The sequence below is a fragment of the Fundulus heteroclitus genome, unplaced genomic scaffold (assembly GCF_011125445.2).
Source record: "Fundulus heteroclitus isolate FHET01 unplaced genomic scaffold, MU-UCD_Fhet_4.1 scaffold_39, whole genome shotgun sequence".
Taxonomy (NCBI): Eukaryota; Metazoa; Chordata; class Actinopteri; order Cyprinodontiformes; family Fundulidae; genus Fundulus; species Fundulus heteroclitus.
In genome coordinates, this window is record NW_023396803.1 from 780,624 (window position 1) to 924,802 (window position 144,179).

Here is a 144,179-nt window from a genome sequence, read left to right on the forward strand (position 1 = left end):
TCCCAGGCATGTGTGATTTATTTATTATTGGCCTAATCCTGCTTCGCTACTAAAGGCCCATTTTTACCCCGGTTTAAGATTTGACAATAAAATAAGGAATCATTGATCAGAGGTAGAACGGTTTAAATACATATTTAATTCAATGAAATTAAATATGGAGACAGAGTACATACCATTTACAAGATGTTCTCACCGCGGTGGATAAATCTGTCTGTCTGAAGTAAGTTTTACCAAGACATTCCTTTTTATCAACTTTAAACTCCTCCTGCATGGCTCAGTGGGAGGATGACTGACCCCCTCTCCTTCTGACCACCCCCTCAGGACAATAAAACTCCATGTTTATCTTACGCTGAAGCAGGAAAGGACAGACCCAACTCTGCTTTCCTCAGTAACCCCAACTAAGATATATTTTTAATTCTCAACAACCCCTCTGTTTTGATCCCTCAAAGATCAAACCAATAACTAGGCTAAACTAAGTCTATGTCTTGAAACCCTTAAACAAAATGTAAATAGTAAGATGTAATATTGTAACCCACTGTCCCCTCTGTTGGCGACTTATGAAATCAAATGAAGTTCAAATGTTCCCCTTAAGTGTAAAATAACCCAAGTATAAGCTAAAAAGCTACTAAACCTATCTGAATCTCTAACCTACTAGAATTAAGAAAAGTAAGCACCTTTATCCGAGAGGTGCAAAGCTAAAATAAATGTGCAACTACCAGAAACTATTATATGATCTAAATATGACTTTAAGATTCCTAACCTAGTGTTATGCCATAAGCTGGTTGAATATGCTTATTATTATTATTAATTATAATTTGGTATTACAATTTAAATAATAAATCATTCAACTCAAAATTCCGCTATAACAAATGTAGTTCAAATGGTGGTGATGTTAGCTATAAGCTTATAAGTATTTATACCACTAATGTATTAGTTAATTTGCTGTTATGAACTCATTTATGCTGGAATAAATGATCAGGTCGGACTGTTAACCGACCAGGTTTATCCAGCAGGCTGTGAGAACCCCAATGTAACTGCAATTAGAGTTTAAATCCTTATTCCTTATCACCATCCAATGATATTGTCTCTGTATTAATGTCAGATGTTAACTCCAAAGGAGGTTAGCTCTGATTTCTGAATAACCATGTAACTGTGAATTGGACTGAACACAAAACAATGTCTATTCCGCAGTCGTTGGTTTTATTGAGCCAAAAGCAATTCCCTGTTACAGTAATTCTCTGATTCAAACAACTTTGGAATTCTTACTCATTACTAAACTAAAACATGCAAAATATATATGTGGAAATAAAGAACAAAACAAAAATAAACAATGGATTAAAATGAGCGGTTAGCAGATCTTAACTTAACTCAAAGTTGTTTAACACCGCCCTCGAAACACCGGCATTTCACGTATCAGCATTGACAGACAGAACAGCTTCGGGAACCTCACTGGACGCTTTGATGTCTTACACAAAGCTAGTTCAGCTAAGCTACCTACAGTTCAGATACACGTCACCTTCCCAAGATGGCTGCTACGATGACGTATGAGGGGAGGTCCTAATGACGTAACCACGCTTACGCTGATGGGATAATACCTCACTTCGAGGGGCGCAGCTAACTGGGAGTTTAAAGCAAAGCCCGCGACTTGAGCTCGGACAAAAAGATTAAATTGATAAGAAGACGCGAAAAGAGAGAGGGGGGAAAGCAGGGAAAAAGATGAAAAGAAATAAAGCGGTAACCCACGGCGGGGTTCTTGATGGATCACAAATCAACACAGCAAATCAATTGTACAATGCATGCACATACAAAGAAAATGTTCAGCAAAATAATTCCAACTTCGTCGTGGAATAAAAGCATTAACCAACACCTACAAAGTTCTACCGCCTGCCCAGGCACTTCTAAACACCCTGTTGGTGAGACAGAAATAAAAGGGGAAAACCCCGTTACTTTGAGATGCCTCGGGGCTGGTCCGGAGCGCTCCGAGTGAGGCGGCTTTCTGGACGCGTCTTGACGAGCGCAGTTTTCCGCAGGCTGCAGCGGGACGGGGAAAAAGCTCCTTCGTTTCTTCCACCGGGTTCACAGTCGCTTTGTTGGCCAGACAAAGCGGGGTCCTCTTCGATCACTGGGAGATGCGGCGTCTCTCAGTCTTTTGATCAGAGGGAATTTAAAAGTACTTATTTAAGTCGACCTCCTGTTATAAAAAAACAGGGAATAACCGTTGCGTCGAAAAATCTCGGTCCAGCGAGCAATCGAACACGTGGCGTGGAATCACCCCAACGGAATCAGCTGTGCGTGTCTTCTCGGGTTGGCTAAAAGCCAGGGAAGAAGGAAGATTTTCGTGTGTGATCGGCTTTTATAGCCATCACCATAGCAACCTTATCTTGATCGGCGGCCATTTTGCCGTGTTGCGTGATGGGAGTTGGTGGCCATTTTGACCACATGAGTTGGTGGCCATTTTGACCACATTGCATCATGGGTAACGTAGTCCGTTACGTCCCGAATTGATGCCCGCTTTCTGTCACGTCTGAACTGGCACAACACTAGATTAACAAAATGTCTTCTTAGAAATAAAGATAACCCATGAAAGCACTACACTCAGATCAAACCACAGAATAAAAAGATTATCATGCAATGCAAAACCAAGATTATAACGATACTAATATTGAACACCTTATGAATATGGAACTTATAAGACATATGCAGTGATTACAAAAACTCTCATTTTCTTTTTTCTCTTTTACACAATGCATTCAATTGTTGTCATGATGTCTTGCATCTCGGAGATGTCTTCTTCTCGCCTTTAAAGAAGATGGTGTAAAGAGTCAGTGTTCCAACCGCGGTCTCCACACAACTGTATGTTAATCTTTATTAAAAATAAAAAACGAAAACAAAATAAAATTCCAGCTGCCCCTTCCGTGGGTGGCTCTGCGAGATAAGTTGTTCCGGTGATCTCCCTGGAACCTCTGTTTGGCTGGTACACACGGCTCTGGAATCAGATGGGCCCCTGACCTCTGGCCTACCACATCTGTCTGGGATTTTCTCAGCGCGCATCCTTCGAGGTTGGGGGTCGGTGAACTCCATTCACATTTCTCCTTATTATATGTCTCCTGAAACTTACACGACAACCGCTTAGATATCAAATGTTGTGTGCTACCTGTAATTCCGGAGGTTGACTTCGGTCCCGAAAAGCTCCTTTCAGTCATATGGAAACATATCCTGCAATGAAATTAACTGAACACTCCCACAAGAAACACACTTCACATCTTTTTCACCCCAATTTCAATGTAGTCTGTGCACAGAATTATAGTCAATTGTGTTTAGAATTCTCCCCATTAATCTGAACCAACCTTTATGTTGTTTCCCCTCCAGCCTATGAGAAACCTATTTTAGAAATGTAATAGTTAATGAGACATTTTATTGCAATTCCTCTTTCCTGACGCTGGGCCTCTGATTGTCCTGCAAAAGAATGCCTGCACAAAAACTTTATACCTCCGGTGGGAATCGCCATGTCTGTGGAATCTAAAATTAGTTAATTTAGTTTGAAATCAAAGTACATTTTCCTGTAAGAATGTCAGAATGTTCTCTGGATTAAAGATTAAAGATTACCATTCAGCACACCACTCCACACAAAACCTTTCAGCAGTCACCACACCTCACTTCTGTACCATTTCCTCCATACTCAGATGTGTATGCTGCGAAAAAGTTCCCATTTTTAATCTGAGAGGAAAAGCAAACCCTCATTTTGTTTTATCCAGTTGTTACAAATCCTGATCCAGTTTACTGCAACAGATATACGTGGCTTTGAATCCTTAACTAACCTACCTGACACACCAATGATTTTAAAGTAAACTAAATATGCAATAAGTTACCCTCTGTTTATCTCTGTTTTATCCAGTTTTTTGTAGTTTATGTAGTTTTTCTGTTTAATTCAACATTCACTTTATTGTCCTGCTTAAACTGTTTAAGCCTTTATCCAAGAACCCCCTCATTTAATCTATCTATAGCAGATACGTGGTGTCTGACACTCCGCTAATTAAATCTAATTTACGGTTCCGGTCTGTTTTGGGAGTCACTTAACAAACATTCCAGAGAGCCATGGGTAAGGTCTTTTGAGGGGGGTTTCTCTTTGTTTAAACAACCGTTATCTGATTTACAACGCAGTTACATACCTCCGTGGTGTCCTGCACAAGAATCCTTCCTCCGAATTACTTGTGCCAAGGGTTGATATAAAGTTTAAGATCTGAATAGCTTTACAATATAGTGTTATCATATAAATGTTTATGTCATATCCCTCTGCTTGGAACAAAATTAATTTTGTTACAAAACATTAACAAAGAATAGTATTAGTCATCACCGGGAATCAATTAACTGCAAATAATTATCTGAATTGAAGTATGAAAAACACTGCCTTATATCCTGGATTCAGATCAAAACTTAATGCAATTTCATAATCCCACAGATCTACAAGAAGTCCTCCAAAAGTTGTGTAAGATCAGTGGACCCATTGAAATAATGATTATTCTAATGTGCTCACAGCAAGTTGATGGTATGAGAATGCTGACTGTTCCAAGGTACTTACATACTGATAAAATATTGGGTTTTACCTGAATAAAACACCTGGTAGCGGCAAAGTCTGGTGAAAATCTGATAAGTTTTAGCATGCAACAGTTATATTGTACAATAGAAAAATCTCAATACTTATGAGTTATCAAGAGATAGCCTAACAGATCCGTTTAACCTAAAAAGTGTATCTCTGCAATGAATAGGAAACCAGACGTCACACCCAGATCACCACTGTGCCTGCTAGTGAGAGGTCCCCTGCGTCATAGAAGCTGATAAGAACTTCCAGTCTGTAAATTTATGGCATGCAGCTGTGAGCATGCAGCATCACAGAACCCTAAATGTGAAAAATATCCCCACCCCAGTGAATTTTCTGCTAATAATTGTGATGGTAAAATACACCTTCTGCTGTCAATTATGAGCAATACGGTCCTGGACATAATAGAATTAAAATTCATGTTTAAAAGGAACATATCAGTTATATAGTAAAACATTTAAGAGACAGTAGTATATTTTTCAGAACCGCAAACCTGTACTGCTGGTATCTGCTCAATCGGCTGCCTTAAGAAGTTATTACCTACACCAATCCATTTGCCTAGAAGCTCAAGAGTTGGAGACACAGAAAAAATATTAGAAATCACATTCCATTAAATTTGGTCAAAAGAATATTGCTAGAAATAACAGTCTGAATTACCTTAACAAAAAGTCTGTTATCAGTCTGTGGTCCTTGAGATGGACTGGACTGACATGTACAGCAGATCAGGCAGAAAGGAGATTGGAGTTTAGACTTCGCACTCACAGCTTCCATTTATGGAACTCCACATTTCGTCCCCCACGTGTTGCAGTGATTCGCTGTCGATGCACCTCAGTGACAAGGTTCTGGTCCACGACTCAGAAACTGGATGAGACATTCAACTCTAGTGTATGCAGACAGTCATTTTCCCTTGACAGTAAGTTCTAAATTTGGTGTCTGAGGGCCTTAAAGCTAAGTGCCCTAGGTGACTCTTATACACCTTTTTAGAGATAATGGATGCTTTGGATCCAGTGTCAATCTGCATTTTTACGGGGTGTCCTTCTAGCAGGGGTCTTGCCCAATAGCCCTCATCATCTGCATCCACTTTATTTATTTTCAGAGTATGTATGCTCATCTCCGACTCTTCATCAGACTCACTAGACTGTTCATCTTGCCTTACTGTGTGAACAGGTCTTTTTTTCTTTTCTTTTCTGTAATCCTGCCTGTTTTCAAACATTTTGTCGTTATTCCCATTTCTGGTCGTTTTGCCAACACTTCTTTTACTTTGGCATGCCCGCTCTATGTGTCCCCGTTTCCCGCAATGGCGACAATCCATATCCTTACATCTGCACGTGGTTGCTAGGTGACCCATTCTGCCGCAACGGTAACATGGTCCCTGCGTGTTCGCTCTGTCTGAGCTGCTCATTGTATGCACTTTGGTGGTTGCGTGTAGCTGTTGAGCTTCTTTTGATGCCATTTCCATAGAAAGACTAATGCTGATGGCTTTGTCCAATGTTAAATTCTTTGTGGTGAGCAACCTCTTCTGTGCTGCTTCATCTTTGAGGCCGCACACTAGCCTGTCTCGCAATGTGTCGTTTAGAACGTTACCGAACTCGCAATGTTCTGCCAATTTTCTCAGTGCCGCCACAAACAAAGACACTGACTCTCCTTCTTCCTGGTCACGTTTATGAAACCTGAACCTCTCAGCGATTAATAATGGCTTTGGTGAAAAATGGTCTGACAAAACTTTTACTATTTCGTCGTATGTCTTTTCCCCAGGCTTTGTGGGTTGAAGCAAGTCACGTAATAGGTTGAAAGTTTTTGGTCCCATCACAGCTAGAAAAGTGGGCACAATTTTGGGATTAACAATGCCGTTGGCTTGGACAAAGTAATCAAAACGTTCGGAGTATGAGCTCCATTGTTCAACATTTTCGTCAAAAGGGCCAATATTACCAATAACTGCCGCTATTATTGGTGTTGGTTCTCTTACTTCAGGTCTGCTCGTGTTAGCACTGGCACTGGGTTCCGTGAGCTGCTCAGCCTTGGGTTGCTCTGGCTCCGGAGCACGGGATATTTCCTCCTCAGAAGACGAATTACCCGACATAATCTTGCATCCTCCCCTCGTAATAGAAACCCGGCGGTTGTCACATAAACGGCTGCGTAGAGTAGTGAGATCCCATCCTCATCGCCACTTGTTATGTTCTACATAACTTTAAAATGTAATAAGGCTCAGGAGATAGGAGTATGCTTGAACGTCTCTTTACTTCACTACTCGCATAAGCAAAAAAAAAACAATACATCCGGGTTACTCATCATGCCCCCGATTAAACTACGGGGTGCAGGAGGGACATTCATAACAAACATGACATTTAGTAATGCCAAAGGTTTTATATATGTTCTTGTTATATGTTAAATTATTTTGTTATGATATAGTTACACGTTAAAAATGGTTTTGGCAGCTACTAAATGTAAGCCTATTTGAGCTGGATTTTCAGCCAGATGCACAAAAATGCACTGAGCTAAGAACTAGTGTTGCGCCGATGCCTTTTTTTGGCCCCGATACCGATACCCACTACCTGGCTGTGCCGTATTGGCCAATACCAATACCATACCGATACCATCTGTTTGAAATCGATGTGTGTGTGTATATATGAAGAACTACATACTACTTAGGGTAGTAGAACTTTTTATTGCCTACCTGGAATGGGTGACAATAGTTAAATAAACTTTTGGCTTTCAAAGGCTTGAAATTATAACATGTATATTAGTAGTGCAACAGAAAGACAGTAAAATTACATTAATAATTGAATAATCTCTTTTAAACCCTGAGTTTTGGCTCTCAAATGCCAAAATAGTGCAACTTTCATGAACTTATATAACATGTATAATACTAGTTGGGAGAAAGAAGGCTGCGTTCAAGTGACATACAAACATCAAAATGGTGTCAGTTCCCTATTTGTTGGTACTCGCCGATACCGATACCACCATTTTAGTGCTGAATCGGGGCCCCGTCTGATACTGGTATCGGTATCGGTGCAACACTACTAAGAACCATGTTGTTTTGCTTTTTGGTGGCTTATGTTTCGTGTGGAGGTTGCGCTGCATAAGTGAATATCCATGCAAACAAAGCACTGTTGAAATAAAATAAAGATCTCTGTTGGTGCCATTTTTCTATTCAGTAATTTACGCTCATATTTAGTTATTATTTTGGATATGTTTAGTATTTACATATCATAGAATATTTAGAATTGCATTATAACTATTACTGATTTATTATGTTTATAATTTCCCTTTAGTTTAATATGCATTAAGTTTAATGATTAAAATTATCTTGAATAGATAGCCGATAGGAACTGACGCTGAGTGATGACGTTGCGAAGCTCGCGCGTCTCTGGAATATAAAAAAAAAAAAAAACTGATGTGTGTTTGGCTTACTGAAAATAAAGACGGGGCGAACACACTGTTTTCTACCGTCGTTCAAACTTTAACACGCGTAGACTCGTTCATTCCGTCTGACTGAGTGGTTACTTGCATTCATCAAAGGAAAGAAATGGTCAACATTTTAAGCACGGACATTTAGCCACTACAATCTCTCTGTCTTCTGTTAGTCTATAAATCCCTAAATGGCTTAGCACCTAAATACATCACAGACTTGTTATCGGTGTATCAACCATCCAGACCACTAAGGTCTTCTGGCTCCAGCCTACTCTGCATACCTAGAACCAGAACTAAACAAGGAGAAGCAGCATTTAGTTCCTATGCTCCACTTATCTGGAACAAACTTCCAGAAAATTGTAAAGGTGCAGAAAGCCTGAGTTCCTTTAAATCAAGATTAAAAACACATTTGTTTAGGATTGCCTTCAACTGTTCTAGTTAACTGAATCACCACTTTTTTGTTCTAATTTCTATCTACATTTTATTCCTACTTGCTTTTATTCTGTTTTAATTTGCTATATTTTAATCATGTAAAGCACTTTGCATTGTCCCTGTACTGAATTGTGCTATATAAATAAATTTGCCTTGCCTTGCCTTGTCATTGTATACATTTAAACCACAAACCTTTTGGTTGGGGGTTTTCAGCAGCCTCCCTAGTGATCCCTTTGGTTATCCCCCAGGTATAGCAGCTGTGGGATTGGGAAATTCTGGCGTCAGTTGTCCAGTCACAAAAAGCTACTGATAGCTGTGTCAGGCAACCAACGTTACTTACTCCAGTTTCTCTGGTATGTTAGCCTCAATCAGTGCATAGCTACCTTACTCGAAGTTTTAAAAAACAACAACTTTAACTGATTATCTACAAATGTATTGTAACCAGCATGCTAATTAATGTTAGCATCTTACCTTGGAATATACATAGTAGTTTTACGTTTACCTGAACGTTCAGGATATCTTTCGTCAGACTTGCGAGTCCCGTACACACACTGCCTTGGCATTTAATGATGGAAGTGAATGTTTGCCAGCCTAGTTGTGTTTTTTTTTTTTGTGTGTGTTAAATTCTTAACAAACAGCAAATTATGTACACAAACCTAATCTCCTGTACTTAGTATGTATAGTATAGGTAACGGTTGGAAACTGTGACAGCTTGTTAGAGAAACAAATTTAGCTTCATAGTCTGTGGATCCCTGAGATAGCCTTAGCCCCTCCCTGCCCCCAACCCCAAGTCTAGCTCCGCCCCTGCTGTAGGGGATTGAACATAATGATGGGGAGAAAACAAAAACCTTCCCGCATCATTCCGACCCCATCTGTCTTGTAAATTATTTGAATGAATACTACTGCAGGTTTGAATTAATATCATTCAACATTAAGAAGATAATTTTGATTTTGAGGAAATTAATCCTCATGAAGCCACTGGTCCAGATGGTACTGGGGGAAGGTTTCTGAGGAAATGTGTCATGCAGCTGAGTCCTGTGTTTAAGCTATTATTTGAGAGGTTTCTCCATACTGGCTTTGTCCGACAGGCATGGAAGACATCAATTACTGCCCCTGTGCCCAAAACCGTTATCCATAACGGTTGACATGGACCCCGTGCAATTTGCCTACAAGGCTAGTTGAGGGGTATGAGATGCCACTCTTACCCTCCTGGATAAAGTACATAGCATTTTAGACATACTTCAAACATGTGTGCACATATTGTTTACAGACTTTTCATCTGCTTTTAACATTGCCCAGCCGCACATTCTTTTAAAGCACGTGTGACCTAAATATAAGCAGCCATCTGCCATTTGCACATTTGTATCGTATCCTGCAAAATTGCTGCTGCACCTTACCCAGAAACGTACTGCAAAACTGTTTACAATGCAACTGTCTACTTTTAAATCACTGCTGCACCTTACTGCATATTTGTTTACATTTGTTTTACATTGTTTACATTTCAACTGCCTACTGTTCACTGCTGCACTTTATCCGGAAGTCAATTGAAACTTATCCTGTAAGTGACTGCGATTTATCACTGCACTTTATCCTGTACTGTAATTCACTGTCAGGTATCCTGTAGAGTTACTGCGATCTTTCTGAGCTGTGTGAAAACGAAATTTCGTTCTGTATGCACTCTGTGTATACAAAATGACAATAAAGAAAGTCTAAGTCTATCTGGCGCTGTGGATTAAAGAGTTTTTGAGAGAGAGACTCCAACAGGTACAAGTTAATAATATCCTATCTGAATGTAGAATCTTGAACACAGGTGTTTCACAGGGTTGTGGCTTATCTTCACTATTGTTTTCTTTGTACACTAATGAGCTGGGTTTTAACAGTCGCTAGCTTTATGTCATTAAATATGCTGATGATATTGGTAGCTGGCCAAGAAGATGCTTACAGTTCATCTTACTTTCAGCACATTGACCAGCTTTCCTGGTTCAATGACAGCGTTCTGGATCTTAATGTCAGCAAAAACACAGCTATGTCTGGGGTGAAGGTTGGGAGCAGGTCACTGCTTTTAAATACCTCGGAACAGTTATAGATAATAAACAGAACTTTCCGGTAAATGCTGACTGTGTTTATAGGAAGGCTAGACAGCATATTTTTCTTTTAAGGAAGTTAAAGAGTTTTAATGATAGCAAGTACACATTACAGTTGATGTTTAGGGCACTTATTGAAAGTGTCCTGTCTTTCATCATAGTCTCCTGGTATGGAAACTTCTTAGTCAGAGATAAGAACAAGTTGAATGGGTAGTTAAATAGGCCAGTAAAATAACTGATCTTCAACAATTTCATCTTCTCGATTAACATTAAAAGGCTTTGAGGAAAATAGTTACACAGATCTACAAAAATCCTGCTCATCTTTTCCAATCCTCTTTTCAGTTGCTACCATCTAGCAGAAGACTGAAAGTCCCATTAACAAAGACTAGGAGGTATCAGATCTCCTTTGTTCCCTCTGCTGTGACCTTTTTGAATAAGGACTATTTCAGTTAAGCACTGCTTATATCATTGTGGGTCTTACTTAATGTATTTAATTAATTTATTTATTTTACTATTGTCTTTTATGATGCTGTTTTGGGCTGCACAGTGTCACAGTGGGTAGCACTGGTGCCTTGCAGCAACAAGGTTCTGGGTTCAAATCCAACCCTGGGTCTTTCTGCATAAAGTTTGCATGTTCTCCCTGTGCATGCGTGGGTTCTCTCTGGGTACTCCGGCTTCCTCCCACAGCCTAAAAACATGACTGTTAGGTTAATTGGCTTCTCTAAATTGTCCTTAGGTGTGTGTGTGAATGGTTGTTTGTCCTGTTTGTTTCTGTGTTGCCCTGTGACAGACTGGTGACCTGTTCAGGGTGTACCCCACTTCTCGCCCAGTGAACGCTGGAGATAGGCACCAGCAACCCCCGCGACCCCATGAGGGATTAAGTGGGTCAGAAAATGGATGGATGGACGGAGTAATGGTGTTCTTTTGGATATGCCTTTTAAATTGTGTTTTTATGTATGAATCGCTGCTTCACTCTGTGTGTGTGTGTGTGTGTGTGTGTGTGTGTGTGTGTGTGTGTGTGTGTGTGTGTGTGTGTGTGTCAGCAAACCAGCCAGAGCCAGCAAAAGGTGGAGAACTTTAAACATTGTTTTCCAAATAAACCATGTAAGTTGAGTTGTTGAATGCATGATGTGGTTAATGTTAGCTAAATAATGACTCAGTTAATACATGCCAGTATATCATGTTAAGCTAGTGTGTTACATCCTTTGTGAGTTAGTTCATGGCGAAACTAAACACAACTGTCCTTTATTTCTGTGTAGAACTTATGTTCACTGAGGCTTTCCAAATATTCATCCATCCATTTTCTGACACGCTTATCCCTGCTGGGGTCACAAGGGATGCTGGTGCTTATCTCCAGCTGTCAATGGGCGAGAGGCGGGGTACACCCTGGACAGGTCGCCATTCTATCGCAGGGCAAGACAGAGACAAACAGGACAAAAAAACATCCATGCACACACTCACACCTAAGGAGAATTTAGAGAGACCAATTTACTTAACATTCATGTTTTTGGACTGTGGGAGGAAGCCGGAGTACCCAGGGAGAACCCACATATGCACAGGGAGAACATGAAAACTCCATGCAGAAAGAACCAGGATTGACTTGAACCCAGGACCTTCTTGCTGCAAGGCAACAGTGCTACCCACTGCAACACTGTGCAGCCCCGCTTTCCAAATATTTAAAATAAATTTTTATTGCCACAATAGCAGAGTCAGGGAGAGCAGAAGCAGTATGATGGTACTGGGTCTTCACAGGTAAGGAGAGCTTACTACTTCCTGAGTAAAATATAGCTTTCTGCAAGGAGAAACCAAACAGTTATCAGGACAGGGTTCTCACAGATATTTCAGAATAACTCTTATTCACACTCTAAAATATTTTAATCTGTATTAGGTAGCCAAGGGAGAAGGCCATGAGTCAGGGCAGAGACCAGGCTGCAGGACTGACAGTCAGAGAGAGCCTGCAGACAATAGAGCATGAGATGGGTCTTTGTTCAATTTATTTATTAAATGTTTATTTTCAGATGTTATTTGACATCTGTATTATTTGCGTTCATAAAGGAAGCAGGATAACGTCCTGCCATTTTCTCAATCTTGATTAATTTTGCACATCTGTTACATTTGACTACAATGTGAATTTTAGTATTTTGTCACTTTCAATGTTCAGAAATGCCAAAAAATTAGATTATGTGGCTTACCACCATTACCTTGTAACTCCCATTCCATATTATGTGATACGTTTGTGCCATGTTCAATTGCTTATGGAATTTACCATTTCCTCATAATTCCTGTAAGCAAATAATGACAAGCTGGAAATGCACATGTGTAATGTGCACACAATTTCCGCAAACAAATCCCAAATACACATATAATATACAATCTTACTGACTGGTAATGCTGAGTTGTGGATTTGATTCCAGCTTTCCCTTGTCCACAAAAATGTGTTTCCAGTGAATACTTTCACTTTAGGATGACAAAAAAATTGTTCCCCTCACCTCTGAGATGATGAGCTGAGATTTTGTTTTTGTGCGGCATTTGGTTCACACTCCAGTAGGTGGTGGTAATGCATAATTCAAGTTGTTTGCCATCCGCCGTGACGCCGTCAAACAAGAAGAAAACGCTGTCGTTATCAGCTGAAGTGACGTGAGGAGAATTACTTTTAGTGTTTAGCAGTATGGAACCTAAGACAGCAGTGTTGAATGCTGTTCCTCCGTACGGACACATTCTTTGCAGTGAGAAATGGAGGACGTCTTCTTTTGTTCAGGGCTTAAAAGGTAAGTATTTTTCTCCTTTCAATGCCTCTGCTTAGTGGCGGAACACTGAAAGTGAGTCAGTGCAGCGGTTAAGAACACAACAGATTAAATTGCTAGTCAAGTTAGTAAATTTGCATTTGGCTGAACCACCAGACTCCTAGAACAACGTCTCTGACAGACGAGACCAAAGTAGGCAGCGCTCTGCTTTATTATTCACAGAGCGCTAAGTTTGTATGGAAGCGAATGTAACCGCGGTGAAGGTGGTTTGAAGTTGGATATTGGAGATTTAAGCTCCATGGAGTCAGCGGGATCTAGTTCATGATTGATCCGATTGAGGGTCTCCGATTTCAACCAACTGTCTCTCAGCTGCTCCCCTCTCCCACTCGCGGTGGTGCAGTTAGGGACCGTCAACAAATCTTTGAATCAAGTACTCCTGAGAAACAAAAATTAATAAATTCCTTATGACCAGCTAAGCCGAAACAAATATAAGTCATGTCAATGGATGACATTTGTAAGGCACACTTGTTTTTATTCCATTTTAAGCTATTTTAAAATTTTTAAGAGATTTTTAAAGAGAAAAGTTGGGACTTTTCTTCAATAGCTTCCAGCTCATGTACCCACTGACTCCAAATCTGTGTGAAATTGTTCTACTACATTAACCTGATGGGGCACATTAATTTTTATTCCATTTTAAGCCTTTTTATATTTTTTAAGATTTCTTATAATAAAAAATGTGATATGACAAAGTTGCCCTTTGTCACCAATTCTGTTGATAACTTTTATGGACAGAATTTCTAGGCGGTGTTGAGGGGATCCGTTTTGGTGGCCTTAGGATTGCGTGTCTGCTATTCACAGATAACGTGGTCCTATTGGCTTCATCAGCGCGTGATCTACAGCTCTCACTTGAGCGGTTCGCAGCCGAGTGTGAAGCGGCTGGGATGAGCATCAATGCCTCCAAATCTGACTCCATGGTCTTGAACCGGAAAAGGGTAGAGTGCCTTCTCCGGGTTGGGGAGGATGTGCTGCCCCTTGTGGAGGAGTTTAAGTATCTTGGGGTCTTGTTCACGAATGAGGGGAAGATGGAGCGGGAGATCGACAGGCGGATTGGTGCTGCGTCTGCTGTGAACCTGTTGAGATTTATAAATATTGTGCTCTCATTTATATTTGATTTGTTTATTTTATTTTTAGTTTGGAACCAAGCAATTATATTGCAAAGTGCATGTCATGTGACTGAGTGTAATTAGTGACTGAATGAATGCACATGTGTCTGTTTAAATAAAATACGCCAGTCTGAAAGAAACTGGTGAATGTGAAACAGTATCACCTGTTGTCTGCGTGAGTTACTCTGCTAACATTACCGGTCCATTGTGGTGAAGAGAGAGCTGAGCCAAAAGGCAAAGCTCTCGATTTACCGGTCGATCTAGGTTCCTACCCTCATCTATGGTCATGAGCTTTGGGTCGTGACCGAAAGAACGAGATCCTAGCTACAAGTGGCCGAAATGAGTTTTCTCCGTAGTGTGTCTGGGCTGAGCTAGATCCCGCTGACTCCACGGAGTTTGAATGTCCAATATCCAACTTCATCGCGGTGCGAAAGTGTCCCAATTTTCTAATTAAAATTGACACAGAAATGTTTTTTTCTCTTTCTTATAGCTTCTTTGACTCATAAATACAATTAAAAATAAATCACCCAAACTGGATTTAATTTCCTTCTTTAAGACTGCTCATTTTGTTACTTAATTTAAATGGTAAAGTTTAACATTTAATTTTTAAAAGATGTCCCAGCAGAAATTGACCAGAATTCATTAAAAATGAAGCCTCAAAAGCTCCGCTGGATATTTTTGCTTCTTTTAACTGTAGAAAGGCAATTAAATGTCCTATGACTAAATAATTTGTGTAACAAATAAGTAATTTAGATTCTGATTTCAAGATGTACCAGTTTTGGATTTTTTATTTTTTTACAATTCAGTCTATATTAATGCAGAGTTTTATCAGTTTAAAATGAAGAAAAACAAAAATCGCTAATTGTTTTTAGAAGTTTAGTGATGAAAAAATACAATAGATTCAATACTATACTTTAGATGTAAACGATCTGTTTTGGTGGAGCAGCAATATTGCTCAAAATTGCTACAAAACTGTCTGTTTCCAGTTACTGATTTTACTTCAGACTGATCGTTGCTCACCAAAGGTCATCAAGATCTAATGTGGATTTTCAAAATTAAAGCATAGAGATTTTGCCAATTCACAACACTTGTCATCTCAAGGTACTTTACAATGTCAAATTCAATCAAATCATACATATTGGGCAAACGGTTTCCTATTTGGGGAAACCCAGTAGGTTGCACCGAGACTTGACAAGCAGCATTCACTCCTCTTGAAAGCGCATAGACCAGTTCACGCGTGACGTCACGAGCCAGGTGCTTCCTATATCCGGGTCACGCTGGTAGGCAAAAACAGTACTGTTTTTGCCTCACCAGCGTGACAAAACGGGTGAATTACAGCGTACTGTTAGTTTATTTTTAGACTGTAAACAATGCCTACGACTTGTTGTGCTCCCGGTTGCACACAGAGGCATTCCAAATCGTCGGATGTACCTTTCTTTCGTATATGGAAGAAAGAAGAAAGAAATGGATAATTTTAATGAAAAAGATGCAGGCAGACAATTCCAATCGACTGTGGGAGCCATCATACTACGACAGAGTTTGCAGTCTACACTTCATCTCTGGTAAATACAACTTAATTTTGCACTAGTCATTGTTCTACTTAAATAATTCTATAAATAAAAATTAGGATATATAATTAAGTCAAGACGTAAACGTAGGTTTCGTAATAATATACGTACATATACGAAAAAATATAGATTGAATAAATTTATGGAAAAATGTTTTGTTCACTTATCCAGCTTTACATGTACAATGTGCAGCTACAACGTATCCCTGCTTCTTGGCACACCCATGGCTCATGTGGCTTGTCGGCCCGTTGGGATGGGGACACCTTGGCTTTCACAAAGCACACAGTCGTGTCCTTCTCCAGTATGTTACACAAACATGTCTGACCATGTCCCGATATGAAATAATTGTAGCCGTCAAGTTATTTCATGGCTTTCATGCTCTGTCGTGTGTACTGGCCTGGCGTGTTGATAAGGTAGCTGTATATGTCGCCGTACGGAACACTTGGCCAGCATTTCACAGACTTGCTCCATCCCTTCAGGCTTTTGCTGTATGGATCTGGCAATCTGATACCATCAACCATCAACTTACTCTTATAACGATCTTGTGATATGTTATCTAAAGAACAAAAATGTGTTGAGAACTCGTCGTTTCCTTTGTTTTCGTCCGCCATTGTGCTCGCCTTTTGCCTACCAGTCAAGTGCGCATGCGCGAAAAACCCGAGATCAAAACAATAACATTGAATTGGTCTATAGAGCCACAATGGAAGTCTTCTGCATCGTCAAGGGGTTTCATTGATGATGCAGACGACTGTCTGTAGCAATCCCTCATACTGAGCATGCATGAAGTGACAGTGGAGAGGAAAACTCCCTTTTAACAGGAAGGAAAACATCCAGGAGAACCATGCTCGGTGTGAACGGTCAACGGCCTTGACCGACTGGGGGTTAGAGAAGACAAAGCAGACACATAAAAAGACAGATAAAAAACATACAAAAAAAACACAGTAGCACATGGATCCAGGAATCCTTTCTATGTTATATGGCAAAGGCGGATAATCTGTGTCCTCTGGATGGTGTCACAACTAACAGGATGCCCGACCAGGTGTACCTACTAGGAAGAGAAAATAGACCGAGAGAGCAAAAAGTTAAATGTTGAAATAACAGCTAACAATGCAAAATTGCAACAACAAAAAAAGCCAAAGTAGAAGAACTCAGCAGAGTGAGAAAAATAGACCCTGATGTCCTCCAGCAGCTTAAGCCAATAGCAAAATAACTATAGAAATAATATAGCTCAGGAAGACCTAAGCCACTCCAACTACAAGCTTAATCTTAAAAGTAGACAAGGTGTCTGGCTCACGGACCAAAACTGGGAGTTGGTTCCACAGGAGAGGAGCCTGATAGCTAAAGGATCTGCCTCCCATTCTACTTTTAGAGACTCTAGGAACCACCAGCAGACCTGCAATCTGAGAGCGAAGTGCTCTTGTCAGGAACATAAAATCTTTGATATATGATGGAGTTTGGTTATTAAGGGCTTTATACGTTAGGATAATTTAAAATTCTATTCTTGATTTAACATGAAGCTACTGAAGGGAAGCTAAACGAGGAGAAATATTTTCATCAGCATTTTGGATCAGCTGAAGGCTTTGAACTGCATTATGTGGACTCCGTGATAGTAAAGAATCACAGTAGTCCAGCCTTGAAGTAACAAATGCAAAAAATATTACAACTTCTGTCTTGTCAGAATTTAAAAGCAAGAAATTTAAAGTCATCCAGGTTTTGATGTAATCAAGACATGCCTGTAGTCAAAGTAATTGATTGGATTCATCAGGATTTATGGATAAATATAGCTAAATTTCTTCAGCGCAACAGTGAAAATTAATCCCACGTTGTCTGATAATATTACCAATCGGAAGAGAATTGCCCCATGTACTGAACCCGGTGGTAACTCCACAAGTGACCCTAGAATTTGAAGAGTTATTGTTAACATGAAGAAACGGTCAACTGGAACAAATTGAAGATTTAAACCAGCCTAATGTTTTCCCCTTAATATTTACAGTATGTTCAAGTCTTTCTAGGAGAATATTGTGATCATCTATATCAAATGCAGCACTGACATTTAACAGGACAACTACTGACACAAGTCCAATATCTGAGGCCACGAAAATATTGTTAGTCACCTTCACCAATACTATTTTGGTGCTATGATGAGCTCTGAAGCCTTACAGAAACTCTTCAAATGGAATACTTCCTTAAATAACTTGGTTGGTATTGGTCCTAAAATACAAGTTGAAAGATTTAGATGAAGCCAAAATTTTAGATAATAAAGAGCTCCTCTGGGGCTTAACAGTCAAAACACTTATCAGGTTTTAAAGATTCCTCCAACGCTGCCTCACTTCCTGAGGACGAAGCAATGGTGTTTGGGAGGATGCCAATGATTTTATTTTTAATAGAATCAGTTTCATTTATGAAGAATCCCATAGAGTGGTTACTGCTAAGGGAATGAGTGGCTCAACCTAGCTATAACTCTGGGTAAGTTTGGCAACTATACTAAAGAGAAACCTAGGATTATTTTTATTCTTTATTAATTATGAAAAATATGTTAACTCTGCGAAGTGTCTTTTTATACAACAGTTTACTGTTTTTCCAGATTAGGTAGGATTTCTCTATGTCACTACCTGATTGGACCACTGAGCTGTCTACAAAATTGCCTGACAGCAACGTAAAAGCCCCCCCATACTCGGGCATAGTTTTCTCTGGAGGTCCGCGTGTACTCAAGGTGGACTGCGCATACAGGCACTACTTGCCGAGCTCAATTTTTACGACCGTGTATGTGGTTTGACACTATAAACTTCTTGGTGGCAAGAAGTCTTTACATTGAACTGTTTTATATGTGACACCAAACTTGATGCACTGAGCTGCTCCAAGCAGGCGGACACAAGGACACACAACATCGTGGTCCCTCTCTGTTCTCACTAACAGGTGGTAGTCTGCTGGAAAAGAAATAGCTCATGATGCTCAGCTAACTAATCACACATTTTACCATCTGTTCTGCCGCTTTTTCCCACTGGCAGAATGTGTGGGAATTGTAGGAATTTGCCCCAAGAAATGTAGGCAATGGTATGCTCGACTATGAAGGGTAAAATGTCAGCGGAGAGTCAGCGCGAAGTTCGCCAAGCTCACAGTATGCACACAGTACGCCCGAGTATGTGGGCCCCTTTAGGTATCCTGCGCCTAACTTAGTAAGTTAATTCAATATAAAAGTTATGTTTATTTTGGTCTTATGTTAGAAACGGGAGCGTAGTCTCTACTCTGTTCTCCCGACGGAGACGGATAGCTTTCTCTTACAGGAGAGAACTGTGTATGTGAAGGGGCGGAGTGATATTACACACTTGGGAAGAATATTTAGTGCACCCTATAATCCAGTGCACCTTTATATGTGGACAAAGACACAAATAATAATGCATTTTATTTACAGCCGCCTTTCTCAACACTCAAGGTCACCTTACAGAATCAACAATAAAACACTCAATCCAATAAACATTGAATCAACAAAGAGCAGGAATAAATAAAAGAAAACAAGAGAAAGGATGGGATCCTTACAATCAAATTAAATTTAAAAATTATAAAGAGTATGCCTGTCTAAAAAGATAAGTTTTTAAGTGAGTTTTAAAAGTAGTTATGGAAGTGGAGTGTTGAATGTAGTGGGGCAGAGAGTTCCAAAGATATAGGGCTGAATAACTGAAAGCTCTAAACCCTATGGTAATCTTAATTCACTGTGCCTCTTATAATCCGTTGTGGTTTATGGACCGAAAAACTTTAGTAACCTCCTATTGCCGTAACCGGGTGTCATTACTGCCAGCGTGAATAACAATCTTACTATATTTACGCTCAGGCCAGCAGACAGCTTTGCTAGGTCCCGGGACAACGCAGTCTTTTTGGGCCCCCCTATACACCTGCCGCCACCAAACACACACACACACACACACACACACACACACACACACACACACACACACACACACACTGACACACACACACACACACACCAAAAAAAGTCAACTTAACTGTATACTTCATGCCCTGGAAATATCTGTATTTTATACTGGATATTTTCAACCCATCTATTGAATTTAGTGCACTAGTTGATCTTTTCTTCATAAGAGAACAGCAAGCACTGCAGCCAAAATATGGCTTTTTTTCACCTGTTGTATATTAGCCAGTCCCTAAGCTTGATGTATCATGAAACTGTTGACCTTTCTGGTTTTGTGATTTTTTATTTTATTATTACAATTAAATAATAATAATAATAATAATATTCATAGTGTTTTTTTCCTAATCCACCTCTTATATCTTTCAATCCTTATGTAATTTTGTCTGTGTTGTGTGCACCTGCCTGTTGCCTTAATCCTATAAATTTCCCAGTCGTGGGATAAATAAAGGATTACATTAACCCTAACCCTTAATTACATTTTCTATGTGGGCTCCAGTAACATATAATAATATCTACATTGAAAGTTAACATGAACTGCTGCTGAAGATGACCACTCTTATCTACCTGGATGTTTTCTGGAGGACTGAAACGCCTCAGTCAGTGACGTCAGTCTGTGGGTCTGTCGGGGCAATGAGAGAAGTTTCGTTTCCTCTCTCCATTTGTCGCTCAACGTTTTCTTGCCCATGGTTTTTCACGTGCTTAGATAAATTTTTGGTTTCCACTGAATTTAACCGGCTTTTTACAAAACATACAGCTTGATTTCATTTACGGTATTAAAATAGAGCCAAACTGCGCTTCTTTCCCTCTTCATGTTTTTCCACTTCTGTTTTCTCTCTCTCTCTGAGTTTGAGCAGCACAGCGCGGTTGTTTGTGAGAGACACCAGAGAGCTGAGTGGGCGGGCCAGGCTTAGCCTGCGTGCTGATTGGCTGGCGCCGCTGAGCCATGTACGAGAGGGGAGGGGGAGCAGCAACATGCTGTGACACAGACGCAGAGACTTTGGATGAAGCTGCGCGCTGACTGACACTCTGACTGACCATTTTAAAGGTCAGTCAGATTGTCAGTTTTGGGCCCCCCCTCTGTTTTGGGCCCAGGACAACTGACCCGTCCCCCCCCCCCCTTTTCCGCGGGCGTGTTTACGCTTATCCTTAGCCAGCAGTTTCTGGTAGGATTTGATGTCGCCCGTTCTGGCCCCTGGCAGCCATTTGACTATGGTTGCTGGTGTCTCTAATGCCACGTTTCTGACTATGAAGCATCCAATTACCAGAGTCGGCTTTCCGACTTTCCGTGTGTTGAGTGGGTAAAATCTCTTAAAAAAACGCAGACGGGTTGGCGGTGTCCTTGGGTCTGGAATCTAGAGCTATGCTTCCTTCGTATCGTCACCCAGCCGGCCTTGTTACCCGCTGCTCGGGTACTGCTGATGGAGCGCTAAGTGAAGCTAATTTCTCTGGCTCTGCGCTAGCTAAGGGGCGGACTCCAATTCTGACACCTAGAATTTTCTTCTTTCACTAATGAAATATTGCCAAAAAATTTAAATGTCCTGTTAAGGAGTGATGCTACCAAGTGCATAATAATAATAATAATAATAATAATAATAATAATAATAATAATAATAATAATAATAATAGTAATAATAATAATAGTAATAATTAATTGGATAGGTCCTCTGCATGGATTCTTTTTTGTTGGATCGTTTTATCTCTTCTCCAAGAGACTTCAGTCTGTAGGTATCAAGTTTATATTACCGTGTTTTCCCAACTATAAGCCGCTACTTTTTCCCCATGTATTGAACCATGCTGTTTATGAGATGCGGCTTTCTGTGGATTTTTCATCACCCCCCAGGGGGTGCTTTAGCAGAAAGTAAAAAAAAATAAATAAACGGACGAGAAGAAAAAGCTTTTCCATCAGGGCGTGGACTAATCTCTGTCAGCAACTCCCCCTGGATTATCAGGAAAAAGTTTGAAATTTCCAACAATTTGTTGAAACGAAGATTGCGGAGAACGCCTTAGGACCAGACAACATTAATAATTATGGATGAAGTGCCACTGACATTTGATCTGCCTCTGACCAGGACTGTAAACAAGACACCATCCATCATGGTGAAAACCATCAGACACGAGAGAACACATTTCACCTGCGTCCTGGGCTGCAAAGCCTCTGGAAAGAAGCTTCCCCCAATGGTCTTTTTTTAAACACAAAATTGTGCCGAAAGACCAACTCCTGAAGGACATTGTGGTTAAATTCAACCAGAAAGGATTGTATGCTAGAAAGTCTGATGAAGGACTGGTTAACAGAGTGCTACGGAAAGCGCCCAGGAGGACTTTTTTTTTACCGGAAAAAAGCACTTCTTGTTTTGGACAGTATGAGGGCCCGCATCACCAATTCAGTGAAAGCAGTAATCTAGAGAACCAACTCAATTCTTCCTGTGATTCCTGGAGGTACAACAAAGTTTTTACAACCCCTAGACATCATTGTGAATGGAGCGTTTAAAGCAGCAGTGAATGAGGCTTGGATGACTAGCGGCGAAAAATCCTTCACAAATACTGGCCGCAAGCGAAGAGCATCATTTTCTGATGTCTGTCAGTGGATCCTAACACCGTGGAGCAGCGTGAAGGAATCTACGATTACCAACGGGTTCCGAAAGGCTGGACTGCTGCGTGAAGAGGGCACCGCAGCTTCAGAGCCAGCTTCATCCTGGGATGACAGCGACACAGAGAGCAACACTGACATCGACACAGAAAAGGTATGTGACGAAGCTCTTCTGAGGCTGTTCAACTCCGACACCAAAGAAGATGACTTCAGTGGTTTCAGTGCGCAGGAGGACGATGAATAAACCAATCAATAACTTTTCTGTTTTGTTTGATCAGCACTTTTACTTTTATGCTACAGCCACCATTCCAAAACTAATCAGTTCAGTTGTGTTCAGTTACACTAGGTACTGGTAATCAGTTCAGTCGATATCAGCGGCTTTTAATCCGGTGCGGCTTATATACGTACATTTCCAATTTTATTTTTAAAAACTTTGTGGGTGCGGCTTCTATTAGGTTGTGCTCTATAGTCGGGAAAATACGGTATATGTTTATGTATACCATGGGTGTTTGTTGCCAAGGCAAATGTTATACATGTAAAATTAATAGTGGTTGGTAAAATGTTTGAGTGCTTGGTACAAAATTTTGCCACCAGCCACCAGCAGGTGGGGGGAAGAAAAATGATTTCCATCCCTGAGCGACTGTCCGCTCCATGCTCATCGAGGTAGAGTGAATGCTGCAAGTGAATGAGTCGATGCAATCTCCTGTGTTTGCTTAGATAGAAAACCCAACCAATCTGTTTGGATGATTCGATAGTCAACTTTGTAAAATCCCTTGAGATGACGTGTTTGGAATTGATGCTACGTAAATACACCGAATTGAAACGCAACAGTTTTACTCTATATCCTGGCTACATCTGTGTTTAGTTGCCCTGGAAGGTCTTACTTCAACTGCAGCTCATACCTTGTGAATCTCACCAAAACTCTGGAGTGGGGTTTGCGCACCCATTTTGACGAGCTTGCAGTAACCAGTTTACTTTCCCTTGTTTTACTACACTTTTTCCTTCAGCTCAACGTTCTGTTTATAGGCTTGGAAATGATAATCTGAGCAGCCAGCTTTTTAGCAATGGCTTTCTCAAGGAGAGAACACTTACAATTTCTGTATTTAATAAATCTATATAAAGACTTTTTTACTTTTAAATTGATTAATGGAATTTACTGTGTATCAGGTTAAACTATGTTACATTTTCAGAGTGGTAAAAAAAAGCCTCCAGCTAACCCCACTGAACTTCTTCTACAGATGGAGGTGTGAAAATCCTCTTTGAAAATGAGCTGGGCGTGGCCGATTTCCATCTTCCCAATAAAATGTGCATTCTGTACGTGTTTGAGTGTGACATAATAGCAGGAAATGGGTACAAAAGGAAACTGGTTCGCTATCGAAATGTAAGTGAAGCCAGTGAGCTGTGCCACAGTATACTTTAATATCCCCTTTTCCATCGGCTTGGTTTGGCTGATCTCTACTCTGCTCTGCCCGTTTGCAAGCATTTTAGCAACAGTCTTTTTCCCCAGGGCCAGCCCGTGTTCCGCCTCACTTTGTTCACCTCAAACTGAGTGGACTTGAGCAGAGTTTGATTTGAATTCTCTCTCTCTCTCTCTCTCTCTCTCTCTCACTCACTCACTCACTCACTCACTCACTCACTCACTCACTCACTCACTCACTCACTCACTCACTCACTCTCTCACACACACACACACACACACAATACCTGTGCAGGCAGGTATCCTTTGTGGGGTTGCGAGGGGTGCTGGTGCCTATCTCCAGCTGTCAATGGTTGAGAGATGGAGTACACCATTCATGCACACACTCACACCTTAGGAGAATTTAGAGAGGCCAATTAACCTAACAATCATGTTTTTTGGACTGTGGGAGGAAGCCGGAGTACCCGGAGAGAACCCACGCATGAACAGGGAGAACATGTAGACCCAATGCAGAAAGACCCAGGACAAGGGTAGGACTCAAACCCAGGACCTTATTGCTGCATTGCACCAGCGCTACCCTCTGTGCCACTGTGCAGCCCTGCTGGTGGAATGTTTTATCCTTAAAAAAATATTCAACACAAACTTGCTTATCGTCAGTCAGTTCCTAAAATAAGGGACTAGGTAATTTTTTTTTCAGGTTTTTCAGAAAACACATAAAATAATATGGAAACAGGTTATTAAGCTAATTTAGGCAAAAACATAACTTTTGGCAAAAAATGACTTGCGCCAATATTTAGGAAAGTGCAGATTATTCAATGAACAAACATTTGTCTTTTATGTTATCATCAGATTTTTATTTAGATTGATTTATTTACTTTTTTATTGTATTATACTGGTTGAAAAACAACCCATTCCGTGTAAAGCCGAGCAGTGCAGAGCAGAGTAGGGTAGGCGTAAAATCAAGTAGGACTGGTAGAAAAGGGGCTTATGAGAACCTTCCCTTGGTCTATACTGCTGTCCTTGTGTTTTTCAGGCCAGTAGCAGTTTCCAGGAGCTAGTATTAGTGGAGAGGACCAGGCTCAGTGAGCAGTACTTCTCTGCTGTGCAGAAGTTTGTGGTGTTTGACTTGGGTCTGTCTCTGCTTCCCGTCAGTGGGCAAACAGAAGCCTCACAGCTCATCACTCAAATTGTAAGTATCAAATATTAATTAGGCTCTGAGACCTACAGCCATGTTTCTTTCACTGTCTGTGTGCAGATGCTCCAGTTGCAAAAAGTCAGACTAATGGTGCCTGTAGAGGATAATTGGGGGAGCTGAGAAGTTTATTAAAGTCAAATAAACCTCTGGAAATGTTTTTTATTTTTATTCAGAATATAACGGTAAACTTAATGTATTATCACAAGTAATTTTGTACCAATCCGCACCTGTGTAAACTAAAACTGTATTTTTTTATCCTTAATGTGGTTTTCACAGGCGCTGCCATCTTGGCATCCTGTCTCTCAAATCATGCGAGAATATTTGAAATTGTGACGTACCAATTGCACCAGGCTTCAGAATACAATTATGCAATATAGATCCAAGCTTAAACTTGATCCGTCGGAGAAGCAAAGCAGCACAAAGCATTCTAAACTCAACTCCCTATTTTGATCTAGGTAAGTAAGGCGAGGAGCTCCATCTAGTGTTTGCAATCACAGTCTGCAGTCAAGATACGGGACAAAGAGTGTCCTATATGGGACATCACGGCTAATACGTGACAGTTGGCAACCCTACAAATGAGGGTTAGATGTCATTTAAAGACATTTTGTACACAGAATTTAATGACTTTTTGAAATTAGTGCTTGGGAAAATGCTGACTGACAGCTTGCAGTATGATCGGAAGATGTGGTTAGACTCCTTGGTGCAGTTTGTATGTCACGTCTGGGCTTCTGGTTCAGTTAATAATCGCCATGCTAGATGATTACTTATAGTATTTGATTGTGAATGTTTTGGGTGGGAGGCGTCAGGAGGTTATTATGTAGCATATGTCAATTATGATTGCACCAATGCATCATACTAAGAATACTACATGAAAATGATTGTATACTTTTGTTTGACTTTAAGCTGTCCATACCCTCAGGAACTGTTTCAGAACCTGTACAGCAATGCTCTTGGAACTTGGTGAAATATTTGTTACATCCCTCTGAGAATGTTGCAAATATGACAGTAGGACTGCAATATCAGAATCAAAACCATCAGACTATTACACAGCTTTAAAATTGAAGCTGTTAAGTTACCAAACTCCACCTTATCTTAATGCTCCTGTTTCCTCTTATCTGATTTTTGTGTTCTTTTAAAGAAAATGTTTAGGCTCTTTTAGAAATCCCTGAGGAATGCTGTCTATTTTGTTTGTTCTTTAGTATACAATGAAATGGTGATTAATTAATTTAAACTGAATTATCTGGAGGTTAAGAACTGTGAAAACCATTAATGTGTTGCTGGTTTTCATTCAGAAATGAGAATTGGATAAAAATATTCTAAATAAGCTTTAGCTTGAATTAAGTGCCTTTTATTTAATTTTGCCTTTTTATTATGTTTAGTATATCTTTAAAACAAATGACCGTGATCGCTAGAGGGTGTTCGACATGTGAGGATGCAAGGTACTGGAGCTCTGCATGCAACTTTCAATTGAATCGTTTATAAGAGTGCTTCATTCTGATAATTAAGCTATAACTTTGTCTTGAAGTTATATATCGTCAGTTGGTTTAGTGGGGTGGAAAATATTACGTCTACACAGAGCGGTTCCTGCTTTAAAGCATGTCGGGCAGTAGAAGTGCAAAAGCTGCCCTCAGTCAGGAAATGGTCTCCATCCGTCAAGAGTTGTACACAGCTGTCTGCTCTCTGCAGGCTGCTAATGCACAGTGTGCTAAGCGTGTCGATGACCTTGACCAACTTACCGAGTGGAACTCAACAGTAACGACTCTTGAAACTAAAGTGGAACATCTGCAATCAAAAATGTGCAACTTGATGGAGAAGTGCTTGGACTTGGAGAGTAGCAGACACTGCCATAATATCTGTCTGATTGGAATAGAGGAGGGCAGGAGAGGAAGGGAGAGACCCACAACAGTTCTGTGCCGATGTGCTGAAGGACATTTTGGACTTTGAGGACACTCCACGTCTGGACCCTGGACATCGCTAACTGGCACCAAAACCCTGTGCAGGAGAAAGCCCCAGACTATTCACCATCCGCATACATAACAGGGATATGAAGGGCTGCATCTTACGCATTTCAGGTCAGATGAAGATGTTCTACAAGGAGAAGCAAGTACACATCTTTCCTGACTTCACTCCAGAAGTGGCGAAGAAGCGCACAGCTTTTACCGAGGCGAGACAGCTTCTTAAAAATACGAAGGATGTCAAATTTGGACTTTGCTTTACAGTTACATTCCGCATCACTTTCAGAGAGAAGAAATCCTTCATTGATCCTGATCTGGCCGTATCCTACATGAAGGAGAAAATTCTTCTGCAGTGAGGATCAGGTATTCACTGATGGGCATTTAAGTGTTGAGATTTCTGGTTCACATATTGGCCAGATTTAATGTTATGAACATTATCTTGCCCGCTGTTAACATTTTAGGCCATTGCCATATTATGCGATTTCTTTGTGACACTTTCCTCTGACTATGCTGAATTATGGGCTATAAACTGGCCCATCTCTCCAGGACCTGTAGGCCTCTAGGACTCTAAGGCATGCAGGGAAGATTGTGGCTGACCCCTCGCACCCCAGTCACAAACTATTTCAGACACTTCCCTCTGGCAGGAGGCTGCGGTCCATCAGGACCAAAACCTCAAGCCACAAGAACAGTTTCTTCCCTATCAGCCTTATCAACAAGGCCCAGGGCCGTGACACTTGACACTGCCTCCCGCCCTCCCCCTTTCAGGACCTACAAGCTACATATATACTCTCACCAGAAACGAGTCCGACTTTGGAGGCGAGGGTGTCAGAATTAAAGACCCGGCTCCGTGCTATGGAAAGACCAGCTGATAGCCGCCCCTCTGCTAGCGCGGAGCCACATAGACCTAGTGTTAGTTCACTTAGTGGTCCTCCAGAAGCACCCGAGCAGCCGGGTAAGCAGGCCGGCTGGGTGACAGTTCGTAGGAAGCATAGCTCTAGATTTCAGCCCCCAGTTCACCACCAACCCGTCTGCGTTTCTAACAAATTTTCCCCACTCTGCGACACACCCGCTAAGAAGCCGAACCTGGTGATTTGGGAGCTCAATAGTCAGAAACGTGGCACTAGAGACACCAGGGACCATAGTTAAATGCCTGCCAGGGGCCAGAACGGGCGACATAGAATCTTACCTAAAACTGCTGGCTAAGGATAAGCGTAAATACAGTAAGATTGTTATTCACGCTGGCGGTAATGACACCCGGTCACGCCGATCGGAGGTCACTAAAGTTGGTGTTGCTTCAGTGTGTGAGTTTGCTAAAGCAATGTCGGACTCCGTAATTTTCTCTGGTCCCCTGCCTGATCTGACCAAAGATGACATGTTTGTCTAGGTGGTGTCCTGAAAACGACGTGGGCTACATTGATAACTGGAGAACTTTCTGGGGAAAACCTGGTCTGATCCGGAGAGATGGCATCCATCCTACTTTGGATGGTGCTGCTCTTCTTTCTAGAAATCTGGCCGGATTTGTTAGTTCTCCTAAATGCCGACAACCCAGGGTCCAGACCAGGAAGCAGAGCCGTAGTTTAACACACCTCTCTGCAGCTTCTGTACTGTTACCCATCCATTATCCTATTGAGACGGTGTCTTTCCAACGGCCAAAACTTAACAGATCAAAAACTTATCTAAAAGGAACAAATCATAAAAACCTAATAAAAATCAATACGGTTCACCTTGAACCTAAAAATAAAACAATTAAATGTGGTCTATTAAATATAAGGTCTCTCCCTCCAAAGTTAGTTAACAAATTGATTTCTGATAAACAGATTGATTTGTTTTTTCTCACAGAAACCTGGCTACGTTAGTATAAATGAGTCAACTCCCTCCAATTATTCAAATTTCCACATTCCCAGATCTGTGGGAAGAGGAGGAGGAGTGGCAACCATCTTTCAGTCTGATTTATTAATTAGTCCCAGGCCAATTAATAACTACAGTTCTTTTGAACATTAAACCCTCAGTTTCCCTCATCCAAACTGCAAAGCAATAAAACCTCTTCTGTTTGTTGTTTTGTACCGTCCACCAGGCCCTTACACTCAGTTTTTGGATGAGTTGTCAGATTTCTTATCTGATTTGGTGTTAAATACTGATAAGGTTATTATAGTGGGTGATTTTAACATCCATGTTGACACAGAATGTGATAACCTTAGTGTAGCCTTTAAAACTATCCTAGATTCAATTGGTTTTGCTCAAAATGTGCATAAACCGACGCACTCTTGGCTCCATACTTTAGACCTTGTGCTGACATATGGCATTGATTGTGAAGAATTAACAGTATTTCCTCACAACCCTGTCCTATCTGATCATTTTTTAATAACATTTGAGTTTAATCTAACTGAGTTCTCCACCCCCAAAAGAGGGTTCCATTATAGTAGATCTTTATCAGATAATGCTGTATCAAAACTTAAAGAGTCTGTCCCCTTTTTAATATCTTCCGTATTGCAGAAATGCCCTGTAGATGGCAGCAATGTTGTTTCTTCCAATTCACAAATAGATGTCTTTGTAAACGGTATGACTTCGTCATTGCGTTATGCATTAGACAATGTAGCTCCCTTGAAAAATAAGGTGATTATTCACAGGAAGCTGGCTTCTTGGTCTAATTCAGAGCTGCGTTCCTTGAAGCACAATGTTAGGAAATTGGAGAGAAAATGGTGCTCTACACACCAAGAGGAATCCTACCTAATCTGGAGGGACAGTCTATTGTTGTATAACAAGACCCTTCGCAGAGTTAGAGCAGCATATTTTTCATCATTAATTGAGGAGAATAAGAATAATCCTAGATTTCTCTTCAGTACAGTTGCCAAACTTACCCAGAGCCACAGCTCTGTTGATCCATCCATTCCCTTAGCTCTTAGCAGTAATGATTTTATGGGATTCTTCATAAATAAAATTGATTCCATTAAAAATAAAATAATTGGCATCCTCCCAAACATGATTACCTCATCCTCAGTAAGTGAGGCAGCATTGGAGGAATCCTTAGAACCTGCGCAGTGTCTGAACTGTTTAAAAGCAGTAGAGCTTTCTGAGCTATCTAAAATTTTAGCTTCATCTAAACCTTCTACCTGTATGTTAGACCCAATCCCAACCAAGTTGTTTAAGGAGGTATTCCCTCTGATCAGTGGTCCTATTTTAGACGTGATTAATCTATCCTTGGTAAATGGATAGATTAGTAAAAGGCTTTTAAAGTAGCTGTTATTAAACCTTTACTTAAGAAACCATCTCTTGATCAAGATGAGTTAGTAAATTACAGACCTATATCTAATCTTCTTTTCTTATCTAAAATTCTTGAGAAAGTAGTTGCTAATCAACTATGTGAACATTTACAAAGTAAAGACCTACTTGAGGAGTTTCAGTCAGGCTTTAGAGCTCATCATAGCACTGAAACAGCTCTGGTGAAGGTCACCAATGATATTCTCATGGCCTCAGATAATGGACTTGTGTCTATACTTGTCCTGTTAGATCTCAGTGCTGCATTTGAGACAGTTGATCACAATATTCTCCTACAAAGACTTGAGCATACTGTAGGGATTAAGGGAAAAGTATTAGGCTGGTTTAAATCTTATCTGTCGGACAGATTCCAGTTTGTTCATGTTAAAAATAAATCTTCCTCAAACTCTAGGGTCACTTGTGGAGTACCACAGGGTTCAGTCCTTGGACCAATTCTATTTACTATATATATGCTTCCGATTGGCACAATTATCAGACAGCATGGGATTGATTTCCACTGTTATGCTGATGACACTCAGCTATATTTATCCATAAATCCTGATGAATCCAATCAGTTACTTCGACTGCAGTCATGTCTTGATGACATCAAAAGCTGGATGACTTTAAATTTCCTGCATTTAAATTCTGACAAGACAGAAGTTGTAATCTTTGGGCCAGAGTCTTCAAAAAATAAAGTTCTTAATCAATCACTTAATCTGGATGGCATTAACTTGGCCTCTGGTAATAAAGTTAAAAATCTTGGTGTTGTTTTCGACCAAGACATGTCATTTAAATCCCATATTAAACAGGTTTTCAGAGTTTCCTTTTTTCACCTCCGGAACATCGACAAAATTAGAAACATTCTGTCCAGGGGTGATGCTGAAAAACTAGTCCATGCATTTGTTACTTCAAGGCAGATGAACTTGATTGATTGAATATGATTGAACTTGATTTTGTAAAGTGCCTTGAGATGACATGTTTCATGATCTGGCGCTATATAAATAAAATTGAATTGAAATTGAATTGACAGGATCCCCTGAGGGACACGGTCAAATGCCTTCTCCAGATCCACAAAACACATGTAGACTGGTTGGGAAAACTCCCATGTCCCCTCCAGGATTCTGCTGAGGGTGTAGAGTTGATCCAGTGTTCCAGGACAAAAACTACACTGCTCTTCCTGAATCCGAGATTCGACTATCCGACGGACCCTCCTTTCCAGAACCCCGGAATAGACCTTACCGGGGAGGCTTAAGAGTGTGATTCCTCTGTAATTGGAACACACCACCACCCCAGTCTGCCAATCCAGGGGAACTGCCCCCGATGTCCATGCAATGCTGCAGAGCCGCGTTAACAAACACAGCCCCACAACATCCAGAGCCTTAAGGTACTCAGGGCGAATCTCATCCACCCCAGAGCCTTGCCACCGAGGAGCTGTGTAACAACCTCAGCACCAGAGATGGGAGAACCCGACCCAGAGTCCCCAGGTCCTTCCGCAATGGAAGACGTGTTGGTGGGACACCGACGCACGATGTCCCGAGTAGAGGTCAGCAGCACACCACCCCCACTATAAACAGTGTTGGTACTGCACTGCTTCCCCCTCCAGAGACGCCAGATAGTGGACCAGAATCGCTTCAAAGCAGTACGGAAGTCTTTCTCCATGGCCTTTCCGAACTCTTCCCACGCCCGAGTTTTTGCCTTGGCGACCAGCGGAGCCACCTGCCGCTTTGACTGCCGGTACACATCAGCTGTTTCTGGAGTCCCACAGGCAATAAAGCCCGATAGGACTCCTTCAGCTTGACAGCTTCCCTCACCGCTGCTGTTCACCAGCGTGTTTGAGGGTTGCCGCCGCGACATGCACCAACAACCTTGCGGCCACAGCTCCGACTAGCCGCCTCAACAATAGAGGCTCGGAACATGGTCCACTCAGACTCAATGTCCCCCGCCTCCCTCTGGACGTGTTCAAAGCTCTCCTGGAGGTGGGAATTAAAGCTCTGTCTCACGGGGGACTCTGCCAGATGTTCCCAGCAAACCCTCACAATACGTTTGGGCCTGCCAGGTCTGACCGGCTTCCTCCCCCACCATCGGAGCCAGCTCACCACCAGGTAGTGGTCAGTGGAGAGCTTCGCCCCTCTCTTCACGCGAGTGTCCAAGACATGCGGCCGCACGTCAGACGAAACGACAACAAAGTCGATCATTGAACTACGGTCTAGGGTGTCCTGGTGCCAAGAACACATAAGGACACCCTTATGCTTTAACATGGTGTTTGTGATGGACAATCCATGACAAGCACAGAAGTCCAACAACAGAACACCACTCGAGTTCAGATCAGGTGGGTCATTCCTCCCAACCACGCCTCTCCAGGTCTCAATGTCATTGCCCACTTGAGTGTTGAAGTTCCCCAGAAGGACGAAGGAGTCCCTAGGAGGGGCACTCTCCAGTACCCCCTCCAAGGACTCCAAAAAGGGTGGGTAATCCGAGTTGCTGTTTGGTGCATACGCACAAACAGCAGTGAGAGTCCGTCCCCCCACACGTATGCGGAGGGAGGCCACCTTCTCGTTCACCGGGGTGAACCCCAACGTACAGGCACCGACATGAGGGGCAACAAGTATGCCCACTCCAGCTCGGCGCCTCTCACCAGGGGGAACTCCAGAGTGAAAGAATGTCCAACCCCTCTCAAGGAGACTGGTTCTAGAGCCATGCGTCGAGGTGAGTCCGACTATCTCTAGCCGGAACCTCTCAACCTCGCGCATTAGCTCAGGCTTCTTCCCCACCAGAGAGGTGACATTCCATGTCCCAAGACCCAGCTTCTGCAGCCGAGGATCGGAACGCCAAGGTCCCCGCCCTCGACTACCACCCGTTGTACAATGCACCCAACCCCTTTTGCCCCTCCGACAGGTGGTGAGCCCATTGGAAGGGGGACCCATGTTTCCTATTCGGGCTGAGCCTGGCCGGGCTCCATGGGCAAAAGCACGGCCACCAGGTGCTCGCAAACGTGCCCCACCTTAAGGCCAGGCTCCAGAGTGGGGCCCCGGTGACATGCATCCGGGCGAGGGAACACAAGGTCCATTAATCGTACTCATCATAAGGTTTTTTTTGGCTGCTCTTTGTCTGGTCCCTTACCTAGGACCTGTCTGCCTTGGGTGACCCTAAGGGCATAAAGCCCCTGACAGCATAGCTCCTAGGATCATTGGGATACTCAAACCCCTCCACCACGGTAAGGTGGCAGCCCAGGGAGGGAGATATATATAATTAGGCCCGAGCAGCTAAGCGCTGCAAAGGCCTATTGTTTCTGTAGTGTTAATTAGGCCCGAGCAGCGAAGCGCTGCGAAGGCCTATTGTTTCTGTACTGTTTCTTATTATTTTTATTCTGCCTCAACGGCGCCACCTAGAAATTTTCAAAGGACCCTTTGCGATTCACTTACTTCATCGTAGAGACATGAAATTTGGTACAGTTGTAGAGCTCACCAAGATGCTCAGAATTTACAATTAATGTCATAGTGCAAGTATCACAGGAAGTTGGCCATTTTAGATTTAAGGTCGTAATTTGACCTCATTTTTGACATTTATAGCATTGGTATTTGATCGAACTTCTCCTAGAGATTTTGAGCGAGCGGCTTGAAACTCGGGCAGTCTGATCATAAGGCATGGCCAATTAAAATTTATCAAAACGGTGAGGTTTTGAGCATGCTGAAGGGGCGTTAGCAGGGGTCAAAGTTCACCTATTCACCACAAAAAATAAAACTGTTAAATCTCCTACACAGTAACACACAGGGGGACCAAACTTTCCGTGATTGATCATCATCGAGTGTCCTACAAAGCCCAATGATCAAATGACATAATTTAGGCCACACCGCCTGACAACAGGAAGTGTCATGTTTTGCTGTAAACAGTCGCTATGTTACCCCTCTGAGCTAATCAGAAACAACATTGCTGCTAATTTTAATGCTTAAAACTCACTTGGATGCATCCTTATCCACCCCCGACAGGAATCCATAACAAACTTTGGTGGGTGTGACCTAATTTCTCTATAGCGCCCCCTAGAATATTTAAAATGATCAGCCCCAAGCCATGCTGTAAGCTATTCAATTCAATTCAATTCAATTTTATTTATATAGCACCAATTCATGAAACATGTCATCTCAAGGCACTTTACAAAGTCAAAATCAATCAGATTATACACATTAGATCAGATTATACAGATTGGTCAAAAAAATTCCTATATAAGGGAACCAGTTGATTGCATCAAAGTCTTAACAAGCAGCATTCCCTCCTGAAGAAGCATAGAGCCACATGGAGAATTGTCTGCATTGTCCATGGCTTTGCAGCAATCCCTCATACTGAGCAAGCATTAAGCGGCAGCGGGAAAAAAATCTCCCCATTAACAGGAAGAAAAAAACCTCCAGCAGAACTGGGCTCAGTATGAACGGTTATCTACCTCGACCGACTGGGGGTTACAGAATACAGAGCAGAGACACAACAAGACAGACAAAGAAGCACAGAAGCACACATTGATCCAGTAATCTGTTCTACATTAGATGGTAGTAGCGGGTGATCAGTCTTCCCTGGATGATGCCACAGCTAACAGAACGCCAGACCAGGTGTACCTACTATGAAGAAAAAAGAGAGGGAACAAAAAGTTAAAAGCTGTAATGACAACAGTCATGCAAAACTGGAGAACAGTAGACTGGAGAGCAGTAGAACTCAGTAGATTGAGAAATATAGGCCCTGATGTCCTGCAGTAGCCTAAGCTTATAGCAGTATAACTACAGAGGTACCTCAGGATAACAAGAGCCACTCTAACTATAAGCTTTGTCAAAAAGGAAAGTCCCAAGAGCCAGCCTCCAGTGGAGAAGTTCAAGTATCTTGGGGTCTTGTTCAGGAGTGAGGGGAAGATGGAGCGGGAGATCGACAGGCAGATTGGTGCGGCGTCTGCTGTGAAGCGGGCACTGTACCTGTCTGTTGTGGTGAAGAGAGAGCTGAGCCAAAAGGCGGAGCTCTCTATTTACCAGTCGATCTACGTTCCTACCCTCATCTATGATCACGAGCTTTGGGTCGTGACCGAAAGAACGAGATCCCGGATACAAGTGGCCGAAATGAGTTTTCTCTGTAGTGTGTCTGGGCTCTCCCTTAGAGATAGGGTGAGGAGCTATATATATATATATATTTTATTATATTATATATATTTTTTTCTCACTGTATAATTTAATTTCTACCTACATTTATTTGTTTATTGTATTTTGGTGGCAATTAATTGTATGCTTATTTATTTATTGAGCATTTATTTATTTCTGTATTAATTTTTAAATATGGAAGACTTGGTCCTCCATAGAAGACCTCGTCATTTTGGTAGTATAATAATAGTTTATTTTTTTTAAAAAAACAACTAGTAGGGAATAGAACAAAAAACACATAACAAAGCCAAGGCATACATTATTAAAATACATTTAATAAGTACAAAATACACAAATACATATGCAGATGAAATAAATGATAAAAAAACCTGAAGAATATTCAAAATCACGTTTCTATACTTTAACACAAGGTAAAACAAAGTGCCAAAACAATTGAAATACATCAGATAAGCGATAACATCTAATAAAATGCTTGTTTGTTATAATAGCAATATGTTTAAATTGTGTATAATTAGCCAAATAAAAGTAAATTGGAATATGTTGTCTGTTAAATTATTTTATTATTATTATTTCAGTTGACGTCTCCTGTTGACGTGAGTTCAGTTTGACGATGGCGTCTTTTTAGTTCAGTTTGTCTGCTGTTGAAAACAATCGTGTATGAATTTGCTCTGACAGTTCAATTTTAAAAGTTGGTAATGATGTTTCAGTAAAAGTAGCCTGTAAAATGGAAATATTTGGATGGATATTTTATGAATTGGCCTTTTTTATGAATGTACTTTTGTTAAAAGAAATACAATAAAAAACATGTATTGGGCTATCAGTTGTTTTTAGATGGATTAGATGGATCTTCCACTCTCATTATCACTAAGTTCAAAACAGCAGAATGCATAGAAGGCTTTTTGCAGTCCTGTTTTGATTTACCCATGGAGAGTTTTTAATCCCACAAAGCAAGGGCATAGGTTTGATTTCAACTTTGGTAGGGACACTATTGGTCCAAAGCTTCATTGGTCTTACGCAATACACATGCTCCTTTTTTTATGCTTGACTTGAGCATCAGGGTGGGTTTTGTATTGCTACATTTCTACAAATTTTATAAGTGCTAAACACACTAGATGCTGTTTGTCAATGTTTAAAGCATCACCGGCTCAGATGAATGTCGAATTAGGACTTTTATTCCACTTTGAAAAGGTTCGCACTTGAACTTACCAGCAACAGAGACAGATGGTAAATACTTGCCTATTTAATCAAATATAGTCAAAATTGTCTGTTGTCTGTAGATTTATCCTGTATTTTCTTTTGAAGATATAGACATGTGCCGAGGTAAACCCCACCCTATTTTTTTTATCTAACATACTCTCTCTGTAATATAAAACAAAATGATACATTCAAGAGACTGCAAATACATGTATTGTATCTGTACTGGAACTAAAAGTGTAATTGACACTGACAGCATTTAAAACATTAATTACAAATTTCAACAAATGTACAACTGGGCTGTAGTAACTGTGTAGCCCATATCATGTAATTTATCTTAACATTCCAAACACATTTCTTATATCATATATCTAAAGTGTAGCCGACAGCTTTTTCTCACCCACATCCTTTCAGACAACTAATTATTTTCCTAACAATATTGAGTTGTCAATAATGTTTAAATGTGCAATAAACCTTTATACATAAGCGGAGGACCCAATACTGTACTTTGAGTACAATGGGTGACACCAAGACTGAATTGTAACCTGAGTGATTGTCCATTTCATCATTGAAATGAGAACATTTCAATTAATATACTATTGGTATAAACTAGTACAACTATTAAAGAACAGCAGATTAAACTTTAAGATATGCAAAGGCCTATATTAAATTAATTTTGCTCCCACATCAACATGTTAAATAATTTCTTACTATTTTTGGTGTACGAAATTACCCTTGTAATGATGAAATATTTTGTGGACTAAGTCCCTGATAATGATAAATGTCTAGTTATGCCCCTGGTTTGTATTAATTTACTAATGGACTGTGTGGAAATCTTTATACAATAAAACCAATGTAAATAGTCTTCCTCTGTTTTATTTGTCTTTATCATAATTCTAGAAGTAGAAGTAGTCAAAAAAATAGCACTATTATTTTGTGTAACACTAATTATGCCATTATAGCTAAGCAAAACTAAACAAAAAGTAGCAGTTATTTAGGCGGCATCTAGTGTTGTTATAATGTATATCATGTAAAAGAAATACCTGAGACCCTGCGTCCACCTCCGGGGACATTGCATTTTTGTCTCTCTACCCCTGATACTTAATTTTTTTCAATTTTAACCCACTGGCCTCATTAGTAGACACTACCAGCAACCTCTAGTGGTAAGATGATAATATTGCACTCATTTGAAAGAACGCAAGATGACGGGGAACCCAGTAAAAAACGTCTATGACAACTTTTGTAAGAAAACTGGCCATTGTCAAAAATACGTCTTTAGATTCATAAGGCATGCAAATTTGACATTTTTTTGCAATTGAAGCAAAGCACAGCATTGGTAAAGATAAAGTACACGTTTGAGGACATCAGGGCTTCGTTATTGATTCTGCCATGTAGTTGGATAAACCTGGGAATATTTGGAAGAGTTTTAAATATAAATGGTTATTGTAAGTTGTATTTAGTCACATATTTTGATTTAATGAATCTGGAAAGAGGCACCGAGATGGGGGGCAACAAGTATGCCAACCCCAGCTCGGCACGTTGGGGTTTTCCCCGGTGAACGAGAGGGTGGCCTCCCTCCGCATTCGTGTGGGGGGACGGGTTCTGACTGTTGTTTGCGCTTATGCGCCAAACAGCAGTTCAGATTACCCACCCTTTTTGCAGTCCTTGGAAGGGGTACTGGAGAGTGCCCCTCCTGGGGACTCCCTCATTTTGCTGGGGGACTTCAACGCTCACGTGGGCAATGACAGTGGGACCTGGAGGGGCGTGGTTGGGAGGAATGGCCCACCTGATCTGAACTCGAGTGGTGTTTTGTTGTTGGACTTCTGTGCTCGTCATGGATTGTCCATCACAAACACCATGTTCAAGCATAAGGGTGTCCATATGTGCTCTTGGCACCAGGACACCCTAGGTCGCAGTTCAATGATCGACTTTGTTGTCGTTTCATCTGATCTGCGGCCATATGTCTTGGACACTCGGGTGAAGAGAGGGGCGGAGCTCTCCACCGACCACTACCTGGTGGTGAGTTGGCTCCGATGGCAGGGGAGGAAGCCGGTCCGACCGGGCAGGCCCAAACGTACTGTGAGGGTTTGCTGGGAACGTCTGGCGGAGTCCCCTGTGAGGCGGAGCTTTAACTCCCACATCCGGGAGAACTTTAAACACGTCCCGAGGGAGGTGGGGGACATTGAGTCTGAATGGACCATGTTCCACGCCATTGCTGAGGCAGCTAGTCGGAGCTGTGGCCGCAAGGTTGTCGGTGCATGTCGCGGCGGCAACCCTCGAACCCGCTGGTGGAGGGAAGCCGTCAAGCTGAAGAAGGAGTCCTATCGGGCTTTTTTGGCCTGTGGGACTCCGGAAGCAGCTGATGTGTACCGGCAGTCGAAGCGACAGGCGGCTCGGCTGGTCGCCGAGGCAAAAACTCGGGCGTGGGAAGAGTTCGGAGAGGCCATGGAGAAAGACTTCTGTACGGCTTCGAAGCGATTCTGGTCCACTATACGGCGTCTCAGGAGGGGGAAGCAGTGCAGTACCAACACTGTTTACAGTGGGGGTGGTGTGCTGCTGACCTCGACTCGGGACGTTGTGTTTCGGTGGGCGGAATACTTCGAAGACCTCCTTAATCCCACCAACACGTCTTCCATTGCGGAAGCAGAGCCTGAGGACTCTGGGTCAGGTTCTCCCATCTCTGGTGCTGAGGTTGCCGAGGTTGTTAAAAAGCTCCTCGGTGGCAAAGCCCCGGGGTTGGATGAGATTCGCCCGGAGTACCTTAAGGCTCTGGATGTTGTGGGGCTGTGTTGGTTAACGCGGCTCTGCAACATTGCGTGGACATCGGGGGCAGTTCCCCTGGATTGGCAGACTGGGGTGGTGGTCCCACTATTTAAAAAGGGGGACCGGAGAGTGTGTTCCAACTACAGGGGAATCACACTCTTAAGCCTCCCTGGTAAGGTCTATTCGGGGGTTCTGGAAAGGAGGGTCCATCGGATAGTCGAATCTCGGATTCAGGAAGAGCAGTGTGGTTTTCGTCCTGGCCGTGGAACACTGGACCAGCTCTATACCCTCAGCAGGATTCTGGAGGGGGCATGGGAGTTTGCCCAACCAGTCTACATGTGCTTTGTGGATCTGGAGAAGGCATTCGACCGTGTCCCCCGAGGGATCCTGTGGGGGTACTCCGGGAATATGGAGTACCGGGCCCTTTAATAAGGGCTGTCAGGTCTCTGTACGACTGGTGTCAGAGTCTGGTCCACATTGCCGGCAGTAAGTCGGACTCGTTTCCGGTGAGAGTTTGACTCCGCCAAGGCTGCCCTTTGTCACCGATTCTGTTCATAACTTTTATGGACAGAATTTCTAGGCGCAGCCAAGGTGTTGAGGGGATCCGTTTTGGTGGCCTTAGGATTGCGTCTCTGCTATTCGCGGATGACGTGGTCCTATTGGCTTCATCAGGGCGTGATCTACAGCTCTCACTGGAGCGGTTCGCAGCCGAGTGCGAAGCGGCCGGGATGAAAATCAGTGCCTCCAAATCCGAGACCATGGTCTTGAACCGGAAAAGGGTAGAGTGCCTTCTCCGGGTTGGGGAGGATGTGCTGCCCCTAGTGGAGGAGTTCAAGTATCTTGGGGTCTTGGTCACGAATGAGGGGAGGATGGAGTGGGAGATCGACAGGCGGATTGGTGCAGCGTCTGCTGTGAAGCGGGCGCTGTACCGATCCGTTGTGGTGAAGAGAGAGCTGAGCCAAAACGCGAAGCTCTCGATTTACCGGTCGATCTACGTTCCTACCCTCATCTGTGGTCACGAGCTTTGGGTCGTGACCGAAAGAACGAGATCCCGGATACAAGCGGCTGAAATGAGTTTTCTCCGTAGTGTGTTTGGGCTCTGCCTTAGAGATAGGGTGAGGAGCTCAGTCATCCGGGGAGGACTCAGAGTAGAGCCGCTGCTCCTCCACGTCGAGAGGAGCCAGTTGAGGTGGCTCGGGCATCTGGTCAGGATGCCTCCTGGACGCCTCCCTGGTGAGGTGTTCCGGGCACGTCCCACCGGGAGGAGGCCCAGGGGAAGACCCAGGACACGCTGGAGGGACTATGTCTCCCGGCTGGCCTGGGAACGCCTTGGGATTCCTCCTGAGGAGCTGGCCCAAGTGGCCGGGGAGAGGGACGTCTGGGCCTCCCTACTGAAGCTGCTACCCCCGCGACCCGACCCCGGATAAGCGGAAGAAGACGGACGGACGGACGAATCTGGAAATATTTATGTTGATTCCCAAGTGTGAATAGTTTCTACGAGTAGTAAATCTTTCAACCAAATAACTATCTTGCAAGTTACATTACCCAACTAAATGTGGTATAGATTTTGATCTGAATTTAGGGTTGATTTTATCATTACTGGGAAACTTACATTGTCAAAAACTGTTTATTGGCAATTGTAGATAACTCTGATGTTGAAGATTTATCAGATAAAGAAGCAAATTATCCATTTGTGGACGAACATATTACTTATATGGACCTCTTACATTTAGAACAACCGTTGGATAATTCTGAATCAACCTAATTTACCTGAAAAGGGTTCTGATGATTATTCACTGCCTGATGCAACAAAAGCTAATCCCTACAGCAGTGATGATATTGACAGTGGGAAAAGTCGTGAACTACCACATTCAGAAGTATATAAAGCAGGCATAAACAAAGACACTGAGTCAGAACCCGAACCCAGGGAACCTCGAAATGTTGAACGTGGTGATCACTGGAAGTCTGTTCCTTTCACTCCTAACTTAGCTCAGTTTTAAGGTAAAGATGATAAACTGAAAGATGAGCAAGCAGATTGGCAGCCACAGGATTGTATGGAGCAGTACTTGGAGCTGATGAAACTATTCACCGACTGTACAAACGCAATGTACCTGGCTAAGACTGGGAGATCTCTCAATATTTCTGTTTATGAGTTCTCTCACTTCTTTTGGTGCATCAATTTTGATATCTTGTGTTCATTATCCTCAAACAAAGATGTTCTGGTCAAATGCTTTGCAAATTCTTGCTATATATATATATATATATATATATATATATATATATATATATATATATATATATATATATATATATATATATATATATATTAGTGTAGCTTAAACTAATATAGATGTTAACTTTAACCCAGTAACCTAAATAAATGGATGTGTGTGAAACAAAGGGTGCATTCAAACTTCAGTGAAACACGTACCAGGAACAGGATGCACCGAGGCCATATGACAGTCTTGTGAGCGATAACGCTGTTAAAAAATGTTTGCATGAGGTTGTATATTGTTTTAGCCAACTCCCAGGAACCAAGCTAGGAGATAGATTACATTTAAAGGTCAAAGGTTAGGAAACATGTTTTTAGCAGACTTGATGTCTCCAGTTGGTCCAGCCCCCGCTTGGACTGTCGGTTTAAAAAGGAAGGAACAACGTGTAAGTTTTGAGACATGCTTCAGACACAGGCAGAGAACTTAAGGTATCCGATGCTGTGATAAATTTGAAAGTGTCTCCCACTTTGGAATTCCAAATTGTAATAAATATATGTTTAACTGTTGTTTTTGCCTCTGAATTCACTGCCTTTTTCTTTTTGTGCCAAATCCTCGACCGGGTGAAACGAGATGGGCCGTTAGGTGAACGGGCCCCACATGAGTCTCGTTAACAGCTACCTGAAAGTGTGTCGCACCAAGAAGTGGACAATTCGCATGATGATGCACGTGATGATGCAAGTGAATTTCTCCACTGTGAGATCTATAAAGTCTATCTATCTTACTTCACTGATCTTGCTTTTGTTAACATCTGGCTGCTGTAATACCAAGATAACTAGGAAAATGGCACCCCAAGAAAGGCTATAATTTTTGCATGTTACACATTTTGGTAGCTCAGGTGTTCATCAACAAGCACGATGTCCTGAACATAGATGCTCATGTTGTAGGTGCAGAGTGATAGAATGCACATTCTGCACAGTCAAGGAAAGGATCTTGGGTCACTTTGATCCCACATATCACTGTTTGCTCATGTTCTGCTGCTCATCTCCCAGAGATGACCTGAAAAGTCCGATGCATTGCAGAGGGCAGGACTGCCCCGGAAAATCAAGTGTGTGGTGCACTAAATGCAATGTGTTCCTCTGCTTGCAGAGTGAACACAACTGCTTTGCAGCATTTCACAAAAGCCAGCTCAGGAAGGACAGATTGCTTGCTGCAGAACCATGTTCAGGGCCTGAGGTACACACCTGTTTGCACCTTTTGAAAGTTTCACCGATGACCAGAAGGGCTGCTTTAGATATGCAGATTGCTTTTTTGCAGAGGTTTTCTGTTACTTTGCTATACAGTTGGGTAGCCATCCTAGTTGCCTGAAATACTCCCTTCTTATTAGTCCTTTGTTGTGTGCTCCAACTGGTTTTATATGCATCACCCAATCATGTCTTTATTGTGTCATTTGGGATTATAGACCCAGTGTCCTCATATGGGCACATAGCTTTTTCAGAGAACTGCTGACTGTAGAAAGCTGCAATTTTGTGTGTAAAGTAATTGGGATTTTCTAATCCCAAATTGCAAATAAAAAAAATTCAATTTAAAGATAATCTAATTGTCCTCATATGAGGACATCATTTTTTTCAAAAACTATTTGTTGTATCATGACAGAGTTTAGTTATTAAACTTATTAGGTCCTACTAATCCCATGTAACATGGAAATTAAAAAAAACAAACTCCAAATAAAAGCTAGTCTCAGGAGGATAATGTATATCATGTAAAAGAAATAACACCTGTTATTTATACCTGAAATGCCTCAAAGGGTCGAGAAACAATAAAGTAATAATAGTAACGGAAACGGTAAAAGGGAAACCCTCACCTTTTCTTTTTCAGGCGGCTGTCGCTAAGAATCTGAATTTTTAATAGCCTACAGTCATTGCTCTTCAATCCTTTCAGCAGTCTTCAGAACTCCTGCCTCACACAGATTGAGATTATGTTTTTGTTGATAAAATGTATTATACTTCAGAATTAAATGCTATTTTGAGGTCCTAACATTGGTTACTTACCTTTCTCAAGTTCCACAAACAATCTATCCTGCTTTTTGACATAACTGCACTCAGCAGCTTTCACTTATTTTAGTGTAGCTAATATTTAGTTTTTAAATTGGGACTATTTTCGTAGCCTACTATTAATCGTAGTAACCGCAAAATCCCAGTACAAATGAAACTTAAATCTCGTGCTCCAAGACGCACACACGCATGCACTAGAAAACAGCCAATCATGAAAAGGGGAGGCGGAACTTAAGGCAGAACAATCAATGAGAGTGGAGTTAAACAGCACACAGCACAGTCACATGTGCTGCAGATCAAATTATTGGTAGGGACAAGTAGATTGGTCCAAAATTTTGGTAGGGACATGTCCCTATGGTCCCTTTTGCAAACCTACGGCCATACCACAAAGAAAGAATACTCCTTTTTCTCACATATGCATCATACCTATTCATGCATGATTATTTCTTCATACATTAAACTTTACTGTCTTTTGTAAAGTTGTGTGACTACAGTAGTATGGTTATATCTGACCACGCTGCTGTGACGCTCATTTTAAGCTTCCCCAACCATAAACCAAACAGATTCAGATGGCGGTTCAATTCTCTTCTTTTGTCAGATGACCCCATCCCTGCTTTGGGAGACCCTAAAAGCCTACTTGAGGGGGCTTATTATTTACTGTAATGCATCGATTCATAAGTTGCGAAGGGCCAGACAAGTAGAACTACTTGATCTCATGTCATAGACAATGCCTATGCAAAAGCCGTATCCCCAAAACTGTATAAACAGCGTGTTTTATTTCAGGCTGAATTTGCCATGCTTTCAACGGGCCGGGCTGAATGAGCCATGCTGAAATCTAAACATAGGTTTTATATGAATACAGAGAGAAACCAAGCAAGGCGCTTACAGTCTTATGCATATTACCACCACTCATGTAATAGACCACATTGAATCTTTCAGGACTTTTATCTGACCCAGAAGATGTTAATAAACCCTTTTGTGAGTTTTATTCCAATTTATATATTTCTGAACCTCCTACTGATCCGAGGCTGATGGATAGTTTTTTTTTTTTTTTTTTTGAAGGGCTGGATACTCCCAATGTGGAAGAAAAGTTTAGGGAATCCTTAGATAACCCCATCTCTTTGCAGGAAATTAATCACGCCATTTCATGTATGCAAAGTGGGAAATGTCCAGGTCCAGACAGCTTTTGTGCTGAATTTTATGAGAAGTTTTCTGGGAAATTAGACCCTTACCTCATGTATTCAATGACAGTTTAAACTCCCAGTGTCTCCCACAAACACTACGCCAGGCATATATATCCCTTATCCTAAAAAAAAGGCAAAGCTCATCATAATTGTTCTCTTACTGCCCAATTAGTCTTCTAAATGTTAAAGTGCAAATACTCTAGCTCTATTTCTTGAATCTGTTTTGCCAACTCTTATTTCATTCGATCAGACTGTGTTTATAAAGGGGCATTTATTTTTTAACATGTTGAACAATTATACACTGTTTAAAATTATTTAATGTTTAATAAAAAACTCTCTATTAGGTATTGTCTAGTGAATATCAGCCTAGGAGCTGATATCAGAATTTGCAGGCCAACAATGACCTTAACGACTCCCCATTACTAAGGGGGTGGACCTGTTTCGTTTTAATTTGCATGTTATCTAAGCCATTACAAGGCCATTGTTGGGCAGTACTATAAAGCTTGCAACTCCACACTACTCCAGACATTTTGAATTGAGAAAGCTTTCTGAATAGGAAGCGAAACGTCTTCAAACTTTGAAAAAAAAAGTCCAGTTGTTTTGTTTTTAACTTTACTGGAAATATCAGGACAATAATTGAAAGGGGTGATTCGAGCACTGGCGATCTTTTAACAGCGAACTCTGCACACACATAGAATAAGGAGTGACAACTTCTCTTCAAATTGAAGAATTTATAAACGGAAATAAAATGAACATCCAGAGAACATCACTATATAATGCTGTTTATCTGAATTAACAATATTTCAATCAACAATTCCTCTCTAATAGGCTAGAGAAACTTAACTAAAACTACTAAGCAAAATTAAGATAAAAAATATGCTAAGCTAAGGAACTATGTACACACAAACAAAAGACAAATCAAGATGGTTGATCATCAGAATAATTCAGTGAATCATGGTTCACTGCAGATCTGGGATGATGAACCATAGTCTAACTTAATGAACATGAAATGGAGTTAAATTATCTTAACTAATTCAGACAACATTTGGTATGTGTTTCCATCTCAGGATCCAAATCCTGAGATAAAAAATTATTTGACAAAATAACATTTTTGTCATGATTTGTCTTAGGATGAACCCGGACACAGCACGCACACACAGAGCTGGTTCTTAAAGTGAGTTTATTGAACAGGATGGATGATTGATGACGAGAGGAACCAGAGTCTTCTTACTGACGGAGATGAAGGGTGCAGAAGCTGGCCGACAGGAGGAGTGCAGGGAGACTGACCAGGAAGGAACACCAGAGCTGAAGACTTGAGACCAGGAACGAAACACCAGAGCCGAGGACTTGAGACCATGGCAGAGCACTTGAGACCAGGACGAAATGCTGGAGCCGAGAAATTGAGACCAGGACAGAGCACTTGAGACCACTGATACGCTAGGGCTCAACAGTGTACGGAAATGCTGGGGCACAACTAGCGTACAGAAACGCCAGGGGACAAAAACGGGCGTACGGCAATGCCAGGGGAAGGAACGGGCGTTCGGAGACGCCAGGGGGAAAGAACGGGCGTATGGAAACGCCAGAGGGAAGGACAGGCGGACTGATATGCTAGGGCTCAACAGCGTACGGAAACTCTGGGGCACTACTAGCGTACAGAAACGCCAGGGGAAAGAACAGGCGTACGGAAACGCCAAGGGAAAGGAACGGGCGTACGGAAACGCCAAGGGAAAGGAACGGGCGTACGGAAACGCCAAGGGAAAGGAACGGGCGTACGGAAACGCCAAGGGAAGGTAACGGGCGTACGGAAACGCCAGGGGGAAGGACAGGCGGACTGATACGCTAGGGCTCAACAGCGTACGGAAACGCTGAGGCACAACTACCGTACAGAAACGCCAGGGGAAAGAACGGGCGTACGGAAACGCCAAGGGAAAGGACCGGGCGTACGGAAACGCCAAGGGAAAGGAACGGACGTAAGGAAACGCCAAGGGAATTGAACGGGTGTACGTAGACGCCAAGGGAAAGGAACGGACGTACGGAAACGCAAAGGGAAAGGAACGGGCTTACGGAAACGCCGGGTGGAAGGAACGGATGTAAGGAAACGCCAAGGGAATTGAACGGGCGTATGTAGACGCCAAGGGAAAGGAATAGACGTACGGAAACGCCAAGGGAAAGGAACAGGCGTACGGAAACGGCAAGGAAAAGGAACGGCCGTACGGAAATGCCAAGGGAAAGGAACGGGCTTACGGAGACGCCAGGGGGAAGGAACGGACGTAAGGAAACGCCAAGAGAAAGGAACGGGCTTAGGGAGACGCCAGGGGGAAGGAACGGACGTACGGAAATGCCAAGGGAAAGGAACGGGCGTACGGAGACGCCAGGGGGAAGGAACGGGCGTACGGAAACGCCAGGGGAAAGAACGGGTGTACGGAGACGCCAGAGGAAGGAACGGGTGTACGTAGACGCCAGGGGGAAGAAACGGGCGTATGGAAATGCCAGAGGGAAGGACAGGCGGACTGATACGCTAGGGCTCAACAGCGTACGGAAACGCTGGGGCACAACTAGCGTACAGAAAAGTCAGGGGAAAGAACGGGCGTACGGAAACGCCAGGGGAAAGGAACGTGTGTACGGAAACGCCAGGGGAAAGGAACGGGCGTACGGAAACGCCAAGGGAAAGGAACGGATGTACGGAAACACCAAGGGAAGGAAAGAGATCGCCGGGGCATGAGGGAAATGCCGGGGCGTGAGGGAAATGCCGGGGCGCGAGGGAAGAGATCGCCAGGGCGTGAAGGAAACGCCGGGGCGCAAGAGAAGAGATGGCCAGGGTGTGAGAGAAATGCCGGGGCATGAGAGAAACGCCGGGGCGTGAGAGAAACGCCGGGGCGCAAGGGAAGAAATTGCCAAAACAAAACCAGAAAACTAGGAAGGGGACTAAAACCTAAAGCAAAACTATAAAACAAAGCAAAACAGGGAGACAAGGGCAGGTACAGCTAAACTAATGAAAAACTAGATAACTAAAGCTAGAAATAATAACACAAGCAAAACCAGAAGTGTAAGGTAAAAACTAGAATTCAGAAGCAAAACTCAAAAGACTAAAGGCAAACCTAGAACAATAGAACAGAGCTGAAAAGAAATAAAACCAAAAGCAAAACAGAAACTCAAGTAAGCTAAGCAGAACTTGAACACAGAACAAACCGAAACTAATGAACTCTAAGAAATCTAAATATACACCCCAAAACCAAGGAATGCTAAGTAACTCAAAACACCAGGGCCAAAAATAACTCAAAACAGAAACTAGAAAACGCTGGGCAGCATAGTCTAAACATGCTGGGCAGCGGCAACAGTAACGCTGGGCAGCGGCAACAGTTACGCTGGGCAGCGGCAACAGTTACGCTGGGCAGCGGCAACAGTTACGCTGGGCAGTGGCAACAGTTACGCTGGGCAGTGGCAACAGTTACGCTGGGCAGCGGCAACAGTTACGCTGGGCAGCGGCAACAGTTACGCTGGGCAGCGTCAGAGGCGGGCCTCGCGGAGAGCGATCCCGGAAACACAGTCGGAGGCAGGGCGTCGCAACACAGCGACCCGGGCAAGACGAACCGGAAGCAATGCGTCGCAACACAGCGACCCAGGCGAGAGGGACCAGGGGCGGGGCATCCATGAAGTCCCCGAGCAGAGGTGGAGCAGATCCTGCCAGCTTCTGCACCAAGCTCTGTGCGTGCTCGGGTTCATCCTTTTGGCCGGTCCGTAATGTCATGATTTGTCTTAGGATGAACCCGGACACAGCACGCACACACAATTCAATTCAATTTTATTTATATAGCGCCAAATCATGAAACATGTTATCTCAAGGCACTTTACAAAATCAAGTTCAATCATATTATACAGATTGGGTCAGATTATACAGGTTGGTCAAAAATGTCCTATATAAGGAAACCAGTTGATTGCATCAAAGTCCCAACATGCAGCATTCACTCCTGGGGAAGCATAGAGCCACAGGGAGAGTCGTCTGCATTGTACATGGCTTTGCTGCAATCCCTCATACTGAGCAAGCATGAAGCGACAGTGGGAAGAAAAACTCCCCATTAACGGGAAGGAAAACCTCCGGCAGAACCGGGCTCAATATGAACGGTCATCTGCCTCGACCGACTGGGGTTACAGAAGACAGAGCAGAGACACAACAAGAGAGACAAAAAAGCACAGAGGCACACATTGATCCAGTAATCTGTTCTACATTAGATGGTAGTAGCGGGTGAGCCGTCTTCTCTGGATGATGTCACAGTTAACAGAATGCCAGACCAGGTGTACCTACTATGAAGAAAAAAGAGAGAGAACAGAAAGTTAAAGCAGAAAGGACAACACATAATGCATAATTGAAGAACAGTAGAGCTGGTTCTTAAAGTGAGTTTATTGAACAGGATGGGTGATTGATGACGAGAGGAACCAGAGTCTTCTTACTGACGGAGATGCAGAAGCTGGCTGACAGGAGGAGTGCGAGGAGACTGACCAGGAAGGAACACCAGAGCTGAAGACTTGAGACCAGAGTGGAGCTCTTGAGACCAGGAACGAAACACCAGAGCCGAGGACTTTAGACCAGGGCAGAGCACTTGAGACCAGGACGAAACGCTGGAGCCGAGAACCTGAGACCAGGACGGAGCACTTGAGACCAGGACGAAACACTGGAGCAGAGAACTTGAGAACAGGGTGGAACACAGGAGTTGAGAACAGGAGTGGAGAACTTGAGAGCAGGACGGAAACGTGTCTTGAGTTGAGGCTGGCTGGAATAAAGCTGAAGTGAAGCTTCTGGCTGACCGAAGCAAAAAACTGAGCTGACACAGGGTTCAGGCAGAAACTGAGCAGGAGAAGAACACTACAGACCGGCAACGAGAACAGAATGAGGTGAGAATAATAGAGGTGAACACAGGTGGCAACAGATCAGAGATAATTGCAGCCTGACAGGTGGAACCAATCAGGCTGCGCAGGGAAGAGAGAGAGGAAGGGAGGCTTAGCATGCAGCCTACAAGCTGCATCCTGACAATTTTGAAGAAAGATTTTCTCAGTAAAATCATTAACTTTAGGGTTTCAAAGACCCAAAATAGGTAAGGATGGCCTTACGAAAGTTTCAGATTTATTATTGGCCTGCCAACATAAAAAGTTTATTGTGCTGGCGATGGGACACATCATCCCAAGACCTTCAAGGCTGGTTACAAATTGAATCCAGCTCCTGTCGTCCTGTCTCGCTCCCAGCTCTTTTGTGATCCTCTCTTCCCCTACTCTCACCACAGACTTGTAAAAATCCAGCAGTAAACCATACCCTTAAAATCTGGTCTCGGTTCCGGAAACATTATGGGCTAGCCTTCATGTGAATTTATTCCCCTGTCACAGCCAGCCACTTGAATCCAGCTTCTCTTGTAGATAATGCCTTTAATTTATGGCAGACTAATAGTGTTCTTAACATTAAGATGTAGTACAGGGATGGCATCTTCATGTCTTTTGATCAGATCAGAAAGGAATTATCTTTACCTGCCCATAACTTTTTTCAGATACTTGCAAGTCATGCATTTCATAAAGAATCAGTTTGTTCAGTTTCCCTCGATACCACCAAAATGAACAAAAGGAAACAGCATCAGAGCTGTACACTAAAATATTTGAAATGGAGGGCCCCTCATTATCGATAATAAAAGATCACTGGGAAAAAGATATGGATACAAATATAACTGATGAACAATGGTCTGACATACTTCAAAGGATTCATTATTCTTCCACGTGCAAGGCATAAGCTTTAAGACTTAAATTTAAGACTTTTTATACATAGGCTCCATATGTCGAAGGTTAAACTGTCAAAGATCTTTCCTGATGTTAATCCTATTTGTGATAGGTATAACCAAGCACCTGCTACTCTCTATCACAAATTTTTGTCATGTCCTAGCCTAACAGCATTCCGGTCTTCAATTTCTGAAGTTTATTCAGCAGTTTCTTGAGCTATCATTCACTCTTGCCCTTTAATTGGACTCTTTGGTTTATCATTAAACAATATTTCCTTCAGTAAGCCACAGTTGAACTGGATGACCTACTCCTCCCTTCTGACACGTCGGCCTATTATTTTTAATAGGAAAAACGACCACCTCTTCGTTTTGGAAGATGTATATGTGATGGGTTTTTTTTTAAATTGAAAAGATTTGATACACACTGAATGGATCAGTGACTAAGTTTGATTTGACATTTACCTCCCATACAGAAAAACCACCTATGCATTGTGACTGAACAAGATTTATTTTCTTCTTGAATGTGTTTTGGAATATTATATTATATTTCAGAATATCTTGACATCTGCTTTAGCTCGTCTGGAATGTAATTGAAACTAATAAGTCAGGATTTAAAATAGAAAACATAAATTAATCTTTTTTTCTTCTTCAGATTGTATTCTGCTTGTGCATGGAGCAACCTGAGCCCTCTTTTGCTGTGTTTCCATGATGATTTTTATCTTGCTCTGTTCGTCTTTAGGTTAATGGGGAGGGCAGAGAGAACCCTTTCAGGCAGAGAACCTCGTCTTGGCTGCTGGATTCAATGAGTGTGGCTCTGGTCCACCAGCTCCCTGGGGTTGGCAGGGTCAAAGCTTTGACCCTGATGCAGAATTTTCCCAGCATCCAGGAGATCTACAGTGCATCTACTGCTGAACTAGAGCCCATTGTGGGTCAGGCCAGCGCCCAGCAGATCCACAGCTTCTTCCACGCAGACCATACTGCTGGAACATAAGGACCAACATGTAATTTTCAGTTCATTGGGCCAGGACAAAAACTATGGGGAGACCAGTGCATCTCAATGTGTAGACTAAGAAGTCTCTTTTGTTGCAAGTTGTTTTTTTTTTTCTTTTGTAGCGCAACCAACGAAAAAATATGTGGAATGGCTGTACACATTCATTTTCATACAGTAATATTGTGTGTATTCTGGGGGAAATAAATGACAACATTTTTACAATGTTAAAGTGGTGTTGGGTAAAAACGTAAATCAGGAAGCAATTTCTGTTATACTGATATTGTTGGTTATAACTTCAGAATAAAAGTGTATTTCGCCAAATTTGAAGCTAAAAGCAAGGAATTTGACTTCAGATTCCAACGAATGGTGTAAAGAAACACGCAGACAAGTAATAGTAGGCAGACAGCAACTTATAGTTGTTCCTGAAGTTGACGTCATCTCTAAAGTCTTTCGTGGGTTTAGTTCCAGGTGAATCTGTGCATACCAGTGGACCAGCCAATCGACCTCCTGTCTGTGTTGTTGTGCAATTATACACTGTTTAAAGTTATTTAATGTTTCATAAAAACCTCTCTGTTAAGTATTATTAAGTATTATTGGTGATAATCAGCTGTTAAGCTGATATCAAGACAATGGTTAAAAAGGATTAATTTGAACACTAGCGATCTTTTAACAGCAAACTCTGCAGACACAGAATAAAGGAGTGACAACTTCTTTTTAAGTTAAAGAATTTAATAACAGAAATAAAATGAACATCTAGGAACATCACTATGTAATGCTGTTTATCTGAATTAAAACTATATTTCGATTAACAAATCCTCTCTACTAGCCTAGTGAAACAACTAAACTACTAAGCAAAATGAAGATAAAAAGGAACTAAGATAAGGAAATATTTACATGCAAAAACAAAAGACAAAACAAAAGTGGTTGGTCATAATCAGAATAATTCAGTGAATCCTGTTCACTGCAGATCTGATTCAAAATGCATGGAATGGAGTTAGATTAGCTTGACTAATTTAGAAAAACATTTGGCATGTGTTTCAATCCACTCACAATGCAAATCCTGAGTTAAACCAAACATTATTTGATGAAATAATATTTTGTTTAAGTTAAAGAACCAAAGTTCATCTTAAAGAATGTGAATTGAGGTTAAATTAGCTTCACTAATTCAGAACAACATTTGGCCTGTTTTTAACACATTCACAATGCAAATCCCAAGTCAACCAGAACATTATTTTGAGTAAATAACATTCTAAAGACTGATTTGCTCAGTAAAATCATTTAAACCTTATGGATGGCTGATCTTTTTAATGCAATTCTACCTCTGGGCACTAGGGGTCGCTGTATCGATCAGGCGCTAAATCGGTTAAAGCCTAAAGTTATCAACATTGCCTTTAAACCAACATTAATATTCAATATTAATATGGGAATAAGGCTCATAGCTCTATCGAATGATGGCGGAGCAGAACAAACAAGGTTTATGCTTGGAACAGGCTTTTGTAGAAAAAACGGAACCAGAAATTACCAGAAGCTAATAGCATTTTGGCTAGTGGACTTTCAGCTCTAACAAACAAAATCTTTGGTTTTATTTTAGTCATAATGAGTGGGCCGGATAAGGTACACATTAATGTCCCATCAATGTATGAAACCCTTGTGGAGATAACCTTTGTTATAACCATAAAAACACATTCGACAATGACATGGTACCAAATGCTAGCAATGAGCTATTCCGTTAGCCCTTTGTTTTAAAGCAATCATGTGTAACGCATCACACAACATTTCCCAATAAACCATTTAACCTGTCCCCTGGGTCTCTCTGTCCAACCTGTCCGTGCCTCGTGTGAGTTCTATCCACTTAGGTCACCCAAGGAACGAAGGCAGTGAAAAGGGAACTATTGTTCCTTCAGCAGCGGCTAGTGGCTTAGCTCTGCAGACCCTGCTGACACGTGGTCGGGATCGGCCTGATCTGGCTCTGTAGTCCCTGATCACTCAGCTTGTCTGATGAGGGAAGGCGACTAATTTGTGTCGTCTGGACTCGGCTTTCCTGCAACAGCTGACAAAAATAAACAAAGCTGTTTTGGCATTCTGTACTTTGCGGCCAGGGAGGTCGTCCACTCAGAGGATGAGGATTTCCCCCTTTTTTGCTTTATTGAAGCGAGGGCAGATGAGTCTCACAGAAGGCCAGTTCTGGATAGTGCAGAGGTTTGATAAACATCAAATGGGTCATACTGGATCAGGCTGACCTGGCTCTCAGCAAGGGGAGTACAAGCTAGAAGAAAGGAAACATCTGGAAAGAGAGCGAAAACATTGTTGAACTGTAGTGTTCCAAAATATGTCAAGTAGCGGAACTAATTGGTCTGTTTTTGTATTCTGAGCTAAACATTTACCAGAAGTAAAGTCCAGCCTGCCAAGAAGCTGGACGTCACTAGCTTGCAATACACACCAATGGAGATTGGTGTGTATTGTAACGCACACACATCTGTGACTTATAAAAAGGCCTGTTCATTGTATTGTTTTTTTAGAACTCTTGCTTCACACCCGTTTGTACGTGTGAAGTTGAATGGAATAAATGAGTTCTCGTTGGAAAGACAGCAAAACGATTTCTCGCTGAGTCTTCTTTCTTTTTAAGTTTCAATAGTTAAATAATATCCCACATAATTTGGTGACCGCGACAACTTAAAAGGAAGTGATTTGTTTACTCCCAGCCGCTTTAATCGGATGCCTAGTGTGATACTGAATATTGAATGGATCTGACTTTTGTAGTCGAGCTGAAATTCCTCTAATATATATATAACTTTTTAGAATCAAAAAATCATCGTGAGAGGTTGATTTTAGAAACGTCCGGCTGGTCGGAGTCTTTCAGGGCAGGGCCCTGTTAATGTAAAATAAGGCATTTCTTGGATCATCTGTGTGAGTCCAATGAAAATATGTGACCTTAAAGCGTTAGCTGCAGTCTGGTTTGTTGAGTACTCCGGTTTAGGTAAACGAGGTGAAAGAGCCTCCTATCAAATTTGAAACAGAAGGCCTTGCTTGGGAGCATGTGAAGTATAAACGTTTATTTTTACCTTCTTTTTTTTTTTGCTACGGGTCCGATAAATGATTTAAATTTGTCTGTGCGCACAGTAAAAATCCAGGAATATTGGGTATTTGGACCATTAGAAAAAACCCACTAAGTTCCCCGGGAGAGTGAGTGGGGAGCGAGAAGTGAATGGAGTGAGTGATTGATGTTTTGTGTGACAGACGTCTATGTGTGAGTTTAAATGATGAGAGCGCTGTTGTTTGACTAAAACGCATGTATGAAACGGTTGTTTGCTGTTGCTCTGTTTCTCTCTTCAAAGTCCCGTTGTCAGAAGTAAAGGTAAAGTTTGTCTAGGTTGATGAGGTAAAAAATGCTTGGAAACTTTTATTTTTTGTAAGGAAATCTTGGTGGACCAAAGTGTTTATACTCATTTAAGCTGCTGTGTTGAAAAGATGTGGGTGCAGATACTTAAACTTTGTGTTTGAAGGTTGGATAATAATTGTGCAAGTGGTTTCGCTGGTGCAAAAACTTTTAGCAATAGGATCTGCGAATTTGCCTGCGTTTCGCCTGTCAGTGGGAGAGAAAAAAGCAGCACCCTGGGAGTTATTTTTAGACCGTCACTGAGCTCTGCCAAGAAGCTCTCCCCCAAAGGAAAATCTTACACACACACACACACACACACACACACACACACAGCTCTCCCGAGCCAAGGAGGAACCACACACACACAGTTCCCTCCCTCTTTTCGGGGGCACAGCTGAGGGAGGGAACGGGGCTCGGCCGCAGAGAGACACACGGACCTTTGACCCCGTGGTATCTCTTAATTTTGGTTTTCTTTACTTGGTTTAACTAAACTAATACAAAGTAAAATGGCAAACATTCCTATCATTATTATTGGGTTAAAATACCCTGAATATGCTTTAAAAATTCCAAAAATTTCTAAGAAGTGGAACAAAATAACATAGAAGTTTAACTCGCCCTGGCCTGAAACAGGCAGTTTCTTTGTGGGCAAATGGAAGTCAGAGTTATGGATTACAAAACAAACAATAATACTAAAAAAAAAAAGAAAAACGTGACCTTGAGCTGAAGATTTTAAATATCTTTAAAACAGAAGGTGAGGCTTATAGAAGTGCTTTAAATCAGAAATATATGGAAATGAAACAGCAGTCTGTAAATGATAAGGCAGAAAATTCAAAAGCTGCGGGAATCTATCCATTCCTATCTGGCACAGTCAATATTATGGGAGATTTCCAGTACAAGAACGAGGATTCTCTGATCATAGATGCAGGAGATGGAACTGAAGGGGGTTCTACAGCACATAAAGAGATTATGACGAAGGCCTCGCATGTCAGTGTTGCGAACGCAGGAGGGTCACCATACCAAAAAGACAGAAGCGCACCTTGTCAACAAGCAAACCAAGCAACTGCTTGGAGCCCCGAGCCACTGGGGGGCCCCCAAGAGCCAGCTACTGTACACCCGGTGGATAAACAGCAACAGGCGAGCATGAAGTGGCAACGCTATAGTGACTGAGGAGATGCACAACTGCATATGAAAATTCCGATTGGATGGAATGTTGATTGACATTGGCTTTGCCCAGTCAAAATCCAGCCCAGCCCAGGTGGATAACTTCCCTTAATGAAAATGAATGTAGCCTAGCGAATGGGTGACATTGTAGGCCTATCGTTCAGTAAATTGGAATGCAATTAAGTAACTAAGCTGAAGGAAAATGAAAAGGAGCTATCCATCTGGTAGCGAGAAGAAGAAGAAGAAGAAGCAAAAGGAAAGAAAGAAAGACAGTGGTAAGTGGAGCAGATAATGATTTAAGCATAACATTAACAGTAAATGACTGCTGTCATTGAAATGATGCTACTTTGTCTTCTAACGGGGAGACAGCAGCTATAGCATTAAGTGAATGCTATGATAGCAATGAATATTGAAAGCTATGCCCAAGGAGAACAATTAAACATTTTTAACAAAATCTTTCATATCTCTCCTCAGGATCATTGCTTAAATTTATAACAAAACAGACAGATAAAGTGTCCCTACCAAATGCTGATGATGAAAACCGTAAGTCCAGTGTTCCACTTGAATTGTTAACTGTGGCTTCTGTCTCTGTCTCTCTCCGAGGTCGGTCGTGTCTTTGCTCTCTCTGCAGCTTTTACCCCCCCCCCTCTCCTGCTTTGCTATGTCTTGTCTTCTGAGCGCTTTCTTCATATCAACCGAACTCTGAAAAACATGGATCTGGTAAGCTGGTCTCTCAATACTATTGATACATTTTTTTCGACGGGTATGCAACGAAAGGGGGACCCGTCCGGTCCTGATTTGACTTATGTTGTGAGATACACCCTAAATTCCTGGAGGAAAACGGTGTGTCTTTCGACCTTGTCATTCCTGGACGTTTGAAATTTTCACATTTGGATTAAGGATACTGGGATCTCTACTTATTGGTTTTTGTGGATTTTTGAAGTATCGGCAAATACAGCGGATGTCGGAGCCATTTGGCCTTGATCAGGCTGCCGGCTGCATGACGCGCTCACTATGGCTGTGAACGGACAAACCTGACACCTGTGGACGCTTCTCTGAACTGTGGGCCGGCTGATAACATCAAGGACAATGGCCTCTGGAGAGTGTTCACGGAGATAAAACACTTTCGCCCATACACACACGCATAACTGATACTCATAAAACTGATGAATTACGCACACGCGACAGGTCTCAAATGTTTACCTTCTGCATACATGTTGTATTGTGTTATTTGTGCTTTTGTGCTATGAGGTTTTTTTGTGTCGGTTGTTTGTCTCTTATTGGTGAGAGCATAAATAGGCAAACATCTTTCTCTTCCTCTCCCCCCCCCCCCTTTCCCCCATGTTGTTGCTCTTCCTTCGACAGTTTCAAGGGCAGTGCCTCGTGAACTCCGTGTAGGCAGGGTTCGGGGCTGTTTGGAGGAATGCGGCCTTGACGGCTGCGCTATCTGCTAGCAGCGGCTGACTGGCTGCGTTCCTTGGCAACGCAAGGCCTCAGTCAATCGTTCCCCCAAATGTTTGTTTAAGTGTATGTGATGGACGGTTGTACTGGAACTGATTTTTCAATTGCAATGCAAATTGTAATTGACAATAAAATTTGATTGATTGATTGAACTGTTTAATTGCTAATTGTAAAGATTATTTATGGCACAATTTTTTTTGTCATATTATAGTTCCAGCAACATCCACCTGCAGTGGGATAGTGGCCACTCACCCTGTTGGTTGTCATGAGCAGGAACAGACACCAGAGGCACATCGAGCACCCATCCATGTTATGACACTGATAACTGTGAATTTAATAATTCAATACATTTTACTTTAATTGATAACAGATAGCATGCCCTGTAAATTCTTTATGACAATGTATACCCTGTTTTTGTTTTTGTTATCAGTTCCGGCAACGTCCACCACCAACAGGACAGGAATTCCTACCCCTCATCATGTCACGTCAGTTGCTACTACAACAGGTTTGACTACATCAGAAGACCCTGCAGAATGGCCAAGTGTTCTTAGCCATACTGAAGTGTGTGCATTAGTCACAATAGGGCCTATACAGATCAAAGATGTAGTATTTCCACAGAATCCTGAGAAAAATCCACGTAGATTCAAAAAGGAAAACTACCAAATAGTAATGAAAAATGGGGAGACGATACATCGAACATGGCTTCTTTATTTAGTTAGCAAAGACTCTGTATTCTGTTTTGCGTGCAAACTTTTTGGTAAACAAGACAAAGCACTTACAGTAGGAGGTTTTAGAAATTGGAGGAATCTGGCTGGACATCTAAAGGAACATGAATATTCCAAAACACACATTACCTGTATGACAACTTGGCATGAACTCCAGATGAGGCTCAAAACTAAAACAGCCATTGATCAGATTAACCAGGATTTAATGCACCTTGAGATGCATCACTGGAGAGGAGTCATACTCGGAGTGATTGCAATAATATGCCACCTAGCTGAAAGGAACCTCGCTTTGAGAGGGCATGCAAATGTGCTATATGACCCACATAATGGGAATTTCTTGTCACAGGTGAAATTAATGGCACAATTCGATCTAATCATGAGTGAACACTTGAGGAGGATCCAAAACAAGGAAACAATGGTACACTACCTTAGCAGTCAAATCCAAAATGAAATCATAGCACTAATTGGTGACAAAGTAGTTGAGGAGACAGTCAAAAGGGTGAAAAAAGCAAAGTACTTTTCTGTCATAATGGACTGTACGCCTGATATTAGTCATACTGAGCAACTTTCTGTTTTGAGAGTGGTGAACTGTGAGCCATCAGTTGGTGCATCTATCTCTGAACATTTCGTAGGATTTGTTAATGTTCAAGACATCACTGGCAAAGGTCTGTGTGACACACTACTTGAGAAGCTGGACAAGTTCAGCTTGAGCATTGCAGATTGTCGTGGACAATCCTACGATAATGGTAGCAACATGATGGGACATCAACAAGGGGTTCAAGCAAGAATATTGCAAATGAATGAGAAGGCACTGTGTGTCCCATGCAGTAGTCACACTCTTAATCTGGTTGTAGCAGATGCTCCAAAATCTTCAGTAGTCTCCATCACCTTCTTTGGTGTTCTCCAGAGTTTGTACAATCTTTTTAGCTCCTCTGTGCAACGCTGGGCACTTTTAGAGGAGCATGTCAAACAGTTAACCATAAAATCTTTGTCAGTGACCAGATGGGAGGCTAGGATTGAAAGTGTGAAAGTGGTGCGTTACCACCTGCCAGAGATCATACAAGCTTTGTCTGCTCTCGAAACTCTTTCAGTGCAGAAGAAGGACTCAGAGACATTGTCCAAGGCAACCAGCATTAAGAATGAACTCATGAAATGGAGTTTTGTAATGTGCACTGTAATCTGGTACAACATATTGTACCAGATCAACCGAGTCAGCAAAATTATCCAGAGCCCCACTGTTTCTCTTGAAACACTTGAAAGAGAAACAAGCACAGTGAGAGTGTATCTGGAGAATTGTAGGGAAATGGACTTGCTGCCCCTCAGATTGGTGCTAGGGAGATAGGAGAAAACCTTGAGATTGATTTGACATTTCCTGAAAAAAGAAATCGGAAAACAACCAGGCAGTTCCTGTATGAGGGTAGAGAAGAAACACAGTCCACTCCAGAGCAACACTTTAACAGAGAGTTTTTTCTGCCCCTAGTGGACACAGCCCTCACAAGTTTGAATGAAAGATTTTCAAAAATGAAGGATTTTTATGCCATTTATGGTTTTATCTTCTCCAAAGAAAATATGTCAAAGACCATTCAGAGTGGCAAACTTGAAGACAGCTGCAAAAAAGTGGAAAAGACACTACATGACATTGATTCTGAGGATTTGGTTTTGGAAATCAGGGCTGCTGTCCATGCCTTTCCTGATCATGTATCTGCCTCTCCAAGAGAGATGCTTGATTACATTTACAAGGAACGGATTCTGGATCTTTATGGAAATCTCAGCATTGCCCTCCGTCTACTGTTAACTCTCCCGGTCACTGTTGCCTCTGGAGAGAGAAGTTTCTCCTCTTTAAAGCTGATAAAAACCTATCTGAGGTCAACCATGTCTCAAGAGAGACTTTCAGGACTGGCGCTTATTTCCATAGAGTATAGTGTGCGAAAGTCTTTGGATCTGGAGGACTTGGTGTCTGCATTTGCACAAGCCAAGGCCCGTAAGCAGCAATTCTGAAAGCAGTATAGGACCCCGATAATTGCACCACACTTACTATACTTTATATTTTGTACAAAGTTTATATTGGGTTTTTAAAGTAATTTACAGATTTTTATTTTTATACTGTTTACTATTTTTTTTATTTTATTATATATTTATTTTAATGTATTAATTTATTCTTTACTTTTATTCTTTTATGTCTTCCAAAATAACAAGGTTGTTCATGTTTAGAACATTTGGAATAGAAAAAAGTTTTCTTTAATACATTTTTTGTTGGTGTCAGATTATTTATAGCCTAACATAATGGTGATGAACACTGGTCGGTAGGGCCCCCTAGGATTTTTTGCTTGGGGCCCCCACAGACTCTAGAATCGCCTCTGGCAACAATACAGATTAAGCAATCATTTTTATTTAACTCTCTTGCCGTATACCATGACCAGCTATACCATATATTACGTATGGCTCTTTGCCATAAAGGATCACCCCTTGGTCTGGTTCCATGCCATTTAATATCCTGTAATTTATTTATTGCCCTTGGTGTAGCTACTTTTGGATGGCGTTTATCATAGAACTGATCTAAACCTTCAGAGAACTCTTCACATCCTTCCTTTTCAGAGCATCCATACTGTTTTGGATCTGGTTCTTTGAATTCTAATGTTAGGTTGTTGTCCTGGTCTGATGTTATCTCAATCGGAGAAGGTACTGTTGTAATTAATCTTATTAGTGAGGGTTTAGTAGTACCTAAAACTTCCTTTGTGGATTTAATTGTGTTATGATATTTTTCGAGGATGAACCCGGACACAGCACGCACACACAGAGCTAGTTCTTAGGAGTGAGTTTTATTGAATGGTGTGGAAGATGGATGATGATGGGACCAGAGTCTTTCAACAGACGGAGGTGTAGGGTGCAGAAGCTGGCCGGCAGGAGGCGTGTGGAGAGACTGACCGGGAGGAACTCTGGAGCCGAAGGTCAGCGACCAGGACAGAGCATCCGAGCTGAGGTCTTGGAGAGCAGACCTCTTGAGCCGTGGACTTGAGAGCTGAACCTCTGAGCCGAATATTGGAGAGCTGAACTTCTGAGCCGAGCACTGGTGAGCAGAACATCTGAGCCGAACACTGGAGAGCAGAACATCTGAGCCGAGCACTGAAGAGCAGAACATCTGAGCCGAACACTGGAGAGCAGAACATCTGAGCCGAGCACTGAAGAGCAGAACATCTGGGCCGTGCACTGAAGAGCTGAACGTCTGAACCGTGCACCGGAGAGCTGAACGTCTGAGCCGTGCACCGGAGAGCTGAACGTCTAGGGACGGTCATTTTCTTCACTTGTACTGTAGTTCTAGTAGCCATAGTTGTTGGGGGAAAACAATTTACTTCTTCTGGTAAAGCCTCTTTTCTCGGTAAGTTCCATAACATTGTTGAATCTACTTTTCCACTCGAGGTGATGTCTTCAAATTTCAACTCGTGTGTTTTGTCAATCCGGAAGGCTATTACATCTGCTTCAATAATCCAACCGCAATCTGCATTCCAAACAGTCATTTTACAATTAATGTTTTCTTGAGTTTGACTTGCTAATTGATGCCTTACATTAGCATGCCAATTACACATCCTTCGTCTGTTACCTTTTTGCAGTAATCTAGAGATTCAACCGAGTCATATTTATCACTGTCTGGCTCTACATGTATCCTAATTCGGTCATTAACTATTTGAACTGTTGCAGTTAACTCCTTGTTTCCTATTCGTTCTAAATCACCATTTCCTGATACTACACTGGGGTTTTCTAGATTCTTTATTGTTAAGTCATATTTGTAATTGTCCTCGGGATCCCAATAGGATGCTATTTTTGTTTCTACATCAAAACCATCGTCCTTAATGTATAGAAAAACTAAACGCTGTTCTGCCCCATAAACTTTATATTCCTGTTTCACACTTTTCCCACATAATTTCCTGGTATTGTAATAAATGTTTACCTCAAACTCCGTATCTAGTTGTATACGAGATTCTGTATCGGTTACCGTTGCTTTCAATTCAATTTTATTTATATAGCGCCAAATCATGAAACATGTCATCTCAGGGCACTTTACAAAATCAAGTTCAATCATATTATACAGATTGGGTCAGATTATACAGATTGGTCAAAAATGTCCTATATAAGGAAACCAGTTGATTGCATCAAAGTCCCGACAAGCAGCATTCACTCCTGGGGAACCGTAGAGCCACAGGAAGAGTCGTCTGCATTGTACATGGCTTTGCTGCAATCCCTCATACTGAGCAAGCATGAAGCGACAGTGGGAAGAAAAACTCCCCATTAACGGGAAGGAAAACCTCCGGCAGAACCGGCTCAGTATGAACGGCAATCTGCCTCGACGACTGGGGTTACAGAAGACAGAGCAGAGACACAACAAGAGAGACAAAAAAGCACAGAAGCACACATTGATCTAGTAATCTGTTCTACATTAGATGGTAGTAGCGGGTGAGCCGTCTTCTCTGGATGATGTCACAGTTAACAGAACGCCAGACCAGGTGTACCTACTATGAAGAAAAAGAGAGAGAGCAAAAAGTTAAAAGCTGAAATGACGACAGTCATTTCAATGTAATACATTGCAAAACTGGAGAACAGTAGACTGAAGAACAGTAGAAATCAGTAGAGTGAGAAAATTAGACCCTGATGTCCTCCAGCAGCCTAGGCCTATCACAGCACAACTATAGAGATAGCTCAGGGTAACATGAGTCACTCTAACTATAAGCTTTGTCAAAAAGGAAAGTTTTAAGATTAAAAATAGATAGGGTGTCTGCCTCACGGACCAAAACTGGGAGTTGGTTCCACAGGAGAGGAGCCTGATAGCTAAAGGATCTGCCTCCCATTCTACTTTTAGAGACTCTAGGAACCACCAGCAGACCTGCAGTCTGAGAGCGAAGTGCTCTGTTAGGAACATACGGGGTAATCAGAGCTCTGATATATGATGGAGCTTGATTATTAAGGGCTTTATACGTTAGAAGGAGAATTTTAAATTCTATTCTTGATTTAACAGGAAGCCAATGAAGGGAACCTAAAATTATCTTTCCATTTGAATTGAGCATGGGTCGTTCTTTTCTTATGCATCCATTTTGTTTTTTCTCTTAATTGTTCTCTAAGACCTAGATGAGTCATTAACCTTAGTTCAACTGGCAACAACACTGGTGTGTACTTGTTCAAACCCATGTACTTATCTTGTTCTACAAGGGTGGATTTCCCTTTATAGACAGAAGTCCCACATTTCATGGTTGGATGTCCATCGTCTCAACCCACACTACTCGTTGCTCTCTCAACTCGTAGTTGAACTGACTTTGGCTGATGCTGTGGTGCCGGCTGCAGGCTGTGAGAGTTCATCTCTGGTCTTGCTGTTGTTAGGTTCACCACTTCTGCCAACATCCACAGGTGAAATGTCATTAATACCAGTCTCATTGCTGCAAGCTGTCTGTTCATACTCTTTTCCAATGTCTGGCTTCACAATGTCTAGCTTCACAGTGAATCTGGCGTGGACCTTAGTACAATGAGTCAAATGATACCACGTATCACTCCCCTCTACTTGGACAGCGGTTGCGGTCGCTCGTTTTACCTCAAAGGGTCCATCCCATCTCGAGCCGTTCCATTTACGTCTGAACACCTTCACGTTAACACCTTCACGACCAGTCGAACCAGGTAACCTGGTTCGACTGGTCTTTTCACCACCGACTCTGGACAGGAACTTCTGGCTTTTTCCTGCAGATAGATAGCTCTATGGATAGCAGTTAGTTGATCCATACATGCTTTCAACTCTGTTTGTAGCTGTTCAAGTGCCGGGCCTTTGAATGGAAGCCTCCATTCAGGTACTGGCATTGTTCTGCCTGTTAGCATTTCATGCGGGGTTAAATGTGTGTTTCGGCGGTAGCTCATTAGCACAAGCGGCAAAGCTGCAACCCAGTTTAGTTTAGTAGAAGCACAGATTTTACTCAGCTTAGCTTTCAAAGTTCCATTGATTCTTTTTACAACTTTGTGGGTGGTAGATTGGTCCAAAACGTTGTTTAATTCCTAGCTTTGACAAAACACCTTTCAACACCTTTTGGATACATGTTGAACCATTATGTGAACTGATTTCTGATGGGATGCCAAATCTCGGAATTACCTCTCTTGTCATAAACTTAATCACTGTATCAGGTCCCAATGTCTTTGATGGGACTGCTTCAACCCATCGGCTGAACAGATCGATCACCACCAACGTGTATGTTTTCCCTTGTACTGGCTTTAACATGTCAACATAATCTATCACAAGATGTTTAAAGGGTCCCTTACGGACCAGAATGTGCCCAATCGGTGATTTCATGCCTTTTCGAACATTGTTTTCAGCACATATTTCACATTAGCTCAAGATTTCATCCACCATTGCTTGCATGTAAGGTGACCAATAACCTTGCCTTTTCAACTTTTCCATCACTTTACCTCTACCACAGTGATCCAAACCATGGCCTTCTGAGATCAACATTGTCAGCATCAAAATGATGTCTTCTGGTGTCACCATTGGTTCCAAGGTGACCACAGGTGCCAAGATAGCCATCTGGCACTTAGATGCTAGTTTGCTGCCTCATCTGCGGCGTTGTTCCCCATAATGATTAAATCATTACCTTTATGATGGGCGTTGCACATGGGTTAAAGCAAAAATAATCAGTTTGACTGAAATAAATTTCTAGTCAGCTCATATATTCCCGGGACCGTGGACATCATGCCACTTTAGTTACCTCACCTGCTTATTGTGCAAAGTCAACTTTAACCAAATCTGGTAGTTTTACAATATGCAATGACCATTCCTGTCTCTGTCCCACCTTTCAGCTTCAGAGCCTTGGCGTCATCCTGGACAGCTTCCCATCCTCTCCTTCACTTTCCACATCCAGAACATCACTTGGTTAACTTTCATCTCTGCAGCATCAAGTTCTTCCTTCACACTTTAGCCGAACTGGTCCTCAGTCCACTTTACAGTTTCAGCTTCCTTCCCTCCCTGTCCTCCAGAAAACCTCCAAAAGCTACAACTAGTACAAAAGACAGCAGCTTGCATCATTACATCATCTACTTCACACCTCAACATTAATTAACTCCTCTGGCTCCCTGTCACATTCAGTATAAATTAATCCTATGAACATATAAGGCCAACCACAACCTGGACAATGCAGGACACATAACCAACACTATGATGTCATCCATTTTAATTTAACACAGATCGCTCATTACAATAATCAGTATCTGCTTTGCCTGTTATTGCTTAACAATTAATTATCACAACTCATGAGTTAATAAAAAGGCATTATTTAGCTTTTTTGAAGTGTAATAAAACTGTTAAACCTTAGCCCAGTGACTGGAGACCTGTCCAGGATTGACAGAACCCCCCCCCCCCCCCCCCGACCCTGTGTGACGTCGTGCTGCGTTTCCCCATCAGATACGGTTTGATGTAGGGAAAAGCCGGTATAAAAAATCGATAAAGGATGGGATGTTACGTTTTTAAAAAGTTTAATAAAATTGCTGAAGGTTTATCAGAAAAAAACATAACTTGCTTTTAAATATGAACATTTTAATTAGCAAAATGTTATTAATGTATTTCGTAAAGTTAAATATTGTTGAAGGTAATCTTGGCTGCAGCACTGTCTGTCTGGCAGGTGTTTTAGGGTCTGAGTAAAATGAGTCCATGGATGCACAGACAGGAGGCTTTTTCAGCGGTTTCTATTACGAGTTGTTTCTAAAGTGTAGCTTCACATCGTGCTCTACTCATGCTCTATAAAAAATTACTTAATAACAGCTCTCTGAGAAACTGAGAATCACCTCTGGCCACACCCAGTTAGAACCCGCTCTCCAGTCCATGTTGTAGCTGCAGTTTATTTTTTTGATGTAGTTTCCTTAATAATAAAAATCAAAATCCAAATGACGGAAATCCATCACAGCGACGGAGAACTTTAACCCCTGGCGTTGCATTTAATTACTGCCAGCCTTGATGGCAGCATCATCGATGCAATCAATTCTTTTAACTGTTCCTGATGTAGTACTGGACTGCCGTCTGCTCTTTTGAAACCTCTTTGTTTCCAAATAGCAACAAACAGATAACACACACCATGAGCCTAAGCCGAGTCTGTGAATATGTTTGCTACTTTTCCTTTTGCTAGTTTTCATGCTTTTGTCAATGCTTTTAGTTCTGCCTTTTGAGCGGAGCACGGTTGCTCACATTTTTCTGCTTTGACTGTTACAAAATTGTCTCCTACTTGTTCTACCACGTGTTACGTCCCGCTACCTCTCACTCTGGCTCGTTTTATCTGTCTTCTCATTGAGAGAAGATAGGGGTCGTAATAAACATAGTACTAATGTGAATAAGAGGAAACAGTGAACAAAAAAAAACAAAACAAAAAAACGGGCACCTGACGGAACACACAGTGTGGTGGGGGCTTACCTTAGATTTCCGATCAGAGTCCCCCAACCAACTGATCCTGAGGAAGGGCGAGCCCTAGCGATCCCTCGTCCATCAGATGCTCCGTTTAATATTTTCTTTTCTTTTTTCTCTTTTGGTCTTTAATATGCAGGTAGTTTTCTTCTTTTCCTTAAAATACACCACTCGTGGTTCTTCAGTGGTTATTCCTAGCTGGCGTGTAACTCTCCCGGTGCTCTTCCTTGTTAGCGTCCAGCCGGTTTCCCAAACAAATCGAACAAAACGAAACAAACTTAATTCCAGCCAAAACATCCGACGCTCCCCTCTGGGTAGATCCTTCCCGAGGTGAAGGTACTCTTCTCTTTTCCAGAGCCTTCCCGCACCGTCCTTTCAATTAATCTTATTTTTTCAAAAGTCCGCTGCTGCTGCAGCCTCCTTCACTGCCTCGCTCGTCACAAGAACCACAATCACCCACAGGTGTGACACCAGCCCAGCTAAATGCTTGCTTGGCAATGCCCCGCCCCCTCCACCAGTGAACCGTCAAAGGTGCAAAAAATAAATAAATAAAAATAAAACAACAAACAAGTCATCAGGGAATGAAGAAAAAAATAGCAACATGTAACACACGGCATAACCTGCGTGGTTTCCAAGATGATCTCTGAAACATGACCCGTCAACAAAATAAGTGACTTCCACGTTCATTATTGGAATTGACTCTAAATCGGGTCTTAGTCTTGTGTATTTCATTGTTTCTGCAAGACACTCATGTGGTTCTCCTTCACAGTCCAGAGGCACCATATCAGCAGGGTTGTTCGTTGTGCACCTTTGCACAGTTACGTCTGGATATGTTAAAAGTAGCATGTACTGTAAACATCTTGCCTGAGTCATCACAAACTTTCCTTGCTTTATCAGTTCAGTGATTTTGTGGTGGGTCCATAACCCATTGTTACGGTTGATGCTTTTTCATAAGCGTAGTAGACTGCTGCTAGACCTTGATAACATGGTGGCCAGCCTTGGGACACATTGTCTAGTTTAGTGCTGTAATAAGCAATTGCTTGCTTTTGTCGTCCTACTTAGGTTTCTTGCATTAATACAGCTGACGCATACATGTTTTTCCTGTTGGCTACATACAGGTAAAATTGCTTGTCGTAGTTTGGCAATGCCAAAGTTGGTGCCACTTGCATTTCCTGTTTCAGTGTTTCAAAAGCTATTTTAGCTTCAGTTGTCCATTTTAACACTGCTTTCAACGACTGGTTTCCTGTTTGTTTTATGAGTTCTCTAAGCGGTGCTGTTTTTTCTGCAAAAAAAACAGCACAGAGATCAATCACGGTGAAAAAACGTGCTCCAGATGGTATTGAATTTCAAGACTGGAAAAATTGGAGTGTTGCATTGACTTTCTACTTCCACAAACACACCTGCTTGCATCAATCCGTCAATGGTTTTCTGAATGCCTTGTTCTGCTTCTGGTTTTAATGGGTATTGCTGGCGAAAAGGAAACCGTGCATTTAGTTTTATTTGAACTGAGACTGGCTCTGCAGATTTTACTAAACCCACATCTGTGTCATGTTTAGACCATAAGTGCTCAGAGACATTTTTTAGCATGTCCTGCATTACTAGTTGATCTTCAGAGGAACCATCTTCCTCAGACTGATCTTTAAGATCAACAGGCACTGTCACAACTTGTGGTTTTATTGTCATAGTCGCTTCACATAGGATCTTGATCATTGTTCCATCACATGATTGTGAAATTAATGGGTTATCTGTTTCTTCCCATGTTGTTTCAGTTGCAAGTTTCATCATTGGTCCCAGATCTTTTGCATGAAATCCTTTATTTACAAACAATGTAATGTGTGGTACTGATTCTGGAACATTGTACCACTCTGAAATGAAATCATTTTGTTTCACATTTGAAGCTGCACCTTGGTTTCCAATAACAATGCATTGTGTTTTAAGAGTAACAGTTCTGTCTTTTGTAGAATTGTCCCATTTTTCTTCAAACTCCGTGCTCTTTGAAATGTCATAGAATATGGTGCAATGGTAATCTGGAAAAGGTTTCCTGGCTTTTGGAATTTGAGCTTTGATGTACCGGCCCCAGTTAGTGACTACATCTTCAACTGAGCCTGAAATGTCTCCTAGCCAATAAACATTAGCTTCATGTGTTTGCGCGTACATTTGAAAATCCAGACCTGTTTTGTCAACATACAAACCCTGAGGAGAACACCAAATTTTTTATTTCATCTTGCACAATGCATCTCTTCCCAACAGGTTAATTGGCGTGTGATCAGAGGATTGGTATTTTTATTTCATCCTCATCAGTTGCCAGTCGTACAGGAGCTGTCATTTGTATTAGCTGTCTTATTCCCGAGAACCCTACTGTTGAAATTAATTTATCAGACATGGGGAGGTGCTTTGCATAATTTGGACTTACACATGTGTAAGCTGCTCCTGTATCGACCAGCATCGGTGTTTCTTTTTCTTCAATTAGAATTTTTAACATAGGTAAATTTTTAGCACCGTTGCTTATGATCAGGCACTGATTCTCCCCTCTAAGGTTCTCTGGGCCCCCCTAGTAACCAAAATTTGGTGTGTTTACAGGACGTCTTGTCTGACCTGGACGGAACCGGCCACGCGATTGCCTTCGGTAGGTGTTGTTGCCTCTTGGGCAATGCTCGGCACAATGTCCAAGTTCATGGCATGTCCAACATTCTCCCATTATTCCAGGTGCACCAGGCCTGCCTCTGTTAGTCCAGGCGGGACCTCTTTGCTGTTGTCCACGGGGCCCATATGGTTGTGAGTTAAATGATTGAGGATAGACATTCACCACGGGTTGTTGCAGCTGGGTGGGTTGAGGAGCCGGAAAACTCCTTTGTGCCTGATTTGTAACATCAGGTACAGGTTCTGAAAAACCTTAAAGTGGTGTTACATGTTCAATGCTTTTATCATTGTGGCTTGAGTCTTGGCTTTGTTTTTTCCTGACAGTTCTCCAAGCTGCATATGTGCCAGTTTTCTTTGTATGTTTTTATCTTGTTCTGCAAGCATCATTTCTTGTCTTCTGTGCTTCTCCACTGCATGTATCACATGATCACGGAACTCTCAGTGAGGCATTGACATCAGAGCCACCACATCTTCGAGCCTGCTTCTTACTGGACCAGGCATTGCTTCAACGATGGAGTTCCGGAACAGAGTTGTCAGCACAGGTCTTTTATCAACTTCCTCTTCTGTTTCCTATTTCTTTTTATCTGCTTTGCAATGTAAGTGGCTGGGTTTTCTGTGGCATCAATGGGATTCGCTTTTAATGCTTTCGGATCAATTTTCGTTGAAAATTCCTTCCGCAGTGCTTCCCACAGTGCTGTGCGAAATAAATTGAATCCGATTCCATGCGCTCTCTGTTGGAGCATCCACGCAAAACGTTCCTTTAAGACATTTTCCATAGTATGTGTTCCCATGCACTGTGCAAATACAGCCTTTAAATCGCCGATTGCTATCATTTTTCCCACATTTTGCTCTTCAAGCACCTTTATCCACTTGCTGGCACCCTCGTTAATGTCTGGCAATTTTGCAACCATTCCGACCAAGTCTTGACTTGTCCATGGGACATAATTAGCAACATTCCCTTCTACAAGTATTGGTAACTGTTTGTTATCTGTGTATCTATCAGGTGAATGTATGTTGGGTCTGTATCTCAAATTAAAATCACTTCTCCTTCCAGGATTGGCTTCTGTTCCTACTCCAGGGTCTTTCCCTGCCTCTACTATAAGTGGATTTTCCACTAAGAGCTCGCTGGCATTTCCTGGCACGCCCGCCGACAGGGGGGGGAAAACGGGTCAGTTGTCCCGGGCCCAGGACAGAGGGGGGGCAAAACTGACACTGACAAATGGTTAGATTGTCAGTCAGCGCGAGCGCGACTGCGGCAGCTTCACCAGTCTCCCAGTCGTCACGGCACTCTGCTGCTCCCCCTCCCCTCTCGTACATGGCTCAGTGGCGCCAGCCAATCAGCAAGCAAGCTCAGCCTGGCACGCCCACTAAGCTCTCACACAAACTCAACACACAAACAACCGCGCTGCTGCTCAAAAACTCGGACAGAGAGAGACACCAAAGCAGTGGAAAAACTTGAAGAGGGAAAGAAGCGCCGTTTGGCTTTATTTTAATACCGTAAATGAAATCCAGCTGTATGTTTTGTAAAAAGCCGGTTAAATTCAGTGGAAACACAACAATTTTATATAAGCACATTATTTAATTGTAATAATAAAATAAAACTCACAAAACCCAAAAGGTCAACAGTTGCATGAAACATCAAGCTTAAGGACTGGCTAATATACAGCAGGTGAAAAAAGGCCATGTTTTGCCTGCAGTGCTGCTGTTCTCTTATGAAGAAAAGATTAACTAGTGCACTAAATTCAATAGATGGCTTGAAAATATTCAGTATAAAATACAGAGATTTCCAGGGCATGAAGTATACAGTTAAGTTGACTTTGTTTTGGTGTGTGTGTGTGTGTGTGTGTGTGTGTGTGTGTGTGTGTGTGTGTGTGTGTGTGTGTGTGTGTGTGTGTGTGGTGGTAGCGGCAGGTGTAGAGGGGGGGCCCAAAAAGACTGTGTTGTCCCGGGCCCTGGCAAAGTTGTCAGCTGGCCTATTCCTGGTACAATATTTTGTCTTATGGCTTCCTCTTCGATTTCCTGTTCCAACTCTTCAATTATGGTGCGATCAATTTCTCTTTTCAAATCTAACCCTTCGTGATCTAGGTTTACCCAAAATGAATCACCCTTTTGCTTCCCAGCGTAGTCTGCATAACAATCCACTCCACCCATAGGCTTCAGAGTCAACCGCCTTCTCTGATCCCCAGATGTTTTCTTTGTGGTACTGCAATGCTTAGGTGTCAGATTCTCCGCATTTACAGGGGAATCCGGGTTTATTAGGCCTGCATTATTCTGATGTGTTGCAACTGAAGCAGCTGGAGATCCTAACTTATGCACAGATAAATATATGTTTATTAGGGCGGGATCTTTTTGCAGAGGCGATTTTAGAGTCTGTGGGGGCCCCAAGCAAAAAATCCTAGGGGGCCCTACCGACCAGTGTTCATCACCATTATGTTAGGCTATAAATAATCTGACACCAACAAAAAATGTATTAAAGAAAACTTTTTTCTATTCCAAATGTTCTAAACATGAACAACCTTGTTATTTTGGAAGACATAAAAGAATAAAAGTAAAGAATAAATTAATACATTAAAATAAATATATAATAAAATAAAAAAAATAGTAAACAGTATAAAAATAAAAATCTGTAAATTACTTTAAAAACCCAATATAAACTTTGTACAAAATATAAAGTATAGTAAGTGTGGTGCAATTATCGGGGTCCTATACTGCTTTCAGAATTGCTGCTTACGGGCCTTGGCTTGTGCAAATGCAGACACCAAGTCCTCCAGATCCAAAGACTTTCGCACACTATACTCTATGGAAATAAGCGCCAGTCCTGAAAGTCTCTCTTGAGACATGGTTGACCTCAGATAGGTTTTTATCAGCTTTAAAGAGGAGAAACTTCTCTCTCCAGAGGCAACAGTGACCGGGAGAGTTAACAGTAGACGGAGGGCAATGCTGAGATTTCCATAAAGATCCAGAATCCGTTCCTTGTAAATGTAATCAAGCATCTCTCTTGGAGAGGCAGATACATGATCAGGAAAGGCATGGACAGCAGCCCTGATTTCCAAAACCAAATCCTCAGAATCAATGTCATGTAGTGTCTTTTCCACTTTTTTGCAGCTGTCTTCAAGTTTGCCACTCTGAATGGTCTTTGACATATTTTCTTTGGAGAAGATAAAACCATAAATGGCATAAAAATCCTTCATTTTTGAAAATCTTTCATTCAAACTTGTGAGGGCTGTGTCCACTAGGGGCAGAAAAAACTCTCTGTTAAAGTGTTGCTCTGGAGTGGACTGTGTTTCTTCTCTACCCTCATACAGGAACTGCCTGGTTGTTTTCCGATTTCTTTTTTCAGGAAATGTCAAATCAATCTCAAGGTTTTCTCCTATCTCCCTAGCACCAATCTGAGGGGCAGCAAGTCCATTTCCCTACAATTCTCCAGATACACTCTCACTGTGCTTGTTTCTCTTTCAAGTGTTTCAAGAGAAACAGTGGGGCTCTGGATAATTTTGCTGACTCGGTTGATCTGGTACAATATGTTGTACCAGATTACAGTGCACATTACAAAACTCCATTTCATGAGTTCATTCTTAATGCTGGTTGCCTTGGACAATGTCTCTGAGTCCTTCTTCTGCACTGAAAGAGTTTCGAGAGCAGACAAAGCTTGTATGATCTCTGGCAGGTGGTAACGCACCACTTTCACACTTTCAATCCTAGCCTCCCATCTGGTCACTGACAAAGATTTTATGGTTAACTGTTTGACATGCTCCTCTAAAAGTGCCCAGCGTTGCACAGAGGAGCTAAAAAGATTGTACAAACTCTGGAGAACACCAAAGAAGGTGATGGAGACTACTGAAGATTTTGGAGCATCTGCTACAACCAGATTAAGAGTGTGACTACTGCATGGGACACACAGTGCCTTCTCATTCATTTGCAATATTCTTGCTTGAACCCCTTGTTGATGTCCCATCATGTTGCTACCATTATCGTAGGATTGTCCACGACAATCTGCAATGCTCAAGCTGAACTTGTCCAGCTTCTCAAGTAGTGTGTCACACAGACCTTTGCCAGTGATGTCTTGAACATTAACAAATCCTACGAAATGTTCAGAGATAGATGCACCAACTGATGGCTCACAGTTCACCACTCTCAAAACAGAAAGTTGCTCAGTATGACTAATATCAGGCGTACAGTCCATTATGACAGAAAAGTACTTTGCTTTTTTCACCCTTTTGACTGTCTCCTCAACTACTTTGTCACCAATTAGTGCTATGATTTCATTTTGGATTTGACTGCTAAGGTAGTGTACCATTGTTTCCTTGTTTTGGATCCTCCTCAAGTGTTCACTCATGATTGGATCGAATTGTGCCATTAATTCCACCTGTGACAAGAAATTCCCATTATGTGGGTCATATAGCACATTTGTATGCCCTCTCAAAGCGAGGTTCCTTTCAGCTAGGTGGCATATTATTGCAATCACTCCGAGTATGACTCCTCTCCAGTGATGCATCTCAAGGTGCATTAAATCCTGGTTAATCTGATCAATGGCTGTTTTAGTTTTGAGCCTCATCTGGAGTTCATGCCAAGTTGTCATACAGGTAATGTGTGTTTTGGAATATTCATGTTCCTTTAGATGTCCAGCCAGATTCCTCCAATTTCTAAAACCTCCTACTGTAAGTGCTTTGTCTTGTTTACCAAAAAGTTTGCACGCAAAACAGAATACAGAGTCTTTGCTAACTAAATAAAGAAGCCATGTTCGATGTATCGTCTCCCCATTTTTCATTACTATTTGGTAGTTTTCCTTTTTGAATCTACGTGGATTTTTCTCAGGATTCTGTGGAAATACTACATCTTTGATCTGTATAGGCCCTATTGTGACTAATGCACACACTTCAGTATGGCTAAGAACACTTGGCCATTCTGCAGGGTCTTCTGATGTAGTCAAACCTGTTGTAGTAGCAACTGACGTGACATGATGAGGGGTAGGAATTCCTGTCCTGTTGGTGGTGGACGTTGCCGGAACTGATAACAAAAACAAAAACAGGGTATACATTGTCATAAAGAATTTACAGGGCATGCTATCTGTTATCAATTAAAGTAAAATGTATTGAATTATTAAATTCACAGTTATCAGTGTCATAACATGGATGGGTGCTCGATGTGCCTCTGGTGTCTGTTCCTGCTCATGACAACCAACAGGGTGAGTGGCCACTATCCCACTGCAGGTGGATGTTGCTGGAACTATAATATGACAAAAAAAATTGTGCCATAAATAATCTTTACAATTAGCAATTAAACAGTTCAATCAATCAATCAAATTTTATTGTCAATTACAATTTGCATTGCAATTGAAAAATCAGTTCCAGTACAACCGTCCATCACATACACTTAAACAAACATTTGGGGGAACGATTGACTGAGGCCTTGCGTTGCCAAGGAACGCAGCCAGTCAGCCGCTGCTAGCAGATAGCGCAGCCGTCAAGGCCGCATTCCTCCAAACAGCCCCGAACCCTGCCTACACGGAGTTCACGAGGCACTGCCCTTGAAACTGTCGAAGGAAGAGCAACAACATGGGGGAAAGGGGGGGGGGGGGGAGAGGAAGAGAAAGATGTTTGCCTATTTATGCTCTCACCAATAAAGAGACAAACAACCGACACAAAAAAACCTCATAGCACAAAAGCACAAATAACACAATACAACATGTATGCAGAAGGTAAACATTTGAGACCTGTCGCGTGTGCGTAATTCATCAGTTTTATGAGTATCAGTTATGCGTGTGTGTATGGGCGAAAGTGTTTTATCTCCGTGAACACTCTCCAGAGGCCATTGTCCTTGATGTTATCAGCCGGCCCACAGTTCAGAGAAGCGTCCACAGGTGTCAGGTTTGTCCGTTCACAGCCATAGTGAGCGCGTCATGCAGCCGGCAGCCTGATCAAGGCCAAATGGCTCCGACATCCGCTGTATTTGCCGATACTTCAAAAATCCACAAAAACCAATAAGTAGAGATCCCAGTATCCTTAATCCAAATGTGAAAATTTCAAACGTCCAGGAATGACAAGGTCGAAAGACACACCATTTTCCTCCAGGAATTTAGGGTGTATCTCACAACATAAGTCAAATCAGGACCGGACGGGTCCCCCTTTCGTTGCATACCCGTCGAAAAAAATGTATCAATAGTATTGAGAGACCAGCTTACCAGATCCATGTTTTTCAGAGTTCGGTTGATATGAAGAAAGCGCTCAGAAGACAAGACATAGCAAAGCAGGAGGGGGGGGGGTAAAAGCTGCAGAGAGAGCAAAGACACGACCGACCTCGGAGAGAGACAGAGACAGAAGCCACAGTTAACAATTCAAGTGGAACACTGGACTTACGGTTTTCATCATCAGCATTTGGTAGGGACACTTTATCTGTCTGTTTTGTTATAAATTTAAGCAATGATCCTGAGGAGAGATATGAAAGATTTTGTTAAAAATGTTTAATTGTTCTCCTTGGGCATAGCTTTCAATATTCATTGCTATCATAGCATTCACTTAATGCTATAGCTGCTGTCTCCCCGTTAGAAGACAAAGTAGCATCATTTCAATGACAGCAGTCATTTACTGTTAATGTTATGCTTAAATCATTATCTGCTCCACTTACCACTGTCTTTCTTTCTTTCTTTTTGCTTCTTCTTCTTTTTTCTTCTTCTTCTTCTCGCTACCAGATGGATAGCTCCTATTCATTTTCCTTCAGCTTAGTTACTTAATTGCTTTCCAATTTACTGAACGATAGGCCTACAATGTCACCCATTCGCTAGGCTACGTTCATTTTCATTAAGGGAAGTTATCCACCTGGGCTGGGCTGGGCTGGATTTTGACTGGGCAAAGCCAATGTCAATCAACATTCCATCCAATCGGAATTTTCATATGCAGTTGTGCATCTCCTCAGTCACTATAGCGTTGCCACTTCATGCTCGCCTGTTGCTGTTTATCCACCGGGTGTACAGTAGCTGGCTCTTGGGGGCCCCCCAGTGGCTCGGGGCTCCAAGCAGTTGCTTGGTTTGCTTGTTGACAAGGTGCGCCTCTGCATTTGGCACCCCATAGTAAATGCAAGATCTAATGATTACAGTAAAGGAGGTTAAGCTAAGAGCACAATAATTGTGAACGGAAAAATCTGGATGTGAAAGTGTTTGAAGAAGGTAAATGACAGAAGGATTGGGAGTCTTGATAAGAACACTAATTACACCTTGTTTCTGTTATTCAACAGTAAACAAGGCCTGGTGTCTGCCAACCATCTTCACAGAGCATTTTACTGGGGATAAAATGCTTATTGCCCGAGCCAGGAAGGAACACTAAATACCATCCAACTAAATCGTTTTTGTCCACGAAGAGGAGCGAGAAAAGGACTTAAGAAGTTTGGGAGTAACATGCCAGAGACCTATGATTTTTTAATGTTTTCATCTTTCTGTTTGCCATGAAGGAGCAGTTGCCTGAGAACTCTGAGCTGACCACTTACGCGCGAATAGATTCATGTCTGCCACGTGCTCAGACTGGCCTGACAGGTTTTTACTTGCGTTGTTGACGTACAGACTCTTTTTATATCACAAAACCGATTTTTCTCCTTTTTTTTCTCCATGTTTTATTTTATGTGTTATGACGTTTATACTGTGATGTTGCCTTAAGTTGATCGCTATGGTTTTATGATTAAGAATGAAAACTCTCTGTTACAGACACACACACCAAGACCTACAGTTCTTGCAATCTTTTTGCTTTGTTATATAGAGAACCAGGATCTGATGGCTATCACAGATCCATAAATTACTCGGTAAGGCTCATTTTTAGATTCAATACAGGGTGTCTTCTCGCTCAGATTGGCCCAGAGTGGGAGTGCCCTAGACTGGGCTCTATCGGGTTTTTTACCATTTCTTAGAGAGATGGGGCTTTTCTGCTGGAGGCTCAGCCCGCCCTCTGATGCCCCCTACTGGTACTCTTGGATTTGTGAGGTTTGAAAGTGATGGATGTTTGTCCATAGGAATGGAGAGTGGAGGACCAAGTAGGAGGTTTCTTGGGGTGGAGGTAGAGTAGACGAATTTGGCCTTGGTTAATGAACAGTCTTAGTTTATCTAGTCTAAAGTAAATTTAAAATAATGTGCGCATAGGAACCTAAAACAGGCCTAGCTCAAATGGTTGAACCCTAAATTGTAGATAAAATGCTTGGACTGTGGTGTTGAGTAAAAAATGCTGAATTATGAAGTATTCATGCTGATTGATGCTAAGATGTTTCCATTGTGGTTTGTCCGGCCCATTCCTTGGAACTGTTTTCGTTGTGATATGCCTTTGGGGCACACCAACAGGGGGGGCTAACGGACAACTGGACTGTTTTTTACAAAGTGCCTTTCGGGCACACCAGCAGAGATTGTGTGACCCCAGAGACTGAGCCGCACTATCGACTGCCATGGAGATCACAGATGGATGGACTCTGGAAGCCGGAAGCTGACGTGCTTGGATTGCTTGGAATGGACGGAATGACCGACTGTTCTGGGAGAGGAACAGACTGAGAGTTGTCGTCCCACTGTTTGATCATCAGGGGGTCTGTTAGGATATCAACGAGGTCAAGTGGAACGAGCTGTTTATCCCAGAACTGCATGGCACACTTAGATGGCACTGACCCGAAAGATTGGCACATATCTATCAGATACCACCCCGGAGGTGACACAGTTTCTCTGCTGATGTTACAGTTTGGATGTGTACCGCCCTTGTATGGGTGTGTACCTAAATACCTATATAATGTTTGTGTGATGAGCAATCGAGGCTTCCTGACGATCAGGAGCCCATCAGCGCTGGTGTGACTGTAACTATTTCTCTGTCTTTACGTAGATAAAATATAACTAAAAGCATCCTACATTCAAGGTAATAAGTAAGTGGGGGTCGCCTGACTGGGTAAAAAGAACTGGGTCCCCCAAGGGTGCTTCACCGTAGACGGGACACGGTGAAACAATAACACTCATAAAAGATGTCTTAATGCAATAAACAAAACCCTTAAACACATGAAATAACAAGTAACTTTAAATAACTAAAATAGTTTTGTTAACTTTTCACATGAAGCTGGATTAATAGCTAGTAAGATACCTTTGATTAAAATGGTATACTAATGTTTAAACCAGGGGTGTCAAACGTACGGCCCGCGGGCCGAATCCCGCCCGCCGAATGATTAAGTCCGGTCCGGTGGCCAAATGCATTATCATTATTCAATGGCTGTATCTCCTCACTGCATTGAGCGATCTGCACCAGATTTTTTGAGTCGTGGGGGCGGGTGGGGAAAATGCGTGACATCTTCTGCAGAGGCTGGCGGCAGGCGGTGCGCGAACCTCCGCAGTGGCCAATAGGCCAGAGTGGCGCTTGGCTCCGATCGACGCCGCTTGCGGCTTTAATTTATATTCTTTCTATAATGAACAAATTCAAATTAAAGTGTTGAACTCCTTGTCCAAGCATAAACATACAGATACATTTAAAAGTTCAATATTTTTTCCATATATGTATTTGGCATGTAGATGTATTTCATTTCAGAAAGCTAGCACGGAGCCACATAGACCTAGCGTTACTTCACTTAGTGGTCTTCCAGAAGCAGTACCCGTGCAGCCGGGTAACCAGGCCGGCTGGGTGACGGTTCGTAGGAAGCATAGCTCTAGATTCCAGCTCCCAGGTCACCACCAACCCGTCTGCATTTCTAACAAATTTTCCCCATTCAGCGACACACCCGCTGAGAAGCCGACCCTTGTGATTGGGAGCTCAATAGTCAGAAACGTGGCACTAGAGACACCAGGGACCATAGTTAAATGCCTGCCAGGGGCCAGAATGGACGACATAGAATCTTACCTGAAACTACTGGCTAAGGATAAGCGTAAATACAGTAAGATTGTTATTCACGCTTGCGGTAATGACACCCGGTCACGCTGATCGGAGGTCACTAAAGTTGGTGTTGCTTCGGTGTGTGAGTTTGCTAAAACAATGTCGGACTCCGTAATTTTCTCTGGTCCCCTGCCTGATCTGACCAGTGATGACATGTTTAGCCGCATGTCATCATTCAACCGCTGGTTGTCTAGGTGGTGTCCTAAAAACGACTTGGGCTACATTGATAACTGTCAAACTTTCTGGGGAAAACCTGGTTATTAGGTCATAAAAACCTAATAAAAATCAATACGGTTCACCTTGAACCTAAAAATAAAACAATTAAATGTGGTCTATTAAATATAAGGTCTCTCCCTCCAAAGACTTTGTTAGTTAACGAATTGATTTCTGATAAACAGATTGATTTGTTTTGTCTCACAGAAACCTGGCTACAAGAGGACTACGTTAGTATAAATGAGTCAACTCACTCCAATTATTCAAATTTCCACATTCCCAGATCTGTGGGAAGAGGAGGAGGAGTGGCAACCATCTTTCAGTCTGATTTATTAATTAGTCCCAGGCCAATTAATAACTACAGTTCTTTTGAACATTTAACGTTTCCCTCATCCAAACTGCAAAGCAATAAAACCTCTTCTGTTTGTTGTTTTGTATCGTCCACCAGGCCCTTACACTCAGTTTTTGGATGAGTTGTCAGATTTCTTATCTGATTTGGTGTTAAATACTGATAAGGTTATTATAGTGGGTGATTTTAACATCCATGTTGACACAGAATGTGATAACCTTAGTGTAGCCTTTAAAACTATCCTAGATTCAATTGGTTTTGCTCAAAATGTGCATAAACCGACACACTCTTGGCTCCATACTTTAGACCTTGTGCTGACATATGGCATTGATTGTGAAGAATTAACAGTATTTCCTCACAACCCTGTCCTATCTGATCATTTTTTAATAACATTTGAGTTTAATCTGAGTTCTCCACCCCCAAAAGAGGGTTCCATTATAGTAGATCTTTATCGGATAATGCTGTATCAAAACTTAAAGAGTCTGTCCCCTTTTTAATATCTTCCGTATTGCAGAAATGCCCTGTAGATGGCAGCAATGTTGTTTCTTCCAATTCACAAATAGATATCTTTGTAAACGGTATGACTTCGTCATTGCGTTCTGCATTAGACAATGTAGCTCCCTTGAAAAAGAAGGTGATTATTCACAGGAAGCTGGCTCCTTGGTTTAATTCAGAGCCGCGTTCCTTGAAGCACAATGTTAGGAAATTGGAGAGAAAATGGCGCTCTACACACCAAGAGGAATCCTACCTAATCTGGAGGGACAGTCTATTGTTGTATAACAAGACCCTTCGCAGAGCTAGAGCAGCATATTTTTCATCATTAATTGAGGAGAATAAGAATAATCCTAGATTTCTCTTCAGTACAGATGCCAAACTTACCCAGAGCCGCACCTCTGTTGATCCATCCATTCCCTTACCTCTTAGCAGTAATGACTTTATGGGATTCTTCATAAATAAAATTGATTCCATTAAAAATAAAATAATTGGCATCCTCCCGAACATGACTACCTCGTCCTCAGTAAGTGAGGCAGTGTTGGAGGAATCTTTAGAACCTGTGCAGTGTCTGAACTGTTTAGAAGCAGTAGAGCTTTCTGAGCTATCTAAAATTTTAGCTTCATCTAAACCTTCCACCTGCATGTTAGACCCAATCCCAACCAAATTGTTTAAGGAGGTATTCCCTTTGATCAGTTGTCCTATTTTAGACATGATTAATCTATCCATAATAAATGGATATGTACCACAGGCTTTTAAAGTAGCTGTTATTTAACCTTTACTTTCTCTTGATCAAGACGAGTTAGTAAATTACAGACCTATATCTAATCTTCTTTTCTTATCTAAAATTCTTGAGAAAGTAGTTGCTAATCAACTCTGTGAACATTTACAAAGTAATGACCTACTTGAGGAGTTTCAGTCAGGTTTCAGAGTTCATGATAGTACTGAAACAGCTCTGGTGAAGGTCACTAATGATATTCTCATGGCCTCAGTTAATGGACTTGTGTCTGTACTTGTCCTGTTAGATCTCAGTGCTGCATTTGATGCAGTTGATCACAATATTCTCCTACAAAGACTTGAGCATACTGTAGGGATTAAGGGAAAAGCATTAGGCTGGTTTAAATCTTATCTATCAGACAGATTCCAGTTTGTCCATGTGTCAAAATACCTCTAAAATCGGTGGTGTGGTGAGCTCAACCATATTCTCTATCATTCACAAATTAAGAATTAATTTGGACATTAAATGGATTAAGTTAAGAACGCAACATAGAGAGCTCTGTAATTGTATGTTTTAACTGATTGTGGTTTCAGTATTGAATTATATGATTGACTGATTGTTTTTCTCTTTCTAAAAGGGTCAAGTACTTATGTATTAAATAAATGAAGCAATAAGTGACTTAGTGCAGACAGGATGAGTAGAAAATAGAATGATCATATTCAGTGAGAAGGATGTTGTCCATCTATGGCAGAAGAGGAACCAAACCTTTGATTCAACCCGCACTGGTGAGTGGGGTAAAAGGGTCGAAGGGCCCTTGCAGTGGTCAGAAAAAGGGAACTAGACCTCGAGCTCAACCGACAAAAGAGGAACTCGCTGCCTAGGGTCACGGTCAAACGGAGATGAGAGAGGTGATGCTGTTCGATGCAGAGGGAGGGTGTGAAGCGCTGTAACCTCCCAGCGGTTCTTTCACCAGATAAAGGAAAGGTAATTTGTGTACTCGTTGCTCAGTTTTAATCTCAGAAGACACGCGGCGCGGAGCAGAAGAAAAGAAGACCCAAGACGGAAAGAACGATCGTTGAGCCAAAGGAAGAGCACGGTGCCCCTGTCTCTGAGAACCGCAGAGACTGAGTCCGATTATCTATTTTTCGTGTTTTTCCACAATTCAGGGCCAACAATCTGCAAATCCTGTCAAGAAGAACTGCTGTGGTTTTGACCTGGTTGATGAGAAGATCCTAGATGTCCAGAAGATGTGAGTTGCACCCACGAGATGTTAGTTCTGAAGCTGAACAACGCGTCGAGCAGAAGAGACGGACCTCAGACACAGACATCAAGGCAAAGAGCTTCAGGCATGAGTCTTTGTGAATGGGACATTAGTGGGACATCGGGGTCGCCATCAAGAGAAGGCACGTCGTTCGGCTGAACAACTCCTTATCCAGCAATCAAAGACACTTTGGGATTCCATCTGGGGTTCGGGTCAGTTTGCTCCTCTAAAGTTAAAATCCTCTCCTGAACGTATTAGTAAGCAGCCTTAGACAAGAGATAGGACATTGATTAAATATTAATTTGTAATCTGTTAAATTGCTTAATGCTGTCTCTAATCCCATGCTAAAGCATACTAATTAAAGAAGCATATAAAATTTTATTAGAAGTTGTGGACATTCTCTTATTGAGTCAACATTTTTCTGAGTTCTTCTATGATTGTAAAACAGTCATGGTGCATGGTTCTAGAAATATTTTGGAGGTCTTAAAAGATTACCTGTAGCCCAAACTTTAAAACAACACCCTTAGGGACTTTTGAGTCTTTAAAAAATACTGATCGTGTAACAAGTGCCGATTTATAGAAGTAGGAGCCACCGTTAACTAGGGCGGTGGTCGGGGTACAGGTGGCTTCAGGCTACTAGGTTGCCTGACCTGTCCACTGAAGAAGGGTGAGGCCCTAAGACGGAGGTGGTTAGTAGATCAGTCGTGTCCTACTTATCTAGCTGAAAAGGTCTCACAGGAATTCTAAAGAGGGTAATACTCGTTAGATTCAGAGGTCTTAGAACCCCAGCTAGTCTGAGCTTTAACCCAAAATAGGAAGTATGTGGGGGAAGTGGGGTTTTAGTTCAAAGCCACAAATCTAACACATGTTAATAATAAATCTTCTTCAAACTCCAGGGTCACTTGTGGAGTACCGCAGGGTTCAGTCCTTGGACCAATTCTCTTTACTATATATATATATGCTTCCGATCGGCAAAATTGTCAGACAGCATGGGATTAATTTCCACTGTTATGCTGATGACACTCAGCTATATTTATCCATAAATCCTGATGAATCCAATCAATTACTTCGACTGCAGTCATGTTTTGATGACATCAAGATCTGGATGACTTTAAATTTCCTGCACTTAAATTCTGACAAGACAGAAGGTATAATCTTTGGACCAGAGTCCTCAAAAAATAAACCTCTTAATCAATCACTTAATCTGGATGGCATTAACTTGGCCTCTGGTAATAAAGTAAAAAATCTTGGTGTTATTTTCGACCAAGACAGGTCATTTAAATCCCATATTAAACAGGTTTCCAGAGTTTCCTTTTTTCACCTCCGGAATATCACCAAACTTATAAACATTCTGTCCAGGGGTGACGCTGAAAAACTAGTCCATGCATTTGTAACAAGTGTGAAAAGAAGGCTAGATTATATTTCACCCCAAATCCATTTTCATTGTTTGTTTTCTTGGTTTACATGTTGTATTTTATTTTTCCTGTTTGCATCATTTCCTGTGTCTTCCTGCTACTCACCTCAGTTCGCGCCGAGCTGCGCTTGGGAGAGGAGTACATGTGGAAGCCTGGTTTAAAACCGAAGCTGTGCTGAATATTATTTTTGTTTTAAACAGAATAAACCTGCCTTATCAGTCTTGGTCTGCTGGTTCTTGGATGAACACGCACACACAACGCAGAATATAAGAAGAGCAGACGAGTCAGGATGAGATAGGCTACACATTTGTTACTTCAAGGCTGAACTATTGTAATTCTTTACTATCAGGAAGTCCACAAAATGCAGTTCAAAGTCTTCAGCTGATCCAAAATGCTGAAGCAAGAGTTTTGATGAAAATCAACAAGAGGGATCATATTTCATTGGCTTCCTGTTAAATCAAGAATACAATTTAAAATCCTTCTTCTAACGTATAATAATTAATAATCAAGCTCCATCATATATCAGAGCTCTGATTACCCCGCATGTTCCTAACAGAGCACTTCGTTCTCAGACAGCAGGTCTACTGGTGGTTCCTAGAGTCTCTAAAAGTAGAATGGGAGGCAGATCCTTTAGCTATCAGGCTCCTCTCCTGTGGAACCAACTCCCAGTTTTGGTCCATGAGGCAGACACCCTGTCTACTTTTAAGACTAATCTTAAAACTTTCCTTTTTGACAAAGCTTATAGTTAGAGTGGCTCATGTTACCCTGAGCTACCTCTGTAGTTATGTTGCTATAGGCTTAGGGTACTGGAGGACATCAGGGCCTATTTTCTCACTCTATTGAGTTTTACTGTTCTCCAGTCTACTGTTTTGCCAGATTTGCATAGCATTACATTGAAATAACTGTTGTCATTTTAGCTTTTAACTTTTTGTTCTCTCTTTTTTCTTCATAGTAGGTACACCTGGTCTGACGTTCTGTTAACTGTGAAATCATCCAGAAAAGACAGATCACCGGCTATTACCATCTAATGTAGAAAAGATTACTGGATCAATGCGTGTTTCTGTGCTTTTTTGTCTGTCTTGTTGTGTCTCTGCTCTGTCTTCTGTAACCCCCAGTCAGTCGAGGCAGATGCCCGTTCATACTGAGCCCGGTTCTGATGAAGGTTTTTCCTTCCCGCTAATGGGTGGTTTTTCTTTCCACTGTCGCTTTATGGTTGCTCAGTATGAGGGATTGCTGCAAAGCCATGGACAATGCAGACGGCTGTCCCTGTAGCTCTACGCTTCTCCAGGAGTGAATGCTGCTTGTCGGGACTTTGAAGCAATCAACTGGTTCCCTTATATAGGACATTTTTGACTAATCTGTGTAATATAATTGATTTGACTTTGTAAAGTGCCTTGAGATGACATGTTTCATGAATTGGCACTATATAAATAAAATTGAATTGAATTGAATTGAAATGGTTACCGTACTTTTCGGACCATAAGGGGCAACAGATTATACGGTGCACTAAATATCCAGGTGCGCAGCTCTCTCCTGAGAGAGTGAGAGAGCTATCTGTCTGTGTTGGGAGGACAGAGTAGTTGGACTACACCGCCCTGTTTCTAACATAAGGCCAAAATAAACTGGAAAATAAAATCAGCATCTCAATACAACTTGTCTGCAGAGGGAAGGATGAGGTGCTCTAGAATTTCCTACCAGATGGCAGCACTGACTGTGGACTTCAGAACACACTTTGGACCAACATTAGCAGCTGACATGGCAACCCAAACCATCACTGACTGTATTAACCTTTCTCTGGACTTCAAGCAATGCAGATTCTAGGGAGTCTACACTCTTCCTCCAGACTCTAGGAGCTTGATTTCGAGACGAAATGCAAAATTTACTTTAATTAAAAACAGAACTTTGGACCATTGAGCAGCAGTCCAGTCCAAGGAAGACGCTTGTAGCCCATGTGTAGCCCATGTGTAGAATTCGTCTGTGTGTTGAAGCTCTTGAGGCACTGACTCCAACCACAGTTTTACCTACCACATTTCTTTCTTCCACTCAATTTTCTGTTAATATCCTTGGATTCAGAACTGAACCAGCAGCTTCTCCAGCAATTACCACCTGTGGGTTCTCCTCCTTATGAAGGGTGTTGATGACTGTGTCAGTAGGTGACACAATCATGAGGAAGACTGCTGACTGGACAGATGTCTGAAAGACAGAGTGAGAGAACGTTTATAGTCTCAGAAAAACTTTGCAGGTGATTTAAGTTAATTAGCTGACTAGGATGTGACACCATGAGTGAAAAAATGGCTAATATGGTAGACTTTATTACAGTATTATAGGAGATACACGTTTTGCAACTGTTGGAGCTCACAGACGATACTGAAAGAAGAAATATCTTTCACTACAACTGCACATTGTGAAAATAAGTTATTTTATTAATAAATGAGAAAATGAAGAGCCCAACTACTGAAATATCTTTGATTAACTTCATGTTAAAAAGGTCAGATGATTTCTGGCTAAGGTCTGGAAAAACTAGGGATTCCGATATTTAAAAAGCTAAAGAAGTGGTATTTTTATATGCACGGCTGTTTAGCTGTGAGTCAAAGCTGCTTTTATTTCAAACAGTAAAAGGCAAGGAATACTGACTATTAGACATTTGAAATTAAAAATGTCCAAACTAATTACTTTGTATGCCTGAACAAATAGAATTATACAGGCAGAACCCCACAAGGCGGAATATTTGAACATCAAGCGTAAATGGGTATCGAACAAAGGCAGAAATGGACAGCTCTAGCAAAAGCAGCATGTACAGTTTTCCGCAGGAGAGTGGATTATGGACATTTGGGGTCCATATAACAAAAAATAGGGGAAGACGTAGACGAGTTCAAAATACGTTTTGAAAAAGAATATAGGTTTCACAGCAGCATCCCTCCCGCTGACGAAGATGAAACACCATATCAGCAACTGCTAAAAAAAATGTTGATGGGAGGTTTCCAGCCATATATCTCTGCGTGGGTTAAAAAACATTTAGCTACACTGGCAACGTCTAATGTAACCACAGTTATGGAATATGCGCGTCAAAAAACACAAACACGCAAAAAAAGGGAGGTGGTGCGTCTGGAGGGGGGACACACATTTTCTGGGCAGATCCTATGTGTGATTCAGAAGAAATATTTGCTTTCCAAGCCACCGGACCCTTCAACGGCGTCGAGGAGGTTTCCGAGGAGGCAGGGGCGGTCCTAGCGACTGAAGGGGCTTTCAGCCCAAATAAAAAAAAAAAAAAATAGATGGAGAATGCAGGAATAATTAGACCATGCCCAGTGGGTGCAGAAACAAGTACAGTTACAGGCCATGTTATCTCAGAAGAAGGTAAATAGATACAGGAAGAAAAAACTCTAGGAGACTACATGAGAGAAATGTTGCAGTCTAAAGAATTTTCCAATGCACATTTACTGCCAGGAGAACCTTTGTCTCCACAGGATCCACTAGCAGTGAGACCAGGTGACTGGGTGTTCATCAAAGTCATCAGAAGGAAGAACTGGGCGAGCCCAAGGTGGGAAGGACCATTTCAAGTGCTCCTGACCATGCCAAAAGCTGTGAAGATTGCTGAAAGACCATCCTGGATTCACATCAGCCACTGTTAGTTACAGAGAGTGTTAAATACGGTTGGAACAGTGGGGAATTCCGACTACAAAGGGGCTTGTTTTTTTAGGGCAACTTGTCTCAACGTCGGTGAAGAAATCAACTGATCCCTGTTCGTTAGGGTCCTGGGTAAAATTAACATCTCTGTTAACCTAGCAAAAAATGGGGTTCCCATGGAGATGGGGTTTCCTTTGCAATGTGGCTGTTGCGTGCATTATCTGTTTGAGTCCAGATCCGCTGAGTGAGAGGGGAAAGAGGTTCATCCAATCCACTGCCATGAAGATTTGGCTGGGAAATCTCCCAGACCATCACCCAGACAACTTGTGGCAGATGTATGTGACGATGTTGACTGAAGAGAAGAACATGAGTAACTGCTACGTATGCTCAGTGATGCCCAAACCCACCAGACAACCCACCCTGTATGCTAAGAGCATGCCGGCAGGAGACGGAACGTGTTTCCCGAGGACTGCCCTCGTACCTGTGTTTGCACCTGGCTACATAAAAAAAAGTTGCGCGCCGTGCATACGCTCATTGACTGGATCACACTGTGATGTGAAGTTATTTTCCACCTGCAACAACACCACCTAGATCTTCCCTTTCACCAAGAAAGTCAGAAACTACGTAGAAAGCCTGAAGGCCCAGGTGCATCACAGTGATAAACATCCTGTGTGCATACAGTCACCAATCAAACCTAGCTGCAAGAAACTGGGCCAGGTACAGGGGTGCCAGGTTAACCTCAGTGATCTGTTTCCAAACTCCACGTTAACCCGGGACTATGTAGCGTGGGCATCTATACCTACAGAAGGAGGATGGTTCCTGTGTGGTGGAAACACACCCATCACTGCCCCTCAGCTGGTCAGGTGCATGTGCACCCGTGTTTGTTTCTGACCACACTATCATCATCTCAGCTCAGGCTGTTAAGAACCATCACTCCGCTAATAGGAGAAGAGAGATCAGCTCCAGCTCAGATTTCCAACCCCATGATCCCATATGGGGTTCCAATGTTCCCTCTGAACATAAGCACTGGAGCGAATAAAATAGGACTTTCACTTTTCCCGTGGTTTGGAGTTGTTAAATCTATGCTGACGATTGAGACACTGGACTACAGAATAAAAACCCTGGTGAACATGACGTTGGACATCAATAAAGGACAAAACAAACAAGTGAAATGCGTTTAATGGTACTGCAAAACAGAATGATTCTGGACATGTTAACTGCTAGCCAAGGTGGCGTATGTGTAATGATTGGAATTTCCTGCTGTACATACATTTCTGACACAAATTAAATGCATATTACTGAAGCGATGTCTGCTTTAAAGAATCTGCAACAAGCAATGTCCCAGGATGCTGTTCCTCTAAGTATGGACTTCTTCTCCTGGTTCTTCTAATGATCCTCTTGCTGAAAATAATGACACCCATTATTATTATTATTATTGTGTTTTTACTGCTTGTGTAATCCCATGCCTAAAATCTATGATCGCTAAAACTATGGAAGATATGTTTCAATATCAAATGCTTTCACAAATCCCTCTTGAAGAATTACAACCCGTATTTTAAGTTTTCCCGTGTTAAATGCTTAAAAAAATGAGTCTCATTAAAAATGCAAAATGCAAGAAATGAATGCTCGAAGTAGGTTAAGTTAAGCTCCAATTGTAAATAAAATTATTAAAAGGAGGGATATGTTAAAAAAATGTGAATATAATAATTTTCCTTTTATTAAGGAATGTTCTACTGTTTTAATGTTCACAAAGGAAGAAACAGATGTTTCTCCTAGACAAGGAATCTCTTGCTGTATATGTTAATCCTACACCTTTTTGTATGCCAACCCCATGTTGTAAAACCCCCCTTGTCCTTTCTTTTGTTTCTTAACCCGCATGTTGTGAACTCCTGACTCATCCTGTCCCTTCTTTGATGTCTGATAATAAAGGCAAAGAGACAGAGGTAGCCAGCGCAGATGGAGCCGAGAATGTGATGTAATCGGCCTCACGTTTCTGGCCTTCTGCCCTCCTTCTTTGTGAAGAGTCTAAACTTGTGTTTGTGTTGGTTTTCTTTCCAGGATAAAAGGGTTAGTGAACTTAACTCTATCACATTGTTTTAATCTTAAGCATCTAATATGGTCAATGCAATTCATTTCCACACATTAGTAGAAAAAATACTCACATTTCTCGGGATGTTTAGTAGTTTTTATAATTTGTTGATTAAGCTTTAAGTTTTAATTTGCTGACAAAGTCTAAGTGAAGGTACTGCATGGGAGAGTAGAGCAAAGCTCTAAACTAACTTTTCAAGAATCTTTGTTGTTGTTATATAACCATAATGAAATATTGGTGAGACACTTACAGAAAAACAATACAAAATCTCTAAAGGACACCCTCAAAAAATGTAAAATCCTCAGAAGAAATAAAAGCCCCATTTACACTACCCTTGTTAAACCGAGCCGAGCCGAGACCAGTCCGAGCTTGGATCAGTTAACCATGGCGAGCCTCGTTCTGATGACCGTTTACACACCATGCTATCCCAGTTCCTTGGTTGCTCCTCGCCTCCTACTGACAATCTGCGGTACTACTGCTCTCTGGGATTGAAGGCGGGACAAAGCAAATAAAAATGGTGGTGCCCGTAATATTCAGGATGTTATGGTTGGACAGAGTCGGCTTTTGGGACGTGGATAAGACAAATGAACGTCTAATAAGGATTTACAGGCGCAGGAAAAAATGACAGATGCTGAGGTTCATCACATTGCTAAGCAGAATCATCTCTGGAAATCGTGTGGGATGGTAAGGAAGCTAGTATTATTATGCATGTCTGAAATTTGTCCTAATGGAGTGTGAATCGGGACGTGCAGCCAGACACGCCGGAAAAAACGCGGACAGTCAGCTGACTGTAAGGGGATGACACAGTCTCCTCATGCGCTCTTCGTTATCAGTCAACCGGGACAGAAAATTCCAGGCCGAGACCACACCAGGAACTGGTCTGCATTTAGCGCGGTCCGGTTATGTCTAGCTCGGTTCAGTTCAGTCTGCTTACCGTTTACACTCAAGAGTTATCTCGGTTACCGAGCTCGGACTGGTCTCGGCTCGGTTAAAAAAGGGTAGTGTAAACAGGGTAAAAAAGTACCTAATGTCTAACAGCATTTTTGAGTCTTCAAAGAAAAATTGGAAAAACGTATAGAATAAATGTCCTTGGAAGAAAAATATGTCAGAAAAATGTAGTATATAGTATTTACATAAAATGCAGCTTGTGGTGAAACAGTCTGAAATGGGCTGGTGGTTTATTTGATTGTCAGAAGTGGTGTTTCTGCACTGGATGCATTGTTATGCCCAATTATTTCCCTAGATGCACTAGTTCAAGGGTGAGGTTCAACCAAACTGCACCCCAGTTTTACAGCTTCACTTTTGTTGTGTTAAATCGCTGTTCATATAGATCAGGGGTTCCCAAACTTTGTTAGCCGGGAGTCCTCTTCCATGACCCAGCCTGGTTGACGCACCCCCAAGATTTTATATATATATATATATAACGGTTGCAGTTACAACTCAAATGTCGTAACAAAGCTTCTAAATCTGAGTATGCCGCAAAATACAAACATGAAGTAGTTTGATTTGTGTCCGATGACGAGCGAGCGAGAGAGAACTGGTGAAGCAGCACAGAGTAACAATAACACTAGCGCTCCATAAAGATGTTATTAATCAGAGAAATCTTTCTGATTGTTTCACAGCGGTTACCTTCAGCAGGTAAACACGCACACGGCAACACACCTCGGACATATTTGTCTGAATATGCGCTAAAACTGCCTCTTTAAAATTAACTGCACGGTGCAGTCTGCGCCTGTCTGAATAGCAATGAGAAGTATTACAGATCTGTGCGTGAGCATACTCAAGAAATCCACCCCCAGGAGCAGAGGTAGCGACAGCGGTGTGCGTGACATGCACGTCAAAGCTTGTCACCGGTTGAAAGTCATGGCACCATGAGCAGCAGCGCTGTTTGTAGGCGCTGCGCGATCCATAGAGACCGACTCACTCAATTTAATCTCGTAAATAAAACTTTCGGCCCAAATAAAATTTTTCCTCTGCTGACGTAAAGTCAGGAGCTCATTTTCTTCTCCCGGATCCGTTGCGATTCTCTCCTCTGTTGCCTCCGATTTCTCTCTCACTCTCTTCCTCTCCTCTTAATAATTAACTTTCACCTTAGATGTCTCACCTGTTTCCCTGATTTCAGCCTATTGAGCGTATTTGCGAGAATTGTTGAAGCAGAGACCACAAGCCATGTGCGCATATACAGCACAATGCAGATTTTCATCTTAAAATGAAGCGTAGAAGAAGATTTCTTCTAAATAAATACATTTTGTGTTAATAATGTATCTTTCCGTTATGACACCCAAGCACCAGATCGAGGTTTTGCGGCTAACACTTTATTTTAGGACGAACAGGACAGCTTTCACTCCGCCGGTCCCCCGAATCACGATTCCTCTCCCCGGAAGTCACACATTTCTTCCAGTATGACCCCAAAGCAATCTGATTTAAAGGAACAGTAAGTGTGCAGCAGCATTTAGCAATAAAGTCTAATAAGGATCATTACAATACATTTTTATTTATCGATTAAATAAACAGTTTTTTGAGCTTTACAAAAGAAATGCTTATTTACACATCTTTATTGCTGGGGGAAAAACCACAGTCAGACGCCATTACAGTTTTCGCCTCGCACACCCCCTAGTGGCCGTTCGCGCACCCGGAGTGGTGCGCGCACCAAACTTTTGGAAACCCTTATATAGACAACATTGACTATTAAATGATTGACTGACAAGCTAGTCAACATAAATTCTTTATTAGAAGCAAAATTATTTATTACCTGATAATATTGTAACAGAACACTTAAGTAGCAACATGTGTTTTGTGCACTTTAAGTCCAAATGTTCAATTTCGGAAAAGAGAGGTTGTTAGTTGCAGCCCTAATTTGCACATTTCTAAAATAACAGCTTTTGTCTTTCATTGAAGACAAATGTTTTTCTCAAATATGAAATATGTATTCTACTGATATTAGTATATATTTTTTTAATTTATAACAGACACAGTGACACTGGAATTCTGCAATTGCAGGATTACATTTCTGATATTTTCACCAACCATCAGAGGAGCTCACTATTTACAGTATGTAGCTTTATATAGCTTGCTAGGTGAGTGGGAGGGCCAAACTGCTGTTTTTTGCAAGTTTCGGTTTTAGTAGTTCCTGTACGGGTTCAATGGGTGGGTGGGGTAGGGAGGGTAAGGGAAGGGAAAGCTTGCACGGGCCAGTGGTGGATGAGGTGGTGCAAAAATAGAAAATTAAAAATTAAAAGCTGTAAAATAAAGGGACCAAAAACAGCTTAAAATGTCTTTGCAAAATTTATTTTATTAATGGGCTTGTCCCCCCCCCCCAAAAAAAAAAGAACTGAAATGAACCTTGTGTAACTTACATGCTATTAACTGTTAATCAGGTTTTAGGTACATGTCTGTATATATAAACACATTTCTGATAACTACTGGACCCAGAATGTAAAACAAGAATATCTTTTTAAAGTCATGTGTCGTAAGACAAAACAGATAAACATGCTGCATCTGCAGTTTAGTATTTACCCAAAAGCCAGAGCCATTGATTTCTTTTATAACGTACTTCCAGGCAGAATTTTTTACTGGAATTTTATTTTTTCTTAATTGAGTCCAGTCCTGTACCCAATGGTAAACTAATATTTTTATTGAGCCAGAGACAGGTAACAGGATGCTTGCTCCTTTAAGGCAAGTCCTATACTGATATTAGAGTACTTTACAATAATATTTAAATCTGCACCATGAAATGTGTTTCATGGTGTTTCATGAAAAAAACATGCCCAAAGAACAAATAAGATGCCTTCAGACAGCCTAGAGAAGTGGTGATTGATGAGTACAAGAAAGCAAACAAAGAAAAAGGAACTGAATCTCAATGTAAATTGTTTTCAGATCAGTTTTAAAACATTTTTAACTGTACGGCAAAGGCATTAGGATTTATTAGATTTAGCGAAAAAAAATAGCTCAACTAATTCATTTTAAAATGAAAGATTTAATGAAAAATTAGCATAAAGAGCATCTGGCTTTGTCCCAGCTGACTGATCTCACCAGGATAACAAATTCAGAATTCAGAAAAAATAGAAGACTTCAGCAAATGTTGAACCAGTCTAATTTTAGTATTCCTTTCAGGAAAGGTTGCAGGCCTTGTAACATTACCAGTAAACGGCTGCTGTGCAACAAGCTTGAATCTTATTTGCTCCTCTGGTTCAGTCAAACATCCACAGCGCATGTTTCAGAGTTGTGGCTGGGTTTGCTCATCACTGTTCATTCCCATTGCAGGCTTTTGGGTTTCCGTTTCCTGCAGGATGTGAACATGCAGCTTCTTGCTCCTCCCCTCCTCACTGCTGCCATTTGGCTTTCCCTCCCTCTTCCTCTTGCATACCAAGCCAGAATCCTCTTCACCAATGCGCCCCTCTGGTACCCCCAGCACTCGCAGACAGACAATAGCAGCAGCTTGTTCTGCAAACTTCTTTGATTTCTCCCTATTAAAAAAACAGAATACACAAAAGGAAACTGATGATGATTTAACAAATTATATCCCATTCTAAACAGCTTTTCATATTCAGTTTTATTAGACATGCAATTATTTCATATAAACTTAATTTTGGGGGGTTGGGGTGGAATCTTACCTCAAAAAAGTTAAAAAACCACCCATCCTTATCAACACTTTACTATTCAAGAATTGCTTTTTGGGATCACACAAAATCATCCCAAAGGCTGCAAACTGCCTCGTACTTTGAACACCCCCCATCTAAATCTAAGACCTGGTGAGGACTCAGTATATGAAACCACAGAAAGTAAAGTGTATAAAATCTTTAATTGATAACATTAATTAATCAAAGTTTATTTATATAGCACTTTTCAACAATTCCAATGGTACACAAGGTACTATACAAGCAAAAAGATGTTTAGACAAAATAGATAAAATATAAAAATGTGTGGTAAAATAACATGATAAAAAGAAAGAAATGCATAACAGCACAATTCAAAACAGTTCTAAGAGCTATATAGAAAAATAAAACCACAACATAAACTAAAAATTGAATTGGCAAAATTACAGCATGGGATTAATTTCCACTGTTATGCTGATCACACTCAGCTATATTTATCCATAAATCCTGATGAATCCAATCAATTACTTCGACTACAGTCATGTCTTGATGACATTAAAAGCTGTATGACTTTATATTTCCTGCATTTAAGTCTGACAAGACAGCAGTTGTAATCTTTGGACAAGAGTCCTAAAAATTAAACTTCTTAATCACTTAATTTGGATGGCCTTAACTTGGCCTCTGGTAATAAAGTAAAAAATCTTGGCATTATTTCTGACCAATACGTCATTTAAATCCCATATTAAACAGGTTTCCAGAGTGTCCTTCTTTCACATATGGAATATAGCCAAAATTAGAAATATTTGGTCCAGGGGTGATGCTGAAAAACTGGTCCATGCATTTGTTACTTCAACGCTTGACTATTGTAATTCTTTACTATCAGGAAGTCGACAAAATGGAGTTCAGACTGCAGGTCTGCTGGTGGTTTCTAGAGTCTCCAAAAGTAGAATGGGAGGCATGTCCTTTATTTATCAGGCTCCTCTCCTGTGGAACCAACTGCAAGTCTTGATCTGTGAGGCAGACACCGTGTCTACTTTTAAGACTAAGCTTAAAACTTTCCTTTTTGACAAAGCTTATAGTTAAGAGTGGCTTATGTTACCCTGAGCTATCTCAATAGTTTTGCTGCTATAGGCTTACGGTACTGGAGGACATCAGGGTCTATTTCTCTCACTCTGCTGAGTTCTCCTACTGTTCTCCAATTTGCATTACTTGTCGTCATTTCAGCTTTTAACTTCTTGTTCTCTCTCTTTTTTCTTCATAGTAGGTACACCTGGTCTGGCGTTCTCTTAGCTGTGACATCATCCAGGGAAAACAGATCACCCGCTATTACCATCTAATGTAGAACAGATTACTGAATCAATGTGTGCTTCTGTGCTTCTTTGTCTCTCTTGTTGTGTCTCTGCTCTGTCTTCTCTAACCCTCAGTCGGTTGAGGCAGATGACCGTTCATACTGACCCTTGTTCTGCTGGAGGTTTTTCCTTCCTGTTAAAGCTTCTTCAGGGGGAGTGAATGCTGCTTGTCAAGACTTGAGGCAATCAACTGGGTTCCCTTAGATAGGAAAAGTTTTTGACCAATCTGTATAATCTGCCTCTCCCTGGGCTGCCACCTTATCGTGGTGGAGGGGTTTGAGTGTCCCAATGACCCTAGGAGCTATGCTGTCAGGGGCTTTATGCCCTTAGTCGGGTCACCCAAGGCACACAGGCCATAGGTGAGTGATCAGACAAAGAGCAGCCCAAAGACCCCTTATGTTGAGTACAACTAATGGATGTAGTATTCCCTTGCCCGGACGCGGGTCACCGGGGGCCCGCTCTGGAGCCAGGGCACGCTGGCGAGCGCCTGGTGGCCGGGCTTTTACCCATGGAGCCCGACCGGGGCACAGCCTGAAGAGGAAAAATGGGTCCCCCTTCCGATGGGCTCACCACCTGTCGGAGGTGCCAAAGGGGTCGGGTACATTGTGTAATGGGTGGCAGTCGAGGGTGGGGACCTTGGCGTTCTGATCCTCGGCTGAAGAAGCTGGCTCTTCGGATGTGGAATGTCACCCCTCTGGTGGGGAAGGAGCCTGAGGTAGTTTGCGAGGTTGAGAGGTTCTGGCTAGAGACAGTCGGACTTACCTCGATGCATGGTTCTGGCTCTGGAACCAGTCTCCTTGAGAGGGGCTGAACATTCTTCCACTCTGGAGTTGCCCCTGGTGAGAGGCGCCGAGCTGGAGTGGGCATACTTGTTGCCCCTCATCTTGGTGCCTGTACGTTGGGGTTTATCCCAGTGAACGAGAGGGTGGCCTCCCTCCGTATACGTGTGGGGGGACGGGTTCTGACTGTTGTTTGTGCTTATGCAAACAGCAGTTCAGATTACCCACCCTTTTTGGAGTCCTTAGAGAGGTTCCTGGAGAGTGCCCCTTCTGGGGATGCCCTTGTTCTTCTGGGGGACTTCAACGTTCACATGGGCAATGACAGTGAAACCTGCAGGGGTGTGGTTGGGAGGAATGGCCCACCTGAGCTGAACTTGAGTGGTGTACTGTTATTGGACTTCTCAGCTCGTCATGGATTGTCCATAACAAACACCATGTTCAAGCATAAGGGTGTCTATATGTGCTCTTGGCACAAGGACATCCTAGGCCATAGTTCAATGATCGACTTTGTTGTTGTTCCATCTGACCTGCGGTCGCATGTCTTGGACACTCGGGTGAAGAGAGGGGCAGAGCTCTCCACCGACCACTACCTGGTGGTGAGCTGGCTCCGATGGTGGGGGAGGAAGGCGGTCTAACCTTGTAGGCCCAAACATATTGTGAGGGTTTGCTGGGAACATCTGGCAGAGTTCCCCGTGAGACAGAGCTTTAACTCCCACCTCCGGGAGAGCTCTGAACAGGTGGCTAGTCGGAGCTGTGGATGCAAGGTTGTCTGTGTATGTCGCGGCGGCAACCCTCGAACACGCTGGTGGACACCTGTCAAGCTGAAGAAGGAGTCCTATCGGGCTTTATTGGCCTGTGGGACTCCGGAAGCAGCTAATGTGCACCGGCAGGAGACCCAGAGGGAGACCAATGATTGGGATTCCCCTGGAGGAGCTGGCCCAAGTGGCTGGGGAGTGGGACGTCTGGGCCTCCCTACTGCAGCTGCTACCACCGAGATCCGACCCCAGATAAGCAGAAGAGGATAGATGGATGGATGTATAATCTGACCCAATCTGTAGAATCTGATTGAATTTGACTTTGGAAAGTGCCTTGAGATGACATGTTTCATGACTTGGTGCTATATAAATAAAATTTTATTGAATTAAAAGGAAGATGTTATCCACAATAGAATAGCTAGGAGGGAAACCAATGTGTTTTTAGCTGTGATTTAAAGACTCCTAGCTCAGTAATGGATCGTAGCTCTGGTAATAAAGCATCTGTCCTAAAGTGAACTGGAAGCCAGTGGAGAAAGGAGAGCATGAGAGTAATATGGGCATGTTTGGAAACGTTTGAGAGAAATTAAGCAGGTGCATTTTGGACCAGTTGAAACATATTGAGAATGAACTGGCTGATTCCTGGAAACAGAGCATTACAGTAGTCCGGCCTTGAACTGACAAATGCATGCATTGCCTTTTCCAGATAAGCTGGGGATAGATGAGCCACTCAAGAAAGGTAAATCATCTGATTAAAGTGTAAACCAGCTGTTTTTCTGTGTCTTCTGCTGTCTTTCCACGGGAGGAAGGTCAATAACAAGGCTGCATGGAATCTTCCCTCGTTAACCTGCATCAATTAAGCAGTTAACAGGTCTGGAGGTGAGTCCAGGTGTGGTGTTTGCATTTGGACCGTTGCTTTGAACACACAACATGCGATCAAAGGAGCTCTCAATGGAGGTGAAACAGACCATACTGAGGGTGAAAAAAAGAAGAACTCCATCAGAGAGATAGCAGAAATGTTAGGAGTGGTCAAATCAACAGTTTGGTACATTCTGAGAAAAAAGAGTGCAATGGTAAGCTTGTGAACTCAAAGAGGCTTGGACATCCACAGAAGACAATAGTGGTGGATGATCACAGAATCTTTTCCATGGTGAAGAAAAATCCATTCACACCATCCACACAAATCCATTCAATCCATGAATTCTGAGCAATATGTGACATGGGGAAGGAATCAAAATGGATTCTGAGCAAGGAAGTTCACACCCAAAGCAGAGACAGCCTCTCTCAGCAGGGTTCCATCAGTGCTACAAAAGATTTGTTTCCACAGACAATAGGTCAGATCACTTCTTGCCAGACTCTGTCTCTCCAATTCTTCCTGGAGCCCTCGAGGAGAGGGGGCTGGGACCAGACAAGCCACCATGCAGGCCTCATGAGGCTCGAATGCTCACAAGCTGCATAGAACAAGCCTTCTGTGAAAATCATCTCCCCCTCGCTTCAATGCAGTGACAAAAGGGGGACATTTCTCGTCCTCTGTGGAGCAGAGGACCTGACTGGGTTCGGGGATCTGCCGACTAGAATTTTAGTTTTCAGTCTAACTTCTGTGCAACCAACCGCTGATGTAAAGAATGCCAAAACAAGCCTTGTTTATTCTTATCAGCTGTTGCAGAAAGCTGATTCCAGACAACGTGGAGCGGCCGAAAGTTCTGCACAGGACCCACTTTCCCAAGCTGAGGGCAAAATCTGGACTGAAATCGCAGCTGCAGGGCCTTGGACCAGCCAATCCAGACCGCGTTATGGCCGACCGCATGTCTGCTGCTGCTAAGTCACTAGCCCGTTGCTAAAAGAATCAATGTATCCCCTGCTTTCCACTGCTCTTCCTTGGACGGCCAAAGTGAACCGAACTCACACAGAGGCACTGACAGGTTTGGCAGAGGTTTGTTTGGAAAGCTTGTGTAATGTGTACATTGTCTTTTTAAACACAGGGAGCTAACCAACGTAGGTTCCGCTAGCATTTTGATACCATATCATTACCGATGTGATTTGAGTGTTTTTATTTATCTCCACAAGGGTTTCATACATACATGGGATATTAATGTTTATGTTATCCGGCCCACTCATTATGGCTAAAAATAAAGTTGAAGCTTTTTGAACTAGTGTCAAAAGCCCGCAAGCCTAAATGCTGTCAGCTCTGGTAACTTCTGGTTTCCAGATAGGCATGAAAGAGGCTCGTTTGAATCATAAGACTTGTTCGTTTCGCTCCGCCATTGTACGATAGTGCTAGGAGCGTTATTAACGGATAAACATGGAATATTAATGTTGATTTAAAGACATTTTGTTTAACTTTAGGATTAGCCGATTTTAGAAACCAATCGCTACAGCGACCCAAGGCGCCGGAGCTTTAATCGTTTTAATAAAGTCGAGCGTCCCTGAAGTTAATGATTTTACTGATTGATTTCCTCAAATAATGTTGTGTGTAACTCGGGATATGCGTTGTGAATGGATTGAAACACATGCCAAATGTTGTTCTGAATTAGGTAAACTAATTTAAGCTCATTCCATATTCTTTAATGTGAAAATTGTTTTTTTAACTCAAATAGAATGTTATTTCATCAAATAATGTTTTGTTTAACTCAGGATTTGAATTTTGCATGGGTTGAAACATATGCCAAATGTTGTTCTAAATTAGTTAAGCTAATTTAACTCCATTCCATGTTCTTTAAGTCAGATCTGCAGTGAACCAGGATTCACTGAATTATTCTGATGATGATCAACCACTTTATTTTGTCTTTTGTATATTTTTTGCATGTACATAGTTCCTTAGCCTTGCTTCTTTTTATCTTCATTTTGCTTACTAGTTTTAGTTAAAGTTCACTAGCCTTGTAGAGAGGATTTGTTTATTGAAATATAGTGATAATTCAGATAAACGGCATATATATATATATATATATATATATATATATATATATATATATATATATATATATATACACACACACATATATATATATATATAGTGATGTTCTTTGGATGTTAATTTTATTTCTGTAAATAAATTCTTGAAGAGAAGTTGTCACTCTTTATTCTATGTGTGTGCAGAGTTTGCTGTTAAAAGATTGTCAGTGCTCGAATCATCCCTTTCAACCATTGTCGTAATATCAGCTCCCGGGCCGATATTCAACAGACAATACCTTTGATGTTTAAGCTATTTCTTAAACATCAAATAACTTTAAAACTGTGTATAATTGCACAACATCTTTGTTCATGATGTGACAAAAGACAGACGCAGCCAGATGAATTCTGAAGTGTATAGGGATATACAGTACTTTCTGCACAGATTAAGCCAAATGCAGTAAAGTTGATTGGATAGCGTTTCACAGTACAGATGGACAATGGTCCAAAAGATACTACCAAATCTACCCAATAGTTTTTTGAAGCAAAAAAACAGATAATTGTGCAAGTGCAAAGTCAATCACCAGACCTCCACCCAACTGAGAATGCATTTAATTTGCTCAAGACAAACCTTAAAGCAGAAATACGCACAAACAAGCACCAACTAAAGACAGCTGCAGTAAAGGGCTGACAAAGCAACAGAAAGGAGGAAACCCAAGCGTTTGATGTCCATGGGTTCCAGACTCGCACTCATTACGTGCAAAAGGTTCTCAACAAAATATTGAAAAGTAACATTTTACTTAAGGTTATGTTTATTCGTCCAATTATTTTTGAGCCCCTGAAATGAGGAGCACTTGTATAAAAATAGCTATAATTCCTACATGTTTATTCATATATTTTGGTTCAACCCCTTGAATTAAACCTTAAGGTCTCCACTTCAATTATATTGTGGTTGTTTCATTTCAAATCCAACGTGGTGGCACGCAGAGCCCAAATCAGGAAGATTGTGCCACTGTCCAAATATTTATTGGCCTAACTGTATACGACACAGGAATAAAACTAAAAACTAAAACTATAAACATAGGATTATAAACACAGAAATGTGCCAGCAATACAAAGTAAACAATCAACACATAGAAAAGGATGAGGGAGAGGCGAACAAGTTCAGACTTGTATTAGACCCGCTCTGCAAATGCAGTATTTGCACCCGCAAAAGCATGTGGTAGTGTATCTAGACATGATCTGTCTTCCTGCTACTAAAATGAACTGCTCCTTAACTTTGGCAAAATGCCAACATCTAATTGAGTTAGGAAGACACAGCCTTAAACTTGGAAATCCTATTTAAATCTTGAAAGATCCAATCACAATGCTCAGAACAGTTTATTCTATTATATCCAATCCATTCCTCTTTGCCCTGTTTCTAATCTTCATGCTACCTGGTGACAGACTGTATGTAAATGTTAGTCATAGAAAAATTATGACTCGAGCAATATAAACAGTTGTTGTGCAATCAAGCCATGAGGAAAGATCAGACCAAGTTGTAAGCAAAAACATTTGAGACTGTTGCAGGCACCAAGGGAATGCCTCTCACAGCAGGGGGGGCTCACTGTATAAAGGCTTGCTTCCCACAGACAATCGCCATCATTTCCTATTGCTTCATTGGAGCAGCATAGGGGAGAACATTCCTCCTCTGCATAGCAGAGGTTCCGACGAGAGTTCATAGAACCGCAGGCTGGATCGGAGTTAAGTCTGCAGTCTATCTTCTGCTTAAACAGACGCCAGAGTAAAGAATCCATCTATGTCGAAACCAACTTTGCGATTTTTCTCAGCTGTTGCAGGAAAGCTGACTTGAGACGGCACAGAGCAGTCTCTCTTTCCCAGGCTAAGCTCAGAGGAGGTCTTCCCTTCCACAGGTCGAACGCACACATGCTGCAGCCCGCAGTCCTGAGCTCCTATGGCCTAGGACCCGGAGCCGCCTTCTACCAGCCACGTTACGGTTAGCCGATAGTAGCACAGCTGCCCATAGCTGGACAGACGACCAGCCTTCACCAAACCAGCCTTCATCCTGCCTGCTTCCAACTGGATGCTCAAAGTTAACCGAACTGATACGGAGGCACATACAGGTTTGGCAGAGTTGAACAGGGAAAGTTAAATGGTTTATTAAGAATGGTTTACTTAATGTGTTTTCACTGTGTTTTTAAAAAACGTAGAGCTAACAGATATTGCTCCCGTTAGCATTTTGAAACCAAGCCTTGCTGATGTGGATCGAGTGTGTTTTTACAGTTATAACAAACTTTATCTCCTTAAGGGTTTTATACACCAATGGAATATAAATGGATGTGTTTTCCGTTTTGCTGATTACGACTAAATGGAACTTAAAGCTTTTTAAAATTAGCACCGAATGTCCGCTAGCATATTGCTATCATCTTCCGGATAACATACCGCGCAACTGCGGTTCGTTTCAATTTTAAAGTTTATTTTTCCTTTGCTCCATCATCGTTCGATAGTGCTACGCGCAGTATTACTGCATTAATAAGGAACATTGATGTCTATTTAATGGTGTTTTGTATAACTTTAGGATTAACCCATTTAGCAACCGATTGCTACAACGAACCCTAGCTTCATAGAGGAATAATTGCATTAATAAAATTAAGCGTCCTAAAGTTTACTGATTTTTACTGAGCAAATCATTCTTCAAAACGCTATTTTATCAAATAATGTTTGTTTAACTCGGAATTTGCATTGTGAATGGGTTGGAATACATACTAAATGTTGTCGGACAAAAATCTTTATTGTCACCATGTGTTAATATGGTGATTTTTGAGACCGGCTCAGGATGTACACAGATAACATACAGACATGGCAGGTTTATTTGTATAACACATTTCAGTAACAAAACAATGCAATTCAAAGTGCTGTATATGAACAGAAAGAAGAAGAAAAAAAGTATACAGTAGAATGTATATTGCAGTGGAAAAGTAGCAGCAGGTCAAGATAAATTGGACTTCCAGCTTAATCTAATGATTTAATTAACTACAACAGTTCAAATTGAAGATTAACATTTAAAGGCAACTCTAAGCAAATAGGGTTTTAACCTTGGTTTAAAGGAACTCAGAGTTTCAGCACTTACAGTGTTCTGGCAGTTGGTTCCAGATATGTGGAGCATAAGAACTAAATGAAGTGATTTATATGGATGTCAATAAACACTCTGACAAGGGCAGTCTCTGTACTATGGTGAGCATGGAAACCTGACTGGAAAACATTGAAGAGGCTGTTGAAACACAGCTTTTTCAATAATCTTACTGATAAAGGGAGGTTTGAGATGGGCCTGTAGTTCTGAAGTAGTAGTTTGTCCAAATTATTATTTTTCAACAATGGTTTGATAATTGCCAATTTTAGGGACGGGGGGAATACTCACAGAAGGGAAGTGTCAAATGGGACGTTATGAAAGCCAGAACTTTTTTTTTAAAGAAAGCTATAGGTAGAACATCCAGACAGCAGGGGGAGGAATTTTGGTGGTGTATGATTTCTTCTAACCTTTTATGGTTTATTTGGCTGAATTGAGATTTTTTTCAAGATCAGTTCTAGTTGGAGGCAGCTTTGGTACTGAACATGACATGGATATACAGACTGCTCCTCTAATCTTTTGGATTTTCTCAGTAAAGAAGTTAGTAAATTTGTTGCAGGCCCTGGTCGACTGGAGTTCAGATGCCACAATCACAGGAGGGTTAACCTGTCGACAGCAGAATATAAGGCACCAGCATTATTAATGTTTTTGCTGATGCTCTCAGAGAAGTAAGAGTCCCTTCCTTTTTTCAGTTTGAAATTATATCTGTAAAGTCTCTAGAGATGTCATAGTGAACCTGTATTCTAGTCTTTCTTCACCTCGATTAGGATTTTCAACACTTTCTTTTTCACTTCTAACTGGTGAAGCTCTTCTCCGTTGAGATATTTCCCAGAAACAACCTTTACTTTACCTGGAGAACCAAATAGTCAACAGTCAAAGTTTCCCAGAAACACCTTTTTACACTTTAAACAAAGTGGCAACTCCTCCACCTTTTCTTTGCCGTCTGCTGTCTTATATCATGTCTTGTGTCACACAGATACAAGACATAATATTTCCACACTTTTTTTGTACTGACCAAACACACTTCCTGAGAAGCTTAAGTAGTCTCTAGGGTCTGATAATCACCCCGTTTACACTACCCTTTTTTAACCGTGCCGAGACCAGTCCGAGCTCAGTAACTGAGATAACTTTGTAATGTAAATGGATCGCAAACTGAACTGGACAGTGCCAGACACAACCGGACCGCGCTAAATCTAGAGCAGTTCGATGAGCGGGCTCGGCCCGGGTTTTCCCTGGCTCGGTTCTCAGATAAAGAGCGCATGAGCAGACCGTGTCATCTCCTTACAGTCAGCTGACTAATTTTGTGGTTTCGGACATTCATAAAAACACTAGCTTCCTTACCGTGCCACACGATTTCCAGTGATGATTCTGCTTAGCAGTGTTGTTTCATGCGTCTGTAGGCCCTTATTATACATTCGTTTGTCTTATCCACGTCTCAAAAGCTGGCTCCGTCAAGTAAATTCACCAAAGGTTGCCTTCTTCCCCTGACTCTCAGCAAAAAGCAATTATAACCAAGCATAACTTCCTGAATGTTATGGGCGCCACCATTTTGATTTGCTTGAGTCCCTCCTTCAATCCTAGAGAGCAGTAGTACCGTAGATCGTCACTAGGAGGCAAGGAATTGTGCTAGGGTGATGTGTAAAGGTCGTCAGAACCAAGCTCGGCATGGTTAACTGATCCAAGCTCGGTCCGAGCTCGGCATGGATCGGTTTAACAAGGGTAGTATAAATGGGGCTAATATTTAAATCAGTCCAAATTCTTCAAATTCCAAATTTTTGTAATTCAATATTAGTCCCTTTGCGAATGATACCAATTACTGTGTTGCATGAATTAATCACTGAAAGCTTCCTCAATGATACACTCATGCTTGAAGTAAATTCTGTGCAGTAATCTTAAACCTTAATTGAAAGAAATGTGCGACCAGACATTCCCTGTGAAATCTGTGAGTGCAAATAGGCATTACCAGTAGTAACATGTCACAGACAACAAACTTCTCAGCAGGGGGTGATAGACCTCACATCTTTTGGAAACAAGCTGTTTTTGAGTATGTTAGTTTCTGATTTAATGTTTTAGAAGCATTTACCTGATGGAAGTGAATGAAACAAAGCATTATCCAGGTGGGTGGGATCTGTGGCAATGCGTTTGGCCCTTTTCTGGACTTGTGCAGCATAAACTGTCCAGCTCTTGCACATGGCATCCCACAATTCACTGTGCTGTCCTCACCACCCGTGCATATTCCTTTCTCTCCTGCACTGTACAGCTCCCATACCACACTGTTACACTGTGACACCAAATGTTTTTTTATTGTGGCTCTGTAAAGGTTTGTTAACAGTTTAGTGGAAAGTCCAGTCCGTTTCAGTTTCCGGACAAAGAAGAGCCGTTGTTGGGCCTTCTTCTTCAGGTGGGAGGTGTTCAGAGTCCATTGGAGATCGGAGATGTGAATGCCCAGGAACATTTTGCTGTCCACAGGTTACACCCCCTCTCCCCCTCTATGCAGAAGCATGTTCAGTCTTCTTGGACCTTCTGTAGTCCATTATTAACTCCTTGGTCTTGCTGGTGTTCAGGTGTTGTCCACAATCTTCACAACCATGTTTATGGGGTGGATAGCAGAAGAGTCATGGTAGAAGAGAACAGAGCTGAGGACACATCCCTGTGGCTTACCAATGTTGAGGATCAGTGGGGCAGATGTGAGTTTCCCGAGACTCACCACCTGGGGGACGTTGGTGAGGGAGTCACTGATCCAAGAGCAGAGCGGTGGAGCTTCAGAGCTAGCATGTCTGGGAGCACAGTGTTGAAGGCTGAGTTGAAGTCCAAAAATAGCATCCTGACATAGGAGTTGGGATAATGGAGATGAGTCAGAGCCGTGTGAAGTGCAAACAAGACAGCATCCTCTGTAGAGCGATTCTCCCTGTAAGCAAACTGCAGGCTGTCCAGGTCAGCATAGATGGCATCCTTGATGTATTCCAAGATAAACCTTTTGAAGCAATTCATGATGCCATGCCCTCATGCCAGGGGTCAGAGCAACAGGATGTTTTGAGAGTCTCCCCCTCCTCTCTGCTGATGTTAGAAGGTGTTGGTTTGGCATTGCTGAGGCAGGCTGAAAAGCCCCAGGTCCACTGGCTCGAACATGGCGTGCACCACTAGGCTTTGCATGCATACGAGTATTTCAGGTGCATTTTTTTTTCCAGGGCCAGCCCAGATTTCTCTGGCCCTACTCAACAGCAGAGTAAAACCGAGCTGACTCGAGGAGTTTTGAGTAAACAAATTGCTTTTTAGTGATTGGACGAGGAGCAAGAAGAAATTAGGTTTTTCTCTGAGGAAGCCCTGAATAACTGAAAAGTGACATTAATATTAAGGACCACTATGAATGGAGTGGGTCATATAGAAATATAATTTTATTATTTACAATCCATGAATCAAGCAAACTATTAATAATTTTACACATTCTGAGAGGTTTTAGGTTTTGTCTCTTAAATGTCCATCCACCCACCCCATGTAGAGGCAACTGCTGTCAGCCTTCAGCCTGAGTACAACTGGGAGGTTCCCGCTGAAGAAAAAAAATAAAGCTGTACACATGTTTATTGTCTGCTGTTGTGTGTACTCTAAGCAGGAGTATGTCCCAAAAGGAATTTTTGCCACAGTAACATGCAGTGACAGTAAAGAGTCTTGAATCTTGAAAGCAGCTCGTATTTGAGGAACACCTAAAGTTCTCACCGCTAAGAAGAGCAGGCCGCAGCCTAGGAGTCATTGTGAAATTAAACCGATAATAATAATTTCACTGCGGTTACAAATCTTTTGCGCTATTAAGGTATTCTTGCCGCTCCCGCCATGCCTGAGGCACACATCTCAAGGCTGTAAATTTTAATGCCGTGAGGCAAACGGGAGCAAGAAGAGGAGTTGTCTCCCCTCTCAGCTTCTCTCACACACAGCGCTGGCCCCACTATAGGCAGTATAGGAGAATCCTAGGGGCGCCACGGATTCATTGGGGCACACCGAGGGTGAGTTTTTTCTTTAATCCCTGAAAACTAATACTACTTTATATGGTGTTTTGTGCAACTTAAACCCACTATGACTTATATAAAGATATCAGTCCAAAGGTATTCTTTGAACAGTGTGTGCACTCTTCTATTGGCAAGAAGTGAACAGAGAGTGCAGCTCAGTTTAACCAACACCGAGCAGAAAAGGACACTGCTAACACACACCAACCACTCCACAGTCTGTTTACAGGGAACAAGTTAAGCTGGAATCATGTCAAAAAGGCTAAACGGGAAAGGCTGCACAGGGAAGAAAGAGAAGCAAAGAAGAGGAGAAAAACAGGACTAATGAAGAGGTCTTCATTACTGGGACTGTTTTTATAAAAGTCATTTGCATGGCACTTGAAACTTGCACTTTAACTAGCACTTTATTTAGCACAGTACTTTGATTATGGGGTTGCACATCAAAAACCCTTTGCACACAGGATGTTTTAACTATTTATTGAATATTTTAATTTTGTTCCAGGCTCTGCACAGCTGCTCCTCATTAGGGTTAAGATGTGGTGACTCACCTGTTTTTCTATGTCCTCTCCAGGGTGTTTGGACAAATACTTCCCCAGGGGTCCAGACACCATTTATAGGTTCCGGGAGAGACCATGGCAAAGCGGGGGGAACTTTTGCACATTTGTTTTAAGGTGTTTAGGTGTAAGTCTAAAATATAGAATATTTATTAAAAAATAGGTGGGAACGTGTAAATGTATATTTTGTTTGATAGTACTATATGTTACAGGTGAAAACTGTAAATTCTCTGGTGCAGAATGGTTTAGCCCTTAATCAGCTGTGGGTATTTAAGGCAGTGATTGTGTCATTGAGGGGGTTCTTGAGGCTGTAAGGCTGAATGCTGCTGCCAACAAATAAACTTCCTGTTGCTGCTTCCATTTGATTCCTCATTCATCACCATTCTTACCAAAAAATCCAGCCGCAAAAGGCCACCAAGTGACAAGAACAAACACAAAGGTAATAATTAAGTGTTTGTTGAAAATAAATTGATAACTTTTTGTTGTTATCCATCTTATATGGAAAGTGGAGAAAGTGGATAGTGGAGAAAGCATAACATTGCATACAAGTGAAGTAGCTAAAGCTAGTTTACTTTACAGGATAAACGAGGAAGCTTCACCAATTAAATAAATAAAAGCAACAAAGTTACAATCAGTGACTCCCACCTTAGGGGAAGTTGGAGAATATTCAAGTGTAGAAATAGCCTGAACGTTATGCCCTGCTGCATAGAACAGCATCCAATGTCTGCCTAAGAAGCCAGCTGTAATGACGTGTCTTTATTGACAAGTTAGGATCCATCATTAGACCAGAACTGGCTGCTATGATTCAAAATCATCTCATTTGAGGCTGAATGGAGGTTTCAGTGAAGTAGCCCCTCATCATTAGCCTGCTCTGCCTCATTTGTGAATGAGGCAGAGTTCATCAAGCCTGCACGGTTCAAAATCTTTCCCTCAGCTGCAACACTTAAAGCATGCAGGGGTTCACGCTGCGTCTTTACGCATGATACAGCTGCTGGGTTTTACCCTCGTGCGCTGCGTGAAGGATAAACAGTGGGGGAAATGCTTAAATCAAGACTGTAAAGGGATCCTTTAGAGGGGAGAGAAGGAGTAATGGGTCTGATTTGAAGCCCCCGATGTTACAGGTTACATGTAATGTAATTGTGCGCACCTGAATTCAAGCACAAGGCACCATGCCCACCAAAGCACCGCTGGTTCTGTGTCGTTAAAAACAAAAGAGCATGAAATACAGCTACTGAATCTCCTACTGACTTTAATTGGGACATTTTGGTACGAGTGGAAGGACATTAAATGTAGTGATTCACGTTTTGAAGGCTGGCCGCCGATAAAAGCACCTTGCTCCGAGAGGGTGGGGGCGCAGTAAGAGCGGTGAAGCAAAGAACCGCAGCGCAGGTAGTTATAAAAAAAACAGAATAAATAAGAACGAAACTTCTAAACAGACTAATTGGCGTCTTAGATTGTATCTGGTTAGCAGATCTGTTTTCTGATCCAGCGTGCGGCCATGACTGGTTCTGAATGTTATGTTATTTTTATTTTATTTGGTACAAACATTTACTCGCCATGCGGCAGCTAGCCCTCTGAAATTCACTCGCCAAGAAGGAAATTTACTCGCATTTGGCGACCGGCTCGGCTGGTCGCCGAGGCAAAAACTCGGGCGTGGGAAGAGTTCGGAGAGGCCATGGAGAAAGACTTCTGTACGGCTTCGAAGCGATTCTGGTCCACTATGCGGCGTCTCAGGAGGGGGAAGCAGTGCAGTACCAACACTGTTTACAGTGGGGGTGGTGTGCTGCTGACCTCGACTCGGGACGTCGTGTTTTGGTGGGCAGAATACTTCGAAGACCTCCTTAATCCCACCAACACGTCTTTCATTGCGGAAGCAGAGCCTGAGGACTCTGGGTCGGGTTCTCCCATCTGTGGTGCTGAGGTTGCCGAGGTTGTTAAAAAGCTCCTCGGTGGCAAAGCCCCGGGGGTGGATGAGATTTGCCCTGAGTACCTTAAGGCTCTGGATGTTGTGGGGCTGTGTTGGTTAACGCGGCTCTGCAGCATTGCGTGGACATCAGGGGCAGTTCCCCTGGATTGGCAGACTGGGGTGGTGGTCCCACTATTTAAAAAGGGGGACCGGAGGGTGTGTTCCAACTACAGAGGAATCACACTCTTAAGCCTCCCTGGTAAGGTCTATTCAGGGGTTCTGGAAAGGAGGGTCCGTCGGATAGTTGAATCTCGGATTCAGGAAGAGCAGTGTAGTTTTCGTCCTGGCCGTGGGACACTGGACCAGCTCTATACCCTCAGCAGGATTCTGGAGGGGGCATGGGAGTTTGTCCAACCAGTCTACATGTGCTTTGTGGATCTGGAGAAGGCATTCGACCGTGTCCCCCGAGGGATCCTGTGGGGGGTACTCTGGGAGTATGGAGTACCGGACCCTTTAATAAGAGCTGTCAGGTCTCTGTACGACCGGTGTCAGAGTCTGGTCCGCATTGCCGGCAGTAAGTCGGACTCGTTTCCAGTGAGAGTTGGACTCCGTCAAGGTTGCCCTTTGTCACCGATTCTGTTCATAACTTTTATGGACAGAATTTCTAGGCACAGCAATGGTGTTGAGGGGATCCGTTTTGGTGGCCTTAGGATTGCGTCTCTGCTATTCGCGGATGACGTGGTCCTATTGGCTTTATCAGGGCGTGATCTACAGCTCTCACTGGAGCGGTTCGCAGCCAAGTGCGAAGCTTCTGGGATGAAAATCAGTGCCTCCAAATCCGAGACCATGGTCTTGAACCGGAAAAGGGTAGAGTGCCTTCTCCGGGTTGGGGAGGATGTGCTGCCCCTAGTGGAGGAGTTCAAGGATCTTGGGGTCTTGTTCAGGAATGAGGGGAAGATGGAGCGGGAGATCGACAGGCGGATTGGTGCAGCGTCTGCTGTGAAGCGGGCACTGTACCGATCCGTTGTGGTCAAGAGAGAGCTGAGCCAAAAGGCGAAGCTCTCAATTTACCGGTCGATCTACGTTCCTACCCTCATCTATGGTCACAAGCTTTGGGTCGTGACCGAAAGAATGAGATCCCGGATACAAGCGGCATAAATGAGTTTTCTCCGTAGTGTGTCTAGGCTCTCCCTTAGAGATAGGGTGAGGAGCTCAGTCATCCGGGGAGGACTCAGAGTAGAGCTGCTGTTCCTCCATGTCGAGAGGAGCCAGTTGAGGTGGTTAGGATGCCTCCTGGACGCCTCCCTGGTGAGGTGTTCTGGGCACGTCCCACCGGGAGGAGGCCCAGGGGAAGACCCAAGACATGCTGGAGGGACTATGTCTCCCGGCTGGCCTGGGAACGCCTTCGGATTCCTCCGGAGGAGCTGGCCCAAGTGGCCGGGGAGAGGGACGTCTGGGCCTCCCTACTGAAGCTGCTACCCCCGCGACCCGACCCCGGATAAGCGGAAGAAGACGGACGGACGGACGGTAAATAGACTCGTAATGTTATTACGAATAGAAAGTATATCCTGAGATTAAAGTCCCTCTGATACTGTTTAAGTGACTGAGTAGCTGCAGATTTGCCACATCTAACGTGGCGGACGCTCTGACGCACCCGCAGCATAGGCATAACACGCCCGACGAGGCGTTGACGTGTATAATGTCTATGGTTCTTTTATCTCCCAGTTTGTGATGTCACGGTGTGGTGCATTGTTATCAGTGAGTAAAAAGTCATCTTTAGAACCAATCTCTGCTCAAAATGGTGATCTGCACCGCCTAATCTACTTTCAGCAGTTATCATCGGTTATTGCAACCATAAACTGCAGAAAATACGGGCAGCGCTGCTCCTTATGACTTTTACTCACTCTGATCCTGTCAGGACGAGCTGCAGTGCTTTATGAGGCGGAGGGATATTTCACCATCACTTTTTAGTTATATGGCACCGTTTAGAGCCGAAACAATCGACTTAAATTTTAGAAGCAAGCCCAAAAATCTTCAACCCGCAACTCATGAAATTTACAAGCGAATTTAGGAAAAAGAAGACCAAAGTCACATAAAATAGGTGAGCTTGGCAACAGTGAGCAGTTTTTCCAAGTGTGTCGTAACACTCCGCCCCTCCATGCACATTATTTAAAAGAAAAACCTACCAAAAGGTCTCGCTCTCATGTCATCTTGAAGACATTCGTCTTCGAAATGTTGGCTACAGACGACGTGTTTTCTCTCTGGCCAGAAGTTCGATAGCAAATCCTCCCTCTTCTTCTTCTTCTTCTTGTTTTGTGGCGGTTGGCAAGCAACTTAATGATGTGCATTGCCGCCATCTACTAGAGTGGAGTGTGGATCGGTATGCTATGTTTATATTCTTCCAACAAAAAATAAATATAAATTAAAGCCGCAGGCGGCATCGAGCGGCCCTCGCAGCCAAGCACCGCTCTGGCCTTTTGGCCACCGCTGGGGTTCGCACACCGCTGGGTGCCTGCCACCGCAGATGCTGTCACGCATTTTCCTCGCCCATCCACCGGGCGATTCACACGAACGCGTTGGGCAGCGCTTCCACTTGACTCACAAAAAATCTGGTGCAGATCGGTCGATGCAGCGAGGAGATACAGCCGTTGAATAATGATAATGCATTTGGCCACCGGACCAGGCTAAATTGTTCGGCGGGCCAGGACCGGCCCACGGGCCATAAGTTTGAGCCCCTGGTTTAAACATTAGTATACCAATTTAATCAAAGGTATCATATTTGCTGTTAATCCATCTTTATGTCAAAAGTTAACAAAACCTTGTTAGTTCTTTAAAGTTAATTGTTATTTCATGTGTTTAAGGGTTTCGTTTCTTGCATTAAGACAGCTTTTATGAACGTTTGACAGTTAAATTGGTGGATAAACACCCAAAAGAAATACTGTAACAATAACACTTTATCAATTGGAAATATTGCTCAAGTATTACTTTAGCAACATTCCACATGTGGCCCAAGGTAATAAAGTAAAAAATCTTGGTGTTATTTTTTACCAAGACAGGTCATTGAAATCTCATATTAAAAAGGTTTCCAGAGTTTCCTTTTTTCACCTTCTAAATTAGAAACATTTTGTCCAGGAGCAATGCTGAAAAACTAGTCCATGCATTTGTTACTTCAAGGCTGGACTATTGTAATTCTTTACTACTATCAGGAAGTCCACAAAATGCAGTTCAAAGTCTTCAACTGATCCAAAATGCTGCAGGAGGAGGGCTGATGAAAATCAACAAGAGGGATCATATTTCTCCAATTTTAGCCTTCCTTCACTGGCTTACTGTTAAATCAAAAACAGAATTTAAAATTCTTCTACTAACACATAAAGCCCGTAATAATCAAGCCCCATCATATATTAGAGCTCTGATTACCCCTTATGTTCCTAACAGAGCACCTTGCTCTCAGACTGCAGGTCTGCTGGTGGTTCCTACAGTCTCTAAAAGTAAAATGGGAGGCAGATCCTTTAGCTATCAGGCTCCTCTCCTGTAGAACCAACTCCCAGTTTTGGTCCGTGATGCAGACACCCTGTCTACTTTTAGGACTTATAATAATATTTGAACTTTATTGATCTCACAATGGAGAAATTCACTTCTGTATCTTAACCCATCCCCTTGGGGAGCTGTGGGCTGCCACTGTGCGGCGCCTGGGGAGCGATCAGGGGTTAAGGGTCTTGCTCAGGGACCCAGAGTGGCAGTCTGTGGGAGTTGAACTCAGAACATCTGGGACCCAAGCTCAATGCTCTAAACAGCTGCGTTGTGTCTCTTCTCTGTCTTTTGTAACCCCCAGTCGGTCAGGGCAGATGACCGTTCATACTGAGCCCGGTTCTGCTGGAGGTTTTTCCTTCACGTTAATGGGGAGTTTTTCTTTCTGCTGTCACTTCATGTTTGCTCAGTATGAGGGATTGCTGCAAAGCCATGTACAATGCAGACGACTGTCCCTGTAGCTCTACGCTTCTCCAGGAGTGAATGCTGCTTGTCACGACTTTGATGCAATTAACTGGTTCCCTTATATAGAAATTTTTTTGACCAATCTGTATAATCTGAGTTAATCTGTATAATCTGATTGATTTTGACACTGTAAAGTGCCTTGAGATGACATGTTTCATGATTTGGCGCTATGTAAATAAAAATTTAAATGTATTGAACAAGAGTAAGTTTGTCAGTTTTCAAGCATGATTTGTATATCTGTTTAACTTAACGCTTTATCGCCATTTGTATCATATTTGCTACATAGGTTTCTAGGGACTCTTTTCTTTGAACGTGAGCAATATTTACCTCAACAACCTGTTGGATATAATTTGATACATGTATTCTGAACCCTACTGGATTATCTTTGCACTGCAGGCCGTGGAACGGCTTTTTTTTCCCTTTTCAAAATGTCTGTTCACGTGAGCTGGGTCGCACGCGATTTGCAGGAACGTTTTTTCCAGTTTTAGAGAGGTTAAGGCAACAATAACCAAAACATTCTTATTCAGTTTTTTAGATTAATGCTTTATGTTATAAGACATTGCCCAATTACCCAGAAAAATGTTATTTATATCACAGTTAAACCGTGTTAAAATGTGTGCATCATATTTGATACTACAGGTATATAAATTACTTTATCACTGAATAGTCATGCATTTTGTAAAGTAATGCATTTCCTTCCTGCCTCAATTGAGCCACATCCAATTTTTTTATCAATAATTATTATTAAATGCTATTTCATAATACATTTTGGATTCTTTCACCATAACAATTAAAATTACAATTAGTACCGAGCAGCACTTCGCTGCTCGGTACTAATTAACACTACAGATACAATAGGCCTTCGCAGCGCTTCTCTGCTCGGGCCTAATTAACACTACAGATACAATAGGCCTTCGCAGCGCTTCACTGCTCGGGCTTAATTAACACTACAGATACAATAGGCCTTCGCAGCGCTTCGCTGCTCGGGCCTAATTAACACTACAGATACAATAGGCCTTCGCAGCGCTTCGCTGCTTGGGCCTAATTAACACTACAGATATAATAGGCCTTTGCAGCTTCGCTGCTCGGGCCTAATAATAATAATTAACAGTACATATACAATAAGCCTTCGCAGCGCTTTGCTGCTCGAGCCTAATAAATTATAATTTGAGATATACCAATGCAACTTTAGGCACTATTTGGCTAAAGACATTTGTTATTCAAGGTTATTTGAACATATCGCGATATATATCGTGTATCGTGATATAGCCCAAAGATATCGATATTAGATTTTCTTCATATCCCCCACCCCTAATGATGATTAGCATCCTTCAGCCTTTGTCATTTCGTGTTCAAATGGTTTCTTCTTTGATTTTGATGTTTTTCAGCTAGTTTTTCTCTTCTGCAGGGATCTTCTGCATCTTCTCAAATCATTCTGCAGATTTGCATTCTCACTCGCTGTTACACAGGAACAGCTTTTTTTTAGTTATTATTGTTGTTGTTGTTGTTGTTGTTTTAAACTGTTGAGACTTTACCCAAGTAATTTTATTAGATGTTATTTTGTTTTACCTCGTGTTAAAGTGCTCTTTAAATAATGATGACAATGATGATGATTATGATCACAAGAAACTTTTGCATCACCTCCTAGAAGCTGGTAAGTAAAGAGACAAAAACATTTTTCACACCTCACTTAGTAACTCAAGGAATTATTTTAAACTAAATATTTTAGGCTAAAATATTTTATAACTGTTCATTGGTTGTTGTTGTTATTTTTCAATCCCACCATAATGTTTAGTAATTTCTGCCAAAAGCTGCAGCATTTTGATTTACTCCATCTGAATGCAGTATTTGCAAGCCAAACTCTGATTGGATTGAAAGAAACCTGTCTGTGATTGGCTGGTGAGGTGGACAGTTTTTGAAGTCACGAGCGCACAGAGTCGAGCGAGCACACAGCTGGTGTTGAGCGTGGATGGAGCAGGTTTAGCGCGCGAGCATGGTGGGTTGAGAAGAGTTTATCAGATTTGAGCGCGCGGCAAACAGGTTTTGAGCACGCACGTGATATTTAAGCGCTGAATACCTGTCTCACTGCGCACTCAAACAAAGGGCACAAAAATCGATCCAGAAGTTGATATAGGCAATGATGACTGAAAAACCGCGTACATCCTGGACTACACCACAGCCTGTCTGACTTCATGTGAGATCGTAAAGCATTGACACCCATTGTGCAAAGCTTAATTTTTTTTATAAACACGGCAAAATCCTTCGTCATCTTTACCGTCGACAGGCTGCAGCCATGTCCCCAATTCCTCGTTTTCCACCCACTTTTGTTGAAATGTGCATTTTTCTATTCTCTATCTCTTTCTCCGCCTCGAGCTTCTTTTCCGACGTTGTAAAAACATACGGCTTTACGATCAACCGGAAGCAGTTCAGCGTGTTTGGAATCAGTTCTCTTTGATACAATATCTGACAAAATGTTTTTATGAACGTATTTTTTTTTTTTTTTAGAAAAAACATAAGCCATTTTAAATGCCAATGATAATCACATTTAATGACTTTTAATGCTAATTAAGGCCTTCATTTTGAATACAATAATTGAATGATTTTTAATGACCCGCGGAAACCCTGCACACTCTAACATACAGGGGTCAATAATGCAAAATTCCATTTTTCTAGCCTTAAAATACCTTTTGTTGTGTACTTGGGAGTCTCTATGAGTGCAGAAAAGTTTAAATCAGTCTGTCCATGTACTATCTTTATATTCTGTTTGTTCAGCTTTTTCTATTATATGTTTGCAGTCCAAGCTGAAGGATGTTGAATCTACAAGTGAAAATATTTGGTTGTTGGATGTATGAACCCACACAATTCATTACACCGTCCCAACAGATTACAAAAATGGCTAAACAAAGTGAAGTGGAACGTTCTGCAACCTGGAGGGGCAGGTGTGAACAACCTCCTTTGCGTTTAAAGAGACTGCATCAAAATGAGTTGCTCTCAAATGCACCTCAGAACAAGGTCAACAATAACAGGGATTTTTCACCAAAGCATTTCAGGTCAACTCGATGTAGAGCACAACTGAATAATTTAAATGACGAAAGGAAATACTTAAAATCATACATCCCCTTTAACTTGCTTGTCAGAATATTAGGACATATTGTTTCAGTTGTGATTCAATTCTACAAAAAAGGTGAAATTGTGGGCTGAACAGAAATTAACCAGCTGCAGATGTGGCTATGCCAGGCTGACTTATATGCATGTGTTAGTAGTTATAACTAGTCATACTGCAGTGTTAATGTAACAAAATGTCACTAGGATGCTCTTATGTTTTGCTTAGCGGCCTGCTTATTTAAAAAAGTTAAGTTTGGAGGGACAAAAAAAGCTATAAGAATTCACTAAAAGACTTGTCAGAATAGTGTAAATGTTTTTGAGAAAAAGCTTGTACAATGTTTTCATTTTACCTTTTGAGCGATTAGTAATAATTGTGCTGAAACCCAAGCTGCTTTATTCTCGTGGTGGGTGGATGCACATCACGTCACTGACATGATCATAAATACATGCCTAAGTGAAGGCAAAAACATGCATGTGTGTACATACTAACCAGAGGGATGATCTGTATTTCTTATTGGCTACAGTCACAGTTGACTGAAATGCTCGATCCTGAGAGCGCTGCACCTAAAAAGAACAAAATACTGCTTGTTTAACACACATCTGGAAAACATGCTTGATACACTAAAGAACCTTTGAAAAATGGTTGTTAAATGCAACATTGCATGTTGAATGTGTTTTTCTTCACAGTGCTAGAGGACCTGGGCCTCATGCAGGTTATGTAGGTGCAGCTGGCTCCAAATGGCACTGTTTGTCAGGTAGCTAGTGGGGCATTTGGCTGGCAGATTTAGTGATAGTGAGTTGCTTCACAATATATTTTTTCCATGCACTGTTTCTTGGTCCTATTGGTGGCAAGACAAAGGTGTTTATTGTGTGGATGCAGCTTTTAAATAGATTAGGTTTAGCAGATTTTGTTTACATTCTGGCTCTAGAGTTAGTAGGAATAATCCTTGCATTTCAGGTTTTATTTTTTTATTGTGGCACCCCTCCTTTTCTTTCCAGAAAGCCTGGAAAACTATTGATCCAGACCACTATATGGGATTTATGGAAGCTCTGGTATCTTAAAATGAAAACATGAAGCAATCAGAGACCGTGCAGCACTTAAGTTATACTACTAATTTGTGACAATTCATGATCATATTATAAAAAATAAAAAAGATAGCACACTTTTATTTATATTACCGTATTTTTCAGACCATAAGGCGCACCGCATTATAAGGCGCATTACATATTCTTCCCAAGTATGTAATATCACTCCGCCCCTCTAGTAGGGTGACCAGATGTGCCCGATTTCTGGGGACAGACCCCGTTTAGGATGACCTGTCCACGGCAAAAGCTGTCCCTGGATTTCAGTGTATTCAGTGAAAAAAGTTTAGCGCAAGAACAGGTATTTATCCGGTCTTGCCGCTGTCCAGATGTAGTAGAGCTTTGCCGAACGCATCTTCCTCGCCCCGTAGAGGTTGCAATTCAGACTAAACAAACCAATCCCCAGGCAGAGATTCTGTGCTTAACAAAATCTAAGACGTCTACAGTTTTTTAGAAATCCAATCTGGTCACCTTAAGGAGGAAATACACCGGCCGCGTAACGCAAGTGGCGCGGCTTACAGGCCTGTTTTTAAAAGCGTAAATTTACACCCGACGCTGAAAAGTACGCTCCACAGCTGCGTGATTCTGCAGAGAGAAGAACTAAGGCCAGAATAAACTTTTATATGGAATGAACTTCCTTGGTTTATTGTTGCTAGTACATACTCAGGGAGCGGGCTTCCTTACATGAATGCACTTCTAGTTTACACATTGTAGTCAGGCAGTCTTATATACTGCTCAGGGGGCCAGGTAGTGACACAGTGTACTGCAATGCTCCGAATATCCATTGAGCGGAGAGGCTTTGTAGCTAACCAGGCGTACTTAAATATTTTAAAAGATTTTTGAGCACATTGTATCACATAAAATCGGTCAGTAAGCACAACGGTAATCATATATAAGGTGCACCATCAATTTCTGCGAAGCTTTAAGAATTTTAAGTGTACCTTATAGTCTTCAAAATACAGTAAGCACATTTTAACAAGAAAAAAATAGAATCAGCCAAATATTTCTGCACAGAATTTAGTCTGCTTATCCGGTGACAGCTGTTAAGAACTCGCCTTAAAGGGTTTTGGAGACATAATTTGACAGATAATTTCTAGATCAGACACTGTTTCAGCTCTGTGTAGTACAATGTATGCTTTGCTTTATTGTCCAGAGAACTGAAACAGCATGGACTGTTTAAGTTCTTTACACAGACTTCCAGAAGGGTGCTTCCAGAAACAATCCAATCCATTATGAAATGGATGGGTCACCTGCACCAAATATATTGTGCCTCTCAAAACTTCACTGCTACGGTAGGCTCTAGTGCCCCGACACCAATGAAGTACGAACTAAAAATGAATCAATGGATGTCTAAAAGAGTTGCATATTAAAGGTATACTATGCAACCGGGGTTGATTTTCCAGCGAGGCTCCCCCCAGAGGGCGAAAGTAAAAGTGCACTGTCATAAAGATGCTCAGCTGTTCTTGTTTCTCCATCAAGCCAGGCGCGGTTGTTTTGAGCTTAGCAGACAGGCGAACGCAACGAAAAGTGGAAAAAACGGCAGTACAAACAATGACTAACACAGTGAAGGTATGAACATCAGGGTTTCCCGCAGCGCTATCTTGGCGAGGCGGCCGCCGCCGCCGCCGCCGCCGCCGCCGCCGCCGCCGCCGCCTCGCCAGTTTTATTATTATTATTATTATTTTTTTTTATATGTTGGCGAGACGCTATCGCCGCCGCCTCACCAAGCCGCAGCCGCCGCCTCGCCGCGGTAGCGTCTCCCAACATAAAAAAATAAATAATAATAATAATAATAATAATAAAACTCGATATGCTTGCATGTTTATTTGACGTTAACACGCGGTTCTTTGTTGTTGCTTTCGCGCGTGCATATAGTGAATGGCAGGGCAAAAACACATGGAGTTCTCGCCGTAAAGCGAGACTTCTGTGTGTGCAGGCCGTGAGCTCTTGCAATTGCAAGTGCGGTATTTCCCCCACAGACCCCCAGGGCGGCCGAGAAAACCTTTGTTCGACCTGAAATGACTCATTTAATCATCCAAAACGGTATGGAACACATTAATTAACTGAAAAATGTTGCATAGTATGCCTTTAAGGAACTTATAGCGAATCCCTCAAACCTCAAGAGCACTTGATATTACAGGAGTCATGAAGATTTCCCTTGAGCTCTGTATTTTCCTCCATTTTTCAGACTAAAACTCCAAGATTTTTTTCCAGCAACTACACAAAGACTGAACATAAAGGTTTTACGTACCGTTTCGTACTGTGGCTGCTCAAGCTTCTCTTTGCGGCTCCACTCCAACAGGAACATCTTGGGTGTAATCTGTGGTGGATAGTCTCTCCTAAAGCCATACAGATAAACCAGAAGACATTTCTCAGAGGCAAATTTTGGCAGCCATTTACAATATTATATGCAAAGTTTAACTTTTTTTGTACTGATCAATTTTTTTGTCCATCAGTTTCAATTTCAGTCCCTTAACTAACACATGAAATTTATAAGTACATTTTCAGTAAGTTTCAGGCAGTTTTCATCATGAAATAAAGAACATAAACGTCAATTGAAATAAAACTGCATTAACATTAACCTGATTACTGAGACACAAAGAAATCCCCTCATGTGACTGATTTCAAATTGTTGGAGTTCAGATAGGAGAAATATAAATGTAATACTGCTGGCCGAGAGCCACCAGTAATAGGAGCCTGTAGGAACTTCCTCACAGGGAGATGCCTTCTGAGATTCTATAAAATTTTCCGTTTGATTAGAATCGGTCTCTTTTTGCCTGCTGCCTGCCAGCAGCTCCGGAGACACTCTCTCTTTCTGTGGACCACGGCACTACAGCGAGGAGGGCCTACAAAGGAGGGACATAGCATCCATGGGCCCAAATGGAGTTCAGAGACCTGCCAACAAGTGTACAGGCTGGAATCAAGCTAAGTACAGTCTGCTTTCTGTGAAATCAACATCAAAATTGAAGTAGCCAGCCGCAGAAACCAGCTGTTGGTGATCTTTTTAAGCTGGCACGGGCCAGGCACAGTCCACCGGAGATCAAGAGAAAGCTCTCCCAGGCCTGGATCCCAAATGAGAGCTTTCACCCTGAGCTGGAGCAATTCATCACAACCGGATGTTGATTGAAATATAGAGTTAATTCATGTAAACATCATTATACATATAACGGTGTTCACTAGAAGTGCATTTATTTCTGTTAATATATTCTAATACTTGAAGAGAAGTTATCACTCATATTTCCATATGTGTTCAGAGTTTGCTGAGAATGGCAGTGCTTGAATCACTCTTTCAACCAATGTCCTAATGTCAGATGATATTAACAGGACAAACGCTGTGCTACTCAAACTCACCGCTCAACCACGGCCACACCATCAAGCCAACTGTTACTGTTCAGAAAATTTTTCAGCATCAGTTCTGTTTGATCACACTCGGCTAGAAACCTGTAAGCATGGCAACTTCCTGTTCGGAGTGGACGGGCTAAAGTGATGTAATCAAATAGGCACATGATTGTAGTGAAAGGTTATCTGAGATGACTTACAGAAAGTTTTGCAGTGCTTCGATCTACTGTGTTGAACTTATTACAGTTTCGTCTTTTAATAAGCTTTTGTTCCCCAATGGCTGAAGACTATACTGAGTGATTTTGAAGTCTGTAACTGCAAAGCTGTAGGAGGAGTTCACTCAAATACAACATGAGTGACAGGGACAAAATGGCAGCGTCGATTCAAAATGATGGCTTGGATTCAAAATAAATGATTTCCTGTAGGGTTTGGTTTATTGCTCCAACAGACATTTTTGTAGGTCCTGAGAAGTTACATACGTGTACCAAATTTCATAACTCTCGGACAAAGCATGGCTTGGGGCTGATTGTTTTAGTGCTGCTAGGGAGTGCTGTGGAGAAGATAGGTGGATTTCTGTGTGGAGCTGGACTACGATCGATCACATTGATTTTGGAGGAGATCCAATGATCTATGTGGAAATTACAGCCAAATGTATGGATGTATGGCCAAGGCGTGACACAGCACTTCGCCACGCCGCCACTGCCACACCCTACAATGAAAACTATCTATGCACCAAAATGAAGTAAGACCAACATGTTATCTGTCTTCTGACAGTTTCAAGTCGATTAGGTTAATAGGGACCGAGAGGAAGCTTTATAACCGAAAAAAGTAACTTCCTGTTCCCAGTGGACGTGGCTTTGATGATGTCAGCATTTGACCACATAGAATCGTTGGTCATCTGACAAGGATCAATAATACCAAGTTTGGTTCAATTTGACGTTTTCATGTGAAAATTATAACATTGTGAAATTTTCTAGCGAGAAAGGCCCCGCCCAGTTTGAAATATCTGTTCGTCTGTCTGGAGTAATTCGGTTTCACAATTATAGATACTATGGTTTCAAAAATGTTTATTTGTGTTGAATGACTGCAGCATTTAACAAAATACATTTTGGAAACCTCCAATGAAGAAAAAAAATTAACTAAATCATGAATTTTGAGTATTTTATGTGGTATGAATAATGGATTGGAAGGATCTCCAAAATGACTATTGCTAATAATTTTTAGTTTTTTTTCTGCAAAATAAAAAATGGCTGTATATCAGTTTTGTATGTCAATCCCCAGATTTCTATGCAGTGGAGTGGGTTTGGGACAATCAAAGAGTTGTACAATGTTGCCAGGCCAGAAATATTTTCTGAGAGTATTGTGTTACAGGTCCAAGGTTTGGGGGTTTCTATGAATTAAATGCAGGAATATGACCGTACAGGAAGTGACCAAAATAAGCAAACAAAATTAATAGAAAGTTGTTAGCAAGCCCTTACAAATACTCAAAAGTAAAACAAACAATCCAAACTGGCCAGACTAACAAAAAAGAAAATCAACCTATAAAGGACAGCAGAAAGCAGTGACAACCCTGCGGCGTTAAACACCAACACGCCCAGGCAACACCACCACCTGAACACCAACAATGCGGCCCTGTACAACAACAACAAAAATAAATAAATCAGCAAAACCTACTGAAGGGGATCAACTCAAAACAATCTTCCTCGCAACCTACCCCAGCCAGCCAACAATGTGGATTCACCACACCCTGGTTCCAGACACAGGAAGTGAACTCCTTCCCTTTTTATAGAGGCTCAGGCTTCAGAGACTGCGCCACCTACTGGTCCAACCTGTTACAATTGCTTTAGGTAGGACAGCAATTGCTTTCTGATGTTTTTCTTTTTATATGTGATTTCCATGTGGGATCTTAATCTTTCATGAGACCAAAGAAATTTGGTTTGCTTTACTTTTTTAATTTCCACTCCACTAGATTTAATTATACATTGTTTTTCTCTATGTCGTGAAATATTATGAAGTTTGTCTTACTAAGATTGTGTCAGGATGCAGCCTGAAGGCTGCATTCTGAGCTTTCCTGCCTCCGCCACTGCCCAGCATATTAAGGGCATTGCTTCCCAGCGTTCTCAGGTTCCTGCCTTAGATCTTTAGTTTCCTAGTTTAGCTTTAATTTTCTAGATTTGCTTTAGCTTTCTAGTTCTGCTTAGTTTTCTGGTTCTTTAGTTTTCTAGTTAGTCTTCTAGTTTCTGTCCAAGTTCCCTAGTTTCTGTCTTAGTTTTTAATTAGTTTTTTACCCTCTAGTTTTGAGTTACTTAACATTCCTTATTTCAGTGCTTCTTAGATTTCTTAGTTTTTTAGTTTTTGTCTTGCCTTTGTTTTGTACTGCTGCTTTTATTTTCTAGTTTAGCTTTGATTTTCTAGTTTCGTTCTAGTTTTCTTGTTCTCTAGTCTTCTAGTTCTACCTTAGTTTTCTAGTTTTTGTTGAGTTTTCTAGTTTTGCTTTAATTTTCTAGTTCTTGCTTTAGTGTTCTTGTTCCTACCCTAGTTTTCTAGTTTTGCTTTATTTTTTAGTTTAGATTTTCTAGCTCTTGCTTTAGTTTTCTACTTTTGCTAAGCCCTATAGTTCCAGTCTAAGCCCTGTAGTCCCTGTCTAAGGCCTGTATTTATTTCTCTACTTTCTGTTTCATCCACTAGTCTGTACGTGTAGGGGTTCCTGCGCTGAATGGGTCCCTGCGCTGAATGGGTTCCTGCGCTTTCCGGCGCTCATTAAGGTCCCAGCGCTCATAAGGTTCCTGAGCTCCTTAGTTGTGACCTGTTTACGCTCCTTTATTTGGTCCTGTTTTTCATTATTCTGTCTGGTTTTCGTGTTCCTTGGTTTATCTGGTTTTGGCCCTCTGTAGTTTCGTTTTGGTTCTGGCTCCCCTGTTCTAGTTCTCCTGAGTCCGCCTAGTTCCTCTGTTTCCCCGGTGTTTAGATCCGCCAGAGCCCTCCGGTGCACCTGTGTTGCCATTTGTGCCCTCTGGTGCTTTCGGTATGTCACTGCCCTGCGCACGCAAGCTGCCGCCAGAGCCCTCCGGCGCACCTGTGTCACCGTCTGTGCCCTCTGGCGCATCCGGCCTGTCGTTGCCCAGCGCACCCTCTTGTTCCCTGGTGTGTTAGGACGCCCTCTGTTCTTGTTTCCTGGCGTGTTAGAGTGCCCTCCGTTCTTGTTCCCTGACAGGTTAGGACGCCCTCCGTTCTTGTTCCCTGACAGGTTAGGACGCCCTCCGTTCTTGTTCCCTGGCGTGTTAGGACGCCCTCCGTTCTTGTTCCCTGGCGTGTTAAGACACACTCCGTACTTGTTCCCTGGCGTGTTAGGGCGCCCTCCATTCTTGTTCCCTGGCGTGTTAAGACGCCCTCCGTTTCCTGGTCTTCTAGATTTCTCTGTTTCCTGGCGTACAGTTACCCTCACGCCCCGGCGTTTACCTCACGTCTCGTCGTTTACCTCACGTCCCGCCGTTTACCTCACGTCCTGGCAGTACCCTCATGCCCCGCTGTTCCTTTCCTCTGCCGTTGTCGTACACCTGTTTTGTCCCTCTGGCGTCTCCGTACGCCTGTTCCTTCCCTTGACGTCTCCGTACGCCTGTTCCTTCCCCTGACGTCCCGCTCGCTAGCTGTGCCCCAGCGTATTCGTACGTCTGTTGACCCCTAGCTCTGTCGAACGTCGGCCTTTCCCTCTGCCGTTTCCGTGCGCCTGTTCTTTCCTCTGGCGCTTCCGTACGCCTGTTACTTCCCTCTGGCGTTTCCGTACGCCTGTTCCTTCCCTCTGGCGTTTCCGTATGCCTGTTCCTTCCCTCTGGCGTTTCCGTATGCCTGTTCCTTCCCTCTGGCGTTTCCGTATGCTTCTTCCTCTGGCGTTCGTATGCCTTCCCTCTGGCGTTTCCGTACGCCTGTTCCTTCCCTCTGGCGTTTCCGTACGTCTGTCTTGTTCCTCTGGTGTTTCTGTATGCCTGTCCCTCGGGTGTTTTCGTACGCCTGTTTCTCTGGCGTTTCCTTACGCCTGGCCCTCTAGCGTTTCCTTACGCTCTCCTTGGTTCCCCTAGTGTTTCTGTACGCTCTCCTTGGTTCCCCTAGCGTTTTCCTAGGCTCTTTGGTTCCCCTGTATTTCCTTGGCCCTGTAGTTCCCCTGTGCCCGCCATCCAGAGACCCCCCTGCACCCACCCAGGCTAGGAGGTTCTGGGTCGTCTGAAAGCCAACCTTGAAGGGGGGGGGGGGGGGGGGGTAATGTCAGGATTCAGCCTGAAGGCTGCATTCTGAGCTTTCCTGCCTCCTCCCTTTCCAGCGCAGCCTGATTGGGTTCACCTGTCAGGCTGCAATTAGCCCTGGATTCATTTCACCTGCTGACAACTATTTAAACTCACCTCAGTTTGCTCTTGGTCATCGTCCGTTAAGGTTCAATTCCCGCTCCGTCCACAGCCAGTAGTTCTATTCCAGCTCAGCCCGCAGTCTAGGTTCAGCTACTCCTTCAGCACGGCTGTCCTCTGGCGCTCTGCCTTGGTCTCCAGTCACCAGCTGCGGTGCTCCGCCTTGGTCTCCAGTCACCAGCTGCGGCGCTCCGCCTTGGTCTCAGGTCTCCGGCGCTCTGCCTTGGTCTCCAGTCACCAGCTCCGGCGCTCTGTCCTGGTCTCAAGTAATCGGCTCCTGCGTTCCGTCCTGGTCTCAAGTCCTCGGCTCCTGTGTTCCGTCCTGGTCTCAAGTCCTCGGCTCCTGTGTTCCGTACTGGTCTCAGGTTATCAGCTCCAGTACTCCATCCTGGTCAGTCTCTCCGCACTGTACCTGCTGGCCAGCTTCTGCACCCTACAACTCCGCTTAATAGAAGACTCTGGTTCCTCAAGTCATCCATCATCCACCTTGTACAATAAACTCTCTTAAAACCAGCTCTGTGTGCGCGCGCTGTGTCCGGGTTCATCCTAGACAAATATCATGACAGATTGGGTGACAATCTGTTTATACTAAACCAACATTTTACTTTGAATAATTAAGATACATCTGCAAGAACATTGATATAGAAAATAAACCTGTTTTTTTCAGTTAATACATGTTTAAATTCAGGTGGATGAGGTTTGGCTTAGATCAAAATCTATAAATTGCCTTGGATGCAAAGATCAGCTGCATTGCACTACATATCACTAATAAGAGGAGCCTTAGAAAAGCAATTAATCTTCAATTCTGTTATTTTATGTTATATATGTTTATTATTTTACTAAGGGCAGCTAGAAAGGATATATGAGGGGTTTCAGGTTTTCAACACGCCATGTTAAGCACATCATGGAAAGTTTTGTTGAGCTGAGGAAAACCTTGAAAAATTTCCAGACTGGATAGCCTGGGAAGAGACACCAGAACAAATGTTATGACTATTTTGTTTTAGAGGGAACATTGTGGTTCAACCACAATGTTTGTGACTGTTTTACTGTAATTTTTTTTAAGTTATGGACACTACACTATGGATGAAGAAGATGGTCAATGTTTATATTAGACATGATTTTTTCCCCCAAGAAATTCCTTTGGAAAGACTATTTCGCAAAAAGCTGGCAGAATTCATTCTTCTTTCAGACTTGAGAATTGGAGGATGGGGGTTCATGGATGAATGCTCTTGAAGGGAAGGAGGATGTGCTGCAGATCAGAACTCAGACATGGGGGCCACAAAAGGAACACTGAAAATGGACGACTAATAGCAGGGACTAAGACAGAGGAATCGGAGAACCTTCAACGGACCCATCACCAGAAACACAGATGAGTTCGGCAGACACGCCTTCCTGCATTTAACTTCAGATTTTCTTGTACACAATTTAAAACAAAATGCACATTAGAAAACACATTGATGAATGTGTAAAGGTAAAAACTCTTATAGAGGAAATTTTAGCTATAGTATGCTTCATAAAACACGATATGCATGAGAATTAAGAAGGGCACCGCTAAGAAAATGATTTTTCTTAGTAAATTTATGTGATGGGAGCATAGAGTAACGTAATACATAATATGACAATAATCAGGTTTGACAACTTATAAATATTGGTTATTGAAGGAAGAAAGTTTGGTACATAGAGGGGTCGTTTAAGCTTCAGAAGAAAATGGGTGATAAAAATGTATGCAATTCAGAGGGTATGAGGTAAAAGAATATAAATCCATAAACATTAAATATGAATAAGAAAAACATATGGGTGAAGATGTTGAAGTGAGCATTACATCAACAGTTAATATGATAAATTAACGAATTAATGAATTTTTCAATATAAGCAGAATAAACTCTGAAACTTTACACTACAGGCTGATATGAAGGAGAAATTGCAAACACAGCATTTACTGGATATCTTGAAGTAAGTAGAGGCACAAATAAGAAGCAAATAATTAGGATCCCTGTAAGATTTGCCACTCTGGCAGATATCAATAAAGCACCACAAAGGTTAAAGGCATAAAAGGATAAAACAGCGAAATTAGCACAGTGACTGGTTTTACTAACTAACATGGGTAAATTGAGGATTAAAGCAACAGTGAAAATTTGTTTTGAAATTACACGCAGTTACCTACAAGATTTAAGGAGATTTAATATCACTCCGCTCAAACCAGATGTTAAAACATCCAAATGGTAGAATAAACATATTATTGGATTTAGCAAACTATTTGCCTAGGGGTCTTTCAGACCAGGATAATTTAAGAATCTTCCTCTTACCTACATCAAAGAAAGGAAATAAGGCAAATTAAATTAGTTGGACATTTTGAATCTGGTCAGGATAGCAGAGTGACTCCTGGAAACAAGGTGATAATAAAAGGATAACAGGTTGAAGATGATGTCAATGCATGAAGGTTGACTCTGAGAAACATTAAAGCTGCAATGGCACCCAAAAGTGGAACTCCTGCTCGGCAAAGAACATCTTGAACAGGACTATGCATGCCCGTTTTGCTTTACAGGTGATGGATTTCAACTGCGAGGTTTCATGATGATGTGGAGAGACGTTTCACACACAGGGGATGTGGAGACACCCAGGACAAGCTGCTGTAGTTTGAAAATGTTATGAACTTGTCACAGGTGGTAAAAGTGTTTTGACGGCCAATGCACTTGGAACCAGGTTAGAAAAAAGGAGATGACGAGGTAGTCCCACAGGGATTACCTACAGTGTTGTATAAAGTACTGAAATCTCGGAGTCAAGTAAATGTATAAGTACCTCTCCAAAATATGACTTTGGTAAGAGTCCAAGTCACTGACTGAAATGTTACTTGAGTAAAAGTCTTAAAGTATCTGAAATGTCTTGTACTTAAGTATGAAAATTATTGTAAAAATAGATGTACTCAAGTAATGTAATAAAAAGTATAAGCAAAAAGTAAAACAAAGCAAATGCAGTTTGAATGACATTTTTTAGATTTTAGTAAACTTTGAAAGTCTAATTCACTTGAAATAATATAAACAGCCAAGTTTAGACAGAAAATACAACCTTTTTTTAAGCTTTCAGTTTTCCTTCTTCAAGTAAGGTCAGTGCTGTGCACTTTAAAATTGTACACAACCAAGTGCAGGCAAAATTTAGACCAGGGGGTGTATACTAAGAACATGGTTAATTGGTAAACCAGGTCTAGTTAACCTACAGGAAGTGGTAAACCTGCTAATAGATACACCAGCAGGTTATCATTTAGTTAAGAAAATTAGGACTCTCTGCTATTAGATGCTTTACCTATACCACAAGGTTAATTTAACCTGCCCTACCACTGAACCAGCTTCTTATCCTGTTGGTGGTGATGAACAAGCCCAGGCAAGTCCCGACTTTGTCGCAGTTAATCAGTAGGTGGGGTCTAAACACTTGTGTGCGTGAGTCTCTCTCTCTCTTTTTGTAACGAGTAACTAAACCAAACATTGAAAATGTATTGGAGTAAAAGTATGCAATTAAGTTCAGAAATATAGTGAAGTAAAAGTAAAAGTTATCAAAAAAATGTATACTTGAGAAAAGTATAAAGTACTCCAAAATATACTTAAGTACAGTAGTGAAGTATTTTTACTTTGTTACTATACAACACTGATTACCTAAAACTTAACACTGACTGTGAACGCTTTTTTTGTTTTTGGGTTTGCTGGGGTTGCCAAAAGAAGAAGCAGCAGAGAAGACTATCTGTCCTAACCAGGTCCACGCTTAAAACACAAAGATCCAATTACAGAGGTCTAGACAAATAGGGACGCAGAGACGGGTTCATACAAAGAATTCCTTTAATCCACAGATTAAAATGTAGCTACTGAGGCTAAACAGAGAATTAAAAGAGGAACAAAATTAATACTAATGATTTAACCACATGTGGTCAATATTTAAAGGGTTTAAGGACACAATTTCTTCAATAATCATGATAGACTGTGATTGATAATGATATGAAAATGCAAATTCAAGGGGTGAAGAGAACTTTTAATTTATGGACATGATTAATCTGCTGGGACAAGATGTCGTACAAACATAAAATAAGGATTTACGGATACCTGATTGATGAAATTTCACTGCGGCCTAAATGTGGAAAAACTGTAGAAAATGCAATAGTAATGATAATGGATAAATGAAAACGTAAGAAAATTACTGAGTGCTGTGTTTATTTTTTTTCCTTCTGAAGGTTTAAACTAAACATATGACAACTGAAAACAGGATACTTAATAAAGTGCTGAATTGCATAAGGTTAAAAGTGTGATTGTGTGTATTATCAATGATACAAATGTTATATGAATGAAACAAGTTTAAAGTCTCATATTATTTTTTTCTAGAGCTGTATGGAGCAGTTAAATGAAAAGGGTGAGATGTTTTTAAAGAGAAACTATGGGTTGCTGTTCAGAGGAGTGTTGTGCCAGTTCATACGTGACAAAAACTGCATCAATTCGGGACGTAACGGACTGCGTTACCCATGATGCAATGTGGTCAAAATGGCCACCAACTCATGTGGTCAAAATGGCCACCAACTCCCATCACGCAACACGGCAAAATGGCCGCCGATCAAGATAAGGTTGCTATGGTGATGGCTATAAAAGCCGATCACACACGACAATTTTCCTTCTTCCCTAGCTTTAGCCAACCCGAGAAGACACACACACAGCTGTTTCCGTTGGGGTAATCCCACGCCACGTGTTCGAGTATCTCGCTGGACCGAGATTTTTCGACGCAACGGTTATTCTCTGCTTTACATAACAGGAGGTCGACTAAAATAAGTACTTTTAAATTCCCTCTGATCAAAAGACTGAGAGACGCCGTATCTCCCAGTGATCGAAGAGGACCCCGCTTTGTCTGGCCAACAAAGCGACTGTGAACCCGGAGGAAGAAACAAAGGAGCTTTTTCCCCGTCCCGCTGCAGCCTGCGGACAACTGCGCTCGTCAAGACGCGTCCAGAAAGCCGCACTACTCGGAGCGCTCCGGACCAGCCCCGAGGCACCTCAAAGTAACGGGGTTTTCCCCTTTTATTTCTGTCTCACCAACAGGGTGTTTAGAAGTGCCTGGGCAGGCGTTAGAACTTTGTAGGTGTTGGTTAATGCTTTTATTCCACGACGAAGTTGGAATTATTTTGCTGAACATTTTCTTTGTATGTGCATGCATTTTACAATTGATTTTGCTGTGTTGATTTGTGATCCATCAAGAACCCCGCCGTGGGTTACTGCTTCATTTCTTTCCATCTTCTTCCCTGCTTTCCCCCCTCTCTCTTTTCGCTTCTTCTTATCAATTTAATCTCTTTGTCCGAGCTCAAGTCACGGGCTTTGCTTTAAACTCCCAGTTAGCTGCGCCCTCTCGAAGCGAGGCATTATCCCATCAGCGTAAGCGTGGTTACGTCATTAGGACCTCCCCTCATACGTCATCGTAGCAGCCATCTTGGGAGGGTGACGTGTATCTGAACTGTAGGGAGCTTAGCTGAACTAGCTTTCGGTAAGACATCAAAGCGTCCAGTGAGATTCCTGAAGCTGTTCTGTCTGTCAATGCTGATACGTCAAATGCCGGTGTTTCGAGGGCGGTGTTAAACAACTGTGAGTTAAGTTAAGATCTGCTAACCGCTCATTTTAATCCATTGTTTATTTTTTTTTCTTTTGTTCTTTTATTTCCACATATATATTTTGCATGTTTTAGTTTAGTAATGAGTAAGAATTCCAAAGTTGTTGAATCAGAGAATTACTGTAACAGGGAATTGCTTTTGGTTCAATAAAACCAACGACTGCGGAATAGACATTGTTTTGTGTTCAGTCTAATTCACAGTTGCCTGGGTATTCAGAATTCAGAGCTAACCTCCTTTGGAGTTAACATCTGATATTAATACAGAGACAATATCATTGGATGGTGATAAGGAATAAGGATTTAAACTCTAATTGCAGTTACATTGGGGTTCTCACAGCCTGCTGGATAAACCTCGTCGGCTAACAGTCCGACCTGATCATTTATTCCAGCATAAATGAGTTCATAACAGCAAATTAACTAATGCATTAGTGGTATAAATACTTACAAGCTTATAGCTAACATCACCACCATTTGAACTATATTTGTTATAGCGGAATTTTGAGTTGAATGATTATTTAAATTATAATACCAAATTATAATTAATAATAATAATAAGCATATTCAACCAATTTATGGCATAACAGGAGGATTTTACAGTTTAAAGGTTTTTTTCAAAACCATTCAAACAGGGGGATATAAAATAGAGAGATTATTAATTTATGGAATTAAAGGGGTTAGAATTGCTCTTAGCTTTAGGCAAAAAGAGTATTCAATTAGAAGTAATTTTAGTTTGATGCATGTCAAGCTGAAGCTGATTCACAGAGCTGGTTCCTGTCTCCTCCCTAGGCTCCGCCAACTTCCTGTATATGGTATGCTCTGGGGAACACTAAAAACACTTCTTTTTTCAGCTGGGCTTTTCAAAATAAGACAAAAGATCTGTATAAAATGCTTATGATTAAAATTCTGGAAATCTACATAGTGGTACAACTTTTGCAAACTTAGAGGTTTACTGTTTAAGTATTAAGAACACAAACTATTTTGGAGCTGGTTCTGCAAGGAGTTTCTGAAAGGTCTTAGTAAAATTCATTGTTGAGACTACGTGTTAAATGAGATAAGGTAAACCTTGACAGTAGGTTGCAGAGAACTTTCAACTGTCAAACACTAAACGGTGAGACACACAGTGGATGAATTCTGTTAAGAATTACCGAGAAAAACTGCTACAGATACATTTGAAGTTTAAGATTACTCCTTTAATATAATTCATGCAGAGAGTAATAATTACAGTGCAGGATTTTAAAATGAGTGCTTAATAATTTTGAGCAGGAATATCTTGGAGTTTAAAGTGTTTGAAGGAAGTTTTTAATAAATGACACATGAATGGGGTTTTTGTTAAGAACACTAATTACACTTTTTCTGTTTCCGGACAGAAAACAAGGGCTCGTGTCTGTCGACCATCTTCACGGAGTGTTTTATTGAGGAGAAAGGCAAAATAAGATGCTCATTCCCAGGCCAGAACTGAACACTCATCGCCATCCAGCTCAACAGTCCTCTGAAAGTGGGATCAAGAGTAGGATCAAGACGAAAACTTGAGAAATAGAAGCCAGAGAACTACGAACCCTGAACAGACCACTTATGCATGATTAGATTCATGTCTGCCATGTTCTTAACGAACGGACTCTTTTTATATTGTGTTACTGTGTTTTTCAACTGCCCTATTCCACTGACTTACATGATCCAGTTTGATTGTATGTGTATTATGACATTTATAATGTGATGTTGCATTATGTTAATCATTATGATTTTATGATAAATAATGGAAACTGTCTGCTACAGACCCACACACCAAGACCTACAGTTCTTGCAATCTTTTTGTTTTGAGATAAGGAGAACCAGGATCTGATTGGCACCTAAGATCCTTCAAATACTTAGTAATGATAATTTTCATATTCAATACGGGGTCTTCTTGCTCAGATTGTCCGAGAGCGGGATTTCCCTGGGGTTTCATCAGTTTTTATCATCTTTTAGAAAGGATGAGTTTTTCTGGTGGTTAAGGGCCAAGCCAGCTCCCTGTGATTCCCCCTACTTGTACTCCTGGATTTGTAAGTTATGAAAGTGATGGATGTTTATTCATGGGAATGGAGAGTGGAGGACCAAGTAAGGGGATTTTCGGGGTGGGGGAAGAGTGGATGGATTTGATCATGGTTACTGAGCAGTCTTATCTTACCTAATCTAATGTAAAATTAAAATAATGTGCGTATAGGAACTTAAGACAGGCCTTCCTCAATTAGTTGAACCCTAAATTATAGATAAATGCTGAGACTGTGGTCTTGAGTGATATATGCTGAATTATGAATTATTCATGCAAATTGGTGTTAAATGTTTCCATTAATGTTTGTCCAGCCCATTTTTGTGATTGCTTTAGTTCTGCTGTGCCTGTAGGGCACATCAACAGGGGGAATTGTAAGAGATTATGAGATTACAGAGACTAGACTGCAAAATTGGTTGCCATGGAAATTACACATAAACGGACTCTGAAGGCAAAGTGTCTGACATACTTAGACTGGACAGAATGACTGTTATGGGTATTATGTGTCAGCAAGGACGTCTGCATTACCTTCTCCACCAATGTGAACGCCGATATCATAATGTGCCTGCCCCTGCATGGGGCAGTTTTATTACTACAGAAGTCTACAATACAAACACCAGATTATCAGATAAAAGAACCAGGGCAGTCCAAGAACAGGTCTATAATAGTTGAACAAAAGGAAACTACTTTGGCTTTAGAGCTGGTATGCAGTGAGCTCTCTCCGACCTAATGTGCCCGTTATCTGTAGGTATTCAAACAAACTGATGTATCCATGACTCAAAAAACTTAACAGACTGGCTAGTCTCCTCATCTTCAGCCAAGAAGATCAATATTCAAATGTCTGATGTAATTTTCAGCCATGTCTGCCTTTTTCAGACGGGACACCAACCTGCCTGTCCAGCTGTTCTATTCTGCGCTTGTGTGCCATAAGAGACTTTTCTGAAGCTAATATCCTAGCTTCTGCCTCATCCAACTCTGCACAAGCGGCTTTGATATCTTCACCATGCACAGTATCCGCATGTGGGCTTAGCTTATTGTCGATTACCTTAGTAATATTAGCTGTTAAAACATAAAAAGCCTTGGCCATAGCAGGATTGAGCGTTCCAAGAGTGTCAAAGCTATGTGGCTAGTCACCATCTTGAGGTGACTGGCCAGTTGCAGGTGGAACACCCTTTTTGTCTTTACTCTTCTAAATTTTGACCATGTTGTCGAAAGATTGTGGCCAAAAACCTGTAATGTCCACAGCCGGGTCAGAGCACAGTTCAAGGTATTGTCAGGATATTTAGGAAATATAAGTCCGAGGCACGGAGTCTAAATCTGATTTCTAGGTAAGGGTAAAGATCTAGAACAGCTATTAATGATAAAATCCCTTTTGTTAAACATCTTCACGACTTATAAGCAAAGGAAATGATATTTTAAATCTGCAAGTGTTTGTCTGGTGAATGGACTGACTTTATGTTGGGTTAATTGTTTTCTAGTCATCCAGACCACTCTAAAACTCTTTAAACTGAAACCAAAGATTTTGGGACAAAAATTTATAACAGTAAAGCATAATGAGCACTTGAATTTTCTGTGAAATTTTAACTTAGGTCTGACCAATATGACTCAAAGTTTCTTTCTGTAAACACAGGATTGAAGGAAATGAACTGCACTTAAAGTGCAATTAAGACATCTAAACAACAGAATAAATAGCAGCTTAGTGAAAAGAATAGCACTGTCTACGGTGACCTAGCCAGAGGTGCGATTACTTTTTCTCTGCTCTGGTCAATAAAATGCCCATCAATAAAATGCTGTAGTAGTAGGACAGGCAGATGAGTGCACCGTCATCCCCTCCCTCACCAATCACCACCCACACCCCTGTCACACACTCCCCACCCCCATCAGCCTTGCGCCAATAATTCATATTATTAAGAAAACTGGAAAAGTCCCCAGATTAATTTGAAAAATATGGTCAAGTTTTTTTTCTTCCAGCTTCTCGGTGAAGGTGGACGCTTTTCTTTTATCCCCTCTCCTATCCTTTCCCCTCTCCCTCTACTGTTCCCATGCCTGCTTCTATCAATCGTTTTGGAGCCTCTTTTACATATCTTCCAAACTGTAAATTATGGCTCTGGTCAGCTGGACTCTCAATGCAATTAATTAAACTTTCTCAACGAGAAGACTGGGTGAAGGAGAGCCCCCATGTGCCCAATGGGACATATGCAGAGATACACTGGGAGGAGGATCATGTGTCTGTCCATTTCGTCAGTTGAGGATGTTGAAAATGCATTCAAAATTGGATTCATGATAAGAGGATTGCTGTTTTTTGGAGCTGCTTGTTACCTGGAGTATCGGGAAATTCTGAAAATGTCAGCAGCTGTTTCGGCCCATGTCAAGGCAGCCTGAAATGCTGTGTAAGCACTCGAAATGCTGTGTAAGCAGAACCGAAGGCCAGCTACAGTTCCTGAACTTGCTTGCAGAATGATCTTGAAGAAAGCTGGAAGCTAGACTCATGCAGACTGACCATAATTTTGGAATTGTCATTGAGATGTACCAGTGAGATTTTAAAGGCAGACAGAAAAAAGAGTCTGCATGCCCAAAACAAATGCTATTTTCAGAATCTGGCCACCCCATCAGCCTCAAAAGGCAAACAATCTTAATTTCTCCTGGATGTTATGGAAACAAGATGCTCTGTGACATTTGTGACCTGGAACACAGTGCTACTGAACTGCTTGATAACGTCTCATCACTATCAGGTTGTGGCTGTGAGAGCAATCTGCCACAGTTCATAAGACTGAAACAGTCTTTGAAATGGGCTGGTGGTTTATTTGATTGTCAGAAGTGGTGTTTTTGCACTAGTTGCATTGTTATTTTTACAAATTAGTTTCTGTTTAATTTGCAGGCCAACAACATTTAACTTTGGACCTGTTTCGGTTCAATTTGCAAGTTATCTAAGCCATAACAAGGCTTTTGTTGGGTAATACTATAAAGCTTGGAACTTCACACTACTCCAGATATTTTGAATTGAGAAAGCTTTCTGGATGGGAAGCGAAATGTCTTCATACTTCGAAAAATAGTTCAGTTGTTAGGCCCGAGCAGCGAAGCGCTGTGAAGACCTATAGTATCTGTCTGGTTTCCTATTCTTCCGACAGTTGAGCGGCCTTTTTTGGCTTTCACTCACCTCGAACTTTAACAAACTCTTCCTAGGGCTTTCGAGCTAGTGACTTCAAATTCGGTCTGTTTGCCATTGAGGCATGTGAGAGTAAAAATTATGGAATTCATGAGTTTTTGAAAATGTTTAGGGGGCGTGGCCAAAGCACGAACTTGGCCATAAAAAAATTCAAACCCTTATAACCTTCCAACTGAAAGACCAAAAAATCTGAAACCTGTCATGATGAATGCCTGTCAGGTCCCCTACAAAATTCTGTGGTCAAACGATGATGTCATTAAAGCCACGACCCCTGAGGTCAGAAAGTATTGTTTTTAGCTTGGAAAGGTCCCATGCAGACACCACTGACCAAATCCACAAGAAAGTGGTTCAGGAGGTCCCGCAATGGTTGAAGGCATGTTGTGTCACTTCCTGTTGTCGCTGTGTGAACTGCAGTGTGTTGCTGCAGTGTGTTGCTCCAGGCTCTCTCGCTTTTATCTTTTAACCTCTTTGCAGTAACATCTGTTTCCAAAACATAAGCACTTTTAAAACATTTTCTGTGGCTGCACATCACGTTTGGGAACTCCTCGTGTTTCACACGGTTTGCTTTTTGGCGTGGTAAGAGGGCACTAGCCTAGCTTTAGCCTAGCTTTAGCCAAGCCTTAGCCTCAAAAATCCTGATGAATCCAATCAATTACTCTGACTGCAGTAATGTCTTGATGACATCAAAAGCTGGATGACTTTAAATTTCCTGCATCTAAATTCTGACAAGACCGAAGTTGTAATCTTTGGGCCAGAGTCCTCAAAAAATAAACTTCTTAACCAATCACTTAATCTGGGTGGCATTAACTTGGCCTCTGGTAATAAAGTAAAAAATCTTGGTGTTATTTTTGACCAAGACATGTCATTTAAATCCCATATTAAACAGGTTTCCAGAGTTTCCTTTTTTCACCTCAGGAATATCGACAAAATTAGAAATATTCTGTCCAGGGGTGACGCTGAAAAACCAGTCCATGCATTTGTTACTTCAAGGCTGGACTATTGTAATTCTTTACAATATAAATTTTATCCCTCTCAGCGACACACCCGCTGAGGAGCCGACCTTAATTATTGGCAGCTACATATTAAGAAACGTGGCACTAAAGACACCAGGGACCATAGTTAAATGCCTGCCAGGGGCCAGAACGGGCGACATAGAATCCTACCTAAAACTACTGGCTAAGGATAAGCGTGAATACAGTAAGATTGTTATTCACGCTGGCGGAAATGACACCAAGTCACACCGATCGGAGGTCACTAAAGTTGGTGTTGCTTCGGTGTGTGAGTTTGCTAAAACAATGTCAATGTCTCTGGTCCCCTGCCTGATCTGACCGGTGATGACATGTTTAGCCGTTTTGTCGTCATTCAACCGCTGGTTGTCTAGGCGGTGTCCTGAAAATGACGTGGGCTACATTGATAACTGGCAAACTTTCTGGGGAAAACCTGGTCTGAGCCGGAGAGACAGCATCCATCCCACTTTGGATGGTGCAGCTCTACTTTCTAGGAATCTGGACGGATTTATTATTTCTCCTAAATGCAGACAACCCAGGGTCCAGACAAGGAAGCAGAGCCATAGTTTAACACACCTCTCTGCAGCTTCTGTACTGTTACCCACTCATTATGGAGCATGTTTCAGAGCTCTCATGGTGATGACATCAACAGCCTGACCGAATGTATCACCGACTACATGAACTTCTGTGTGGAGAGCATTGTGCCTACACGACGGCTACGGTGCTTTGACAACAACCACCCCTGGGTGACCCCTGAGCTGAAAGTCCTCCTGAACCAGAAGAAGAGGGCTTTCCACTCAGGGGACAGAGAGGAGCAGCGTAGAGTCCAGCGGGAGCTCCAGTGGAGGATCAGGGAGGCAAAAAAGGTTTATGGGAAGAAGATGGAGGAACAGCTGGCACAGAACAATGTCAGAGATGTGTGGAGAGGCCTGAAGAACATGTCTGGCTTTGGGCAGAAGACCAGCAGGGCTGCAGACGGTGACACCAAGTCTGCAGATGATCTTAACAGGTTCTTCACCTGTTTCGAGTCCCCTAACACCGGACCCCTCCCTGCCCTAAACTCTCCACACGACTCCAAGGACCAGCCATCCAGAGACCTACCCTCCCCCCTGCTGTCACCATCACCAACACCAGAGCCAATCCACACCTCCGGCCCCGCCTCCCTCCCCCCTCACAGTCTCACCAATGCTGGTGAGAGGTCAGCTGATGAGGCTGAAACAAAGGAAAGCCCCCGGTCCGGACGGCATCCCCCCCAGGCTGCTGAGGACCTGGGCAGATGAGCTCTGCGAGGTACTCAGCTACATCTACAACCTCAGCCTCAGCCTCGGGGTGGTGCCCGCCAGGGAACCAGCCCACTTCAGACCAGTCACCCTGACCTCCCACCTGATGAAGACCATGGAGCGCCTCATCCTTGCTCACCTTCGCACTGTGGGTGAGCCCCACCCTGGAACCCGCTGCAGTTTGCCTACCGGCCCAACATCGGAGTAGAGGACGCCATCATCTACCTGCTGCAGCGGGCGCTCACCCGCCTGGAGACCACCGGAGCGCTGTGAGAGTCATGTTTTTTGACTTCTCCAGCGCTTTCAACCCCATCAGACCGGTGCTGCTGAGGGGGAAGCTGGAGGACGCTGGGGTGGACAAACACCTAGCTGACTGGACCATGGACTACCTCACTGACCGCCCTCAGTACGTGCGGCTGCACGGCTGTCAGTCAGAGGTTGGCACTCTGCAGCACCGGGGCCCCCAGGGCACCGTTCTGTCTCCGTTTCTTTTCACCCTTTACACTTCGGACTTCACCTACAACACGGACAGCTGCCACCTTCAGAATTCTCTGATGACTCGGCCATTGTGGGGCTGTGTGTCTGAGGGGAACGAGCGTGGAGTACCGGTCGGTCATCATGAACTTGTGGACTGGTGTGAGAAGAACTATTTGTGTTTAAAACACCAGCAGACCAAGGAGATGGTGATCGACTTACAGGAGAAGAGCCCCCACCTCACTCACCCGTGAACATCCAGGGGGAGGACATAGAAACTGTGGAGAGTTTCTATGTCCTATGTCGACGCTCTGTATAGAAGGGCCCGAGCCGGCTGCACCTCCTGAGGATGCTGAGGTCCTTTGGAGTGAGCCGGCCTCTGCTAAAAACTTTTTATGACTCTGTGGTGGCCTCAGCGCTCCTCTATGCTGTCGTCTGCTGGGCTCCTGGCAGCACAGAGCGGGACAGAAAGAGACTGAACAAGCTGGTGAGGAAGGCCACTTCTGTCCTGGGCTGCTCTCTGGACTCTGTGGAGGAAGTAGCTGAGAGGAGGGTGTTGTCCAAGGTCACATCCATCATGGACAACACCTTCCACCCTCTGCACCAGACTGTAGAGGAACTGAGCAGCTCCTTTAGTGCCAGACTAAAACATCCTGTCTGTAAAAGGAGCGCTACCATAGGTCATTCATCCCTGCTGCAACCAGATTATACAATGCTGCACTGTAACTGTGACCATAACCGTTATTAGTAACATGCAATAACTAATGTACAATAATATGCAACTGATGTAAATTTAATCTCTGGACTATACATATAACTGTATAACTGTTACAATTACTGTAACAAGTGTTTCGCAGTAACTACGTGCAATAATGTGCTGTTTATTATTATTATTATTATTATTATTATTGTGTTATATTATTATGTTATAAAGGTCACTCATTCCTGCTGCTACCTGATCATAGCTTTATAAGTGTAACTATTAGAGTAACGACTGCAACCATGCACCATAGCTGCAACAATACTGTAATAACTTATGTGCAATAAGCTATTTAAACAAGGTGCTATAATCCGTGCATTAAGCCTGTGCAATAATCCTGTATAAACTGTATAAACTGTGCAATAAGCCTGTATATAACATATGTGCAATAACATATTTATACATAGGAGTGTACAGAATTGTATATTGTATACAGCTGTATAACTATCTAACTGATTCTACTTACCTACTTTGACACCTTCTTTTGACTTTTGACTATTGAGCCGATGGGACAAGTGAATTTCTCCACTGTGAGATCAATAAAGCTTATCTTATCTTATCTTATTATCCTATTGAGACGGTTGTCTTTCCCACGGCCAAACTAAACAGATTAAAAACAGATCTAAATGGAGAAAATCATAAAAATCTAATAAAAATCAATGTAGCTCACTTTGAACCAAAAAATAAACCAATTAAATGTGGTTTATTAAATATAAGGTCTCTCCCTCCAAAGACTGTTAGTTAATGAATTGATTTCCCGATAATCCAGATTGATTTATTTTGTCTCACAGAAACAAGAGGACTATGTTAGTATAAATGAGTCAACTCCTCCAATTATATAAATTCCCCACATTCTCCAGATCTGTGAGGAAGAGGAGGAGGAGTGGAGTCTGAATTATTAATTAGTCCCAGGCCAATAAATAATTACAGTTCTTTTGAACATTTAGCCCTCAGTTTCCCTCATCCAAACTGCAAAGCAATAACCCTCTTCTGTTTGTCGTTTTGTATGTCTCCACCAGGCCCTTACTCTCAGTTTTTGGATCAGTTGTCAGACTTTTTATCCGATTTGGGTGTTAACACTGACAAGGTTATTATAGTGGGTGATTTTAACATTCATGTTGACACTGAATGTGATAACCTTAGTGTAGCCTTTAAAACTATCCTAGATTCAATTGGTTACATACTTTAGACCTTGTGCTGACATATGGCATCGATTGTGAAGAATTAACAATATTTCCTCACAACCCTGTCCTATCTGACCATTTTTTAATAATCTTTGAGTTTAATCTAACTGAGTTCTCCATCCCCAAAAGAGCATTACATTATAGTAGATCTTTATCGGATAATGCTGTATCAAAACTTAAAGAGTCTGTCCCCATTTTAATATCCTCAGTATTGCAGAAATGCCCTGTAGATGGCAGCAATGCTTTTTCTTCCCATTCACAAACCGACACCTTTGTTAAGAGTGTGACTTCCTTATTGCCTTCTGCATTAGATAATGTAGCTCCCTTGAAAAAGAAGCTGCTAATTCACAGGAAGCTGAATCCGTGTATCATTCGTTCTTTCTATTTTCGATTGCAAATCAAAAAACAAAAAATGGAGTGGTTATTTTGTTTTTTGTTTCTTATGGTTAAACCAAAAACGAAAAAAGGATTGGTTTTTTATATTTCAATTCTAAGCTCAGATCAAAAACACGAAATGGAAAAATGGACAGCAAGGCAGAATTTGATTTTAATATTTAATCGGCACACTTTACGTGACCCGAAATAGCTGTTTGCGACTTCAGTAAAGTTAGAAAGATATTCACAGATTTGGCTTTTCCGGATCAGTAACTCATCTGCGGATGATTTGTTCTACAAAACAGACACCTCTCTGTATCCACAGCAAAGATTCCTCCAACGCTGCCTCACTTACTGAGGACAAGGTAATCGTGTTTGGGAGGATGCCAATTATTTTATTTTTATTGGCATCAATTTTATTTATGAAGAATCCCATAAAGTCATTACTGCTAAGAGCTAAGGGAATGGATGGATCAACAGAGCTGTGGGTCTGGTTAAGTTTAGCAAACGTACTGAAGAGAAATCTAGGATTATTTTTATTCTCAATTAATGATGAAAAATATGCTGCTCTAACTCTGCAAATGCTCTTTTTATACAACAATAGACTGTCTTTCCAGATTAGGTAGGATTCCTTTTGGTGTGTAAAGCGCCATTTTCTCTCCAATTTCCTAACATTGTGCTTCAAGCAACGCAGCTCTGAATTAAACCAGGAAGCCAGCTTAATCCGTGTATCATTCGTTCTATTTTCAATTGCAAATCAAACAACAAAAAATAAAAAATGGACTGGTTATTTTTTTTTTTGTTTCTTATGGTTAAACCAAAAACGGAAAAAGGATTGGTTTTTAGGTCTGAGCAGCGAAGCGCTGCGAAGGCCTATTGTATCTGTAGTGTTAATTAGGCCCGAGCAGCGAAGCGCTGCCAAGGCCTATTGTAACTGCAGGTTTTATTATTATTATTATTATTATTATTATTAGGCCCGAGCAACTAAGAGCTGCGAAGGCCTATTGTAACTGCATATTTTATTATTATTAGGCCCGAGCAGCTAAGCTCTGCGAAGGCCTATTGTAACTGCAGATTTTATTATTATTATTATTATTATTATTATTTATTCTTGGGACTTTTGAAACGGCTTTTTGGAGGCCTAAACATGCATGAAAACTCACCAAACTTTACCCAAAATTGTCCCCCGTGAGAAATCGCATGGTTTTAGTGTAATTGAAAGCGGGCGTGGCAAACCCGCTCTGAGTTGGGCCAAACCGTAACACGTAGAAAGCTGAAATTTTTTACCTAGGTAGCTTTTTTAAAATTATGAAAAAAAGTCTCTTGGGTGTATGCTCTAAACCCCACAGGAAGTCTGCCATTTTGGGTCAAAGGGTAAAATATTGGCAGTTTTTGCCTTGAACTTTAACAAACTAGTCCTAGGCATTTTAGCTATCACTTTCAAAGCGTGGAGATGAGACATTGAGGGTTAAAAGTTATCAAAGGTTTGAAGAAATATGCATTTTTGACTTCGCTGTCGCATTGCAAAAATCAAGATTGTGGAAAACCATTAAAACACATAAAAACAGTAAGCCCCAAGCCATGCTTTGTCTGAGAATTATGATTGGGTAATTAGCATTCATATCTATTTAAGGGGGGAACTTTTCTTTGATAGGTAGGTGTTCCACCCGGAAGGGGAAAACAGTTTTTGACCGCAAAAAGATAAATACAAGCAAGCAAGTCTGCTTTATATGTTGTCTGGAGATGTGTTCATGTATGATGGACATTTGACATGCAAAGAGGAAAATAAATGGACGAAGCGTTCAACATGCCCTGACGACTCGGACTTTAATTCATCTCAAAGGTAACAATAAGCGCGTCAACTCTATTACCCCGATGCAGCACCTCAGTGGCTTAAAGTATTGGCTTGGCGGCTACAAAACCAGTCAAAATCTGTTTGTGCATCTTCACGAATTGTGCATAAGTAAATACGTGTTTCTGCATGGTGATAAGACTGGGCTGGAGGTTACGTGTTTGGAGTGGAGCATCAGCTGATCGAACTCAGCTCACCTGAGGTGACGTCGGACAGGATAGACATCGGTGAGGACGCCGTTGATCAGCTCGGCGCTGGATTTGAACAATCATTCGTCTGGATTAGGTATGTGTAGCGCTACCACCGATATGATGGCCATATAGTGTGCACACATAAGGGCGTAATTCCAATGCATTGGTTGCTGAAGTGGATGAACAATTAATTTTGTATCAACAAACTGTTGCGATCTGTGGACTGTCGGACTTTAATTATGGAGGATTGCGCGGCTAAAATGGATAAACCATCGGGCGCCAGTGAATCAGCTGCTGATGGCAGCCAGAACATGGTAACCAGCTGTAGTGATACACAAACGAGCAAACGGGTGGTTAAACTTTCTGCTAAAGCACTTGCTGATAAGGTAGACAGATTGCAAAGTGGTAGAAAGGCTAAGCTAAAAAAACTAGCAGTTTAAGGAAAACAATACAAAGTTTAATGCAAAGGGGTAAACTCTCAGAGGTGCAAAAATCTCTTGATGGATTCATTGAATTGTGTGATGAAATAAGATGTATGCATGATTCACTAATAATTTTATTGCCACCAGACGAAAAAGAAAAACACGAAACATGGTTTAAGGCAAAGATGATGTTTAATGATGAATTTATTTAAAGTATAAGAGGGTCGGTCAAATCTGAAGGAAATTTTGTGTCAGAAAATGAAGGTACTGGTCATTTGAATATTCATGATGGTGTTGTTAATGATGATATTGACCCTAATGACAGTGTTTCCAATGTGGGTTAACATGGCAACAAAAGCGTTGGCAGCAGTAGATCAAGTACCGCTTCCTCTGTACAAATTAAAGCGGCAGCATAAAGAGCTGCACTTTTTGCTATGATGGCTGCTTTAAAGGAACGCCATGCACTGGAGGAACAGGAACAACTGATAAAAAGGAGCAGCTTGTGTTGGA

General features: G+C 42.0%; 2 protein-coding genes across 6 annotated transcripts; one reads left to right on the top strand and one right to left on the bottom strand.

Moving 5' to 3' along the window:
• Positions 1-13,097: 13,097 nt before the first annotated feature.
• Positions 13,098-89,376, top strand: faap24 (FA core complex associated protein 24). Of its 5 annotated transcripts, XR_004929085.1 has the most exons (7): positions 13,098-13,292; positions 23,753-23,895; positions 24,965-25,120; positions 69,340-69,385; positions 69,466-69,534; positions 69,842-69,941; positions 76,630-76,796. XR_004929085.1 is itself a non-coding variant. In XM_012856864.3 (4 exons), the coding sequence occupies exons 1-4, from the start codon at positions 13,193-13,195 to the stop codon at positions 51,618-51,620; spliced, it is 651 nt and encodes a 216-aa protein (XP_012712318.1). In that variant the 5' UTR covers positions 13,102-13,192; the 3' UTR covers positions 51,621-51,947. The 5 variants fall into 5 exon arrangements, 1 of the variants encoding a protein (XP_012712318.1); XR_004929084.1 differs by having other exon boundaries at positions 69,466-69,941; XR_004929083.1 differs by lacking the exon at positions 76,630-76,796 and adding an exon at positions 87,187-89,376 and having other exon boundaries at positions 69,340-69,941.
• Positions 89,377-92,147: 2,771 nt separating this feature from the next.
• Positions 92,148-119,928, bottom strand: LOC118556309 (tRNA-dihydrouridine(20) synthase [NAD(P)+]-like). The gene is made up of 3 exons (XM_036130853.1): positions 119,817-119,928; positions 116,973-117,046; positions 92,148-93,901 (listed from the first exon to the last, which is right to left on the bottom strand). Exons 1-3 carry the CDS (start codon positions 119,871-119,873, stop codon positions 93,652-93,654), a joined length of 381 nt encoding a protein of 126 aa, XP_035986746.1. The 5' UTR covers positions 119,874-119,928; the 3' UTR covers positions 92,148-93,651.
• Positions 119,929-144,179: the final 24,251 nt, after the last annotated feature.

Bases quoted from the DNA above. Each gene is read 5' to 3' on its own strand.
- faap24 (XM_012856864.3), top strand. From the start codon at position 13,193: ATGGAACCTAAGACAGCAGTGTTGAATGCTGTTCCTCCGTACGGACAC. The intron at 13,293-23,752 runs GTAAGTATTTTT...CTTCTTCTACAG, and splicing joins TTTTGTTCAGGGCTTAAAAG to ATGGAGGTGTGAAAATCCTC. The intron at 25,121-51,368 runs GTAAGTATCAAA...GTTCGTCTTTAG, and splicing joins CACAGCTCATCACTCAAATT to GTTAATGGGGAGGGCAGAGA.
- LOC118556309 (XM_036130853.1), bottom strand. From the start codon at position 119,873: ATGTTCCTGTTGGAGTGGAGCCGCAAAGAGAAGCTTGAGCAGCCACAG. The intron at 117,047-119,816 runs GTACGTAAAACC...TGTTCTTTTTAG, and splicing joins AGCAGCCACAGTACGAAACG to GTGCAGCGCTCTCAGGATCG. The intron at 93,902-116,972 runs GTTAGTATGTAC...TTTTTTTAATAG, and splicing joins AAATACAGATCATCCCTCTG to GGAGAAATCAAAGAAGTTTG.